General features: G+C 36.2%; 6 protein-coding genes and 1 non-coding gene across 7 annotated transcripts in view; 3 read left to right on the top strand and 4 right to left on the bottom strand.

The window, feature by feature from the left end:
- LOC124541279 overlaps positions 1–1,166 on the bottom strand; it is a 4,299-nt gene extending 3,133 nt beyond the window's left edge. Inside the window, exon 1 of the mRNA XM_047119186.1 lies at positions 879–1,166. Within this exon, the coding sequence (XP_046975142.1) occupies positions 879–1,098 (220 nt within the window). The 5' untranslated portion in view covers positions 1,099–1,166. The remainder of the gene's footprint in view (positions 1–878) is intronic.
- Positions 1,167–2,722: 1,556 nt separating this feature from the next.
- Positions 2,723–2,794, top strand: Trnam-cau. The gene has a single exon. It is a non-coding gene; the product is annotated as a tRNA-Met (tRNA).
- Positions 2,795–14,393: 11,599 nt separating this feature from the next.
- LOC124540933 (mucin-5AC-like) lies at positions 14,394–44,819 on the top strand. The gene is made up of 28 exons (XM_047118708.1): positions 14,394–14,421; positions 15,476–15,672; positions 19,859–20,068; positions 20,745–20,951; positions 21,581–23,356; positions 24,190–25,134; positions 25,628–26,266; positions 26,649–27,098; positions 27,575–28,024; positions 28,538–28,987; positions 29,569–30,012; positions 30,838–31,287; positions 32,373–32,816; positions 33,360–33,402; positions 34,631–35,037; positions 35,420–35,785; positions 36,233–36,514; positions 36,906–37,271; positions 37,516–37,794; positions 38,039–38,494; positions 38,605–39,075; positions 39,757–40,248; positions 40,850–41,362; positions 41,667–42,041; positions 42,438–42,833; positions 43,141–43,512; positions 44,124–44,417; positions 44,772–44,819. Exons 2-28 carry the CDS (start codon positions 15,478–15,480, stop codon positions 44,817–44,819), a joined length of 11,820 nt encoding a protein of 3,939 aa, XP_046974664.1. The 5' UTR covers positions 14,394–14,421; positions 15,476–15,477.
- Positions 44,820–45,524: 705 nt separating this feature from the next.
- LOC124541280 (mucin-3A-like) lies at positions 45,525–54,216 on the bottom strand. The gene is made up of 4 exons (XM_047119187.1): positions 54,084–54,216; positions 52,361–52,539; positions 46,822–51,642; positions 45,525–45,890 (listed from the first exon to the last, which is right to left on the bottom strand). The coding sequence occupies exons 1-4, from the start codon at positions 54,085–54,087 to the stop codon at positions 45,771–45,773; spliced, it is 5,124 nt and encodes a 1,707-aa protein (XP_046975143.1). The 5' UTR covers positions 54,088–54,216; the 3' UTR covers positions 45,525–45,770.
- A 10,616-nt stretch (positions 54,217–64,832) lies between these two features.
- LOC124540932 lies at positions 64,833–77,877 on the top strand. The gene is made up of 10 exons (XM_047118707.1): positions 64,833–64,941; positions 67,639–67,859; positions 69,064–69,428; positions 69,468–69,651; positions 72,393–72,656; positions 73,108–73,383; positions 75,489–75,692; positions 75,788–75,881; positions 75,925–77,261; positions 77,294–77,877. The coding sequence occupies exons 1-10, from the start codon at positions 64,935–64,937 to the stop codon at positions 77,642–77,644; spliced, it is 3,303 nt and encodes a 1,100-aa protein (XP_046974663.1). The 5' UTR covers positions 64,833–64,934; the 3' UTR covers positions 77,645–77,877.
- A 3,832-nt stretch (positions 77,878–81,709) lies between these two features.
- On the bottom strand, positions 81,710–84,178 carry LOC124540931. The gene is made up of 4 exons (XM_047118706.1): positions 84,154–84,178; positions 83,671–83,819; positions 83,222–83,459; positions 81,710–82,922 (listed from the first exon to the last, which is right to left on the bottom strand). The coding sequence occupies exons 1-4, from the start codon at positions 84,176–84,178 to the stop codon at positions 82,213–82,215; spliced, it is 1,122 nt and encodes a 373-aa protein (XP_046974662.1). The 3' UTR covers positions 81,710–82,212.
- A 15,117-nt stretch (positions 84,179–99,295) lies between these two features.
- Positions 99,296–105,170, bottom strand: LOC124541083 (E3 ubiquitin-protein ligase RNF113A). Its single transcript, XM_047118908.1, has 7 exons — positions 104,975–105,170; positions 104,615–104,760; positions 103,618–103,770; positions 102,770–102,897; positions 101,844–101,905; positions 100,730–100,904; positions 99,296–99,500 (listed from the first exon to the last, which is right to left on the bottom strand). The coding sequence occupies exons 1-7, from the start codon at positions 105,066–105,068 to the stop codon at positions 99,311–99,313; spliced, it is 948 nt and encodes a 315-aa protein (XP_046974864.1). The 5' UTR covers positions 105,069–105,170; the 3' UTR covers positions 99,296–99,310.
- Between the last annotated feature and the right edge of the window lie 9,875 nt (positions 105,171–115,045).

Raw genomic sequence — 115,045 nt, 5'->3', positions numbered from 1 at the left:
GACTGACTCATGAAATTGTTGCGTTCCACGCGATGGAACTGCATGTCGCATGTTTAGCCCCCGCGAGGGGCGGCGACTTGATCGATTGGATTTCATTTGAGAAGATCCATCTATTTTTACAGGCCAAAAGGCTTTACGAACACCCCCAGCCTTTTCTAATGCATTTGTAAAAGGTTCAGAATCAAAAATGTACTTATTAGAAGGTGGAATTCTATTAAGCGATGCTTTGAGCAATGGATCTTTAGCTTGGCTTGTTATGGATTCGCGGCGCATTTGAATAGTTTCAGCCCTATGACCACAAACTAATTGCAAAAGATCAGATGAAACTTTATTTAAATCACCTTTTTGGAATAGTTCATCAACTTTAATATTCAAATTATCAAAATTAACTTCGGTATTTTTAGCCCACAAAAGAAGATTACGAATACTTTCTTGCAAACATTCCTTTTGTTTTAATATAGAATAGGTAATAGCTGCATAGGATCTGTCAGCTAATGCTAAATAACGAAGGGAGTCGTATATTTTAACCTCCTCATTCGTCTCTAAATCAACGAAACCGGGAGTATGATTGTACATTTTTTGTGTTTCTGCGTATCTTATTTCTGACCAAGATGGAGAACCTAAATGCTGCACATCGCTTAACATTTTCAAAAAATTTTCTGTTGTTCTGGGAACAGGTGGTTCTTTTAACTTTGTCTCGATATCGAACGTAAAGTTTTGATTCGAATTTTGACATTCATTATTAATACATCTTTCATTGTTTATATCTCGGTGCTCAAAAAGATTTCCACTTATTCCAGAACAAATTGAAACATGGTCCATGTCATTACAATTTGCCTCAACGTTATTTGATGAAAAAATATGTTCACGAAGCTCACCCACTTCCTTGAGAAGTTTTTCCATCTGCTCCGAATGTTGTCGTTTACTTTTCTTGCGACGCTGTCGGCGTGAACGCTTTCGTTTATTGTTAGAAGATGACGAATTGCTTGAACTACTACTTGTGCTGTCGCTACTAGAATAGCTCCGATTGCGCTTGCGAGACACTCCACTAGAGCCAGGTATCGGCTCAGAATTTAATAAATTTTCGTGGTTATCCATATCTGAAATCAGATTATGTTAGACACAAGCACTTTATTCAACACTATAAAACTGAAAAACAAGCACGGATAACTGGTAGAACAAAACAATTGGCACTTACAGTTTATTTTATGCTTACCCTCCTTATTATCACAAGGTGATGAATTCGTTATTTCTGACTTCACGACTGAATGTTTCAAAAATTTATTATTTAAATTTTATTTAAACTGTACGTTTTAATAAAAGGAAAAAGATTAATTTCGCAATAATTTAGATACTGCGAGTTTGTTGCTTCGACGGAATACGAAACGCCAATGATAAAATATGGCGTGGCAGAAATAAACGTAAACTATACCTGCCACACGACCACCAGGCGGCGCCACTAGGGGTAAAAAGTGACCGGAAACTGGTAGAAATTCGACGGAAACGGATATGCTATCTCATACTAAAGCTTCCAGTTACGGTCAAGTAATTTAATTCGACATTATCTACGAATGTCTTGTTTACGAGAATGCAGTTTGCGGGTAGATGTTGATAATGTTAGAAGTGTCCGTATCGGACTACCTCCTTTCTCGTACGTTTGCTGCGTAAACACCGGTCACCACTACCATTGTCACTTGTTACTTTTGTTTTGAGCCGAGATGGCTCAGTGGTTAGAACGCGTGTAACTTAACCGGTGCTTGCGGGTGTTCATGTGCTTTATTTGTATTTATAATTCATCCTGTGCTCGGAAACATCGTAAGGGCTGCATGTGTCTGATTTGAATGTAATTCTGCCACATGCTAATTCACCAACCCGCATTAGTGTAGCGTGGTGCAATATGCTCTTTAACTTATTCCTAAACTTATTCAGGGTGGTATACAGTGCACATATTGCTTGAAAAACAAGGAAGTATAGGCTACTTTTTGTACACACAATAACTAAAGACTAAAATCATAAATGCGAGTGTAGCTGCGGATATAACATACATATATAATTGTATTAAACTAACATGGCTGTATTTTTTAAATGTTAAAAAAGAGTAACTACTGAATTTCTTGCCGGTTCTTCTCGGTGGAATCTACTTTCCGAACCGGTGCTAGATTCACTTAATTGTTAAATGACGAATAAAGTTTATTTTGATTTGATTTCATGAGAACTAGTTGTAAAATTTGTGTAGGTATACCTGGAAAGGTAAATCACATTTTATTTGTTAAATAAGCATGATATGTTGGATATATTTTTATACAGTATGATTCATCATTGCAGGTATTTACAACATTTATACCTAACTATATTGATATAAGACTATCCATCCGCCCCGGCTTCGCGTTTCTACTCGATATGTATCGTTATTACGACCAAATTACATAAAATCATTATAAATTGTAACCTATGTCTTAATCTGATGTATAATCCATATCACTGAAAAATTTCATCCAAATCCGTTCAGTAGTTTTTTCATAGAGGAGTGACAGACATACATACATCCATCTACACAAAACTTTCGCATTTTTAATATTAGCAGGATGTTACCAACAAAATGAATAATAAGGTAAGGTAAAGTAAGGTATAATATTTAAGTCGAAAAAATAATTCTATTTTAAATCAAAAATTTGTTGTCTATGCTAAATAGTGGTGGAAAATTTCATTCCAGGTTGCAATGAGCAGAGTGGCGCAGTGGAAGCGTGCTGGGCCCATAACCCAGAGGTCCGTGGATCGAAACCACGCTCTGCTATCAACAATTTTGTTTCTTTTTTATATATTTGACAATCGTTTTCTCAATATGCAATTGTATCGTTCAATTAGTACTTTTGTTATTGCTTTTCATTAACAACGAGTAAGTTCAGTAGCAAAATAATCTTAAATTTTACAATGAATTCTAATCTCTCTACATTTCTTTACAATGCCCCGCAGTCGTCCAATTGTTTTCTAATAACAGCTCAATCATATTTAAAATAAGAAATAGTGTTACATGCCAGTATTAAAGACATATAAAATAATATTAATTACAGTTTTCAACCGACTTCCAAAAGGAGGAGGTTATCAATTCGTCTGTATTTTTTTTTTTTTTTTTTTTTATGTTTGTTACCTCATAACTTTTCACTGGGTGGACCGATTTTGATAAATTTTTTTTTGTTTGAAAGGTAGTGCTTCCCGTGGGGTCCCATTTTTTTAATACTTAATATAATTAATTTCCCAATAAAACCCTACAGTATATCTATCAAAAAACAATACGAGAATACTTTAACAAATATGTTTTTTACAAATTACCTTTTACACAATAATATACTGGATCAATCAAGGGGCTCGTATCGCTTCTTTCTTTTGATTGTTGGGACAAGGGCACCGTGGCTGACACCGGCTCCAAATATACCAATAACTATAACTACATGATATAATCGTTAATCGACTTTTAAGTAGTCTAATATTTTTCATTTCATTTAACTTAGGAAGACTCTAAAAAATATGTTGAATACGCAATTATTTTTATTACTTTTTCGTGCATATTCATTTGTTTTAAAATAGTGTTTTGTTTGAAGTCGGTTTTTCTTTTTGTTAAAATTTTATTTATACAAATTATTGGTAATTTTAATTGGGGTCAATATAATTTAGCATTTTTCGCTACGACAAAATACTTTATCCTGCCGTACACACCTATAGTTGTACTTTACCTGCTTTTGTGTTGTGTGTGTCAATAATATGATATAGGATTTACTTGGTGGTAGGTGCCTGGGTAGGTAACACTCACTCATCAGAAATTCTACAGCTAAACAACAGTACGCAGTATTGTTGTGTTTCGGTTTGAAGGGTGAGAGAGTTAGTGAAATTACAGGCACAAGGGACATAGCATCTTAGTTCCCAAGGTTGGTGGCGCATTGACGATGTAAGGAATAGTTAATATTTTGCAGTACCGTACCTCGGTAAACATGTAAATAAACATCTCAGTCTCTTAATATTCGAGTCAGATCTATCAATCGACATTATTTATTAAAAGAGTTGACTTGAGAGGACTTTTTGGCATACATATATCTAATATTATCAATTAATCAATCAACAATCCATTTTCGTCCACTGCTAGACATAGGCCTCTCCAATTGCACGCCACTATGATCGTTTTTGGGGTCCTGTAATATGATACTAAATGCATATTTGCCTAAGCCTCATTGAGATTGATTTGTGTGTTCCAAACCGATAGGACCACATCTTAAAGGTTGATTTAAATAATTACAGGGAGAGGAGGCCTCAGTCCTGCGGTGGGAAATTTCAGGCTGTTGTTGTTGTCACTAAAATAGTCCAAATTTTACATTGTATATACTAAAACCTTTATAGAATCGATCGATCTTCCGGTAGTTTTATGCATATTGATTCAGTAGAATTTTAATAAACGATTATAAAATACAGGGCAAGTGCGATTAGGGTTCGCAAACTAAGAGTTCCGTACCACCAGACAGATAGAAGAGTTTGTTTTTTTTAAATTTTAGGTATTTGGTGTTAATTCCTACTTTATTTCTCTACGTTTTAAAATGAAAGCTTTGACAGACAGTAACCACAGACAGACGAAACAATTACCTTCTTTTTTTAAATCAAATCAAATCAAAATAAACTTTATTCACGTAGGCTTTTACAAGCACTTTTGAATCGTTATTTTACAATAAAGTGAAGCTACCTCCGGTTCGGAAAGTAGATTCTACCGAAAAGAACCGGCGAGAAAATCAGTAGTTACTCTTTTTTAACATTTAAAAAATACAAAGTCAAGTTAGTTAAATACAATTATTTAAATAAATATATCCTGCTTGGAAGTCAACAGGTATTAATTCCATTTTTTATCATCTATAAAATCTTGTATCGAATAATATGCTTTTTAGTGCGGAACTTTAAAAATTGTAAACAAATATGAAACCTCATCTTATTAAACTTTCATTGTGTTCGAATGTATAATAAATCAATTCGTAATAGATTTAGGATAACAATTGCATTTAAAAATAGATATATCAGCCGGATAAGTACTGCCTTTATCCGAAACTCGGTCATATTTCACAAAAAAAAATAACGTCACAATCTGACGTCGAATTACGAATAAAAATGAATGTACATTAAACTACGAATTACGAATTAATTTTATTAAAATTGTTTTTAACATCACGTTCTTTTGAAACGTAAAAAAATATAATATATATTTGTAAACGAGTGTACGTTATCAAAAAATAAATTCCTATCTTATGAAATAATAGAAATCCTTAATTAGCGAATATGACATATGTACTCGTTATCATTTTATCTTGAAAGATCAATCAATTTATATCATTTATAATAATGATACTTCGATTTTTAAAATCAGTTTTCAAAGAGTGAAGTGTGATAACGACGCCTAGTGAAACTTTTTGTTAACATCTATGCGCAATTGGTGAGTTTTTTTTTAATTAATTTGGTATTATAGGCAAAAGGGCAATAATATAATGTTTATTTAAAAAAAAAAATACATTAAAATAGTCTACATAGGTAACAATAAATAAAAATAAAACTTTAAACCTTATAGGTTAAGTGTGCTTTTTTTTAATACAAATTAATAATAGTGTTTAACATCTATTAAATTCTTCAAATTAATATATAATTAATAAAACATCATTAATGCCGCATTATTTTAAATATAAATTATTCATAAAATAAATCATTAGTATTACTAATCTGTGCTAAATCAAACTCAACATAAAAATTGCTCACGCTTTTCAGATAATCCTTGGATATATTTCATGACTAGCGATAACTTACAGCTGTACACATTAAAAATAAAATACATTACTTTTATTGTGTATAGCATTATTTTGTATACATGGTCTTTAAGTTCTAGAATATTCGGAATAAAATACAGATATTTATTAAATGCTTGTTTTTAAGGCTGCATATCCTTAAGCCTTTGCTAGGATCCCGCGTTGACGGATATAAAAAAAATGTTCAAGTAGCGTCTTTTAAAACATTTTTGAAACGTCGTTTTATATAAATAAATTAAATGCTAAGCTACCAAAGCACATTGTATGTAATCTAATATAATTATAAATATATTATGTTGGTAGGACAATTTGTCACAATCAACTACAATTACAATATTTAAATAATGATTATCTTTTATAGTGGAAAATTATGTTTATTGTTATCTATATCACATATATAGTCGAAATATCACTAATTAATTACTTGATCTATGAATCGATATATGAAATATAAAATTTACACATACCAGTTAGAAAGGATTTATGGAAAATTCATATTCTCTTCTCAATAAGAATGCAAAATGTCTTTAATTCTAAGAGCGCCATTTTTAATTGTTCATTGTGCAATAAAGTTTAAATACATATGTGCAAACACAGACGGTATTGTATCAAATGATTGTTTAGGGATAATACACGAAATCACACAGGATCCATTTGTGCTAATCGAGGCACGGAAGTATAATAACAAAATCTAGGCAGTTTTGAGAAATTAATGTCCAAAAAGTTTAAACTACGAAAGAGTTTCCTATGATTAATTAAGTTTCGTAATTATCTCGTGTTCAATGATGATGAAACAAGCCTTACATTGTGGTAACATAAGTTCCATACCTTATCTACATACATACAGACTCGATTGTAATACATATAAGTATATTACTATGTGATCCAACTCCATAAGGGTATAAGTCTGACATAATTCTTATGCATATTCTAAAATCGTCGTTTTATTTCAGCCATTTTAAACAAAGTTTCAAGAATAATACTACTTTAGTGTGCGTCTACTTTGCTATTTTTAGTCTATCTAGGCACATATGTCAAATCAATCAAAGTTTTCAATTAATCGGATCAGATATACAAACATAATTGACAATTTATTTTGTGTACATTTTTGTCCGTAGCCATTTTATCCAGATTAAAAATGTTGAAGATTAACAGATTAAATAATTACATACGATTATGTTTTGAATAAAGATATTGGTATTACGAAAGCATTCGTTTTAAGATTTCAAGGTGATTTTATTCTGAGAAATATTTTTTTGTTATGAAATAATTATCTACGACATTTTTTTTCAATTTTTTGACGTTTAAATTTGTTTTTCTCGCAATGGTCAATATCGTAAAGCCTCATTTGACATTACATTTTGGGTATGATTTACAATCAGTTGTAATAAATTCGTGTAAAAAATAATAGATCGAAAAATTCATTATTTAATAAATTTTAATAAAATGTACCTCGTTATCTTAAAAACTTTGATTATTATTTTTATGTCTCGACCGACTACCACAGTTGAAAATGCGTCGAAAAATAGCAGCTAACCGCTGGCTACTAAATACATACACGTTACTAAAATAAAATGAAAGTACAGTACGACACAACTTTGATTTAGCATAGGCAAATTCAATAAAACGGATTACTCCCGATTTACTCAACCAATAGAAATAGCTCCCTATGGCGCCATTCGACGCTATTCGTCGCTATAGATTCTCGCGTCAGTTCACCCGAGAAAGCAAGTGCATGTAAATCGACATGTCAAATTGACGAATATATTATGTCATATGATATTGTTATTACGTTTGTGTAAAGATCATATTCACATTAGAAATAAATATTGATAATTTGGGATAGCGTACTTAATTCGGATGTGATCGGTTTTACGAATTTGCCGACGCTACATCTAAGTTGTGTCGTGAGTGACAAGCATAGCTACGTTACGTATGGCAAGATAAGTTCTTGTTTTTCATTATCTAGATACATAAATAATAATCTTAGCTTAGGGACCTCCCCTTTATTTATAAATTAGTGTAAAAACCATGTCCTGTTAATCTCTGATTGGAATCAGAGTGGTACCGTCGTTACTTCTGATTTTCCATAACACAAGTGCTTTAGCTACTTGCATTGGGATCAGAGTAATGTATATGATGTTGTCCAATATTTATCTATTAATATGTTTATTCAAAAAATCAAAAATAACTTTATTGAAGTGGGCTTTCACAAGCACTTTTGAATCGTCATTTAACAATTAAGTGAAGCTACCACCGGTTCGGAAAGTAGATTCTACCGAGAAGAACCGACCAGAAACTCGGTAGTTACTCTTTTTGAACATTAAAAAAATACAAAGTCATGTTAGTTAATACAATTATTTAAATTGATATATCCTGCCTGGAAGTCAACAGGTATCAATTCCACGCTCTTTTATCATCTACAAAATCTTGAATCGAATAATATGCCTTTTATACCAAATTTATTTTTTATAAACGATTTGAATTTACGAAACGGAAAAGTTAAAAATGTCTGGTTATTAAATCTGTTATATGTAATTAAGAGATGTTTAAGTAAGAATTCTGATTCACCACGAAATCTGCCCATCAGTGTAGCGTTTATAAAAGATGTCTGATTTGAACTTTATCATGCTGTCAATTGTAATACCTGATGTTTTCAATATCGAAATCTTGGAATGTTAATACTGTCGTTTTTCCTGATTTAATTCTTCTAATAAAATGACAGACTATGTTTTGGATGACTAAGTGTTCCAGAAGATTTATTTTCTTCAACTTAAATCAAATTCCTTTAGATACATGCAACGTAGAAGCTGTAAACTTACTTACTTACTTATTGATTGTCAATTGATACTAAACAACCCACATTGGAACAGCGTGGTAGAATATGTTCCAAACCCTCTCCTTAATGGAAGAGGAAGCCTTAGCCCAGAAGTGGGAAATTTACAAGCTACTGTTACTTTACTTTACTTTTATTGACTGTCAAATTAAAAGTCACCGGTTTGTAAAACGTAATAAATAACAAAGGAAAACCGGCGTGAGGAAATCAGTTTTAATGACAATTGTCCTGTAACCAAGGGTTTAATGAAAAGTATGATTAATTGAAAATAAAAATATCCCAACCAAGTTTTGGCACCAAGGCTGGGCTTACTTGGTAGGCAAATCCACCTTTAGGCAATCCTTTGTAATCGTTTATGTAAATAAGAGCGAAATACTTCTCACTGATTTATCAAGAAATGAGAATAATTATTACATATACAAAATTGAAATTTGACAGGTTTTGTAGAATTCCGCTAAGAACTTATTTCTTTATTTTATATTTAAAGGTTATATAAAATGACAATTGAAAAGTTTAATGCTGGTAACACTTTGCTTCTAATCCATGACAGTTTACAATTTATTTATTTATTGTTTTGACCAGTTATTTGATCTATTGAAACTGAAAATGAACAATTTATTTATTTACCTATTATTTTGATGATTTATCTATTGAAACATTTTTTTTAAATGAAATTTTTTAGGCTATAGAACGGTCTGTAAAGATGTCGTAAATGTATTGAATACTATTAGTTACATTCGGTATAAAGGCGAGTGGCTGAGATTACTGATTATACGACAGTCATCCCCTAAGGGGGTAGAAGTTTGTATTTTATAAATTTCATGGGGGTAAAGCTGCAGGTTCAACTAATCATCATCAATACATATTATAAAACAAAGTCCATTCAACCATGTTTGTCTATCTGTATTCGCGATGAACTCCAAAACTACTGAACGGATTTTCATGAGGTTTTCACTACCAGACAGAAAGGTTCATAAGAAAGGTTTAGATATATAATTTATCAAGGTTTTTGTGTAAATAAATTGATATATACAATTGTTAAATATGTCGGAAAAAAGCAACAACAACAACAGCCTGTAAATTCCCACTGCTGGGCTGGGCCTCCTCTCCCTTTGAGGAGAAGGCTCGGAACATATTCCACCACGTTGTTCCAATGCGGGTTGGTGGAATACGCATGTGGCAGAATTTCTATGAAATTTGTCATATGCAGGTTTCCTCACGATGTTTGCCTTTACAGCCGAGCACGAGATTAAGACAAATTAAGCACATAAATCAGCGGTGCTTGCCTGGGTTTGAATCCGCAATCATCGGTAAAGATGCACGCGTTCTAACCACTGGGCCATATCGACTCAAAAAAGCAACAAAAATACATAAATAAAGAATAAAAATGTTAAGAACAACTTATGGCTGTGCGAAGTTGAGATGAGCCGTTGGGACTTTGTTTGGCAGTGAACGTAGGTAACACTCTCGTCCCGCCCACAGCGTTATCAATAAGTTTCGATATAATATAAGATTATGTTCACCAACTATGTTTTTATCTATAAATCACTCTTTTCATATTTATTTGTTCAACAAAAAGGCGGTACATGTCGATTCTAATCGGCAATGAGATAATGTTTATTCTGTAATTAGTATAATTTTCTTAAATACATATGTCACATATTTATAATAAAATATTATTTTTAATATAATTACATTTATTAACAAAAGAATTAAAAACATTAAATGCTTTATACAAATATGAACTAAATAGTTACTGTATAAATCTTGACCGCGTGCAATGGTGGTAAGAATGCTAGCAGCATTTCCCCGTTGAATTTCAATTCCGATCCTCTGGGCGAACGAACCAGCCCTCCTGTCACCAGTGGAGGCATTGAGGCGAGGTGTTATACTTTTGATGAAGCTTTTTGCACCACTACTCCAAGGGCCAAGTGTTTAATTACATTTTTTATAGAAATGAAAATTATTTTTGTTCTAATAAAAAAAAACAATCATTACAGATTCCGCAATATTTTTTTTTAAATTAGAATCATATAATAAGAAGGTATATTATTTGTATATTGTTTACTGAAAGTTACGTAACGTTTTATTGAAATTAATTATTTACTTTACTATGTATGAACTTTTGAATTGTCATTTTAAAGAATCGACAAGAAATTCAGTACTTTATTTAACGAATAAAATACGAAATATTTTAATAAACAACAATAACTAATATATATAAGATTTTAAATTAAGATGGTTATTTCTATTATTACAGTTATTAATTACGGGATATTGACCATGTTTTTTATTTTTGTTCGGTGGAGCTCGATATTTCGAGATTATCTACAAATGTCTTGTTCACGAGTTTTGTTAAATATAATATGTGCGTTAGGAGTAAATCCTTCTTGGGGCAAGGTATCCGTTTCTATAATAAAATTCCGAAGACATTTTTAACTTTGCCGTTTCGTAAGTTCAAATCGTTTGTAAAAAATACATTGGTAGAAAAAGCATATTATTCGATTCAAGATTTTATAGATAATAAAAAAACGTGGAGTTAATACCTGTTGACTTCCAAGCAGAATATATTAATTTAAATATTTGTATAAACTAACATGACTTTGTATTTTTTAAATGTTAGAAAAGAGTAACTACTGACTTTCTTGCCGGTTCTTCTCAGTAAAACTACTTTCCGACACGGTGGTAGCTTCACTTAATTGTTAAATAACGATTCTAAAGTGCTTGTAACAGCCTACTTGAATAAAGTTTATTTTGATCTTTGTAATAGTATATATAATATTTAAACAACAAGAAAGAATTAGTTTGAATAATATTGTTTTAAATCGTATTAAATAGAATTAGTAGGTAGTAAAAAATGTCAGTGTGGGCCACGTCTCCCAAGAAGACGACAAGAATGATTTCCAGCGAAGATCTGCTGATGTTTAGTATAAAATATAAAACGCCAAAATGTTTAATATACACGGGCATCTGCGAGCCTGTGGATGTTGTAAATTAAATAAAAAAAGGGGGTATAACGCTTTTTATTTACGTGAAAATCTACTGTAAGCCGAGTAAAAGGGCTTCCAACAAAATTACTTTTAAGTCTCGCATTCTTTATTTATAAGAGCCACATTCACTTAGAACACAATAGTAACAGTTACTAGCTGTCAAATTAGGAAGCCCACTTATATAATAATATAATATACTAAATCCTCCAATTTTTTAAAATATAGATTCAATATATTTTCCGTTAAGCATAACAAAAGAGTCTGTATTTATTTCGATTAGATTTTTTTAACAATAAATAATTCACTACTCTTCAGCTTACAGTATTAATCAAATCAAATCAAAATAAGCTTTATTCAAGTTGGCTTTTACAAGCACTTTTGAATCGTCATTTAACAATTAAGTGAAGCTACCACCTGTTCGGAAAGTATATAATAAGTAGGTATATAAGATTATTCGGAATTCTTTGTGATATATTCGTTGCAAGTATGTTGTACAAAGTCCAGAAAAAATTGGTGTCTCATTTCATATTTATCGATACAAATAATCGTTTACAAAAATCTATAAAATGTATCATCGATTTAATCATACTGGTATTTCGAAGCGATTTTTACAAACACAAAGGTATAGTACGACACAACTTAGATGTAGCATCGGCAAATTCAATAAAACCGATCACTGCTGATTTACAAAACCAATAGAAACAGCTCCCTATCGCGCCTTTCGACGCTATTCGTCGCTATAGATTCTCGTGAAATCGACGTGTCAAATTGACGAATATATCAGATCATATGATATTACAAGTTGTTACGTTTGTGTAAAGATCATATTTACATAAGAAATAAATACTGATAATTTAGGATAAAGTAAGTAAAGTAAAGTAAGAGCCTGTAAATTTCCCACTGCTGGGATAAGGCCTCCTCTTCCATTAAGGAGAGGGTTTGAAAGATATTCCACCACGATGTTTCAATGCGGTTTGGTGGAATGCACATGTGGCAGAATTTCGATGAAATTAGACACATGCAGGTTTCCTCGCGATGTTTTCCTTCACCGCCGAGCACGAGATGAATTATAAACACAAATTAAACACATATATGTATATATAGTGGTGCTTGCCTGGGTTTAAACCCGCAATCATCGGTTAAGATGCACGCGTTCTAACCACTTGGGTTTAGGATAGCGTTCTCAATACGGACGTGGTCGGTTTTACGAATTTAGCCGATGCGACATCTAAGTTGTGTCGTGTACATAGAATACCAATTAAAACTGTTTTTTTCTTGTAGATTTAACGATAATGTGATATCTAGTAAAAAAACATGTGAAAACTGTGTTCACATATATATTATCGCGATACGAGCGACTTCTTAGAAGTATTTATGTTATCAACAATAGACTGCCTTCTTTATTAATAATAATTTTCGTATTGACGTAAGCAATTATGTATATTCATTGTTATTTAATAATATCACGGACTCTTGAATTGAAGAATAAAGCGCTTGTAAAATTTTAAAGCGCCTGCAAATTTGAAGTATAAATTTTGAATTAGTTATTTAAAGCGTTTATTTGGGCAAATCTTCAATATTTTAACGGTAGTTTTAAATTAACATAAAGTAATATAATTGTGTAAACGTTAAATAAAAGGTTTCGATTACAATATGGGTTAATAAAGAGTTTAGCTAGAGATAAATCGTGAGAGACCAAAGATTCATACAAAACCAACCCGCACTGAAACAGCTTGGTAGAATATGTTCCGAACCTTCGCCAGAAAGAGAAATGAGGCCTTAGCATAGCAGTGGGACAGTTTAGGATGATAGACAGCACTGATACGATTTTCAATGATTATGATTACGTTTCGATAAATAGGTTTTGCTGTCATTAAACTTTGTACATCTGTATCTAAGAATTAATAAAATTAAATGCTTATATATATACAAATTGGAATTTAAAATAGTTACTGTTTAAGTCTAGCGTGGATTGGCAAGAATGCTAGCAGTATTTCCCCGTTGAATCGCAATTCCGATCCTCTGAGCGAACGAACCAGCCCTCCTGTCACCAGGCAATGAGGCGAGGTGTTATACTTTTGATGAAGCTTTCTGCATCACTACTCCAATGGTCAAGCGTTTCAACAGCAAATGGGAGTAAAAATTAAAAAAAAAATTTGTTGGACCACAATTAGCATTGTTATTTTTGTCCAAGATATGTAGCTAAAACTTGACGATTTACAGCCTTTCGATTAGAGCAATGAGGCATTTTAATTTTATTAACTAGTAACCCGCCCCGGCTTCGCACGGGTGCTATGATATGACATCACAGTAGAAACTTCTAAAATTATCAATTTATTTACTAAATTATCCATGCATTGTACATAAAAATCTTCTGGAATCACTCTATCTTTTAAAAAAACCGCATCAAAATCCGTTGTGTAGTTTTAATAATTTAAGCATACGTAGGGACAGAGAAAGCGACTTTGTTTCACACTATGTAATGATATAGGGATTGTGTAATGAGAAAATATACATTTTTTAATGTATGTTTTAATAGATTTTTATATGTTATATAGCGTGATAATCACATTTGCTTAGTGATAGTTCTGGTTCGATAGTAGTAGTGGCTTAGTGTCCCCGATTACATGTTTAAAGATTTCTTTGATCAAATGAAAATAAAAATTAAAACATGTGTCCATTCTTAACTATTGGGAAATACTTTCTATAATGTGTTTAACATAAGGATAACAATATCACAGAGGATTTTGCCGACTTCGACTAACAGGTGAAGTAGATATAAACACATATTAATATTTAAATAAACTTTATTCAATATCAATTAAATTATTTGTTAATTAACAATAATTAATATTTTAATGAATCGGTTTCAAGTTTCAGCTGTTTTTTTTAACGCGTTTTACACAAAAAATCACTACATATTTCGACGTGAAATTTGTACCTTTACAGTCAGCATGTGTCTGAGAAGGCTTTCGGCTAAACATTAATGTTTAACATATATAATTAAAAGGAACTGAGATGGCCCTGTGGTTAGAACGCGTGCATCATAACCGATGATTGCGCATTCAAACCCAGGCAAGCACCACTGTATATATGTGCTTAATTTGTGTTTATAATTCATCATGCATGTGTCTAATTTCATCGAAATTCTGCCACATGTGCATTCCACCAACCCGCATTGGAACAGCGTGGTGGTATATGTTCCAAGTCCTTAATGGAAGAGGAGGCCTTATCCCAGTAGTGAGAAATTTACAGGCTGTTACTTTACTTTACTTTAATAAAAATTCAACGTAATCAAAGGCCGGTTCTAATGAGTTATAGAGGCGAGTAAAAAAATTCCATTAGATCGATTTTATTTTAAACGTTGATAAGTAATTAATCTATACAAATAAAAGTTTAATGTTTTTATGTTAGTTTGTCATGCTATACCATTCATCTGTTCGTGATGAAAATTTGGTGATTTAGTTTGATCATGACAAACGGTGCTGAGTTTAATTCTAACGCCGCTCCTGTGCTGTAATATGGCGTCATATTATCGAATTATTTGTATAAAGAAAGCGTTTGCACATAATTAAATATATTTAGTAGAGAATATATATAATATAATTGTTTTAATAATATTTTGGAAGATATGAAAGCCCGTAGTGCCAAGTGTAAACAAAAAAAAAACGCCTTTTTTCCTAGTCTTCAAAAAAATTATATTTTTTCATTTTAAATTAAATATTGGTTCTTTGTCAACGGTACTTAAGTTGATGCTTATTTTGTTTTTTTTTTGTCAACGCTACTTAAGTCAATGTTTATGTTTTTTTTTTCTTTTACAGATATGCAAATATTTATATTCCTACTCTTGCTCGGCCATGGCTGGGCGAATTTCCTGCCCAATGGGTGTCCAGCCGATTTCAGCGTCCATCTCCTGCTGCCGCACGAAACCGACTGCACCAAGTTCTACCAGTGCAGCAATGGTAACAAAATCACCATGCAGTGCGGTAGGGGAACAGCCTTCGACGTAGAACTGCAGGTAACTATATGTGTACAAGAATATCTACATTAAAATAGTGTATGTTTTCACGCTTTCTGTGACGTTTCTTAGATGCTGTGTTGTCAAATGTTTAAATATTATTTTAGACATGTAATTGGCCTGATGTAGTCGGTTGCAATCAACCAACTTCATCAACAACGACAACACAAGCGCCAACGACAACGACAGAGGCGCCGTCAACGACGAGGGCGCCGTCCACAACAAGGGCGCCTTCGACAACGATAGGGGTGCCAATTACGACGACAACAATCCGCCCAGTTGAGCCCGACGAATGTCCTCACTTAGACGTGATTTTAAAGCTCCCCCATGAAATTGATTGCGATAAATACTATAATTGCAGCGATGGTGTCAAAATACTTCTTAATTGTCCAATCGGGAAACATTTCGATATGAAATTGCAGGTAACTTACTCAAAGACGTTCGATATCGAATGATTCGAATCAAAAAGATTAACGACCGCGCGTTTTGAATATGGAAAATGTATTCTTTATTTAAATATTCTTTTATTTTTAATTTAAGAGCCACAGTCTTAAAATTTCATTGGTTGATGTTTATTGGGAGACGTAATTAACGCAATCCCATTGGTTGCTTTGGTCTATGACGTAATTACGCAACAAATATGGCGTCTGATTTTTATTATACAATTTTGTTTATTCAGTTAACAACACAACGCTACGATTTTTTTAATTATGAAGTTTTTTTTTATAATTATTTTTGTAATAATTCGAACAAAGCATAGGATTAACAGATTTATTGTGAATTTAATTGAATTTGTAAAAACTTAACGAAAAATACTCATACGTTCCTTTAATTTTTGACGTTAAAAAAAAACTTGTCAGATAGTTACTTATCATTCGTTTATAGTCTGTGGCTTCTGTTTATGATTTATTAGTTGTTATTGTGATGAAGTTTTTAAATTTATTTAAACTATTGCTTCTTATCTATTAATTTATTACGCCTATATAGTAGGCCGGTTACTGTATTATTGTTATCGTTTAGTAACTACACTTTGATTATAAAAAGTCATTTCCAATCAAAATTTATAGGAAAAATCTTTTGTGTCATTAAAGATTTTGACAGTGATTTAAATTTGAAATTCGAATCAATATAAAATTGTAATGTTTTTGAATCACACCAAGACAAAGGTCGCACTGCAAAATGCCGCGTCGAATTCGTACTTAACTACTTTCTCACAATTTTTTAATTGAAAATTAGTATTTTAATTACTTTTCACTATACCTATTACACATGGCATAATGGTTGAATTTATCGTTTTTCAGTTAATACATGAACAGTTAATTAATAGTTAATAAATACAGATTAAAAATATTTATGAAAACGGTTTGAATTCAGTATGATATAATAATACTTTTAAATTATCTTTCCTATACTTAAATACATCATCGTATAGTCATGATCGCACTGATAAAATTAAAGCCCCCTCTCAAATATTAATTAATTTATGTCCCTGAAGGTTAAGCCCCGTCTGACAAGCCCCTGGTTATAGACAAAGATTTAATGCATAGATTATATATATGACGGTATAACCGTTTAAATATCATTATATCATTTTGTAATCAATAAACGATACAAATTAGAGATACTGTTTTGTTAAATCTTATCAAAAAAAGCAAGAAAATTAATTGTCGCGTATTAAACAATGGCCAAGTGTGTGCTGGATAACCGCAGGGTTCCGTATAATATTGGAAATAAGTGACATTTGTCAGGGATTTACGATACTTTCGAATTAAGAGGCAATTTTTTATTTAATTTTCCTGCAGTGAGTTTAAAGTAAATACTCTTTTGAGGGAATCTTCTGCCTTCTGTCACCCGAAAGTATATGGTGTACTGTGTAGTGAGGAAAGATGTCCTTCACATTTGTGTACTAAAACACGTCAAAAAATCTTTGGAGAATCGTCAAAATTATTCATTGTTTTATTTCTGTCCTATTTATAAATCCATACTAATATTATAAATGAGAAAGTAATTGTCTGTCTTGCTTTCAAGCCAAAACTACTGGACCGATTCAAATGTAATTTTTTTCACAAATAGTCAAGAGTCTGAGACAGGAAATAAATTACATTTTTGGTAACAAAGAGACCTCTTCGTATACAAATCATCAACGTAATTTTTGAAGTGAATTCATTACGTCAGTAAAGTGGAAGTTGACAGCTGGTTAATAAGGCATGTCAAATATTATGGATGGTTTTTATCAATACATAAGGAACCCTAATAATGTTTATATATCATCGATGTTAACAGATATAAATAACAATGTAATCTTTGTACAAACGCGCCGCTCTAATGATTCGGTGCCTTTCAAGTTATCAAAAAATAATATTCATTGCAAATCAGGAAATAATTCGTATAATTGATTTGATAAGTAATTAATTAATATTGTATATTATTTTTCGTATGTTAAAGGATTTGTATGTACTATATATTTAGGTGGCGTTGGACTTCTAAGTGGAAAATGTTAGGTTGTCATGTGTCAGGCAAAATAAGTATATGTCCTTTCTGTTCAAGTTTGCTTCATACCAAATTTCATCATCGTTTCAGCGGTTTCGTCGTGACAGACAGACAGACAGAGTTACTTTTACATTTATAACATTAGTATCTACAATTTATTAACATAATAATTAATAACATTAAACGCTTATAATACAAATATGAACTAAAACTAGTTACTGTATAAATCTTGACCGCGTGAAATGGTGGCAAGAATGCTAGCAGCATTTCCCCGTCGAATCGCAATTCCGATCCTCTGGGCGAACGAACCAGCCCTCCTGTCACCAGTGGAGACAATGAGGCTAGGTGTTATACTTTTGATGAAAAAATATTAGTATAGATTTAGAAGTTCTTAATGTACTTTTGTGTCTAATCGTATGTTTCATTTCGGGAGGGGGCGTGAAAAAGTCGATCGAATCAATTCTTTTTTACCTGTAATACGTAGTCGTGAAACTTAATTGGACTCATAAAATGCATACGTAACTTAGTAGTAGTATATGTGGCTTACTTCCAAAAGTAATCAATAATAGTTCAAAGGAAAATATCATAAAGTGCTGTCGATTTGATCGAAATTCTTGTTCAGAATATACCGGATGTATAGACGTATCTATTATTATATACAACTAGCAACCCCGGCTTTGCACGGCTGCAATGATATATCACAGTAGAAACTTCTAAAATTATCAGTGTTTCTTTACTATATTGTCCATGTATTATATACAAAAACCTTCCTCTGGAATCACTCTATCTATTAAAAAAAACCACATCAAAATCCGTTGCGTAGTTTTAAAGATTTAAGCATACATAGGGTTATAGGGACAGGGAAAGCGACTTTGTTTTATACTATGTAGTGATACTGAGATTTTCTTTCTGCTATTTATATTGTTATTTTCGGTGATCGGGATTCTATAACTGAATTTGTTTTTTTTTTTTTTTTTATTTGGGATTGTAGATTTTGGATAGCATATCAAATGGTACTGCCATTATTTTTGTTTAAATTGTTTTTTTTTTTTGTAATTAGATGTAGACGGTTTAATAAAGGAAGTTATTATAAAATCGGTGTATTTATTATATTCGAAAAATTTACTTTATTTGTTAACAGATAATATACATTTTTTGTTTAACTATAGTGTTATGATTTTCTTCTAAATGTTCTGATTTTCCATAACACAAGTGCTTTAGCTATTTAAACTACTTAGCTACTTGGGATCAGAATAATGTACGTGATGTTGTCCAATATTTATTTATTTATTTTGTAATCTCAAAACAACTGATGTTTTTGTCACTTAAATCTTTGACTGACGAATATTAAAAAAAAAAAAAAAAAAAAATTATAACATTCCCTTATCAGGATATTTTTTTAATTATTGAAATAGAAAGTTTGCTAAGAAATAACAGCAGGAGTCGAGGAGTTGTTGAAAGGAGGCGAAGGTCTCAGCAACCGAGGTGAGAGTGTGTGACACCATCGTAATTGAAAAATTACGTTGGCGAGAGTGTGAAACGCTGAATGCATATCTTTATGCACATGTCTGCGCATGTGTTGTCCTGATTTTATAGCGTGATTTTTTTATGGTTTTACAGGGTGTTTTGAAATGAGTTTTTTGGAGGGCTTGGATTCTTGTTGTTTTTTGGTAACTAATTCCGTTTTATATTTCAGGAATGTGCTGATGCACAGAATGTGATCTGTGCAAGTGCTGGGGAAGGGGACAAGGATCTTAACCTTTTACCCAACGGTTGCCCAGTCGACTTCGGTATTCACAAATTGTTGCCACATGAATCAGATTGCACGAAGTTCTACTACTGCAACTTTGGAAACAAAATTGAGAGGAACTGTCCTGGTGGAACACATTTCAATCCTAAGCTGCAGGTATTTTATACACTACACACAGTCTGTTACAGATCCACTCTGCTAAGGCTTCCTCGCCATTTGACAAAGTTCCACCATGATTTTTTACATGCTGATATTTTGGGTACACAGACAGGTATCCTTATATACATTTGCCTTTGTCACTGAGCACGAGATCCATTATAAAAACTAATTAAGCATATTATAATTGAAATTGTAGTCATTGTACATCATAGGATTAGTCCAAACATTTCATCACAGCCAAAAGTCTAGTGACTATTTTTTTGCTTTTCCCTCAAAAATTTAAATTAGCTCTGGAAGTTGGCATTTATTATTCTCATGATAAAGCGTTAACTTTTTCATGTCATTGGATTATTTATCCAATATATTGAGACCCAATATGGCCCAGGATTTCAAACCCATTGAAGCACCCCTGTATATTTATGTGCTTAGTTTGGGTTTTTAATTCATCACGGGCTTAGCGGTGAAGGAAAACATCGTGAGGAAACTAGCATGTGTTTAATTTTAACGAAATTCTGCCACACATAAGACCACCAATCCGCATTGGAGCAGCGTGCTGGAATGTTCCCCTAACTTTCTTCTCAAAGAAGACAGGAGGCCTTTGTCAAGTAGTGCGAAATTTGCGAGAATTTATTATTGTGATTATTTATACATTAATATGATTAATATTTTCCAGGTATGCGATTGGCCAGAATCTGCTGGTTGTATAAGTGGAGGAGGAGACAGTGGTGGGTCTTGGCTACCAAACGGCTGCCCCTCGGATTTCAGCATTCATTGGTTATTGCCTCACGAAACGGACTGCGCTAAGTTTTACTATTGTAATTTTGGTGAAAAACTCGAAAGGCATTGTGCTCCAGGAACACACTTTGACCCTAAATTGCAAGTAAGTTCTTTATTATTTTTTTATTGGTATACAGATTGGTCATAGATGAGAGGTCATCAACATTCATTATTCAATCGCCATAGTGTCACCAACTTTGGATAAGGAGCCTAATATATCACATTTACATCTGAAATTCCCCCATAATACAAGATTTCTAATAGTGAAACATTATACATATTGAGGAGGTAATACCTGCCAAATATACTTGCACCATAATTATAGCATGCTATAGATTTGGTGCAATAAAAGTTAAAGAAGTAAAAGGTCTTATTGTTCAATTAGAAGCGTTGTAATTATAGACTAGTCTTCATTCACAATCAGCTGTTATGAAAATTATGTTTCATTATTTCCTTTACCAGAATTATCCTCTCATTGGTTAATTGGGAAACATGTGACTTTAGGGAATTGCTTCGAGTCAGATTCATGATTCTGATAAAGCATATATTCAGACAATCAAATGGGGCATCAATTTCTTTTAATTTAAATTAAAAAGAAATATATGTATTTAGGTATGTCCGAAAATTTTGAATCCTCCATGGAAATAAATTTGAGAAAACCCTTAAGGCATAAATACAACATAATCTAAAGCGCTTGTGTATTGACAAACTAATTTTTATAATTATTTTAAGGTCTGCAATTGGCCAAGTGCAGTTAATTGCACCTCAACAGTAACAACAACGAGCCCGGGTTCAACAGAATCATCAACTGGAACAACACAGTATATTCCAACGACTACCAGGGAAACTACAGCACCCTCAGTAGAAACTACAACAGAGTACATTCCAACGACCATAAGGGAAACTACAGAGCCATCTGTGGAAACTACCGTCCCAACGACTATTAGGGAAACTACGGAGCCATCTGTGGAAACTACCGTCCCAACGACTATTAGGGAAACTACGGAGCCATCTGTGGAAACTACCGCCCCAACGACTATTAGGGAAACTACGGAGCCATCTGTGGAAACTACCGTCCCAACGACTATTAGGGAAACTACGGAGCCATCTGTGGAAACTACCGTCCCAACGACTGTTAGAGAAACTACGGAGCCATCTGTGGAAACTACCGCCCCAACGACTATTAGGGAAACTACGGAGCCATCTGTGGAAACTACCGTCCCAACGACCATAAGGGAAACTACAGAGCCATCTGTGGAAACTACCGCCCCAACGACTATTAGGGAAACTACGGAGCCATCTGTGGAAACTACCGCCCCAACGACTATTAGGGAAACTACGGAGCCATCTGTGGAAACTACCGCCCCAACGACTATTAGGGAAACTACGGAGCCATCTGTGGAAACTACCGTCCCAACGACTGTTAGAGAAACTACGGAGCCATCTGTGGAAACTACCGTCCCAACGACCATAAGGGAAACTACAGAGCCATCTGTGGAAACTACCGCCCCAACGACTATTAGGGAAACTACGGAGCCATCTGTGGAAACTACCGCCCCAACGACTATTAGGGAAACTACGGAGCCATCTGTGGAAACTACCGTCCCAACGACTGTTAGAGAAACTACGGAGCCATCTGTGGAAACTACCGTCCCAACGACTATAAGGGAAACTACGGAGCCATCTGTGGAAACTACCGTCCCAACGACCATAAGGGAAACTACAGAGCCTTCTGTGGAAACTACCGTCCCAACGACCATTAGGGAAACTACAGAGCCTTCTGTGGAAACTACCGTCCCAACGACTATTAGGGAAACTACGGAGCCATCTGTGGAAACTACCGCCCCAACGACTATTAGGGAAACTACTGAGCCATCTGTGGAAACTACCGTCCCAACGACCATAAGGGAAACTACAGAGCCATCTGTGGAAACTACCGTCCCAACGACCATAAGGGAAACTACAGAGCCTTCTGTGGAAACTACCGTCCCAACGACCATTAGGGAAACTACAGAGCCTTCTGTGGAAACTACCGCCCCAACGACTATTAGGGAAACTACGGAGCCATCTGTGGAAACTACCGCCCCAACGACTATCAGGGAAACTACTGAGCCATCTGTGGAAACTACCGTCCCAACGACCATAAGGGAAACTACAGAGCCATCTGTGGAAACTACCGTCCAAACGACTATTAGGGATACTACGGAGCCATCAGTGGAAACTACCGTTCCAACGACAATAAGGGAAACTACGGAGCCATCTGTGGAAACTACCGTGCCGACGACGTCTCAAGAAACTACAAAGGCTCCTGTTGAAAACACGACAGAAGATGTGTCGACTACAACTGAATCCATAGACACAACTACACCCATTAATATCGAATGTCCTCCTGGAAATCTTGGTTTCGTGCCGCACCCTGAGCACTGTGACGCATACTACTTCTGCGTTATGGGTATTCCGACTCTAATGTGGTGCAATGAGGGAGATGAGTTCGATCCCGAGAGAAACGTGAGTTAATGTTTCCAGTTATTTACACAAAACTAATTGTTTAGATTTTCTATCTCCTATGGATCTACTTATAGTGGCTATCTTTATCTTTCTGAAACACCCAAATCAATTCGAAGTATTAACGATATGATGTAGAATAACCAATAATTAGATTCATGTACCACAATATACTAGAACCAAGGCTCTAACCTGCATAAACATTCCTATTATAGTACGACATAACGTAAATGTAGCATCGGCAAATTCAATAAAACTGATTACTCTCGATTTATACCACCAATAGAAAAAGCTCCCTATCCAATATTCGACGCTATAGATTTTCGCGTCAGTTTGACCCGAAAAAGCAAGTACATTTTAAACCGACGTATCAAATTGACGAATAAATATTATCATAAGTTATTACATTTACGTAAAGATCATATCCACTTAAGAGATAAATAGCGATAATTTGGGATAGGGTACTTAATTCAGATGTGATCGGGTTTTACGAATTTTGCCAATGCTACACCAAAGTTGTGTCGTACTAAACCGGTTATTTTTTTTTAAATACAATACAACTGGTATTCAAAGCTAGTCATAATCGTAAATCATAGCTTACGAGGTTTTTCATAATTTTTGGTAAAATAAAATTATCAGCCCATAAATATCCTACAAGATTTGACTCTTATTCCGTCAATTTTGTATCCGACGAAATTTGTTTCTACAGTGCCGAGCATAAACACATTTAATTGCAAAAAACATAGAAGTACTCGTCCTGATTAGAACCCAAAATCTTAGTTAAATCTTGGCCTGTATCATCTCTTTATTTTAGAATATGCATTTTAATGTTACAGATTTGCGTTGAAATATCAGAAAACGGTTGTTTCGCCTCGCAAGGCCAATGGACTCCAACAATACCAGACCAGCCAACGACTGAAACGACCCTTACTACTGGTAACATCGGTAGTACAACGGAATCCGATGCAACTACTTTGAGAGAAACGACGGTACTACCCGAAGAGACAACTACAGGGTACATTTCAACGACTATTAGGGAAACTACAGAGCCATCTGTGGAAACTACCGTCCCAACGACTATAAGGGAAACTACGGAGCCATCTGTGGAAACTACCGCCCCAACGACTATATGGGAAACTACGGAGCCATCTGTGGAAACTACCGCCCCAACGACTATTAGGGAAACTACGGAGCCATCTGTGGAAACTACCGCCCCAACGACTATATGGGAAACTACGGAGCCATCTGTGGAAACTACCGCCCCAACGACTATATGGGAAACTACGGAGCCATCTGTGGAAACTACCGCCCCAACGACTATTAGGGAAACTACGGAGCCATCTGTGGAAACTACCGCCCCAACGACTATATGGGAAACTACGGAGCCATCTGTGGAAACTACCGCCCCAACGACTATATGGGAAACTACGGAGCCATCTGTGGAAACTACCGCCCCAACGACTATATGGGAAACTACGGAGCCATCTGTGGAAACTACCGCCCCAACGACTATATGGGAAACTACGGAGCCATCTGTGGAAACTACCGCCCCAACGACACCTCAAGAAACTACAAAGGTTCCAGTTGAAACCACGACAGAAGATGTGTCGACTACAACTGAATCCATTGAGACAACTACACCCATTTCTATTGAATGTCCTCCTGGATCACTTGGTTTCGTGCCGCACCCTGAGCACTGTGACGCATATTACGTCTGTGTTATGGGCAATCCGACGCTGATGTGGTGTAGTGAGGGATACGAATTCGATCCAGAGAGAAACGTGAGTTTGTGTTTTACTTAATTACACTTTCATTATACTGTCCATAACTAAGATTTTATATCTCAAGTGGATCTAATTATACTGGCTCAGACATATTTCCAACAGCCTCAAAACAATACAAAGTATTGATGATCGTCAGTAGAATAACTAATATAATTAGTTAACGATAAATGTTAGCAGGCAGTAAACTCCATGAACACACTTATTATCTGTAAATACATTAAAAAAAAACATTTACGAATGTTAGCTCGCGTGGTCTCTCAAATTTTAAATCCTTCTTCTAATCGACATCGTTTTGTTTCTTGAAAAAGCTTAGAATCTCATTCCATCGATTTTGATGCAACAAATGTTTCTACTCTGCTGAGAAAACACATATTTAAGCACTCTGAAACATAATGGCACTCGCAACCGACTTGAAATCAAATCTAAACCAACATGATTTGAATCAGCTTTATCCTGTCTGTACTTATGAATATTCATTTTATGATTACAGTTTTGCGTTGAAATATCAGAAAATGGTTGTTTCGCTTCGCAAGGCCAATGGACTCCAACAATACCAGACCAGCCAACGACTGAAACGACACTCACTACTGGTAACTACGGCAGTACAACAGAATCCGATGCAACTACTCCGAGAGAAACGACGGCACTACCGGATGAGACAACAACAGAGGATATTCGAACAACACCATCAGACACAACAACTACAGATCAAGAAACTACAGTGTCCCCTGTTGAAACTACAACAACACGTGAAGTTACTGAACCCACAGTAGAATCTACTACAGAATACGTTCCAACGACTATTCGAGAAACAACAGAGCCAACTGTGGAAACAACTACAGAGTACATTCCAACGACTAATAGGGAAACTACAGAGCCGTCTGTGGAAACTACCGTCCCAACTACGACTCAAGAAACTACAAGCGCTCCTGTTGAATCTACGACGGGAGATGTATCGACCACAACTGAATCCATTGACACAACTACACCCATTAATATCGAATGTCCTCCTGGAACTCTTGGTTTCGTGCCGCACCCTGAGCATTGTGACGCATATTACGTCTGTGTTATGGGCAACCCGAACCTAATGTGGTGTAGCGAAGGAGATGAGTTCAACCCAGAGATAAATGTGAGTTTTTGGTTCAAGTTTATTATCCCTTTTACATCTAGTAATACTGACTGTTTTCATCTCTCTGAAATACTTAATTCAAATCACAGCTTTGATTACTTGTGGTAGAATGACTAACAATAAGGCTTATTTTCCATGATATACCTACTTGTACCAAGCCACCAACCTCCTCCAATATCTAAAAAGTAGAACTGCTGCCCCTGATTAACCAAGAATCTAAGTTTGAAATAGGTAGTATTTAATAATTGACGATTTAAAACGCTTCATTGTGAAGTTTACTTGAATAAAATTGATTTGATTTGATTTGATTTAAAAATATAAGTGCTTTAGCTACTGGGCCTTATCATCTCTATATTTATGAATATGTATTTTAATGTTACAGGCTTGCGTTGAAATATCAGAAAATGGTTGTTTCGCCTCGCAAGGCCAATGGACTCCAACAATACCAGACCAGCCAACGACTGAAACGACACTAACTACTGGTAACTACGGCAGTACAACAGAATCCGATGTATCTACTCCGAGAGAAACGACGGCGCTACCGGAAGAGACAACGACAGAGGATATTCGAACAACACCATCAGATCAAGAAACTACAGTGTCCCCTGTTGAAACTACAACAGTGCGTGACATTACCGGGCCTACAACAGAAAGTTTAGCCACTACGACAGAATCCATTGACACAACTACACCGATCAATGTGGAATGTCCACCCGGAGACTTTGGTTTCGTGCCGCACCCTGAGCTCTGTGACGCGTATTACGTCTGCGTTATGGGCAACCCGACACTGTTGAGGTGTACCGAGGGATACGAATTCGACCCAGACACAAACGTGAGTTTATGTTTCAAGTTTATTGTACTCTTCATTCACTCTCCATCTTAATTGTTAAGATTTTATATCCTATGTGAATCTACGTAACTTGTCTCAGACAGCTTTTTAACAGTCCGAAATCAATTCAAAGTATTGATGCTCAATAGAAGCTTAGCTAATAATTAAGTATCCATATCAAGATATGCTAACACCAAGGCCACAACAATTTGTATATAAAGTGAAACATAAATGACATCTTACTTAAAATTCCGGGTAAAAAAAATTGTAAGCCCGTAAATGTTGAAAAGGTTAAAATGTTATTACATTGAATTTGATCATAAAAATGTCCCTCTAACGCGGAGCACACGCGTACTTAAGCATGCAGAAGCATTTGCACAGATATTCTGTGAAATCAACTCTGAAAAAGAACCACTTAAATTTCTAGATACTAAGTCTTGTCATGTCTATATTTATAAATATTTATTTTGAAATTACAGTCTTGCGTTGAAATATCAGAAAATGGTTGTTTCGCCTCTCAAGGCCAATGGACTCCAACAATACCAGACCAGCCAACGACTGAAACGACTCTTACTACTGGTAACTACGGTAGTACAACAGAATCCGATGTAACTACTCCAAGAGAAACGACGGCACTACCAGAAGAGACAACGACAGAGGATATTCGAACAACACCATCAGATCAAGAAACTACAGTGTCCCCTGTTGAAACTACAACAATGCGTGACGTTACCGGGCCTACAACAGAAAGTTTAGCCACTACGACAGAATCCATTGACACAACTACACCGATCAATGTAGAATGTCCACCCGGAGACTTTGGTTTCGTGCCGCACCCTGAGCTCTGTGACGCGTACTACGTCTGCGTTATGGGCAACCCGACACTGTTGAGGTGTACCGAGGGACACGAATTCGACCCCGAGACAAACGTGAGTTTATGTTTCAAGTTTATTATACTTTTCATTCACGCTCAATCTTAATTGTTAAGATTTTATATCTTACTAGCTGTGTCCGCGAACTTAAACGCGTTTGAATTTAACAAAAAAAATATTGTAGCCTAAGTTACTCCCTATTACATCAATTGTCTGTCAGTGAAAGTTCCGCCAAAATCGGTCCAGCCGTTTCAGAGATGTGGATCTACTAATACTGGCTTTCTTCATTTTTCTAAAATATTTAGTTGAAAACAAATTTTTGATTATTTGAGACTGAATAACTATTCATGAGATTTATGTAAAAGTAGAAGCTAACACCAAACCACCAACCTGCATGAGGATATATATTACCAGTTAAAATATGCCATTGATTTAGATCCAACAAATTGTTCCCATATCTAAAATGTAGGACTGCTGCCCCTGATTAAGAATCGAAGTTTAAAATATAAGAGATTTAGCTACTGGGCCTTATCACCTGTATATTGAAGACTATGCATTTTTCTGTTGCAGGCTTGCGTTGAAATATCAGAAAATGGTTGTTTCGCCTCGCAAGGCCAATGGACTCCAACAATACCAGACCAGCCAACGACTGAAACGACACTTACTACTGGTAACATCGGTAGTACAACAGAATCCGATGTATCTACTCCGAGAGAAACGACGGCGCTACCGGAAGAGACAACGATAGAGGATATTCGAACAACACCATCAGATCAAGAAACTACAGTGTCCCCTGTTGAAACTACAACAACGCGTGACATTACCGGGCCTACAACAGAAAGTTTAGCCACTACGACAGAATCCATTGACACAACTACACCGATCAATGTAGAATGTCCACCCGGAGACTTTGGTTTCGTACCGCACCCTGAGCTCTGTGACGCGTACTACGTCTGCGTTATGGGCAACCCGACACTGTTGAGGTGTACCGAGGGACACGAATTCGACCCCGAGACAAACGTGAGTATATGTCTCAAGTTTGCGATAATTTCCAAACACAATTATTAAAATTTCATGTCATATGTATAATCTAATATTAGGTCGATCTACTTCTACTGGTTTACTTCATCTGTTCAACAGACCCAAATAAATTTAAAGTATTAATGATTGGCAGTTCAATAACTAATAATTAGGTTGTTTTACCAAAGGATGCTTGCAGAAATAAACTTACAAGAGCATATAACTTATTAGTTTAAACATTTCATTCGTTGCAAGTTACTCGTATTTATAAAGTGAAACATTAATTAACCGTAGCTCACATGGCTTCGCAAGTTTTTTTGGTAAAACGAAATTATCGAATTGTAAATTTCTTCCTTCTGGACGAATTAACTCTCTTCTCTAGAAAAGAGATTTGAATCTTAAGCCATCGATTTTCATCCGACAAGTATTGCTATACCGCTGAGCACACGCACATTTTAGCACATAGACACGTATTGGCATTTTCATTTACTTGAATACAATTTTGCAAAAGTACCATTTAATGCTCTAGCTTTTGAAATTTATCATCTCTCTAATTATGAATATTCATTTTTAAATTACAGTCTTGCGTTGAAATATCAGAAAATGGTTGTTTCGCCTCGCAAGGCCAATGGACTCCAACAATACCAGACCAGCCAACGACTGAAACGACACTTACTACTGGTAACTACGGTAGTACAACAGAATCCGATGTATCTACTCCGAGAGAAACGACGGCACTACCGGAAGAGACAACGACAGAGGATATTCGAACAACACCATCAGAAACTACAGTGTCCCCTGTTGAAACTACAACAATGCGTGACATTACCGGGCCTACAACAGAAAGTTTAGCCACTACGACAGAATCCATTGACACAACTACACCGATCAATGTGGAATGTCCACCCGGAGACTTTGGTTTCGTGCCGCACCCTGAGCTCTGTGACGCGTATTACGTCTGCGTTATGGGCAACCCGACACTGTTGAGGTGTACCGAGGGACACGAATTCGACCCCGAGAGAAACGTGAGTTTATGTTTCAAGTTTATTAGCCTTTTTACACCCTAATACTGGTTTTCTTCATCTTTCTAAAACCTTAATTCAAATCAAAGTACTGATTATATTTGGTATAATAACTAATAAGTACGTTTATGTATTTGCACAGAATACAAATCAAACCTGAAGAAGAACCACTTAAATCTCTAGATACTAAGCCTTGTCATTTCTAAGTTATATTAAACGACCTCCGTGGTAAAGTAGTGTGCATATCGCAGTAAGATTACAAACATCGTTAGATTACAACCTATCTTGACAAATTGTAGACTGTCGAGATATCTTGAACTGTTAAATTACTTTTTACTTATATAGATTATAAACTACCGAATAAAAACAGTGACATATGATTGGTCGCTCTTACAGGAAGACTGGCCAATCAGGCAGACCTTCTAACAGTTGACAATTTGATGCGGGGCAGAAAGAATAGTTTAACGTCGATAGATTATGATGATTATGATAGATTACATATAATTTAACGCGGGACAGATTGTAATGTAACGATTAAGCTTCGGTAGATTACAATATAGCGAAAAATAATGCGTTAAATTGCAAACATATTTCACGGTTCACAATATTTCAACAATTTATGATCTGATGTAACAGTTTGTAATCTAACGATGTTTGGCATCTTACGGTGTCATGTACATCGGTTTTCATGGTTACGCCACTACAAGGTACCGGTTTCGATTCCCAGCCGAGTCGATACTTTAGCTACTATCATTGGGATCAGAGTAATGCATATGATGATGTCCAATATTTGTTTATTTATATATGAAAATTTATTTTTTAATACAGGCTTGCGTTGAAATATCGGAAAATGGTTGTTTCGCCTCGCAAGGCCAATGGACTCCAACAATACCAGACCAGCCAACGACTGAAACGACACTTACTACTGGTAACTACGGCAGTACAACAGAATCCGATGTATCTACTCCTAGAGAAACGACGGCACTACCGGAAGAGTCAACGACAGAGGATATTCGAACAACACCATCAGATCAAGAAACTACAGTGTCCCCTGTTGAAACTACAACAGTGCGTGACATTACCGGGCCTACAACAGAAAGTTTAGCCACTACGACAGAATCCATTGACACAACTACACCGATCAATGTAGAATGTCCACCCGGAGACTTTGGTTTCGTGCCGCACCCCGAGCTCTGTGACGCGTATTACGTCTGCGTTATGGGCAACCCGACACTGTTGAGGTGTACCGAGGGAACCGAATTCGACCCCGAGACAAACGTGAGTTTATGTTTCGAGTTTATTATCCTTTTCACTTCTACTAACACTAGTTTTCTTCATCTTATTAAAATACTTAATTCAAATCGAAGTACTGATTATTTTTGGTATAATAACTAATAATTATAGAATAGAAATCAAATCCGAACAAGAACCACTTAAATATTCAGATTGTCATGTGTATGTCATATTTAATAATAATAATAATCTTTATTGGCTAAATAAATTACACTACTACAGACACAAAATGTATAGTAAATAAAACAGAACAAAACGACACTTATTCTATGTAATACAAAAATACACACAATAAAATATTAAAAACAAAAGAGAAAAAAAGAATTACTTAGAAAAGAAATGGTAGTATGTATGTATAAGTGCGCAGCAGTGCAATTCAACCAAAAGGAGACGACTCAGTATACGTTGAAACATGTTAGCTTCTACACTGATTTTCATTTAACGATCTCCGTGGTCGAGTAGTGTGTACGTCACCGTGAGATTACAAACATCGTTAGATTACAATCTATCTTGATAGATTGTAAACTGTCGAAATATTTTGAACCGTGAAATTACATCTTTACTTCGATAGATTATAAGCTACCGAATAAAAACGGTGACATATGATTGGTCTCTCTAAGAATAAGACCGGCCAATCAGGCAGACCTTTCGACAGTTGATAATTTAACGCGGGACAGATTGTAATCTAACGGCTTAGCGTCGATGGATTACAATATAACGAAAAATAATGCGCTGAATTGCAATCATACTTCACTGTTTACAAGATTCCAATAGTTTAAAATCTGATGAGATATATTTTAATCTAACGACGTTTGTAATCTAACGGTGACTGTACACCGGTTTTCATGGGTACGCCACTACGAGGTTCCGGGTTCGATTCCCAGCCAAGTCGATGCAGAAAAAGTTTACTAATTTTCTATGTTGTCATGGACCTGGGTGTACCATCGTTACTTCTGATTTGCCATAACACAAGTACTTTAGCTGCTCACAATCGGATCAGACTAATTTATGTGATGTTGTCCAAATATTTATTTATTTCTTTATATTTGAATATTTATTTTCTAATACAGGCTTGCGTTGAAATATCGGAAAATGGTTGTTTCGCCTCGCAAGGCCAATGGACTCCAACAATACCAGACCAGCCAACGACTGAAACGACACTTACTACTGGTAATTACGGAAGTACAACAGAATCCGATGTATCTACTCCGAGAGAAACGACGGCGCTACCGGAAGAGACAACGATAGAGGATATTCGAACAACACCATCAGAAACTACAGTGTTCCCTGTTGAAACTACAACAATGCGTGACATTACCGGGCCTACAACAGAAAGTTTAGCCACTACGACAGAATCCATTGACACAACTACACCGATCAATGTAGAATGTCCACCTGGAGACTTCGGTTTCGTGCCACACCCTGAGCTCTGTGACGCGTATTACGTCTGCGTTATGGGCAACCCGACACTGTTGAGGTGTACCGAGGGAACCGAATTCGACCCAGAGACAAACGTGAGTTTTTGTTTCAAGTTAAACAGGCTTTGATACACACTTGGAAGTTTTCATAACTTTTAATGACAAAAATTATCTGTCCGTAAATGCCTTGAGCGATTTTAATCTTATTTCATCGATTTTGATCAGACTATTGTCCCTACAACGCTAAGCACATGCACATGCTTCCGTATGCTTAAGCAAGCAAGCCAAAGCATTTGCACAGAATATCAATCGACTTTGAAAAAGAACCACTTACATCTCTTTATCATCTGATGAGATAGATTGTAATCTAACGATGTTCGTAATCTTACGGTGTCATGTAAATCGGTTTTCATGGGTACTCCACTCCGAGGTACCGGGTTCGATTTGCAACCGAGTCGATGCAGAAAATGTTCATTACTTTTCTATTTTGTCTGGGGTTTAGGTGTTTGTAGTACCGTCGTTACTTCTGATTTACCAAAACAGAAGTACTTTAGCTACTCACATTGGGATCAGAGTAATGTATGTGACGATGTCTAATATTTATTAATTTATATTTGAATATTTATTGTTATGTTGCAGGCCTGCGTTGAAATATCAGAAAATGGTTGTTTCGCCTCGCAAGGCCAGTGGACTCCAACAATACCAGACCAGCCAACGACAACGGAAGAGACAACGACAGAGGATATTCGAACAACACCATCAGAAACTACAGTGTCCCCTGTTGAAACTACAACAATGCGTGACATTACCGGGCCTACAACAGAAAGTTTAGCCACTACGACAGAATCCATTGACACAACTACACCGATCAATGTAGAGTGTCCACCTGGAGACTTCGGTTTCGTGCCGCACCCTGACCTCTGTGATGCGTATTACGTCTGCGTTATGGGCAACCCGACACTATTGAGGTGTACCGAGGGACATGAATTCGATCCAGAGAGAAACGTGAGTTTATGTTTCAAGTTTATTATTCTTTTTACATCTCCTAATACTGGTTTTCTTTATCTCTCTCAAATACTTAATTGAAATCGAAGTACTAATTATTTTTGGTGTTTTAACTAATAATTATAGTATAGAAATCAAATCTGAACAATAATCTCTTTTTTTTTGTTTGCAATTTAAATCTGCAATCTGCAAATTAAATCTCTAGATACTAAGCCTTGTCATGTGTATGTCATATTTGACGATCTCCGTGGTCGATTAGTGTATACGTCACCGTAATATTACAAGCATCGTTAGATTACAATCTGTCTTGACATATTGTAAACTGTCGAAATATTGTGAACAGTGAAATTACTTATTTACTTCAATAGATTATAAACTACCGAATAAAAACGGTGACATATGATTGGTGTCTCTAAGAATAAGACCGGCCAATCAGGCAGACCTTTTGACAGTTGACAATTTAACGCGGGACAGATTGTATTCTAATGATTCAGCTTCGATAGATTACAATATAGCGAAAATAATGCGTTAAATTACAATCATATTTCACGGTTTACAATATTCCAACAGCTTAAAATCTGATGAGATATATTTTAATCTAATGACGTTTGTAATCTTACGGTGGCTTTACACCGGTTTTCATGGGTATGCCACTCCGAGGTACCGGATTCGATTTCCAACCGAGTCGATGCAGAAAAAGTTTACTAATTTTCAATGTTGTCATGGATCTGGGTGTACCATCGTTACTTCTGATTTGCCATAACACAAGTATTGTAGCTGCTCACATTGGGATCAGACTAATGTATCTGATGTTCTCCAAATATTTATTTATTTATATTTGAATATTTATTTTTTAATACAGGCTTGCGTTGAAATATCAGAAAATGGTTGCTTCGCCTCGCAAGGCCAATGGACTCCAACAATACCAGACCAGCCAACGACTGAAACGACACTTACTACTGGTAACATCGGTAGTACAACAGAATCCGATGTATCTACTCCTAGAGAAACGACGGCACTACCGGAAGAGTCAACGACAGAGGATATTCGAACAACACCATCAGATCAAGAAACTACAGTGTCCCCTGTTGAAACTACAACAGTGCGTGACGTTACCGAGCCTACAACAGAAAGTTTAGCCACTACGACAGAATCCATTGACACAACTACACCGATCAATGTGGAATGTCCACCCGGAGATTTTGGTTTCGTGCCGCACCCTGAGCTCTGTGACGCGTATTACGTCTGCGTTATGGGCAACCCGACACTGTTGAGGTGTACCGAGGGATACGAATTCGATCCCGAGAGAAACGTGAGTTTATGTTTCCAGTTTTTCAAACTCATCATACACTCTCAATCTTAATTGTTAAAATTTTGTATCTTATGTGGATCTATTTATACAGGCTTTCTGCATTTTACTAAAATACTTAGTTCCAGTCAAAATTTAATTATTTGTGACTAATAATTAGGTTTATGTACCATTATACGCTACCACCAAGTCAACAACCTGCACAAGAATATCTATTAGTAGTTAGAACATTTAAAAAGTATATGCCAATTATTTTGAACCTACATCAAAAATCATAGGACTGATGCCCCTGGTTTGAAACTACAATCCAAGTTTAAAATATAAGACATTTAGCTACTGGGCCTTATCACCTGTATATTGAAGAATATGCATTTTTTTGATGCAGGCTTGCGTTGAAATCTCAGAAAATGGTTGTTTCGCCTCGCAAGGCCAATGGACTCCAACAGTACCAGACCAATCAACGACAACGGAAGAGACGACGACAGAGGATATTCGAACAACACCATCAGAAACTACAGTGTCCCCTGTTGAAACTACAACAGTGCGTGACATTACCGGGCCTACAACAGAAAGTTTAGCCACTACGACAGAATCCATTGACACAACTACACCGATCAATGTAGAATGTCCACCCGGAGACTTTGGTTTCGTGCCGCACCCTGAGCTTTGTGACGCATACTACGTCTGTATTATGGGCAACCCGACGCTATTGAGGTGTGCCGAGGGATATGAATTCGACCCCGAGAGAAACGTGAGTTTATGTTTCGAGTTAATTACACTTTCATATACTCCCAAGCATTGTTTTTAAGATTTTATATCTTATGAGGATCTAGATATACTGGTTCATACGTTTTCACATTCAATCAAAATATTGATGATCGATAGTAGTATAACTAATAATAATTAGTTTCCAAGATATACTTTTGAAATTCAACTGGTAGTCAAAAAATAGCTCATTTTCTCTTTCAAGTAAAATGTCATTATTATCAGTACGTAAATGTTTTAAAAGATTTTAATTTTATTCCATCGAGTTAGATCAGACAATTGTCTCTACAGCGCTGAGCACATACATGCAAATTTCAGCATACGGAAGCATTTGCACAGAATAGAAATCAAATTTGTATAAGAACTACTTAAATCTCTAGATACTGAGCCTTGTCATGTCTGTCTTTATGAATATACATTTTTTAAATTACAGTCTTGCGTTGAAATATCAGAAAATGGTTGTTTCGCCTCGCAAGGCCAATGGACTCCAACAGTACCAGACCAGTCAACGACAGAAACGACACTTACTACTGGTAACTACGGCAGTACAACAGAATCCATTGACACAACTACACCGATCAATGTAGAATGTCCACCCGGAGACTTCGGTTTCGTGCCGCACCCTGAGCTCTGTGACGCGTATTATGTCTGCGTTATGGGCAACCCGACACTGTTGAGGTGTACCGAGGGACACGAATTCGATCCAGAGAGAAACGTGAGTTCATGTTTCCAGTTTATCCAACTCATCATACACTCTTAATCTTAAGTGTTAAGATTTTGTATCTTATGTGGATCTATTTATACTGGCTTTCTTCATTTTTCTAAAATACTTAATTCAAATCAAAGTTTTAATTATTTGTGACAAAATAACTAATAATTAGGTTTATGTTCTATTATACGCTGCCACCAAGTCACCAACCTGCACAAGAATATCTATTAGTAGTTAGAACATTTAAAAAGTATATGCCAATTATTTTGATCCTACATCAAAAATCATAGGACTGGTGCCCCTGGTTTGAAACTAGAATCTAAGTTTAAAATATAAGACATTTAGCTATTGGGCCTTATCACCTGTATATTGAAGAATATGCATTTTTTTGATGCAGGCTTGCGTTGAAATCTCAGAAAATGGTTGTTTCGCCTCGCAAGGCCAATGGACTCCAACAGTACCAGACCAATCAACGACAACGGAAGAGACGACGACAGAGGATATTCGAACAACACCATCAGAAACTACAGTGTCCCCTGTTGAAACTACAACAGTGCGTGACATTACCGGGCCTACAACAGAAAGTTTAGCCACTACGACAGAATCCATTGACACAACTACACCGATCAATGTAGAATGTCCACCCGGAGACTTTGGTTTCGTGCCGCACCCTGAGCTTTGTGACGCATACTACGTCTGTATTATGGGCAACCCGACGCTATTGAGGTGTGCCGAGGGATATGAATTCGACCCCGAGAGAAACGTGAGTTTATGTTTCAGTTAATTACTAAATAATTACTCAGTAAATGTCTTGAAAAGTTTGAGTCTTATACCATCAATTTTCATCAGACAAATGTCCCTCCAACGCTGAGCACATACATATGCTTCCGTTTGCTTACTTAAGCCAATTATAGCCAATTATAGAAAACAATTCTGTACTACTTAAATCTCTAGATACTGAGCCTTGTCATGTCTGTCTTTATGAATATATAATTTTTAAATTTCAGTCTTGCGTTGAAATATCAGAAAATGGTTGTTTCGCCTCGCAAGGCCAATGGACTCCAACAGTACCAGACCAGCCAACGACTGAAACGACTCTTACTACTGGTAACTACGGCAGTACAACAGAATCCGATGCAACTACACCAATTAATGTGGAATGTCCACCCGGGGACTTCGGTTTCGTGCCGCACCCTGAGCTCTGTGACGCGTATTACGTCTGCGTTATGGGCAACCCGACACTATTGAGGTGTACCGAGGGACATGAATTCGACCCAGAGACAAACGTGAGTTTTTGTTTGAAGTTAATTACTAAATAATTACTTAGTAAATGTCTTGAAAAGTTTGAGTCTTATACCATCGATTTTCATCAGACAAATGTCCCTTCAACGCTGAGCACATGCATATGCTTCCGTGTGCTTACTTAAGCCAATTATAGCCAATTATAGAAAACAATTCTGTACAACTTAACTCTTTAGATACTAAGCCATGTCATAGCTATATTTCTGAATATTTATTTTTAATTTACAGGCTTGCGTTGAAATATCTGAAAATGGTTGTTTCGCCTCGCAAGGCCAATCGACTCCAACAGTACCAGACCAGTCAACAACAGAAAATACAATTACAACAGATCAATATGGAAGTACATCTGAGTCCACCGACACTCCCAGAGAAACGACTGTAGACTCAGCTGAAACAACGACGGGAGTGACTGGAACCACCGTAGACTCTGCTGAAACAACGACGGGAGTCACTGGTACTACCGCTGGAGTAACTGGTACTACTGTTGACTCCATTGAAACAACCACTGGAGAGTCGGGTACTACTGTAGAAGCGGAAGTGACAACCCCACCCAATGTTTGTCCTCCTGGAGTATTTGGAAATGTGCCACACCCAGACCTTTGTGACGCATACTATATGTGCATTGCCGGAATACCAACCCTATTACCTTGCGCTGAAGGCTACGAATTTGATCCAACAGAAGCAGTAAGCATAATATTTTTTTTTTGTTAGCTGTTAAAAGTAATTTGTGCCTAGTTTTTTCTCAATACGAAATACTTCATATCACTATAGAAACTTATTATTATTATTTTCAGCAATGCGTTGTTATTTCTGAAAATGGCTGTTTCGCATCAAAGGGCATGTGGACTCCTACAGAACAACAGCCAACAACAACAGAATCGTCTCATATAACAACAGATGACCCTATTGATACAACCACAGGTGTCACTGGAACTACTGTAGACTCTGCCGACACAACGACGGGAGTCACTGGAACCACTGTAGAATCTGCTGACACAACGACGGGAGTCATAGGAACCACTGTAGACTCTGCAGACACAACGACGGGTGTCACTGGAACCACTGTAGACTCTGCTGACACAACGACGGGAGAGCCCAGCACTACTGGTGCACCGGAAGTGACAACCCCACCCAATATTTGCCCACCTGGAGTATTTGGAAACGTTCCACATCCAGAGCTTTGCGATGTATATTATATGTGTATGGCCGGAATACCAACGCTTTTACCTTGCACTGAAGGCTACGAATTTGATCCAGTAGAAGGGGTAAGCATAGCATATTTGAATTGGTAGCTTATATTCACAAACAATTATTCCAAAGGCCTTATTAAACTAGTCGTGACTGTGCGGTATGACCGCTGTAATGCTAGGGGAATTCCCATGTCAAATCGTAATAACTATCCTCTGAGCTAAAAAGAAACAGTCTTGTCAGTATCGGTGGCAAAAATGAAGGTGACATGATTTTAATATGCATTAATCTATTACGTGCTAGCTAAGTATTTTAATTGTTACAATAACGTGGAATTAACGACGAACATCCACAACGTTTGTTCCCTTCAGTTTCTTCCTTCATCTCTTTCTGATAGGAGATGGAGCTAATGTACCAATGCATGTGGCATCCCAAACTAAGGCCTGTCCCGTTCTCAGGGAGTCAATTTCAATCCATTAAATCTCTTTGACATTATCGCGACTGGTTTTACGGGGCTCAATTAAAGCAATCCTGTCTGTTATATCATTTAGAGAATTCAGGAGTTAAAACCTTATTAATATCCTTGAAAGTATTAAATTTTTTCTTCAACTTTAATACTTAACATAATTCATTAATTTGACCCATGTACGGTTGTTTCCGAATCTATTGGTTGATTAAAATGGTGCAACGAATTGAAAAGTTTTTATTAATCTGAGAAATTTTAAAACACTTTAGTAATTTATAATTATTACTTTCAGCAATGCGTTGTTATATCAGAAAACGGCTGTTTCGCATCAAAGGGCATGTGGACCCCTACAGAACAACAGCCAACAACAACAGAATCGTCACATACAACAACAGACATTTCACAGACAGCAACTGATGACCCTATTGAAACAACCACAGGAGGGACTGGTACCACTGTAGACTCTGCTGACACAACGACGGGAGTCACTGGAACCACCGTAGACTCTGCCGACACAACGACGGGAGTCACTGGAACCACCGTAGACTCTGCCGACACAACGACGGGAGTCACTGGTACTACTGTTGAGTCTATTGAAACAACCACGGGAGAGTCTGGCACTACTAGTGCACCGGAAGTGACAACACCACCCAATATTTGTCCTCCTGGAGTATTTGGAAATGTTCCACATCCAGAACTATGCGATGTATATTATATGTGTATGGCCGGAATACCAACGCTTTTACCTTGCACTGAAGGCTACGAATTTGATCCAGTAGAGGGGGTAAGCATTATTTATTTCAATTGCGGATTTTAAGTATATGTACGATTATAATTTAAAAAAGGTAATTAACAAGTCGTAAGCGAGTAACGTTAAATTTTAATAAAGATTTTTGCTCCAATACTGTATTTAATATTGCAACTGCACAATAAATAAATACATCATGTTTGTCTGCTTCGGCTTCTTCCGCAACTTCTCCGACCTTTAACATTGTATCCCCGATGAGACGGAGCCGGTGTATCAAAGCATATAGCGTCCCAACTCATGCCTCATCCTCGTTATCAGTGAACTAAAGTCAGTCCATGAGTTCTGTAGTTATCATCACGACAAATTCCACGGGGTTTAATAATAACATAAAGGTCGTTTAAGCACTGTAAATCAATCGTAATTATTTTATTCCATTTTATATTACGATGGTTAAAACTTACATGCTATCCGTTAAATTAATAAATTATTTTATCATTTATATAATAATTTATAAAATTCACCCTAAGCGGCTATATCAACATATTGTTTATTAATTACAATCGTTCAATGCATAGAAAAGTTTTCGTTAATCTTAGTCATTTATATCACTCTAGTAAGTTATGATCATTACTTTCAGCAATGCGTTGTTATATCAGAAAATGGCTGTTTCGCATCAAAGGGCATGTGGACTCCTACAGAACAACAGCCAACAACAACAGAATCGTCTCATATAACAACAGGTGACCCTATTGATACAACCACAGGTGTCACTGGAACTACTGTAGACTCTGCCGACACAACGACGGGAGTCACTGGAACCACTGTAGAATCTGCTGACACAACGACGGGAGTTACTGGAACCACTGTCGACTCTGCTGACACAACGACGGGAGTCACTGGAACCACTGTCGACTCTGCTGACACAACGACGGGAGTAACTGGAACCACTGTAGACTCTGTTGATACAACAACGGGAGAGTCTGGTACTACTGGTGCACCGGAAGTGACAACCCCACCCAATATTTGTCCACCTGGAGTATTTGGAAACGTTCCACATCCAGAACTCTGTGACGTATATTATATGTGTATGGCCGGAATACCAACACTTCTACCTTGCTCTGAAGGCTACGAATTCGATCCAGTAGAAGGCGTAAGTGAATTAGATATATATTTTATTAATTTAAACCTTCTCTGTATTGGTTTCATGTTTCAATCGATAAATAAAATAATTAATTATTTCATTTACTGTACGGAAATCATTTGATTGATTTTTTATTTGCCCAATTTTTATTTAAAAACAAAGGGGTATAGAAATAAAACATGTTTCTCAAAAGTTGCTTGTTCTAGGATTTTTTTTTTAAATCAAGCTTGATGCAATGAAATGTAATGTAAATGCAAAAAATCACTCCTTTAATTTTTTAGATGTCTTTGATTATTTATATCATTTTTTCCAGCAATGCGTTGTGATTTCTGAAAACGGCTGTTTCGCGTCGAAAGGGTTGACCTCTACAGAACAGCATCCGACAACAACAGAATTTTCTTACATAACAACAGATGTATCTCAAGCAGCAACAGGCGAAGACGAAACGATACCTGATGATGAATTAATCACAACTGTTCTTCCTGATGCTGAAGTAACTACTGCTGAACCAGTAGAAACAACTACAGGAGAGCTTCATATCACTACGACCCCGACCAATTTGTGCCCTCCAGGTGTATTCGGAAATATTCCACACCCTGACCGTTGTGATGTATATTACATGTGCATGGCTGGAATACCAACACTATTACCTTGCAGTCAAGGATACGAATTTAATCCAGTTCTTGGGGTATGTAATCATTTATTCCTTCTATATATAGTTTATTTACTTGGTGGTAGGGCTTTGTGTAAGCCTGGGTAGATACCACTCACTTATCAGATATTCTGCCACCTAACAATAGTACTCAGTATTGTTGTGTTCCGGTTTTGAGGATGAGTGAGCCAATGTAATGGCACAAGGGACATAACATCTCAGTTCCTAAAGTTGGTGACGCATTGGCGATGAAAGGAATGTTTAATATTTCTCTCAGCCTCGTTGTCTGTGGGCGATGGTGACCACTTACCATCAGGTGGCCCATATGCTCGTCCGCCATCACAGTTCATAAAAAATACATATTAAATTTAGCTTAGTACTAATTATTTGAATTGTTTAATCCCATTTGTTAATATGTATAACCGATTTCAGCAATGTGATGTGATATCTGAAGATGGATGTTACGCATCAAAGGGCATGTGGACACCGACGGAATCTAATGATCACACCGATACATCTGTTGTAACCACTGTAAAAGAAGAGACAACAACAGGTGAAGCACATGAAGATAACGACGTAACCGATACTTCTACGATTGACAATAAGCCTGGCGAACAAGAATCAACATCTGTTTTGATACCGACGGCAGGAGAAAATGATCCAATAACAACAGAGCTTATAGAAACTACAACTATAAATGTCTGCCCACCTAATTTCTCCGGTATAATTCCTGATCCAGAAAGATGCGACAGGTTCTTCCATTGCACTGTGGGTCATCCAATTGCACTCTACTGCGGTGCTGGATTCGAATTCGATATTAATGTTCAGGTATTTTGAACCATTTCATTTATGTCATTGTATCTTTATATGGTAAAAACTACGTCATTTCCCGTTGGTAAGTTTAGATTTTTTAAGCTGCGTAATGGATTTTGATATGGCTTTTATCAGTGTAGCGAGTAATTTAAGAAGAAGGTTAATATGTTTAGTACATGCTACAACTTTCTTAACCAAAAAAAATGAAGTATCTAAAGTCTAAAAGTTGTATTTATTGGTAAGACCCCTGTAAAGATAAGATATGACGGTCGGGAGGGTATAGCACGCATTCAATGTATTTATTAATTTGTTATTGTTTTAGCGTTGTGTGCCCATAACAGAAGATGGTTGCTATGCGTCCAAAGGATTGTGGACTCCCACCGAATCCCAAACGACAGAACAGGAGACAGAAAAGCCAGAAGTCACAACGAACGCGGATTCATCAACAACAATATCTGACATAATAATCGGAGACAACGACAAAGCTACTTCAGAATCTTCAGAAACAACAACACCAGATCGTATAGAAACGACAACATCTCCGATCGAAGCAACAACGGCTAGTATTTGTCCACCCCACGTCTTCGGTAACGTACCAGACCCAGACAGATGTGACAAGTTCTACATGTGTACTGGTGGTACAGCCATTCCATTATACTGTGGCGAAGGGTTCGAGTTCGATCCTAATGTTCAGGTTAGTTTTATTGCATTTTAAATACGTTGATTTAGCAAAAGAGCTGGTGGTAAGAGTTCACATTGGCGGATATAAGAAATGTCATACATCCTTTGCACTGTTAAAGCGTCACCATTTTAGAATCTCCAAGTGCCTGCAGTAACATTGGCTTACTCAGCCTTCACATCAGAACAACACAATCTATACTTCAATACTAATATTATAAATAATCAATGATGATGAATGAATGAATGAATGAATGATGAATCAAATGATGAATGATGATGAAATGGGAAAGTAACTTTGTCTGTCTGTCTGTCGCTCTTTTACGGCTATACCAATCTAGCGATTTTTTTGTTATTTGTTATGGAGCAAACTTAAAGTCCAAGCTTGAGCTACTTTTTTTGCCTGACACATGACAAGCAGCCCAAAAATTCGAATAAAGCCGTGGGCAGCAACTAGTACTAAATATTACTGTTTGGTGTGATTGATGAAGAAGTGGTGGCATTCATAAAGAACCATCACCAAGTTAACGATGTCCATCCCATTTATTTGCAACCTAAATTATTTTCAAATCCAACCATATATTCAATAATGATAAGTCGATAAAATGTTCGTTATTTTAATTACAGAAATGCGTTATAATATCCGAAAACGGATGTTTCGCGTCAAGAGGATCACCGTCGGAAGATCACACGGACAACTTAGTGGTGACGACGGACAACAAGATGAATGAAAACTCTCCAACAACAGTAAAAGTTGAAACAACATCAGAAGACGTACTGACAACACCAGCTATTTGTCCCCCGGGAGTATTCGGAAACGTCCCGGATCCCGTGGAATGTAACAAGTTTTACATGTGCACAGCTGGTATAGAAATACCCCTGTATTGCAGTGTAGGGTTTGAATTCGATCCTGTCGCAAGGGTAAGAACGAATTTCAATCTATATTAATATTACAAATGAAAGTAACTCTGTCTGTCTGTAGCTCTTTCACGACCTAACTATTGAAATGAATTTGATGAAATTTGGTATGGATCAAGATTAAAGGTTTTGTGAAAAGGTATGAAAATATGTAGCCTTCAGATGGTCCTAAACCAGTTTCTGAGACTATATCATGTTTATCATGCTTATTAGCAGTACGTGAGGTGTAACATTTAAAATCAGATATGACATTTTTTTTTAATTTAATTGTAAAGTTGAAAAACACAATTCCTTCGAATGACATTAAAATTTAATTATAATTTACTGTGTTGTATATAAATCTATATTTTTTTTCAGGATTGCGTCCTTATATCAGACCACGGCTGCACTGCATCAAAATCTTAAAAGACTGCATTTGAAAACGGACAATTGATATACGGCCTTAAAATAAATACAAATAAAAAAAAAATTGTCATGTTTCAATGATAATATTACTTCTGCAATGGTTAAAAATTTTATGTTACGAAATTGTGTTGACATTTTATTTAATAAACTGTAGTAGGAAAATAAATTTAAATCATTTTTTTAACTAAAAACGATGTTGAATACGTCACGTCATAATGACAGTTACAAGAATTTTGGCGGGTGTAAAAAGCCGCCATCTTGTTTATATTATTTTCATTAGCCTGTGATTCCAAGAGTTATGTGTGTGTATAGTTCTGATAACAATTTCGTTACATAGCCATTGCAAGCGAAATATTTAAAAATAAATAGGTATTAACAGAAAACTTCAAGTATTAACTAAAGGCTGTGTGAATTATTTATTATATATATTTATTTACATTTTATAAAAAAGTACCTAAGCAGATTTTAGTCAGTTGGAAATAAATAAGTTTTTTATGAAATAAATATTTTTTTACAATTTTAATCATTTTTTATTTATCAATCTGACCTGAATTGACCCTGAAAACTATTTTAAAAGGAATAAATAGATATGGACTGGGTTCGAATATTAAGCATTTTTTAAATTGCCAATTTAAAAAAATGTTTTTAGTGGGATTTATTTCTTACCACAGCTCACAGTCAACCAAATATCAAGACTGAAAAGAAAACTACATTTGATTCCATTTAAATATTTTTTAATACAATAGTATTATAAAAATATTGTTTTTAATTATTATAATGACAGTTATGTCATGACAAACGTCAAACTATTGCCGTTACGCGTAATTCGAAGTTTAAATTATAAAAGAAAGAAACATATATAAATATATTTTTATGGTATATTATTTCACACTTGGTAACTGAATTTGAGTGTTCGTTCAACTATATATTGCTTTATTTTTAAATTTCATTTCATTTTGTGTCGTATCTCTTCTGTGCGTTGTTGAAAAGCACGAAATAGTCCAAATAAACTTGCTGCTCATTCAATGTAAGGTTCTTATGACATCTCGCTTCTGGTGCGGGCATGCATCTCTGTAATTAACAATAAATTAGTTCAATATTGATGAAGTTCGAACACGTTTCGTCCATATACATTACAACAACAACAACAGCCTGTAAATTGCCACTGCTGGGCTAAAGGCCTCCCCTCCCTTAGAGGAGAAGGTTTAGAACATATTCCACCACGCTGTTCCAATGCGGGTTGGTGGAATACACATGTGGCAAAATTTCTATGAAATTTGTCACATGCAGGTTTCCTCACGATGTTTTCCTTCACCGCTGAGCACGAGATGAATTATAAAGACAAATTAAGCACATGAATCAGCGGTGCTTACCTGGGTTTGAACCCGCAATCATCGGTTAAGATGCACGCGTTCTAACCAGTGGGCCATCTCGACTCGACTCGAATACATTATTAATATTAAATAATTCCACAAATTCGTCAACAACGACAACAACAACAGCCTGTAACAGTTTACAGGCTGTTGTTGTTGTTATTGTTTTTATTGTTTTGTTTGGCCTAAGGCCTCCTCTCCCTTTGACGAGAAGGTTTGGAGCATATCCACGCGGCTCCAATACCCTCTTCACTCTACTCCTTACATGCTTTCCGAGGAACAAGATTATAAAGCTTCTAAATTTAAATGTAAGCTGCCGCTGAGAATTTCTCGATAGCAAGACCCAGTAAATTTGTTTGACCTGCGTTTTGAACACAAGATCAAAAGCAGACTTATCTAATTATCACCAAACAAACCAGAAGAGCTACCGTTCTGTTGACTGTTATTCTCAACTTCTTTAAGTTTATAAAGTTTTGACTTATGTAGTGTCATTCTACAAAATTTTATCACAAAAAATATTGGAAAATCTACTTTTTATTTCGAAACTCATTTAGAGAGTTTCACGCTTAAAATTGGTTAATTGTATCTACAATATCTACCCCTAATTATAAATAAGTATAAATACTCACAAGCGCTCGAGGGCTGAATTCGAAGTTATTACGGCATGTCATTTTAGTCATGGTTCCTTTGAAACACTTGTAGTAGAAACTACAATCGTGAAGGTCTGGGTACTGGTAGTCATCAGTTTCTCTACACAAAGGTACTGGATCGAGCTTATTTGTTCCTGATTGGGTTTTTGCGTAATATTCGCAAGGAGATTCGGTTGGTGGTATCGGAGGTAAGGAACGCATTGTCGATAATGTTGTTGGTAAAGCTTGATCTGTTGTTGTTTCTAATTCAATTTCAGTAGAAGTTATGGTAGGTATGGTAGTTTTATTTATGTCGTAAGACGGTAGTGTAGGATTAGTAAGTACAGTTGTTGAAGTAGGCTCAGATATTGTTGTAATGGAGCTAGATGATGTTGGTGAGAATTCTGTTGTTATTTCATTTGTGATCGGTTCAATGGAAGTCGTACTCGTTAAAATTTCAGATCCAGTTGATAAAGTCACTGGTGTACTTGTTGCTAACGGTGTAGTCATAAGGTTTTCAATTGATGTCGTGATTAAATCACTTTCAGTCGTTACTGAACCCGTTGGAAGAAACTTAGAAGTCGATGTTATCTCACTTACTGGTTGATTGCTTGTAGCGTCTGATGAAGTCGAAGTGATATCAGTTACTTTTGATGGTGATGAAGTGGTATATATAAGATCAGATGTTGCTGCACTAGAAGTACTAGAAGTAATACTGGTTATAGGTTGTTCTTCAGTTGTAACTTGCTGCGTGGGTGTATCAGGCAAATATGTGGTTAAGTCTACGTTAATAGATGTACTTGTATCTGAAGCTGTACTTAGTGAATTTTGGGTTGTTAAGTCCATTGGCGTATCTGTAGAATCTTTTGGAGTTGTCATTAATGTGGATGAATGTGATACCGTTGTCGGTTCTGTTGGTTCATATGTAACATCAGTTGACACATACGCTGTGGGTTCTGTCATTGTTGTTGCTTCTTTACTTGTAGTAGACAGACCTGGTGTAACTTCAGAAGTAGTTTTGGTAGAAGTCATAGGCAGCATTGTTGAGGGTACATTATCAGTAGGTGTTTTTTCTGTTAGTAGTGTAATTATGGGGCTAGTAGTAAATGTTGTTGTTTGTGATGAATAATCATCAGTGTTTGACGTTACAGATTCTGTTGCTGTTGATTGTTTTTCACTGGTTGTCAGGGCCATTGGTGTTGAAAATAATTCTGGTATGGTAACGGTACTTGTTAACTCCGATGTGATTTGGGTTGATACTGAAGGTAAAGTAGATTGAATAATGGGAGTTGCATCAGATTCACTTGAGGTTGAAGTTACAGGTTCCCAAGTTGTAGATGGACTTGTATTTACAGACGGCAAAGTTGGTTTAGTAATTATTGGTACATTAGTCGAATGTTCTGTACTGGTTATAAGTGGCTCATCTGTTAAAGCTGACGATGACGTAGTTAATGAAGTTGAAATATATTGGCCAGATGTATCTTCGGTGATTGTAATAGGTTCACTCGTCAGTAGCTGCGTTGTTTTTGTTTCAGGGCTTTTTGTTGTTGAAATGTCAATAGGGCTTGCTGTCATGGGAGATTCAGATGTGATGATTTCTGGTAATGTATTTGTACTAGACTTTTCTGTAATAGATATAGTTGAAGGTTCAGCAGAGGAAGTGGATGTACTTGGTTCACCTTTCGTCGTATATGTTTGTGTTGTATACGACTTTGTAGGCGCCGTGTCAATGATTGTAACCGTCGAAATCTTTGATGTTTCTTCATTAGATGTTGATTCAGTAATTGTTGCTGTTGATTTAGATGGCGTTGTGTTTTCGTTTATTTCAGTTTGCGGCAATATTGTACTAGATACTATAACAGGCATTTCGGTTGTCTCAGTAACAAAAGGTACAATAGTTGACCCAGGCGTTTTATCGGTTGATACTTTTTCTGTATATGTATTTGTTACCGTTCTGGATGGTTCTGTGTTTACTGTCGATAGTGTTGTTATAAATTCTTCTCGTTTAGTTGTCAATTCTGGCTGTTCAGAAGTTTCGGGTGTTATTGTTAGCTGTGTTGTCAAAGAAAAATCTTTTGTTGACCATTTTGTCACAATTGGTTCCGTTTCACTCGTTGATATTCTGTCTGTCGTAGGGTTTACATCAGGTGTTGTTGCAGTAACTCCTGTTCCCGTTGTTAAGACTGAAGGCGAGATATCTTCACGAGTTGTGCCTGATGATGTCGTTTTGATGCGGTCGGGTTCAGTTGCAGTCGAAATACTACTTGTTATGTCAGATATTGATGCACTTGTAGCAGTAATACTTGGAATAGGTTGTGTTTCAGTTACTGTATGTTGTGTCGATCCTGGTGACCCTGTACTAATGATTGCACTTGATTCTGTAGCTGTACTTAGTGAATTCTGGGTTGTCGTTAAGTCCTTTGATGTAATTGTAGTATCGGTTGGAGTTGTGAATAATGTAGATGGATGTATGAATACTGAAGTACGTTCTGTTGGTTCAGATGGCGCTTCAGTTGACACATATGCTGTCTGATCTATTTCTGTCGTCATTGTAATCATTCCCTTTTGTGTGGTAGACAAATCTGGTGTTTTATCTGAGGTAAATACAGTAGTAGTAAAAGGTGGCAATGTTAATTTTTTATCAGTAACTGCTTCCGTTAACATTGTAATTAAAGGACTACTAGTAACAGTTGATGTTAGCCATGTAAAATCATCAGTATTTGACGTAAGCGTTACAGGCTCAGCTGTGGTTGACTGTTTTTCATTCGTTGTCAGCATGGTTGGTGTGGAAAATGGTCGTGTCGTAGTTGAAAAATCTGACGTGACTTTGGTTGATAAAGAAGGTAATGTTGATGTAATAGATATTGTTGTTGTATCAACTTCACTCGAGGTAGGTACAGATTCCGAAGCTGTAGATGGTTCTGTACTTAAAGATGGCAAAGTTTGTTTAGTAATTATTGGCGCGTTGGTTGAATATTCTGTACTGGTTACAAGTGGCTCATATGTTACATCTGATTTGGGCGTTGTTTTTGATTCTAATGTAGTGCTAGATACCTCAATGCCTGTAGTTAATGTAGTTTGAGGTTCTTTGGTAGATTCAGTGATAAGTGAGTCGGTTGTCTTTGTAATAGACTTTATAGTTGAAATATCAATGTCGACGCTTGCTGTTGTTGGAGATTCAAATGTATCAGTCACAGATGTATCCGTTACAGATGTTGATGGTAAATTATCTCCCGGGCTTGTCGTGAGTGGCTCGGATGTTACAGCTGGAGTTGACCAAGTAAACGAAGTTGGAAAAATTATACTTGTTTCATCAGATTCTGAGGTTGTGCCAGTTATATCTTCAGTTACGGTTTGTGGCATGCTAGTTGATTCAGTAAAAATTATCTTTGTTGTCTTTACTATAGGTCTCATAGTTGTTGTAATATCAATATTATTGCTTGCAGTGGTGGAAGGTTCCAGCGTACTTTCTTTTGTTGTACCAGTACTTGACAGTTCTGTTATTGCGTTAGTTGAAATTACAGTTGAGGAACTCTCTGTATTCGTTACACTTTTTTCCGTCGACGTTACTTGAACTGTTGAATCTGGTATTTCAGAAGTTATAGGCAACAATGTCGTTAATGGAGTAGATGGCTCATTAAAGTCCGTAGTATACTTTGATGGTAGCGTGGCAGTAACTGTCACTTGTGGTTCTGTTACCGTTTCTTTAGTTAATTCAGTAACCGTACTATGTAATTCTGTCGTTGATGGTGTAGTTACAAATATTGATGGGACTGTTGATGGTGTTATAGATTCTGTTATCTTATTTGTAATAAATTCATCAGTCACATGAGTACCTGTACTTGTCATTAAAGATGGTATAGTAACAGATGGAGTTGCGTCAGTTTTTGTATTTAGTTCACTTGTTGAGGTTGTTAATTTATCCGGTAAAAATTGTTCAGTTGTTACTTCAGCTGTTTCCGTTTTTCCTGTGTTTATTACTGTTGATGTTTCCGGTATAATTGTGTCAGTTTGACTGCTGGTTACATGCTCAGTCGGTGATATAGTGACGAAATTTGTCGAAGGCTTGTTTTTAGTTGTATCACTTACTTGTGTGGACAGATCGCTTGGAGAAGTCGATGTGAATAAGAAATTAGTAGTAGATGTAAATGTCGGCGATTCAGTTGTTGATAGAACTTTAGTTGTCAGATTTTCTGTACTAGTTTCATCACGTTTAATAGTAGAACTTGTATCTTCTGTAGCCATTGAAGATTCTTTTGTTGATATTTCATGAGATGTAGTTGATATAGCTGGCTGGACAGTTGTTTCTTTATTAAATGATGTAGTTAAATCAATCTCCGTAGACTTTGGTGTCCATGTCGGTTCTGTCAATGTAACTAATTTAGTGGTTTCCTGTTGTGAAGTCGATGGTTCATATGGCGTCGAAATGGGAACATCTGTTGGTTTTTGGGTCACATCAGTAGGTATTGTTATTGTAAATACTGGCTGTGTTTCATGAGTTGTTGAAGCTGTATTTGTAAGAGTAGATGACGGATAATATACCGTTGTACTTGGAGTAGTTGATGCAGTTACAGAGGATTTGGTAGTTGTTTCTTGTGAAGTAGTTTTATCCGTACGTGATGGTTCTGAAGTTTGCTGAGTTACAGTAACCTTGTCAGTAACTGAGGTACTTGATGTAAGAGGTGGTAAGATTCGTGTTGGACCTTCAGGCCACTTTTTATATGTACTGGTTTCATCTGGAGCTGGAGGTAAGGTTGGCTTTTGATTTATAAGCGGGAATGACATATTACAACACATGGTTGCAACCACTGGCTGGCAATTCTGAAATCGTATGAATTATAACTAATAATGTTTTTGATTACATGAATATTAATTTTTATTTTATGCTTAATTATGAATACCTAGGAGAAACCTATTAGTATCATATTGGAAGTAATCCATTAATAAGAAAGAATTATTTGATTATTTGTTTGAATTCAACTATTTTATGTTTGAAATTCGTAGGATTTACTAGGATTACAAACAAACACTTTTAATATATAGATTTGAAATTTTTATTTGACATTTCAAGATTGTTTTCTACATTTATCTAACAGTTGGTTCTTTCAGCCGAACTCTATAACTTCCAGTAAATCATATACCTGCTGGGACTTCGAGGTATAAAGACTGAAAGTAACAGACTGTAAATATCCTACAGCTGAACTGAAACCTCATCTATTTTAGAGGCTTAGAAGCTATTTTCCACCATGCTGTTCCAATACGGATTGGACACCCATGATGGTGGATTTACACGATGTTTTCCTTCAGTAAGTTCGAATTTTAAACACAAATTAAGTACATGACCCGTTGAACCATCTATATGAGCCTTAGAATCTATTTTACACCATGCTGTTTCAATATAGATTGGATACACATGATGGCAGATTTACACGATGTTTTCCTCCGAGTTCCATTTTCAAACATAAATTGAGCACATGACTCCCCCACCCCCCGGGCCATCTCTTACTCTTCTTATAAGATAAATATTCGCATAACTTACATTTGATCTCACGTCATAGTACAAATTTTTCGGACACGACCGTATATAAGGTTTTGATAGCCAACATACTATGTAGCTCTGGCAATCGCTTGGGTACGGTAGGGAGTTCAACGTCCAGTTCATGCACGGGTTACCCAAAACCGTTGTGACACATAATAGGAGCAGGATTCGTATGTGCTCTGTAAATAGATAAAGACATTTTTATATATAAATAAGAGAGACAACATCGCTCATTACTCTGATCCCAATGTAAGTAGCTAAAGCACTTTTGTTATGGAAAATCAGAAGTAACGACGGCACCACAAATTCCCAGATCCAAGACAACATAGAAAACTAATGGTAATTTGCATCGATTCGGCCGTGAATCGAACCCGGGACCTCGGAGTGGCTTACCCATGAGAACCGGTGTACACACCACTCGATCACGGAGATCGTCAATATTATGTCAAGATTCCTGAGGAAATATTTTGGGAATGATTCCAAAGAAAGGTGACTGCCAGTATGACTGAAATCGGTGATAAAATCAGCATCATATTAACGATGATGCTATTGCTATACTTAGCTAATTATTGACATTTAGCGTCTAATCAGTGGCGGCGCAAGATCGAATCTTAATGTGGGATACAGTTTGCGAGGCCCTTGTTTTTTATACAGTACTCTGATCCCATATTATGTTGTTATGTTGTACTTTTTCAAATTTCGAGCGCGAGGTACTGCGCTACTGCGTGTAATTGGAAGTTCTTATAATTTTAAGTAAATTATCATTGAAAATGATTAAGGTGTTGCCAAACATGTAATTTAAGATTTTCTCTTTGGTCCGAAATCATACTAGTTAACTTTACCTTTAAACTAGAATACATCATCTATATCGGGAGGTAGCGTTTTGGATATAATAAATAATGAAATACCTTAAATGACGCATAATGCAAAATAACACTTCAAAGAATCTTCTAACAAAAAATTAAGGACGTATTTCTTTGGACTTTCTTGGAAAACATCTTATCAGCACAAATGTAATTGGACTGTTTTATTGTCGTTATAATGATGATGTAATTACTTAAGAAAATGTAACAAGAAATATGCATAGAATTAAATGTCTTTTTTAGAATTAACATAAGTTGAAAAAAACTTTTTCAACTTATGACCGACCGACTTTAGTCGGTAACTTATGTATTAAAATCAAAATATACTTTCGAGTAGGCTTTTACAATCACTTTTAAATCGTCATTTAACAACTATGTTAAGTGAAGCTACCACTAGTTTGTAAAGTAAATTCTACCGAGAAGAGTGAAGTAAAGTAAAGTGAAGTAACAGCCTGTAAATTACCCACTTACACAACATATTCCACCACGCTGTTCCAATGCGGGTTGGTGGAATGCACATGTGGCAGAATTTCGATGAAATTACACACATGCAGGTTTCCTCACGATGTTTTCCTTCACCACCGAGCACGAGATGAATTATAAACACAAATTAAGCACATATATATAGTGGGGCTTGCCTGGGTTTGAACCCGCAATCATCGGTTAGAATGCGTTCTAACCACTGGGCCATCTCAGCTCGTAATTATAATAAATGGTCATAAAATTGTCCGCCATTTTAAGTTTTAACGACATCATAAATCCAGAGATATATTCGGAATATATGTAATTTTTTGGGTATACCTACGTTATTTTTTATAAAATAAAATGTTTAAATAATAATCGTAGTTATAAAAACTTACCCATAACAGCCTCAAGCGTGCTCACTGACGAATGTAAGGCTCGATCAGCTAATTGCCATATATTATAATAACCGAAAAAATCGATTTTAATTACTGATAAACAAATTATTCGATTCAGAGGATAATCGACCTTATTGCGTTCTGAAACGTCAGCTACGAACTTTTCCTGTTAAAAGGTGTGCGTCTAGTGATGTCTTGTTCTTACATATGAAAGATTTTTTTTAAAACTATGCATATATTTTGGTTGTGCTTGGTCAATATCAAACGATTTCAGTTTTTTTTATGGTATAGGTTGGCGGACGAGCATATGGGCCTCCTGATGGAAAGTGGTCACCATCACCCATAGACAATGACGCTGTAAGAAATATTAACATTTCCTTATATCGTCAATGTGCCACCAAACTTGGGAACTGAGATGCTATGTCCCTTGTGCCTGTAGTTACACAGGCTCAATCACCCTTCAAACCGGAACACAACAATACTGAGTACTGTTATTTGGTGGTAGAATAACCGATGAGTGGGTGGTACCTACCCAGACGGGCTTGCACAAAGCCCTACCACCAAGTAAACGATTACTTATGTTTTCGGTACGGGAGTGCGTCCACTTTGAAATTTCAGAGATATCCAAAATAATTAACACCTAGTAATTTTTTGGTTCGAAACCAATTCAGTCAGCCAAGGTCTACGACTCCAGTGTCTACTCTATCGACGAGGTGGTACCTGCACATAACATATATCAATCAAAATATCCATTTTGAGCTGTGAGGTATAAATATCCAGACCGTGTCCTCAGATGGTAATCTCATCACTTTTATACATAAATTACTAAAGCTATTACTTTACTTTTTAGACAAATTTGCAAGAGGAACTGTATTGGATTCAATCAATCAATCAAAATATACTTTATTCAAGTAGACTTTTACAAGCATTTTTGAATTGTCATTTAACAACTATATTAAGTGAAGCTACCACCAGTTCGGAAAGTAGGTTCCACCAAGAAGAAACGGCAAGAAACTCAGTAGTTACTCTTTTTCACTATTTAAAAATACAGTCATGTTAGATTTTTCAATTCAAAGAATTGGTTCATTTTGTGTTCAAAGAATTGTGAATAAGTTTTTCCAATTAGCCTCTTACATAGAGATGTGTTGAAAACAAAGGTTGCCTATAAATATGTAAAAAGTAACTAATATACCGCAATAGGTATTATTTAAGATAAAAACTGCTCCAAAATAACAGGATTTTGGGACATATTAAGACCAATTCAATCTAATTTTGTCAAATATAAATCGACGTAACTAAACGTTCACTATTGGTAAAATTAATCTATTTTAGTTTCATAGTTTAATAAATTTCAAAGAGAAGTCGATTTTGAAGCTGAAACTCAGTTTTTACTAAGTTCTTAAAATATCATGAAATAAGTATGAATATTAATTGGAATCATTAAACTCTGGGACTCATTTGTTTTAACGGCCATCGCGTCTTAGACAAACGGGACCAGCTCGTTGCCCCTTCAGTCTGCTAATTTTGAACGCTGTCTACCTAATAAGTAATGCCTGTTCTTCTGCAAATAATACCCGACTTTAATAATACTAATAATATTTTTTATTCATGTTACCAGTGACTTATAATGTGTACTAACCACACAGTATATCTTACAGACTATGTTAGTTATATTTACATTTTTTCCTTTTAATAAATATTATTATACACAAGAATCTCCGCTGCACTGTCCCGTTTGCAACGGAACAGCAACGATCCATGTATATGCAATCCAGTCTATTAGCTATAATTCTGTTGGAACTACCTCGTACCCGACGCACCAGGTACCCGCTTCATTTTCTCATAAGGGCGTAAAAACAGTCTACTCGCGCTTCAGCGAACATCCCTGAGGCATTGCAGCATCGAGTCAGCATTTTGGTATTCAAAAGTACTACAAGCATTGCTCTTATCTATGGACGGTGATTATTATTTTGTCAGTTTGCCATTTTAGCTGCCTATCATTATCATTACATAGTACAAAGAAAGTCGCTTACCGCTGTCCGTTTCTATGTATTCTTAGATCTTTAAAATTACGCAACGGATTTTGATGCGGGTTTTTTTAATAGATCAAAATTAACCTTCCTCTCAAACCACTCCGTTTGAGAGGAAGGTTGTTATACATAATACACAGACAATGTGGTAAGGAAACGCTGATTATTTTAGATGTTTCTAATTTAGTATTGTAAATAAACAAATTGTGTAGAATACTTCAGATTTCAGAAAGTTCGTTTCAAATGTCAAATTAAATTCAATAAATTGACATCATTACACAAGCACGTGTACGATTTTTTTTTAATTTGGATGTTATTATAAAAAGATTAATAACATAATGTTAGGTTTATGGTAATATTACACGGTTCAATTAAATTGATTAACTTTGGTGTAATAATTACAGCGTGATGTTGTTTACATAATAATACAGTTGGTCCCAGAACTACACTTTGGTGGTAGGGCTTTGTCTGTCTAGGTACCTCCCACACAGATATTCTAACGCCAAACATCATTAAACTGAAACTCTAATAATTTAATCAATATAGAAGTATAACACTTTCTCACATCAACAACAACACAACAACAGCCTGTAAATTCCCACTGCTGGGCTAAAGGCCTCCTCTCCCTTTGAGGAGAAGGTTTGGAACATATTCCACCACGCTGTTCCAATGCGGGTTGGTGGAAACACTTTCTCATTGATGGTCAATTGAAACACTACCACCGGTTCGGAAAAGAAAATACCCTGACCTGAGAAGAACCGGCGAAAGAAACTCAGGGTTTTTTTGTCTCATATATTATATAAACAATTGAATATTTCATGAAACAGCCATGAGGCGATCGTTTCGTTCCCAAGGTGTGCTATCATAAACTCATTAATTGTATAGTAACCTTTCGCACACAAGGACTCCTTAATTATTTTTTTTTATTTGGCAACAGAGGCATTTTGAACGCTTTCTGGGATCCTGTTGTAAAACCGTATACATTGCCCCACGAAGGAGTTACTGACTCTAGGCAGTCGTGTAACAGGAGTAACAAGTTTGTGGTCGTTTCTTGTACCAATGCTATGACTACTCAGTATTTCCGGTTTGAAGGGTGAGTGAGCCAATGTAACTACAGGCACAAGTGAGATAACATGTTTCCAAGTTTGTTGGCGCATTGGCGATATAAGGAATGGTTAATATTTCTACAGCGCCATTTTTGTTGGGCGTTGACAACTTACCATCAGGTGGCCCAAATGCTCGTCTGTCAACATATAGCATAAAAACATTATCGTTCGAATTAGGGGCAAATTCCCTTGGTTTCCTGATATATGAACTGAAGTTCCAGCGAAGATCTGATGTTCAGTAAATATGTAAAATATAAAACGCCAAATGTATAAAAGTTGAATGTAAAGGCTGTATTCTAGTTTAGTTGAAAAGTTTTCGAATAGCGTTGATATTTTATTATAAGTAACTCTTAGAGCTATAGACTCTTCGGGATGTTTTTAACAAAGTAGGAATACTCAATGTTGCGTCGCAATATATTTACAACAATATAATGTATATTCACAGTAACATTGATCACTTTGATAAAATTAGTGATAATCATTGTATATGCACTAGGAGTAAGGATAAGCTTATAACGCCAAGTTTCCGACTCCGCAAAGTCAATAAATCTTTCTTGGGGCAAAGTATCCGTTTCTATAATAAGTTAAAGAAATAAATTCCGCAGACATTTTTAACTTCGACGTTTCGTAAATTCAAATCGTTTGTAAAAAATACATTGGTAAAAAAGGCATATTATTCGATACAAGATTTTGTAGATGTTAAAAAAGCGTGGAGTTAATACCTGTTGACTTCCAGGCAGGATACATCACATACATATATAACTGTAATTAACTAATATGATTGTATTTTTTAAATGTTGAAAAAGAGTAACTACTGAGTTTCTTGTTCCGGTTTTCTCGGTAGAATCTACTCTCCGAACCGGTGGTAGCTTCACTTAATTGTTAAATGACGATTAAAAAGTGCTCGTAAAACCATTCTTGAATAAAATTTATTTTGATTTTGATTTTTTCTTTTGATTAAGAATCTACAATGTGCAATGATCAAATAATTTCACTGGTAGAATGCTACATTATTCCTGAAGTAGACAAGGTTTTAACTATATTTGTAATACATTAATTTCTCATAGACAGATATCCGGCTGAAGCTGGATCTAATCGGTAGTTGCATATTACCTCATGACAATAATATATGAAATTGTCCAACAACAAAGGCCTCCTCTACCTTTGAGGAGAAGGTTTGGAATACATTCCAACACGCTGTTCCAATGCGGGTTGGTGGAATACACATGTGGCGGAATTTCTATGAAATTTGTCACATGCAGGTTTCCTCACGATGTTTTTCTTCACCGCTGAGCTGAGATGAATTATAAAGACAAATTAAGCTCTTGAATCAGCGGTGCTTGCCTGGGTTTGAACCCGCAATCATCGGTTAAGATGCACGCGCTCTAACCACTGTTCCATCTCAACTCAATGAAATTGACTGATTGACTTAATCCAATCGTCGCCATATTGATTTATTTCCTGAGTTTGAACTCACAATCATCGGTTAAGATGCACGCGTTCTAATGGGTCATATGGGGTTTCACGAATTCGACAGATAAGTGGAGCTGGTATTAAGCTAATCATAGCATTGAATATACACTTAACTTAAATTTTGATTTCGTATCAGCAATCGGATTCAAAAAGTTAATGTAAATGATAAGAAATCTCCCCTAAAACCACTTATTAGGGGTCCCTCAAGAATGTATTCTTGGTCCACTTATCTTCATCGTTTATACAGGATTATTGGTAATTCGGCTTATTCCCGTTAGGAGGTGATAAGGGTGACTATTTGCAATAATTTTAACCCGCATATGTAAAGAACAAAAATGAAATGAATTCGTACTGAAGCTCGCTCTTTAAAATTGCCATAAAATTAATTAAAAATAACTATCAAATTTAAAATTCTTACTTCGAAATCAAAAGAAAATCTAAAATAATCACGATTTTAGATTTTTTGATTGAACTCAAAAATGTTTAAGCACCACATACGCCCTTAAAGGGAATACTTTGAATTACCAATAACCCTGTATAAACGATATGGTACCATGTATTCTATGTATGTAATTAACATGAAATTATTATTGGGAGACGAGACTATAGATTTAATTTCTAATTTAAAACTACGTCTTTCAATAAATGACAATGTGAAAAGTAATCTCTTTGATATTTTACATTGGTTTAGTGTTAATAAATTACTATTAACTAGTACGACAAAATGAATAAAATTCATCAATCTGTAAATATTTCAAGGCGTCGAAGCATTAGATATTCTAGAAAAAATAGTATTCTTTTTCATCGCTATAGAATCCAAAAGCGCCAATAGTAAATTCTATTGATTAAAATTGAAGTCCTTAATCTTATTAGGTAATAATAAAATTAGGTAACATTAAAATTTTAATTATGACAACTAGGTTATGTCATACAAAAACCATCTTCAAAATGTGCTTCATCTTCTGGTAGAGAAATTACGTTTGGTTCAGTGGTTTTTTTCAGTAAAACTTGACAAACGGAAAGTTCTTCCTCAATCTGATATAGATAGACAGACTTATCGTATAACTAGTATTTACCGCGGCTTCGGTCCGTTTTACGGTGTTGCTTGTCATGTGTTAAGCAAAAAAATAGCCTATGTTCTTTATTTGAGTTCAACTAGCAGGTCTGGGTAGGTACCACCCACTCATCAGTTATTCTACCGCTCAGTATAACAGTACTCAGTATTGTTGTGTTTCGGTTTGAAGGGTGAGTGAGCCTGTGTAATTACATGCACAAGGGACATAACATCTTAGTTCCCAAGTTTGGTGGCACATTGACGATGTAAGGAATAGTTAATATTTCTTACAGCGTCATTGTCTATGGGTGATGGTGACCACTTACCATCAGGTGGCCTATATGCTCGTCTGCCAACCTATACCATAAAAAAAAAATTTACTTCATATCAAATTACAACAAATTCGATTCAGCGGTTTGGTCGTGAAAGATCGACAAACAGTCAGACAGAGTTACTTTGACATTTATACAATATTGATTTTATTGATATATATTATATCGTGATCGTGGGAATCCCTTTAGCAATCTTAGCACTAAAAATCGAAGTATAATTTAAATATATCTAAATATAATCAACGTCATATATTAAATAAACATAATTGTGACGAATTAACAATGAATAGAAGTGTGAATATCTATTTAGACTCGCCATTGTTGGATTGAACACGTGCACTACTACGAAATCCGATCGTTTGACGTACTTTGGCCACAAATCCGTCAAAAGATTTTTACGCACCAAAATTTGCCGTCGCAACACTTGACTTTTGAGTGGCAAAAAGCTTCATCAAAAGTATAACACCTCGCCTCATTGCCTCCACTGGTGATAAGGGCTGGTTCAAATCAAATCTAGTCAATATATTCAATTGGTGGTAGGGCTTTGTGCAAGCCCGTCGGGGTAGGTACCACCCACTCATCAGTTATTCTACCGCCAAATAACAGTACTCAATATTGTTGTGTTCCGGTTTAAAGGGTGAGTGAGCCAGTGTAACTACAGGCACAAGGGACGTAACATTTTAGTTCCCAAAGTTGGTGGCACATGACGATGTAAGGAATAATTAATATTTCTTACAGCGTCATTGTCTATGGGTGATGGTGACCACTTACCATCAGGTGGCCAATATGCTCGTCCGCCAATAATAATATATACTTGTATACTTTATTCAAGTATGATTTTACAATTACAATTACACTTTTGAAACGTCATTTAACAACTATAAAGTAGATTCTACCGCGAAGAACCGGTAAGACAAGACAAGACACTCAGTAGTTACTCTTTTTCAACATTTAAAAGTGTTAACAAATGATATTCTTTTTATAAACTTAACTCTTTGGAGCAAAGGTCATCCTGCAGCCATGGTGCGAAATTTTTGGTCTGTATTTCTATATAGGTCTGTTTGAAGTATTTTTTGTTGTGTCTTGATTGCAATGATGGCATTTAAAGTAGACGATGGCGTTCCCAGTAAGATAATATCTAATTTTAAAGCCAAATAAAATTGAGAGTGGCAACCCTAGCTATGTTGACCTAGTAAATAAATGCGTATTCATAGTCTTTAAGAATGAATTAAATACTACTAATAGCACCACAGATTACTTACAAAAATATTATATGTATATACAGTGGCGGATTTACCAACAGGCTGTCACCAAGTAGACTGGAGCCTAGGGCGGCAAATTTAGTCAAATTTGTTATTATCTTACAGAAATAAATAAAAAAACTTATAAGTATGTGTATACACATACACATTACGTCCGTAATCCGTACACTCGTCACTACATAGCGGATTGGAAAATAATCTTGTAACTAACTGAAATATCACCTAGTTTATAATCATACTAATAACGGGAAAAAAACCGATGTAATGAGGACGATAAAACACAAATCATAAATGTTGCAAAATAAAGTAGGGGCGGCAAAAATTGAATAGCCTACTAGCCTACTAGCGGCAGATTTGTAAATCCGCCACTGTGTGTATGTATCTTTAAAATAATTCTTAAAATATTGATTGTGTTGTTCGAACTTTCTATGTTTGCTTACTTGAGTAGTAACGAAATATTTATAAGAAAAGAGTTTTCAGGATCATTAAAATACCATACCATATGAGAATAATTTATACACAAATATTTTAAGTTTTGTCAGTTAAAGTAGAAAAAAATATCTGGCTCTTTACAGGGCGCCATGGGAATGCTTGGGGTTTGAAAATAACTTGTTAATGAGTGTTAGATTGTTAGATGCGCCGTTACCAGTGACTTACACCGCCTCCCGTCTTTGTACTGAATGAACACAATAAATAATACGAAGTATTGCTGACGACATACAAGAGATAAGAAAGTGCGTAGTACATTATTTTAATTTATCTCATAGTGTTGAGCCAGCATTTGCAATATATGCGCCTGTAAAATATGTATCTATTTACGAGATCACTTTAGAAACCTCTAAAATTATCAAAGTTTATCTCCTATATTGTACGCGTATTATACATACAAAAACCTTCCTCTCGAAAATGCTATTACAAACAAACCGCATCAAAATCCGTGTCGTCATTTAAAAGATCTTAGCGTATATAGGGACAGATAGTGGTAGGCGTCTTTGTTTCATACTATGTATAGATACTTGGAAATATAATCAGGGTTATTAAGATTAAATTAATAATAATCATTAAAAGAGTACTTTTTTTAAAAAAAAACCTGGAGCTTAATTTGAGGCATTGTAAATCTGTATATTTGAAAAGAGCAACTATGCGAGTTTCATGCCATTTCTTCTTGTTGGAGGCTGCTTTCCTTATTTAATTAATGACGATTCAAAAACGCTTCATTGTGAAGTTTATTTGCATAAGATTGATTTGATAAATAGAGGATGTCTGGCTTGCACTAAGCCCCAATACAAAGAAACGATAGAATATCGGGAACAACCTCAAGCAAATGCATCATTAATTCATTACTCCGAATTCATCGGTAATTTTTATGTGATAATCACATTTATAAAAATGATTTACAATTATACTTAACGACGCACATGATAACATCGCTATCAATATATTTTTATTTATACAATTAACATAAATATAAATTTTGATAATATTGCAGTGTGGTGCCATATTTATGGTCATTTGATAAAACTTGAAACTAAATTTACATTGCACAATAACAGCTACTAAATCATGATCTAAAAATAATGGCTATAAATCTGTATATTCTAATTTAAAATATTGAGGTTTAACCAATGATGTTGTAGTAAACAGATATGTTATTAACGCGCAAAAAGTGAAGACTAGAAAACGTCCTAATTGGGACGTTTGACTTTAGTTGTTTTACGTAGTAATACGTTATAATACATCATAATTGCGTAGTGATACGTTTTGCGTAATTAAAACATCTAGTTATCTCTTTTACTTATTGTTTTTATCGAGCTATCCTTTTTACTTTTAACGAAATGTAAAAATAAACTAAAATAAACGGTACCCGGCGCGGCGAACTTTTTTTCTGTTGTTTAGTATGGATATAATATATCTGTTTATTATAATATCATTGGGTTTAACGGATCATTGAATTTTTTTATATATTCATAATTACAGATGGACAGTTTTGAGCCAGATTACATTTCTAAGCATGTACACGGCAAGATCGTTATAATTATTATATATTAATACACTCTGGTGCTTTTTTATTTAATAATCAATAATAAAAATACAATACACATACGAGGCGTAGTAGACGTCGCTCCTCATTGTACGTTTTAAATTAATGACAGTATTAATGAAGTTATAAAATAAAAGTGGGGGCAGAACCGTACCCTGTGGAACACCAAAAATCTACGCTAATCTTAATGCTTATCAAAGTAAATACAATATTCATACAATTGCCTATCACAATATATAATCTCATTATATATCTATTTAGATATTATAGTTTTAAAATAACTCTAGTATAGTAATAGCCTGCAAATTTCCCACTGCTGATCTAAGGCTTCCTTTGAGGAGATAGCTAGGAGCATATTCTACCACACAAATGCAGGAATTAAACAAATGCAGGTTTCCTCACGATGTTTTCCTTCACCGAAAAGCTTGAGATGAATTATGAACACCTACGACTCGTAGGTGTTTATAATTCATCTCAAGTAGGCTACGAGTATAAAGTACATGAAAATTCAGTTGCGCTTGCCTGGGTTTGAAAAATTTCTAATGGCTGATTATTGTTTGGTTACTGTAATCTAGAAACGAGTCGTTTTACTTACGAACCGTAAAATTGTCAGCGTGAATCATCCATTGTGACGACCTCCGTGGTCGAGTAGTGTGTACGCCGGTTTTCAGGGCCCACAGCCACATGTAATAAGTGACCTCGGCACTCCGAGGTCGCGTGTAAGAACATGTGTCTCTTGGCGGTGGTGTTTCTTTAGTGTCGGTGGCAAACTTGTGGTAGTCTCACCTTATGGATAGTGTCTATGACCCTTTATCTGCCAAACCTTGCAGGTCTATAAGAAAAGTGCGCACTTTTGACAGTACCCAAGTTGTATCGTTTCGGTAAAGCAGGGCAGAAATTGCCTTAAAAATCGCGTTGTTTTAGTATTATAAAAACAGTTGTACATCATTATAATCATTGAATTAAACGGATATAATAAAATGAAAAGAGATTTCGCATTGTATTGTAAAATATTTGAATCAATCTATACTTTGATTTTGATACTAATATTATAAATGTTTGTTTGTCTGTCACTTTTTCACTACCAAACGTAAACAAACTTCAAGGAACTTCAAGGAACTTCAAGGAACTTCAAGGAACTACAAGGAACTTCAAGGAAGGACATAGGCTACTTTTTTGCCTAACACGTGACAACCAACTCTTAAAAAGCGAACGAAACCGCGGGCAATAACAAGTCTATAAAAAATATGTTTATTTCGTCCTAAAAATGAATCATTTATCCTTGTTTTTAAAAATAAAAATGGATTTTATGAATGAATAACATTGAAAATAAACGAAAAAATTACCGGAAAGAAATCTTAATCCAAGTTGAGATTAGTTTTAATGCGTTTTGTAATCTTTTGATAAAATTTCTATTGGAATTAGGTATCTTTTTTATCATTTTCAGATGCATATAATACGTTTGGACCGATATTAATATTTAATAGTAGATTTGTGACAGTTCTTAACTTGACTGTGTGTGCAAAAATATTTTTTGCGTCATTATTGACGCTATGAGAGGTATGTAATTTAATTTTGTATATTAAGTATAATTCATTTAGTGCAATTTAATTTAATTATATTAAACAAAGAGGTTTTTGTTTTTTTTTTTGGCACAAAACTGTTGTACCTTTGCGTTGTTTTTTTCTATTTTTGTCATTTAATAATTTTACATATTAAATTTTAATTTTTGATATTAATAATTTTCGAATAATCATTTCTTATTAATTATAGGATCTAAAATATAGATACATTTTTAGTGTTACGAAATAATTTTATTCGTAGATTAGTAGTAGAATAGTTAATATATTATCATTTAAATAAAAATAGAATAGAAAATACTCAAGTTTAATTAAACCAAATAAATAAATAGGTGAAATATTTAGTTGTATAGTTAAAATTACATTTATTACATCCGAATATTAGGAATAGATTTAAGTTGAGTTCATTAGTTCATTTATTTACAAGTTACATAAAATATAAAATCGTAAAACATACATTAAGTAGACAATTATTTTGGATCATTGCTTTCAATGGTGGTCAATTTTCATTGTTGGAAATCAATAAAATAGAATCAAAATCAATTAAATAAAACGATTATATAATTAAGTGTCAATGCCTTTCAAATTTTAATTTGTACATCTAATATTTATAACAATAATAATTAAGTTAGTTTAAAATATATATCCTTCGTCGTTTTCCAATAAAGTTACGTTAATATTTTAATTAGATAATTTACTTTCAAAAAATGAATTATAAATTTGAAGTATATAATACACAATAACTTTTAATACATAGTATATTTACGTGTATTATTATACAATTTATACGACAAGTAGGTCAATAATTATATTTTAATTTCCCTTCATTCAAAAAAGACAATTTTTAATTAATATCAAAAATCTTTAATCAAAATATTATATTTCTGCGATCAAATTAAATCAAAAGTATTTTATTAAAGCGATCTCTACAACAAAGCAATAATGAATCGTAAATATTTCAAATTCATCCAGCGGCAGTGCTTTTAAAATACATAATCAGATGTACAATTAATATTCTTAGCGAATCTATTTCATTTGTAAAATAAAGTAAGAGCTGAAATGGCCCAGCGGATAGAACGCGTACATCTTAACTGATGATTGCGGGTTCAAACCCAGGCGAGCACCACTATATATATGTGCTTAATTTGTGTTTACAATTCATCTCGTGCTCGGCCGTGAAGGAAAACATCGTGAGGAAACCTGCATGTGTCTAATTTCATCGAAATTCTGTCACATGGGCATTACATCAACCCGCATTGGAACAGCGTGGTGGAATATGTTCCAAACCCTCTTCTTAATGGAAGAGGAGGCCTTATCCCAGCCGTGGGAAATTTACAAGCTTTTACTTTACTTTTTAAGTAAATTTCAACTGTTGGTGTAAAAAGTACGTTTTAAATAATAATACGTACTAGTAAGTGAAATAATGCTTTTCTAATTACATTGTTATCTTTATCGTGAACGCTAAATTTGCGCATTAATAGTTATCAAAATATATTTATGATCGATTATTACTTGTTGTAATCAGTATCATACAGTATCATTTATGCAAATGACTTAGATTAAGTCATTTATTTAATGGTTTAGCAAACACTAAGATACAATAATTATTGTTCATTAACAGCTTAAATAAAACCAAATATACAAGAAAAATAAAATGGAATTTCGAGCTAATTTCAATAAATTATTTTCAATGTTCATATTTAAAATGAAACGTTAATAAAAATAGTTAAATACAGTTTTTGTGCGACGTAAAACATAGGCATTTTTTTATTTTTACCGTGTCAATATTTTCTTGGTATAAAGAAAGAAATAAAGTAAGAAAGAAATGTTTATTAGGACACAGCACATAATTAAAGAATAAAACGTATAAAAAAATTAAAACAAAAAAAAAGAAAAACAACAAAAATAAAAAAAAAACATATTAACTAACTATAACTACTAACTTAATATACAACAACAACAATACAAAACAACACAATGATACTTAACGTGTCCTAAAGGTTGCGTACGCTGATTTTCAATGGTACCCTGTGTGGTTGTGAAGGGCTGTGACTATATTATAAAAAAATATATACACATAATAACAATATATAATAGAATTTATGTACAGACAATACAATACATGTATTAATTGCATAATTATTGCTCCTAAATCAGATAATTTAATTTATATTTTATGATACACCGCACATAGAAAATAAATAAATACAACATTTATTTATCCTTGATAAAATGTCGTACAATTTTGGCGACCTTATCGCTACACAGCGATCTCTTCCAAGCAACGCTGTAGGTTAGGTTAGCTTACAGAATATGAGATGGTTGGTGCTGTAATAACAAATAAAATAAAACTATAACTATTTAATAAAATATAGACGACACAAATTATATATCAATAAATTACTTTTGTTATTATTATTTTTATTTCTTGAAAGCTTAAATATATACAAATATGAACTCAAAATGGTTACTGTATAAATCTTGACCGCGTGGAATGTGTCAAGAATCAGCATTTGCATTTTAAATCACAATTTAGAACATAAAGTTATTAATAAATAAATTATATTATCACTTTTACAAATCTTAATAACTATAGTATAGATTAAAATTAACTTAAGGTCCCATTGATAGTATTTTATAAAGATTTTTATGTCATTTTTTTGTTTTATTTTTACAGTAAGCTTTTTCATTCTGGGCGTCGTAGCTCTAGTCTACGGCAGGCCCCAGGATATCGAACCGAAGAATCTTATAAGTGATGCAAGATGTCCTCCAGCTGAAACCCATCACTTACTACCCCACGAATACGACTGCACCAAGTTCTACTACTGTGAATATGGTCTTAGATACGAGGAACCGACAAACTGCGCTCCGGGAACAGAATTCTCATACGAAGAACAAGTAAGACCTCTTTTGTTACTTTGTAAAATAAATATTGGACATCACATACATTACTCTGATCCCAATGTAAGTAGCTAAAGCACTTGTGCTATGGAAATCAGAACTACCTAAGGGTGGTACCACAAACACCCAGACCAGGGCCAACATAGTAATGAATTATTTCTACATTGACTCGGCCGAAAATCGAATCCCGGACCTAAGTTACGTATTCATGGAAACCGGTGTACACTACTCGATCGCGGAGGTCGTCTAACTTTGTAAAAAGATGACAGCAAACCCCATCCAAAATGTAATCCCTTGGAATTGTGTACAGGATAATGACGTCATAGCCTTGGTGGTAGGGCTTTGTGCAAACCACATACCAGATATTCTACTCCCAAAATTTTTATACTTTCTACAACAATACACACAACTAGAGACATAAAATCTTAGTTCTCAAGGAATGGCGTTGATTAGAGATGGTTAATATTTCTCACAGCGCTTTATCTATGGCAGGTGGTGACCACTTACCATCCATTGGATTACCTATATAATAAAAAAAAATAAACTTCGAAATGACAGGCTGATTATTTGGGTAACATAAGCCTTAGGGTTACCAGGAGTAAATAAAATGATTAAGCACAAAATACTATTTGAGTGCCTATGTGTAAACAACCTAAGGCTTCCACATTATACAGATTTTACAGTGACCTTTGATTGGAAAGCTTATAAAAATCTAATTCTAATTCTAACATAAGTATTTAAGATTAGATATGACATATTAGATGTTAAAATTAATGTAATAAATATAAAGATAACGGAAGATAGTAATACAGCATTGGATTACACAGATGTGTAATATTAATAGGTATTTTAAAAGAATAATAATGGTGATAGACGAATGAATAAGAGAGATGACCCAGTGGTTCAATCACGTGCATCATAACCCATGCTGACGGGTTCAAACCCAGGCAAGCACAACTGAATTTTCATCTCGAGTTTGGCGGTGAAGTAAAACATCATGAGGAACTTGCATATGTCTAATATCAACGAAATTGTGCCACTTCTGAATCCACCAATCCGCATTGAATCAGCGCGCTGGAATATGCTCCTAGCCTTTTTAAAGGGAGAGGAGGTTTTAGCCTAACAGTGGGAAATTTACAGGCTGTACATGTATGTATGTACATATTATCTGATTTAAAATATTATTCTATTTCTTTTATAGGTATGTATCCATCCCATATTGGCAAACTGTTCACTACCAGGACTGACGACAACTTCTCAGAGTCCTTGTCCAACTTGTCCACCAAGTGAATCGACAACACCATTACCTACTTCGACAACTACGGAATATATCACTGAAACAACGAATATACTAACTACAACAACAGCTGCACCAAATACAACAGCAGCACCAACAATAACAACAGCTGCACCAAATACAACAACAGCTGCACCAAATACAACAGATGCACCAACAATAACAACAGATGCACCAAATACAACAACAGCTGCACCAAATACAACAGATGCACCAACAATAACAACAGATGCACCTACAATAACAACAGATGCACCAAATACAACAACGGCTGCACCAAATACAACAGCAGCGCCCACTGTAACTACAGCAGCACCAAGTATAACTACTTCAAGCCCCGGATCAACTCTACCCAATGGTTGTCCCGCTGACTTCGAACTTCACGTACTCCTGCCCCATGAAACGGATTGCGACAAGTTTTACTTCTGCGTTCTCGGAGAGAAAGTTGAAAGGCAATGTGCGAAAGGCACGTACTTCAATTATGAGAAACAAGTAAGTAACTTTTTACTAATCTCCAATTATTTTTCATGACAAGAGATTGACATGGAAGATTAATGCTATTTAGACGATACACGTTAGTTTGTATCATCATTATCATTGCATAGTATAGAACAAAGTCGCTTACCGCTGTCTGTCCCTATGTATGCTTAGATCTTTAAAATTACGCAACGGATTTTGATGCGGTTTATTTTAATAGATAGAGTGATTCGAGAGGAAGGTTTTTGTATATCATACATGGACAATACGTTAAAGATACCACGAGTTGGCCCAGTGTTTAGAGCGCGTGCATCTTATCCGATGATTTCGGGTTCCAAACCCAGGCAAGCACCACTGAATATTCATGTGCTTAATTTGTATTTATTATTTATCTCGTGCTCGGCGGTGAAGGAAAACATCGTGAGGAAACCTGCACGTGTCAAATTCCGTAGAAATTCTGCCACATGTGCATTTCACCAATCCGCATTGGAACAGCGTGGTGGAATATGTTCCAAACCCTCTCCTTAATGGGAGAGGAAGCCATAGCCCAGCAGTGGGAAATTTACAGGCTGTTACTTACTGCTTTACTACCTATTGTATTAAAGACACACTAATTTTAGATGTTTAACACTCATGAATAAACAAACTGTGTAGAATATTTAGTATCCGAAGCCGAGTGGATCTCTAATCATATATAATTCCATCGTTTCACATAACAGTTCAGACTCGATCTTAGAAGAGGTTACTGTGAAACTTTAAAAGAAAGGTTAATAACCTTTTATGTATTTTATAATTTGTAAAATGGTTCATCAAGATTTGTGATATCCGACTCCGCAAAGTCAACAAATCTTTCTTGGGGCGAGGTATCCGTTTCTATAATAAAATTCCGCAGACATTTTTAACTTTACCGTTTCGTAAATTCAAATCAAAAATACTTTGGTAAAAAAGGCATATTATTCTATATAAGATTTTGTAGATGATAAAAAAGCGTGGAATTAATACCTGTTGACTTCCATAATTGTATTTAACCAATATGATTGTATTTCTTGAATGTTGAAAAGGAGTAACTACTGAGTTTCTTGCCGGTTCTTCTCGGTACCATCTACTTTCCGAACCGGTGGTAGCTTTACTTAATTGTTAAATGACGATTCAAAAGAGCTTGTAAAAGCCCACTTGAATAAAGTTGGATGTTATATAGTGAAAAGTATGAAATAACAGTAATCTATATTAATTAGGCTTCAAAACTTTCAAATATATTTGTTGATACGACACCAAATGTGCTGTCGAATCATGATAAATATTTTTCTGATTATTTTGGTGTCAATGTTGTTGCAAATTCGTGAATTATCAGCTGTCATTCAAAGTAATCCTTACAAGTGAAAGTCCTTAAATTTATCGAGTATTAATCAGAGGATTAGCAGCGATATTTATCAAACCGTTTGTGAACTCTAGACGTTTAACTGATTATCTTCATTAATTTCAAGGACATATTGATAATGTTCTTGTAATGAATCCAATTATTCCTTGAATTTGTTTTTGGACAGAGTGAGGAAACCTTCGTCAGTTTTCAAATTAATTCCTTTATCAAGTCTTAAGCTCTTAGGACCTTTTGAATGTAAGCATCGAGTCATTGCGACGCAATATGTCATTCTTGATCGGTAGCAGATTAGCGCTCATACTGAGCACACGAAAATAGATAGAATAGATTAAGTTGGCGAACCTTTTCTTACGATAATAATGAGAAGTATATTTTACCACGCTTTTCAAATGTGGGTTGGATTCACAGGGCAGAATTTCGTTTAAATTAGACACAGATTTTACGATAACCCTCACTAACGAGCTTAAGATTAATTATAAACAAAAATTAAACGCATGAATATTCAAGGGTCCTTACCTGGGTTTGAACTCGCCAATCATCGGTTAAGATATACGCGTTCTAACCACTCGCTCCAAAAACATTTCGGCTTTGAAGGTTTATTTTCGTGAGAAATAGTCATAGTTCAATCGGAATTAGTAGAATTGCCATTGTTGAAAAGTAAGATTCTTTTTTCACCTGCGTTTTAATGAGATATCATATTTGCAATACAAATGATATATGGCATTATTTGCGCTACTCGTTTTCAATTTTATAAAACATCAGCAATAAACAATAAAACAATAAAGATAATATCGTAAGATAGCTACATATATCAAGGCGTCTAATACTAATGTTATCTTAAACATATAATATTATAATACACTTATTATTTACGCATTTAAAAATAATTACCACCTTAGTCATTATTAGTCAGTGAAAAATATAGAAAGTTAACTAAAATGTCAACAATATGACTTTCATTAACAACATTGGCGGATTTACCAATAGGCTAAGTAGGCTGGAGCCTAGGGCGGCAAATTTAGTCCAAATTTGTTATTATCTTACAGAAAAAAAACTTGTCATTATATGAATGCCCATTACGTCCGTAACCCGTATACTCGTCACTACATTGCGGGTTGGAAAACTAATCTAGTAGCTGACAGAAATATCACCAAGTTTATAATCATACTAATAACGGAAAAAAACCGATGTAATGAGGACGATAGAACACAAATCATGATGAAGACCTTCCTCACGACATGGTCCTCATTCCTCCGCATAACATGCCCATACCATGACAGCCGGTTTCCATACAGCTTCTCGGTTACCGGTGGCACTTTCAAACTTCCTCTTATGTACATATTCACTAATACATATTAAAAAAAACGTTGTTTTACAGATATGCGATTGGGCTGAAAATGTAGGATGTTCAGGTAACAGCAGCAGTGGAGGGGGCGGTGATGTAGACGGAGGAAATGGTAGCGGAGACAATGGAAGTAGTGCTGATGGTAATGGTACACTTCCAAACGGCTGTCCCGCTGACTTCGATGTCCACAAACTATTGCCCCATGAAAGCGATTGCGCCAAATTCTACTACTGCGTTCATGGAAATAAAGTAGAGAGAAATTGTGCCCCAGGAACACACTTCAGTCCAACTCTTCAGGTGGGTTCTACTGTGTTAGGTCGACTGTTTGATTTTAGACTAACTCAATCGTTTTAATTCTTGAAACTATTTCTATCATATTGCAATGTTTGTCTTATTTTTACAATCGACGTGAGAATCTCTCAAAGTACCATTTTCTAAAGGTCTTATTGAGTCTTTAATTTTTGTGGTGGACGTAATGAAACGGCGTTCTAAAATCAAAATTAATTCGATGACGACCTGATTTTTTTAAGTATAATTTTGAAATCGTTTATTGCACTGGTGCAAAGGCCAAAAAAATCAAAAACAAATCATTAAGAATATCTTATTTTGTAGTTGATTTTGCTGGAAACAATATTGTTTTCAAAATAACTATCATACGACCAAATAATAAACTGCGGTTCTATTTACAAGAATTAAGTACACAAAAAAGTGGAATATAAATTATAAATATGATCTCAATAACCTTTAGGTCTGCACATGGCCACACGAGGCTGGATGCGAAGGTGGTAGCGGAGATAACGGTAGTGGAGGTGGAAGTGGTGGCGGTGGCGATGGCGGTGGTGGTGGTAGCGGAGGAGGTGGTGGTGGTGTCAATGGTACACTCCCAAACGGCTGTCCCGCTGACTTCGATGTCCACAAACTATTGCCCCATGAAACCGACTGCGACAAGTTTTACTACTGCGTGCATGGAAAAAAAGTAGAGAGAAATTGTGCCCCAGGAACACACTTCAGCCCAACTCTTCAGGTCGGTTAACTTCCTAATTCCTTTGTTTTATTAAAATTTTACTATTTTTTTATCAAACTCAAATAACTCTATGCAATGTAATGTAAATGTAGCATTACACTTTCTTACAACAACAGCCTGTAAATTCCCACTGCTGGTCTAAGGCCTCTTCTCCCTTTTGAGGAGAAGGTTTGGAACATATTCCACCATGCTGTTCCAATGTGGGTTGGTGGAATACAGATGTGGCAGAATTTCAATGAAATTTGTCACATGCACGTTTCCTCACGATGTTTTCCTTCACCGCTGAGCACGAGATGAATTATAAAGACAAACTAAGTACATGAATCAGCGGGCTTGCCTGGGTTTGAACCTGCAATCATCGGTTAAGATGCACACGTTCTAACACTTTCTTATTGATGTTCAAATTAAACATTACGTATACACATATATAATAAGATACAGGGAATCAAAGTCAAAGTCAAAAACTTGTATTCATAATAGAATTGTTTAGACTTTTTATTGATTGTCGAAAATCTACCACCGGTTCGGAATATAATACCTTAAACCTGAGAAGAACCGGCGAAAGAAACTCAGCGGGATTTTTTTTTTCTTATAATGTCAATTTATAATTTACAGCAATAAACATATTCTTGTTATTTGAAACAGCCTGGAGGCGATCATCTCGTTCCCAAGGTGTGCAGTCAACTAGAAAGTCATTAGTGCTGTAATATCCTTTAGCACACAAACGCTCTTTAACGATTCTTTTGAATTTTATAATTGAATATTGGTGAACGTTTTCTGGGATCCTGATGTAAAAACGTATACATTGCCCCAAAAAAGATTTACTAACCCTGTGTAATCGGGTACTAGGCGGAACAAGTTTATTCTTGTTCCTAGTATTAATGGAATGTACGTCACAATTTTTGGGAAAATCATTTATATTTTTGCGTACACACATAACATTATCAAAAACAAACTGAGAAGCGACAGTCATTATTTTAATTTCTTTAAATTTACATCTTAACGAATCTTTTTTACCGCATAGGCTGCAGAGCTTAGTCTATTTGCCAATTTACTTATATGGGGGCCCCGTTGGAGCTTAGAGTCAATTGTGATACCAAGGAACTCTGTTGACTCTAATACATCTAATTCTTCCCCGTTTAAAAGTACATTCGTTTTGACACATCTTACATTGGGAGTAGTGAATTTAATACATGTTGTCTTTTTACTATTTAACATTAAATTATAGACACTAAACCAATGTACTATTTCCGAGAGAGCATTGTTAACATCGTCATACATTAAAAGACGTATTTTTATTTTAAAAATTAAAGAAGTATCGTCAGCAAACAATACTATCTCGAGTTTATCACCTAAGAGATGTGGTAGGTCATTTATATAAACAAGGAAGAGAAATGGACCAAGAATTGATCCTTGAGGGACCCCCACTATTACACATTATCTATTTATCCATCCATTACACCTGAGCCCCGGGAAGAGCCCCGAATGCTTAGATACGAAATCAGAAGACTGAGTGCAGTGTCCCTGACTCCATAATGTCGTAGCTTCCTGACCAGTATCTAATCTAATCTAATATAATCAATTTAACACTTTCATAAATTTAAAAAGTTTATTAACAATTATTTATTTCATAAATCTTATTAATTATTAAAAGAGTACTTTTTAGAAAAAGAAGCTTGGATTTAGGCTCAGGTTCCATCACAGGACACTAATTATTCGAAAAAGCAGCATTCTAAATTTCTAAAGAGAGTTTCTTGCCGTTTCTTCTCGGTGGAGGCTGCTTTCCGAAACGATGGTAGTGTTTAATTATCGACGATTCTAAAACGCTTCACTGTGAAGTTTACTTGAATAAAATTGTATAATAAATATTCTGGAAAAAACCTTTGTATATGAGATATTAGTGTTCCATAATCTTCTGTAAGCTGTTATAACGAAAGTATAAAACTGTTTATTTGAAAAAAGCAACTATGCGAGTTTCTTGCCGTTTCTTCTCGCTAGAAGCTGCTTTCCGAAACGGTTGTAGTGTTCAAATATCGATTCTAAAACGCTTCATTGTGAAGTTTACTTGAATAAAATTGATTTTTGATTTTGATTTGGTCATTTAGGTTTGCACATGGCCACGAGATGCTGGTTGCGAAGCGGGTAGTGGAGACGGAGGCGATAACCTCCCGAATGGTTGTCCCGCCGACTTCAGTGTCAACTTACTGTTGCCACACGAAACCAATTGCACAAAGTTCTACCACTGCGTTCACGGAAATAAAGTATTGGATCGTTGTGCCCCTGGAACGCATTTCAGCCCCACTCTTCAGGTACCTTGATTTCCATAAGCTTATGTTAAATATGGTATTTATATTACATAAAAAACAGTATTTTATATGATGTTATAACTTTGAATTTCTTTTAGTACTGCACATGGCCGGATGAAGCTGGATGTGAAGCCGGCGGTGGCGGAGGTGGAGGAGGCGGTGGAGGAGGCGGTGGAGGAGGCGGAGGAGGAGGCGGTGGAGAAGGCGGAGGAGGCGGCGGTGGAGGAGGCGGTGGATCAGGAGGAGGTGGAGGCGAAGGAGGCGGTGGAGGTGAAGGAGGCGGAGGTGGATCTGGAGGCGGAGGTGGATCTGGAGGCGGAGGTGGATCTGGAGGCGGAGGTGGATCTGGAGGCGGAGGTGGATCTGGAGGCGGCGGTGGTGAAGGAGGTGGCGGAGGTGAAGGAGGTGGCGGTGGATCTGGAGGCGGAGGTGGATCTGGAGGCGGAGGTGGATCTGGAGGCGGAGGTGGATCTGGAGGCGGCGGTGGTGAAGGAGGTGGCGGAGGTGAAGGAGGTGGCGGAGGTGAAGGAGGCGGCGGAGGTGAAGGAGGCGGCAGTGGTGAAGGAGGCGGCAGTGGTGAAGGAGGCGGAGGTGGATCTGGAGGCGGAGGTGGTGAAGGAGGTGGCGGAGGTGAAGGAGGTGGCGGAGGTGAAGGAGGCGGCGGAGGTGAAGGAGGCGGAGGTGGATCTGGAGGCGGAGGTGGATCTGGAGGCGGAGGTGGATCTGGAGGCGGCGGTGGTGAAGGAGGTGGCGGAGGTGAAGGAGGTGGCGGAGGTGAAGGAGGCGGCGGAGGTGAAGGAGGCGGCAGTGGTGAAGGAGGCGGCAGTGGTGAAGGAGGCGGAGGTGGATCTGGAGGCGGAGGTGGATCTGGAGGCGGAGGTGGATCTGGAGGCGGCGGTGGTGAAGGAGGTGGCGGAGGTGAAGGAGGTGGCGGAGGTGAAGGAGGCGGCGGAGGTGAAGGAGGCGGAGGTGGATCTGGAGGCGGAGGTGGATCTGGAGGCGGCGGTGGTGAAGGAGGTGGCGGAGGTGAAGGAGGCGGCGGAGGTGAAGGAGGCGGCGGAGGTGAAGGAGGCGGCGGAGGTGAAGGAGGCGGCAGTGGTGAAGGAGGCGGCAGTGGTGAAGGAGGCGGAGGTGGATCTGGAGGCGGAGGTGGATCTGGAGGCGGAGGTGGATCTGGAGGCGGCGGTGGTGAAGGAGGTGGCGGAGGTGAAGGAGGTGGCGGAGGTGAAGGAGGTGGCGGAGGTGAAGGAGGCGGCGGAGGTGAAGGAGGCGGCAGTGGTGAAGGAGGCGGAGGTGGATCTGGAGGCGGCGGTGGTGAAGGAGGTGGCGGAGGAGAAGGAGGCGGCGGAGGTGAAGGAGGCGGCGGTGGATCAGGAGGAGGTGGAGGTGAAGGAGGTGGAGGCGGAGGCGGAGGTGGCGGAGGCGGAGGCGGAGGCGGAGGTGGCGGAGGAGGTGGAGGTGAAGGAGGTGGAGGTGGCGGAGGTGGAGGCGGAGGTGGCGGAGGCGGAGGCGGAGGCGGAGGTGGCGGAGGCGGAGGTGGAGGCGGCGGAGGTGGCGGAGGCGGAGGCGGAGGTGGCGGAGGCGGAGGAGGCGGAGGCGGTGGCGGAGGAGGAGGCGGAGGCGGTGGTGGTGGAGGCGGAGGTACTCATCCAGAATCAAATAAATGCAAAGATGAATGTCACGTACCGCACTGGGCTCATGAAACAGACTGCGACAAGTTCTGGCGTTGCGAAGGCAATCGACAAGTCTTGGGCATTTGTTCCGAAGGGCTGTTCTTTAACCCAAGCACTCAAACCTGTGACTTCATGTGTAATGTCGACTGTATCAGGGAAACTGTCCAGACCACGTCTCTGAGGGATGGCCTTAAAATATTCGTGCCCTGGGGTCAAGTCGACAGACCTATCAGGCTCAATGAAGAAGGTCAAATTTTGGAAATCGACTTTGAGAAATCCTAATATGGGTATTCTTTCTAGGGACAGAATCTTAATTTCTAATCATAATTGTTTGTTTTAGATTAAAATGAAAATGTTATTTATTGTAAAGTTATTTCTAAGTTGCCAAATTTTGTTAAAAATGTTTGAAGAATTAGATTTTTTTTTGTTTAATTATTGTTTTTAAGATTTTGTCGCCTTTAAAATCTGTTGTATTTATTTGTACATTTTTATGAATAATAAAGCATTACATAAAACGAAGTTATTTTATTCAAATTATTATTGGCAATAAAAGTTAAGATTTACAAAAAAATCCGTCTTCAAATAATATTATATTTCAAAACAAATTAATATGCACTAAAAGTATAATAAAAACAATTGCGTATTCTAAATATTCTGTAAGTGCGACTCAGTAAAATATTGTAATATTTGGAGCAGGTGTCAAAATTTCTTATCAAAATCCGTTCACCCAGTCAAAACAATCAAACATCTTGGGATCAAATGTCAAACATCTTGGGATAGTAAATTTGAGGATTTATGGCTGAGTATATCAATTAATAGTAATGGAAAAATTCAATGTGATTAATATATGCATAGTTGTTTTTTTCGCTTGCGTTAGCTTTGGTATTAGTGAGATATCTGTGTTATTAAAATCATTTTGTGTTATTCTTTCAATAATTTTTAGTGCAAATAGTTAATTTATATGGTATCTGGGTTTTACTAACATTATTCGGTTTCGGTAAGTGTTAATTATCTTTTATAGTTAATATATATAGTTAGTAAGTTAAAGTAAGTAGTTAAAAATGGATGTCGACCCTCATCCTGAACCTCCCGATCCCGGAGGTTTGGAAACTGTTATTGACGGTTCGAAATCTTCCGCTCGGAAACGTTCTGGGGATAAATCCTCCGTTTCACCCGATTCCTCCTCTAAGAAGGCAGTCACTCATCCCACTACCGCAAATCCTTCCATCCAGACTGTATATGTCAACCCCGCCTTTACTGATGGTCCTAAAAGTTATGCTAATGACGATAAGGGCCCATTCATAGTCCATGTCTCACGTGAAGTTGCTGACCCAGCTGCAGGAAACTCAATTCGTGCAATTAAATTCGGTCAATTCTTGTATAAGCATAAAATTGGGTCCATTGTTAATTATGGGGTAAAAAATGTTGGCCGGAACAGAAAAGAAGTACAATTCTCTACAGCTCAATCAGCGAATAATTTTTTAAATAACCCTGTCTTGGAACTTTGTAAGTACAAAGCAACATAACCAACTTACAATGTTACTAGAATGGGTCTTGTGAAGGGTGTACCGGTTGATTTTTCTATGGAGGACCTTCTGGAGTCTGTCGAGCTTCCTCATGGTTGTGGAGAAATTATGAAACTGAGACGATTGAATCGAAAAAATGTCAATGAAGGAGTTGTGACCTGGATCCCAACTCAGTCATACCTCCCTCCCGGTTGAAACCTATAATCTTCCTACCATCATTTGCTTGAACTGTTGTCGTTATGGCCAAATCAAGACGCAGTGTAGATCCACACCCAGATGTTTTAAATGCTCTCAATCTCACACAGGTGACTCGTGTGAGGTTAATAAAGAAAACTCTACATGCCTTCACTGTTCTGGTAAACACTTTGCCACGGATAAAGATTGTCCAGAGTACTCACGGCAGCAATCAATAAAAATTGTTATGTCCATGACAACATCTCTTACATGGAGGCAGCCTCTCGCTTCCCAAACGTCCGCAGATCCTACGCTGAGATTACAAAAGATATGTTCTCCCCTCCTATGTACACTCCCCCAAGCCCTAGTTCTCCCTCTAGTCCTCCATCTAAATCCACCTCGACTCGTAATAGATCATATAGACAGACCGTCTTCCGTCCCCCTCCCCCTAGAGTTCCTCTAGGAAAGGGGTATGGTAAACATGCCCACCAAGCCATAGTTGGTAATTGCTCCTCCTCGTCTCCAAATGGTTGTGCTCTGAATGTTGGTAACCCCTCCCCTCCTAATAATAATCTTTTTTTTTTTTATGGTATAGGTTGGCGGACGAGCATATGGGCCACCTGATGGTAAGTGGTCACCATCGCCCATAGACATTAACGCTGTAAGAATTATTAACTATTCCTTACATCGTCAATGTGCCACCAACCTTGAGAACTAAGATGTTATGTCCCTTGTGCCTGTAGTTACACTGGCTCACTCACCCTTCAGACCGGAACACAACAATACTGAGTACTGTTGTTTGGCGGTAGAATAACTGATGACTGGGTGGTACCTACCCAGACGGGCTTGCACAAAGCCCTACCACCAAGTGAATAATCCCAACTTACTAGAATTATTAATTAAAACTCTCCTAAGCATCCTAAGTACATGTAATGAAATTCCTCTACCGTCCAACGTTGCCAATGATCTAACTCAACTCTTCAATATAATTAAAAATGCCAAAATCTGATTCCTTCAATGGAACTGTAAGAGTGTCCGTCATAAGAAACCTGACCTCCTCTCTCTTATTAATTCTCATAAACCTGTCATTGTTGCCCTCTCTGAGACATGGTTGATCCCCGGTTCCCGTTTCCGGATTCCGGGTTTCTCCTGTTTTAGGGATGACAGAAGTGGCGGGTATGCAGGTTGTGCCATCCTGATCAGGCACTCTATCCCTTTCTCCCAAATTCCTCTTCCTCTTTTTACCCAGCATATCAATGCCGTGGCTATAAAGACCATCAATATTTCCTTTTTATCACTTTACATTCCTCATCCTAATCCTTCTCTTGCTTCGGAATTACTCTCCATTTTCTCTTCCCTTCCATGCCCCATTCTTGTTATGGAGGATTTTAACTCCCACTATACATTATGGGGCTCCTATTACTGTGATGGATTTGCTCCCTTGTTGGTGGACATTGCTAAGGATGTAAATTTATGCATTCTTAACGATGGCTCGCCGACTCGTAGAGTTTACCCAAATCAGAATCCTCGTTCCGCTGTTGGATTTACCTTAACCTATCCTCACAAATCTCTTGGAATATCCTCCCATCATCATTAGGAAGTGACCATTTCCCTATCCTTCTTTCACTTACTAACAGATCCTTCACACTCATCTCTCATCAAATCATGCCCACTCCTAAAATATAGACTCAACAACGTTAATTGGTTAGCATACGCTAACTCGGTTGATGCCATGTTGGACTCTCTCCCTGATTTTGTGAATGATGAGAATGTCGTTGCCTGCTACGAACTTTTTCTTGATGCGATCAAGTCCTCTGCTGATGCACAATTCCCTTTAAAAAATACTAGCAAAAAGACATTGCTTTCCCCTCCTTGGTGGGATGAGGAATGTAATGTCATGGTCCAACAGAGATCTGAAGCCGAAGTCATACACAGTCTCTATGACTCCACAAAATTTCATCAAATATCAGCGCATTGATGCCAAAATTAAAAGACTGTTTTCAAAAAAGAAAAAGCAGGGTTGGACCAAAATCTGTATATCCCTCAGTCCTCGGTCTCCACCTCAAACAGTTTGGACAAATCTTAAGAAATTTCGTCGTTCCCTCAACTCAGAAAATCCAAATGCCAATTATCCTTCCATATGGAATAATGATTTTGCTGCCAAGCTTGCACCCCCCTTTGTCCCAGACAAGGATAGCTTTTTAAAGTTGCAACCAGCATCTGCATTAGATGATATGGATAGCCCCTTTACTCTCTCGGAACTCCATACAGCCCTAAAGGGACTTAAGGACTCGTCACCAGGGAAAGATGGCGTGCCCTACTCTGTCATAATCAACCTTAGTGATAAAGCTAAATGCGTCTATTTGAATTTAATTAATGCTTTTTTCTCGGCAGGAATCGTCCCGGAATCTTGGAAGTCCCAAATTATTATCCCCATTCTCAAACCAGGAAAAAGCCCATTGGACCCAAGTTCTTATAGACCCATTGCTTTATCATCTACATTAGTAAAAGTAACTGAACATCTCCTGAAAAACCGCTTGAAATGGATAATGGAAAGCAGGAATAGTCTCTCGCCCTATCAATTTGGCTTTCGAAAGGGTTTGAGCACTCTTGATAGTCTCAGCATTCTTACGACAGACATTCGAATAGCCTTTGCTAACGGAGAGTACCTTGTGGGTGTTTTTCTAGATACTACTTCTGCATATGATAATGTTCTTCTTTCGGTACTCAGGCAAAAACTGCAACAGCTGAGTATCCCTCCAAGGATTACTCATTTCATATGTAATCTGCTTTTTTGCAGATCAATTTCTGTTAAATACCAAAATTGTATTCTGCCCCCCCGATTCGTCTGGAAAGGTCTCCCGCAAGGCTCAGTCCTCAGCCCTCTGCTTTATAGCATTTATACTCACGATCTCGAGCTGTCTGTTAATAACTTTTGTAACATTCTTCAATATGCTGATGACATTGTATTATACCTTAGATCTCCTTCAGTCCAAAACTTTACATTGCAATTAAACTCTGCTTTGCATTATCTTGACCTATGGCTCTCTGACCATGGCTTATCTTTATCAGTAGATAAGATTCAGGCAGTTGCTTTTACACGAAAAAGGTTAATCCCCGTCTTTGATCTGTTTTGTGGGGATCAGCGTATCAACTTTGTCGATGTGAATATGAATGAACGATGTGCAGTGGCGATGACCATGGGCTTTTACTCAGTCTGCAGAGTCCTTGTTGTATCATGTTTTCGAACTCTTTCTTGACTTTTTCATATCGATGTGGCGGGATCGGTCGAGCGCGACAATGTATAGGCGGGCCTTGTGTCTCGATGTAATGTTCGACGTTAATCTTCGGTTTTAGTTGCATCGCAGTTAGTCGCGTAGTGCCGGGAAACTCTGCTAATATTTCGTGGTAGGCATTACGGATATCTATACTGCGGACTGTAGGCGTATCTGTTGATGTTATAGGAGCGTTGATCTTAAGATTTGTGACGGCGTCAATCAATCTTTGATTTTTTAAATCTACGATCAATTGATGGTGGTTTAGAAAATCGGCTCCTAGTATAGGCTTCGACACGTCAGCAACGATAAATTTCCATTTGTACGGGCGTCGTAGGTTGAGATCGAGTTCGAGTGTTTTTTCGCCATATGTTGATATTGTCGTGTTGTTCGCAGCGTACAGTTTGAATGGTAACGGCGTTGTATTCTGGCCTTGTCTTCTTGGTAGAACGGATATGTTAGCCCCAGTATCTACTAAGAAGGATAGTTTCGTCTTCTTGTCTGTTACGAATAGGCGGTATGATGTACTAGGAACGCCGGATTCCGCCGCAGCCAACGTTCTTTCTAGTTTTCCGATGCTTCTTTTTTATAGCTGCATGGTGTTGTGCAGCGCCTCGCTTGACTACCGAAACGACGGTGGTAGTAACAGTAGGGCGATGATGATGATTCTTCACGTGTGCGGGATCGGGACGAGCTTCGTTGGCGGGACCGGAATCGTTGACGGTGATAGTTGTATGGCGGTCTTGTATTTGTGTTGTGTGTCGGTTTGATTGGTTGACAGCATCGGCGATTGAATTGTAGATGGTTGCGTGGAGACGGCGGCGACCTCTTGTGTCTGCTCCATCATCTTGTGAATGGTGGTATTCGCATTGATAGCGCAATACTCGATACTTCTGGAGTGCTTGCGAAGGCTTGTGGCAGAGCTTGCTTGTTGTCTTTCATGGTGTCGAACAGAGATTCACGTCTGGCAGGGATTCGTCGAGCAGGGATCCGTCGAGCAGGGATTCGTTCCAGCAGAAATTTTCTATAGGTAGCCGGGCAGAGATTCCTCTTCCTTGATAGTATTCTTTCTTCAGAGTGAGAGCTGTCCGGGGTCACCACTTTAGAGGAGAGTTGAGGCTTCTTGAATAAGACTCTTGATGAGTGGTCGAAGGAATGATTTAATGAAAAATTGCACCGGTATATATACAAAAAATACAAAATAAATTAACCAATAAAAAAACAGTATAAAGAAATAATAAGAAATAAAAGAGAAGGAGGATGTCGTTCCGTCTTGCTCGCACACGCTGACGTCACGCGCCGAGCTGCGCGCGTATCATGCTGGGTCGCATACCCGCTGCCGCGGTGTTATAAATATCGCCCCCGCACGTCGCGTCAGCCATTTCGTTCGAGCGCCGCGCGGAGAGAGGACGACTGCACCGAAGATCGCCGTGTCGACTCGCCATGTGTTGTGAAGTAAAGTGTTGAAGAAAGATGAAGATGCTTGAAGAGATATGAAGATAAACGAATCTAAAAACAGTCCTTTTTAGGACTATCTTGTTTCAACGACGATGCGAAAAACAGTCCTTTTCAGGACTAATCTTGTTTCAATACGACGCGTCTTAACAAAATGCTGCTACATGTTGTTTTAGGTTATGGGTCTCCAATTCGTCTAGTGCTATTATGCCTCCAAAATAAATTTGAGCATGTAATCTCGACCGAACCGATCAATCTCCATCGTGTCTTCTCCATCGCACGTGACATTGGCGAAATAATCTGTGCCTCTTTGGCAAAAAGAAAAGCCACAAAAAAAAAAATATATGCATAGGCTACTTACCTCCCGACCTTCCAAACTCTAACATCGAAGAGTTTTACAATTCTTGCATGACAACGATCAATAACAAAAGCAACTCGGATTTTTTTCTGCTTATTGGCGACTTTAATACACATAGATTAAACTGGAGCGCCATCAGTGATATAAATAGTTTGGTGTCAGTATCTTCTACAGACAGTAAATCTCAACTGCTCTTGGACTTTCTTAATACATGCAATCTCACCCAATTTAACACTATTAGTAACATCTAAATTATCTAAATTAGCATGTAGGCACATAGTCTCCACCCTAAAATCCAAATTTCAACCAATTCAACTCGGTTTTGGAAGCAGAGGTGGTTGTGAAGCAGTAGTACATTCTACTCGTACCTTTCTAAAAGGAAACGAGGCCGAGGTACTTCTGAAAGTTGATGTAAAGAATGCTTTTAACTCCTTAGATAGAGGAACCTTGCCTAACGAAGTCTTCTCCCATCTGCCTGAAATTTATCCATACGTTTGGCAATGTTATAGTTCACCTTCCAAATTATTTTTTGGTGAAGATACAATTCATTCTAATGTAGGCGTTCAGCAAGGAGATCCATTGGGTCCTGCTCTTTTTAGCTTTGGTATTCATAGCTGCATTTCGAATTTAAAATCTAAATTAAACGTTTGGTATCTAGATGATGGAACTATAGGAGGTAAAGTAGATGACGTTATTGAAGATTTAATTAAAATTAAAGAACAATTCGATAAAATTGGTCTTAAATTGAATTTTACAAAAATATTAGTTTGGCAATAGATACATTTAATAAAATTGCACCTAACATAAAAATTCTTCATGAAGATACACTTTGCTTCCTTGGTGCACCACTATTTGATGAGGGCATAGAGCCTATTCTTAACGATAAAATTAAAATATTTTCGGACAATTTTGATAGACTGGGCATTTTAAATTCTCATATAGCTTATACAATCTTAAAACATTGCCTTTTTGTTCCAAAATTAATGTACATTCTACGTGCGAGCCCAATCTGGAAATATCCAAGTCTTACCAATCGAATCGATGCCACCCTTAAAAAAGCTTTAGAAAAAATTCTAAATTTATCTCTTGATGAATATTCTTGGACTCAAGCTACACTTCCCATTCGTTTTGGTGGCATCGGCGTGAGAAAAATATCAAGTGTTGCCCTCCCGGCCTTTCTTTCTTCTGTACATAGTATTTCAGACCTTTTTTCAGAAATTTTAAAATCAAAATCAGTAAGAATCATGAATATTACTGAGGCGATAGAGACCAGGAAGGTAAAGTGCCCTAATGATGATATCCCTAAGGAAGTTACAAAACAAAAACTTTGGAATTCTTCATTGGTTCACGCTACACTACACAGTTTGACACAAAATTTAACAAGTGCTCAAGACCGTGCCAGGCTTCTAGCGTTATCAACTAAAGAGTCTAGTCACTGGTTGAATTCATTACCCTCTAAAAATCTTGGGACACTTTTAGATAATGAATGTTTTCGCATATCGATTGGTCTTCGACTGGGAACACCTCTGTGTTCTGAACACAGATGCCCGTGTGGAAAGGAGGTAGACTCTTTCGGTTTACATGGTCTCTCTTGCCCAAGGAGTTCAGGTAGGCTTTTCCGCCACGGTACTCTTAATGACATAATAAAAAGGGCTCTTGCCACCATCGACGTTCCTGCTCTTACTGAGCCTCGTGGAATTAGTCGTGATGATGGTAAGAGACCTGATGGATTAACATTGGTTCCCTGGGAACGAGGTCGGGCCCTTGTGGGGGACGCTACATGTGTTGACACGTTGGCCCCATCTCATATCCGAGAAACAATGTTAAGAGCCGGTGCCGCTGCGGAAAAAAGCTGAAGCCAAAAAAATAACTAAATATTCGTGTATTATATCTAATTACTTTTTTGTTCCATTTGCTGTCGAAACGCTTGGCCCTTGGAGTAGTGGTGCAAAAATCTTCATCAAAAGTATAACACACCTCACCTCATTGCCTCCACTGGTGGCAGGAGGGCTGGTTTGTTTTTGCCCAGAGGATCGGAATTGCGATTCTACGGGAAAATGCTGCAAGCATTCTTGCCACCATTCCACGCGGTCAAGATTTATACAGTAACTAGTTTTAGTTCATATTTGTATATATATATTTAAGCATTTAATGTTGTTAATTCTCATGTTAATAAAATGTAAATTATTGATATACTTGCATCAATGACATCAATATCAATAAATATATTTGAGGCCCAACCAATAAGTAGCATCGACAAACATCATCCAGCCTTAGGTATTGAACTTACTTTTATTAAAAACTGTCAAAACAATATGGAATCCAAAAATCGTAGGAAACTTAATTATTTTAAAGGCAATTTTGACAACATTCGTTCAGAGTTGAAAGAAGTCAATTGGAATGAAATATTGTCTTCTTCTGATATGTTAATTTCTATGACACGATGTTGTCTTAAATTTTCGCGATTAGACATTGAAATAAATCTAGCTATAACGGATTTGAATCGCGTATATTAATTATTTTTAACATCCCGACGTTTCGAGCACTTTACAGCGTTCGTGGTCACGGGTAGACTGAGGTGACATTTGTCTATTTGAAGAACAAAGGAAATATTATTAACAACTACCGCCAACGATTTCTCAATTGGTATCTTGAGAAACGTTCCGGTTGCACGCAGAAGGCACTGACTGTATCTTTAGGTCTTGCAGTCTGTTGGATTAGGATTTTAAATTTTTAATAAGTGGATTCCAGGTGTTAGAAAGTCTCCAACCATCTTCTCTGTTGACGTTCGGATGTTTTCGAATTTCAATAGCCTCGCGTATCATTCTAGGAATTAATCTGTGTTCTCTAGCGAGGATCTGTGGTTTACGAAATCGAATAAAATGGTTAGGTTTATCCAGAGCATGTTCACAGACTGCAGACTTTGAAGAACGCCTATTTTTGACATCTCCTATATGTTCCTTGACCCTAGTACCGATACTTCTCTTTGTTTGGCCTATGTAAGATAAACCACACTCACATTCGAGTTTATAGCAGTTTGTAAAGGAATATTACCCTTGATAGGTCTCAAGAACTGGCTCACTTTCTTATGAGGCTTGTAAATGGTTTTAATCGAAGCTCGCTTCAAGATGTTGCCAATCCTGTCTGTAACTCCCTTCACATATGGTAGAATTGCAGGTTGTCGCTCAACTGTGGGTGGCTTGATACGGCTTCTGCGATGCTGGCGAGGCACGGGCAGCTTATTCTGGTGGAGGGCGAGCTTGACCTGACGTAGCTCTTCCTCTAGGTGTTCAGCATCGCAGAGATGGTGGGCTCTCTGAAACAAAGATTTGCCAACGGTAGCTAACTGACTAGGGTGGTGGTGCGAGTCACCATTGAGGTGTTTGTTGGTGTGTGTGGGTTTCCTATAAACTGTGTGACTTAATGAATTGTCAGGATTCCTGACAATAAGGATGTCAAGGAAAGCTTAAGAATTATTTGCCTCTAATTCCATAGTAAATTGAATGTTTTTTATTTATAGAATTAAGATGTACTAAAATGCAGATGTCAGATCACTAGGTAATATTGTGAAAGTGTCATCTACGTACCGTTTATAAAATCTAGGTGTTATTGGTCCGGAGCGAATGTAATGTCACCTCAGTCTACCCGTGACCACGAACGCTGTAAAGTGTTCGAAACGTCGGGATGTTAAAAATAATTAATATACGTGATTCAAATCCGTAATAGCTAGTTTTATTTCTATGACACGCTAAACTCTATACTTCAAAAACACACCACTATTTAAGTATAATTAATCGCAATATCTAATCTGGTTCAGTAATACATTAAAACATAATTTAGAAAAAAACACATAGATATCACAAACAATATAAAAAGTTTGGTAATCCATGTGGATACGACAATTTTGCGCTTTTGAGAACAAAATGTAAAAACCTATGGATAATTGCTACAAAAAATTCATTAACTCTGTTGAGGAATCAGTCTTCAATAATCCAAAGGCATTTTACAGATATCTAAATAACAGAAAAGACAGTAAGGTGTCGTCAATACCGCAGTCTGTCACATATGGAACCCTATCGTCAACCACAGGTGAACAGATGTGTGACATTTTCGCGAAATTTTTTGGCTCTGATTTCGACAATATTAGTATTGACATAAATTCAGTACCTGCTCTTGGCTTTCGTCACAACTGCTCATTGAGTATTATTAATATTTCCGTTAAAGATATATTTTGTAAAATTAAACATCTTGATGTAAATAAGGGGGCAGGTCCTGATAATATACCATCTATTGTAATAAAATCATGTGCCAGTGAATTGTGTTATCCTTTATTTTTGATTTTCAACATGTCCCTCGCGAATGGAATCTTTCCTAAATATTGGAAAAATGCCTAGGTCCTTCCAATACTAAAATCCGGTCATCGCTCCCAATGTGAAAATTACACGCCAATAAGAATACTTTCCAGCTTTTCAAAATATTTGAATCACTGGTATACGATGTTATCTATCACCACGTGGCCCCGGTATTGACAAACACACAACATGGTTTTGTTAGACATCGTTCCACAACATCGAATTCATTAGTATATAAAAACTACATCTGCAACACTTTTGCAAAACAGGGACAAACGGATTCCATATACACAGATTTATCCAAGCATTTGACAGAGTTAATCATACCATCTTGTGTCACAAACTAGAAGCTTACGGTGTTTGTGGAAATCTTTTGACATGGGTCGAATCCTACTTAAGTAGAAGAACGCAGTTTGTTGCAATCAAAGGATTCATATCATCACCCTCTATTATTACATCTGGTGTACCCCAAGGATCCCATCTGGGTCCGCTTTTATTTATAATCTTTATTAATGACCTTGCTGAGTGCTTGTCTTGTCCTAAAATTTATAACACGATCCGTAACACCAATGATGCTTTGGATCTTCAATACGATCTTGATGCAACTCAACACAAGCAAATGTTTTGTGATAAGTTTCACACTCAAAAGCAGGGTAAGATTGTCATTGATTATAGCCTTAAAGGTCAAAATCTAATGCGTAAGACCTCTGTCAAGGATTTAGGGAGTAATTTTTGATGAGAAATTAACCTTTAGAGATCATTATAACAGCATTATAAGCAAATGTTGCAAGCTGCTTGGCTTCATCACTCGATCCACTAATGACTTTAAGAAGCCCACTTGTATTATACAATTATATTACTCTATGGTTCGGAGTATACTCGAATACAATTCAGTAGATTTGTCACCCTATTATGGTGTTCATCGCGACCGTATAGAAAAAGTCCAGAGGAAATTTATGAGGATACTCTCCTTCAAACATCTGAAGTATCAGCAGTTGCTGCACTATTCTGAGAGATTAAAATACTTCCACATGCAATCCCTTGAATCTCGTAGAACATATTTCGATCTTTCAATTCTACATAAAACCATCCACGTGATCCACGGTTTGATTGTAGCAAGCAAAATAAGCCTGTAAATTTTCCCACTCTTCTTCTGTCAATTTGTCCCCTCTTCAGAGAGGGTTTGGAACATATTCCACCACGCTTTTCCAATGCGGGTTGGTAGAATACACATGTGGCAGAATTTCTATAAAATTTGTCACATGCAAATTTCCTCACGATGTTTTCCTTTACCGCCGAACACGAGATGAATTATAAACACAAATTAAACGCATATACATATATTGTGGTGCTTGCCTGGATTTAAACCCGCAGTCATCGGTTAAGATGCACCCGTTCTAACCACTGGGCCATTTCAGCTCTATTTTTTTTAATGTGAGCTGAGAAAACATGGTCAGTTGAACATTATTGTGTGCATCCGTAAATACGTATACAGACGTCCTAACTAAAGAAACTTGTTATATAGTTATTTACACCCCCTTTACGCTTATCACTTGTGTAAGGAGTGGGGATGACAATAGCCCTAAGTCTGAATCAAACCGGCCCGTAAATTGCGCTATAGTCGCTTGAAATTTATTAATACACTAGGTGTATGCGCATGAATTTAACAAAAAAATATTGTTGTAGCCTGAGTTACTCAGACAGAAAAAAATGTAAAAAATGATATATTGTAGTATTAACAAAACAAAATTACTTTTATATTAAATTTATTGCAAGGATATAAAATAATCATTAACAATAAAATAATTCAATCAATTTCTGGTTTTCTAATATTATTACAAAAACAGTAAAATAATTATACGCCTGACCGGATTTCGCGCCACCGCCCGCCATAGGAAGAATTTTAAAAGTCATCTGTCAGCTTGACGCACGACGTTCGGAAAGCCACACTAGTTCTCCTTATAGTAGTATATCGTGTGTACACATACACTTACGGCCGTTTTCAATTATCTATCTATCCCTTGTTTCAGTAACTAATGATAACCAAATCTATCCTTCTGGTTTTACTTTGTTTTCAATTACCTATCGACGGTTAGCATTTCCTATCGAAACTAGCTATCTGTCATCGCGAGGACAGATAGCTTACTAGAGATAGGAACGCTCATACGATTCGTGGTTACCTATGTTTCTATATACGTTTGACGTTACTCTCGGATAGACGAAGCTATCTCTAGTAAAATCGCTTATCCGTCAAATTCGGCCGATCTACTTGAAATTTTGAAATATAATTGCTCTAATTTTTATTAATGATGGAATATTGTGGCAGTGATGATAGTGACATGGATTTATTACAAATTAGAAATGATTGTGATACAGACAGCGACAGTGATTCCAATATTGTGCGCTCACAAAAGAAGTATCATCATCATCATCAGCCCGTTTTTGTCCACTGCTGGACATTGGCCTCTCCCAGTGCACGCCACTGTGGTCTTTCTCCGGCTACTAGCATCTAGCTCCTGCCTGCCGCCTTGCGTATATCGTCACTCCACCGTGCCTGAGGACGTCCTACACTACGTTTGCAGAGACGCGGTCTACACTCTAGAACACGTTTTCCCCAACGGTTGTCGGTTCTACGACAAATATGACCAGCCCACTGTCATTCAGCTTACTAATCCGGTGGGCTATGTCGATGACGACTTTGGTTCTTTGACGGATTACCTCATTTTTGATGCGATCCCTCAAAGAAATGCTGAGCATAGCCCTTTCCATAGCACGCTGAGCGACTTTAAGCTCGTGGACCAGCCTTGTCGTGGGTGTCCACGTTTCGGCTCCGTATGTCATGACGGGTAGGACGCACTGATTGAAGACTTTCGTCTTAAGGCACTGTGGGATCGACGATGTTAAGATTCGACGTAACTTCCCAAACGCTGCCCAACCCAGCCGAATTCTTCTATTCACCTCGTCCTCAAGGTTGTTTCTACCTAATCGCAGAGTCTGCCCGAGGTAGAGATATTTTGAACAACTTCGAGGTCGGTACCTGTATCGTTGTCGGTTCCGGTAGAACATGTTCATTGAACATGACCTTGGTTTTATCAAAGTTCATCCGTAGGCCGATACGCATAGAAGAATCAGCCAGCTCGTTCAGCATTTGTTGTAGGTCCTGCAGCGTTTCTGCCACGATGACGATGTCGTCTGCGAATCTCAAATGAGAGATGTATTCGCCATTGATGTTAATGCCACGTCCTTTCCAGTTCAGCGTCTTGAACATATCCTCCATTGCATTTGTGAACAATTTGGGGGAAATAACGTGCCCTTGTCTCACTCCTCGATGCAATGGAATGGGATTTGTTTGCTGATTCTGTACTCGGACAGACATGGTGGCAGCTTCGTAGAGCTGCAGGGACTCCAGAACAGCCCAGATTTCAACCGAGTCAATGGCCTTCTCATAGTCCACGAATGCAAGACACAGTGGCCGATTATACTCATGGGACTTCTGTATAATCTGCCGCACTGTATGGATGTGGTCTATGGTGCCGTATCCGGTCCGAAACCCTGCCTGCTCCGGGGGTTGGAATTCGTCGAATCTTCGTGCAAGACGGTTCGTGATCACTCTTGAAAACAGTTTATAGACGTGGCTCAGTAGGGATATGGGACGATAGTTCTTCAGCGGGGTTTTGTCTCCCTTTTTGAAGAACAGGACGACCACACTCCTACTCCACGCCTCCGGAGTTCTCCCTTCGAAGAGGACAGAGTTAAAAAGCGTCTGAAGTTCCCTAAGTACCGGTTTACCTCCCGCTTTTTAATGGCTTTTCTATTTTTAAGCTGTCCAAGAGCAGTCTCGATTTCGCCAATACTGACTTCAGGCAAGTCTTCGAAGAAATGGCGTGTTAATGTAGCTCTAGGATCCTCATTTTCGGGATCAGGTCGAGATGCATGCGATGCGTATAACCGGCCGTAGAAGTCCTCTACTTCCGAAAGTACTGTCGGCTTAGAAGAAACGTGGTCAACTGTGGTCAACTTCGTCAGGTGGCTCCTTCCAAGAGATTGTACGAACACCTTAGACCCCCGATTCTGCTCAATAGCTCTTTCTATTGCAAGAGTATTGGAGCACCGGAGGTCGTGTCGTACGCGCCTGCTGATCTCTTGGTTTAATTGCCGTTTCTCTGACGAAGTGACAGGTGGGTTTTCAAGTCGTTTCTTCATGAGCCCCAAAGTCTCTTCCGAAAGGTTGGACTTCCTGCCCTTACGCTGCATGCCACAAAATCTCGTGCCTTCTTTCCTGAGAATTCGAACTACATTTTCGAGGTTCTGGTTTACGTCAGTTGTGGTTTCCACAGCAGCGAATCGGTTCTCCAGGATTGACTGGAATGTTTCAGATCCCGCAATGGTTTGGAGCAGCTTTGGTCGGAGCGTGGACTTCATTAGACAGGCGCGCTCGGCCTTAAAATTGATGTTCAGAGAGCCTCGGAGGAGTCGGTGATCACTACCGGTATTGAACCTATTAATCACTGAGACGTCTCTGAATATATGCCTCTTGTCCGTCATTATGAAGTCGATCTCATTTTTTTGTCATAGTGTCAGGGCTTTGCTACGTCCACTTCCTTTGCGGCTGCTTCTTGAAGAAGGAGTTCATCAAAAAGAGCCCCTCCCGTTCGAGAAAGTTGACAAGCATTTGCCCCCTATGATTCCTGCTTCCAAATTCATGGGGTCCTACTACCGATTCGCTGCAGTTCTGTACTCCCACTTTAGCGTTAAAGTCCCCCATGACAACGTTGTAGTGGGTTTTCGTGGTGAAGTGGAGGTGGTGTCGAGGTCGGTGCGTACGCTTGCACCACCTTGAGGCTGTACCTCTCGGTGAGCTTTATAATGAGGTACGCTACCCTGTTCGACACACTGGAGATTTCCACAACGTTGTCAACTAGGGACCCATTTACCAGAAACCCAACGCCACCTTAGGATTGTTGGTCTCCCTCTCGGAAGTACATTAGGCGGCCCGATTCGAGGGTTACGGTGTCCTCTCCCTCTCTACGGACTTCACATAGCCCTAATATGTGCCACCTAATTTTCCCAAGTTCTACCTCAAGTTGCGCTAGATGCGAGTCAAGCCGTAGCGTGCGTCCGTTGTACGTCGCAAGGGTCAGTCGGTTGTCGTCGCAAGGGTATCGGTTTCTTAGCACCCCCCGTCCCGCCGTTACCATCGTCGCCACCATGACGAGGAATAGCGGGGCTGCCGGGAACTGGGGGCCGTGGCTTGCGTGTGTGCTGCATGTGGAGGATATTGCCCATAATCGCCACGCTGGGCAGGCGGGTTCGCTATCGCAGGACGTAGCTTCTCGCACCGGTGACGCTGCTGCCCGTCACCGGCCTGTGGTATTTAGCTACGCCTATTTTATTTGATGGTTATACCGCCATCAGTCGGTCGCCAGAGCCTCGTTTGCTGGTCGAAAACAAGTATAAACCACGAATAAATTACATGAATAAGCTAAATGATTACACATTTGCATATCGATTCAGACTGAGCAAAGGTGCTGTCAATGAATTAAATATTTAAAAATAAATAATTAAGCAAACACAAAATGATAACCAACTGAAAACCAAAATTGAAGCTTCACATTATTAAGACGTTTCGTTTTGTTATTGACTTTGAATGGATAACATCACCGTGACTTTGTGAAAAAGAATGCAAAATCACACAAAACAAATAACTAATTACATTTTGATATTTTATTTTTATTAAAATTAATTTATTACACAATTTGGGATAGTAAACAAATAATAAATAAATATATGAAAAAAAAGGCCCCGACGAATTGAGAACCTCCTCCTTTTTTTGAAGTCAGCTAAAAAGAAATTTTGAGCGCGACATTGTTTCGCGGTTATCGTAAAACGAAACATTCGAAGAAGCTAAGATAGGTGAGAGGGAAAAGTAATCTATCGTTGGTCGAAGATAGATGGCACTTATCCTTGATTGTGAAACGCATACTAACGATAGATAAATTCTAACTGACAATCGGAGATAGCCAATGATATTCTAATAAACAGATATGTTATATCCATACTAAGCAACAGAAAAAAGGGTGCCGTGCCGGGGACCGTTTATTTTAACATTTCGTTAAAAGTAAAAAGGATAGCTGGATAAAAATAATAAGTAAAAGGGATAACTAGATGTTTTAATTGCGCAAAACGTATCACTACGTAATTATGATGTATTATAACGTATTACTGGTGGTTCTACACCTAATTTGTCTATGCAAGATGAAGAGGAGACAAATATCAATATACATCCACGAAAACGCAAAGAGCGTTCATTGGAATATGAAATTAAAAATGATCTGTCAGATTTTCGAAAAGACATTAATAAATATCTTAAGGAATTCTCGATCGCACAAAACGAAACTTTACGCCTTATACGATAAGAAATTACTGGAATGCGAGAAGAAATAAAATGTATAAAATCTACTTCCGAAAACTTAGTTAAAAAATATAACAGATTAGAAAAAGAAATTGAAACACTAAAAAAAGAAATTATTACGGCACAAAATAAAATTTCGAAAATTGAACAGGACATTCCATCAACAAATTATGAACATAAAAATAAATCGCTGTCGCTTGTAAACGAATAACTCATCCTCGAACTCAAAGATCGTTGTAATCGAGAAAAAAATATTGTCATAGTGGGTATTCGTGAATTGTGTGATAAAAATTTTACTGCTCGGCGAAAATATGACGAACTTGAATCTTTTAAAATTATTACTTCCATATATGATCAATGTCCGAAGCCAATAAAAACCATGCGTCATGGTAAATACAAACCAGACAAAAATAGACCTTTTAAGGTGTTTTTTAATGGTACCGATATTCCTAAGAAAATACTCAGTAATAAGTCTAAATTAGACAAGCAATTCAAAATATATTCCGATCAAACACCGTCTCAAAAAAAGTACATGAAACAACTTACGGACGAACTACAAAAACGAAAAAATAATGGCGAAACTGATATTATTATTAAATATATACAAGGAATACCTAAAATAATAAAATCAAAAAACGATTAGCTAACATTATTAAAAACACCAATAATATAAAACCGATTGATATTAATGCCCATTTTGTTTATCACTATTTAATTCAAAAATATAGTGATTTACCATTTATATCTAATTCCTTAAAATTATTTTATACCAACTTACGAAGCATACGAAAGGCTGGCAAGTTTGAAGAAATCGAATGTATTCTAAAAGCTGTTACGAAAAAAATTCATATTATTGTTTTTACTGAAACATGGATTAGATCCGAGGAAGATGCAAATCTATTTAAACTACAAAATTATACTCATATCTATAACTTCAGACAAACCTGTAGAGGAGGAGGAGTATCTATATTTATACATAACTCGATACAATTTGAAATAACAGAAAAAATAACAGAAAACGGAAATCACTACTTGTGGGTATTTTTGAATAATTATGCACTACATGTAGGTGGAATCTATACACCTGGTGATAGTAATGTAACTTTTTAGATATATATTCCTCTCAATTGGAGAGAAGAAAGAGAACCATTGTCTTTGGTGACTTTAATCTCGATTTACTAAGTACAACTAATAATATAACTAACTATAAGAAGGTAATAGAACTTGCCGGATATGATATTTTAAACAAAATTTAAAAAGAATTTAACACTGGAGAAACCACTACAACTAAAACTATTTTGGACTACGTATGCACCGATTTAAATAACGACAGATTTACATTTTCTATAATAGAATCTTTTCTATCCGACCACAAACAAATGTTTATTGAATTGTTGAAACGCAAGGCACCAACATACCAACGTGTTGAATATACTGCTATTGACTACAGCGGACTCCTGAAAAATGCTTCTGAATTTGAATACATTAATGAACAACACGACTACTACTATTTAGAAAATTTCATACTGCAGTGTTTTACGAAAAATAAAATAACAAAAGTTAAATCAATAAACGTACCGAGGAATGATTGGATAAGTAAAGATATTATAAACATGATAGACAAACGCAATCTTTTATGGTCATTGGTAAAACAGAATAAAAATGATGAAGAAATTAAAAAACTGTTTAATACAGAAAGAACTCGGGTGAATGAAATGATAAGATCATCAAAGAGTAAATATTACCAGAAGGCTTTTAACCAATGTAGAAAGAAACCGAAGAAAATGTGGGATCTACTTAACAATCTAGCTTTAAATAAACAAAAAAGTGACTGTGTTCTTCCAAAACTTAATACACAAACGGGTGCTGTGACTGATGGTAACGAGATCTGTAAGTTATTTAATGATTTATTTTTGACGATAGGTACTAGATTAGCAAATAACATTTCAAAAAAATTTCACTCAGGCGTTATTCACACTCTAATGTACAAAGAAAACCATTACCATGAAACTGTCTTGTGTCAGCTGCAGCCGTGCACTGTCAAAGAAGTCACAAAATAAATATAATAAATAATTTAGATTGTAACACTAGCACTGGTTTTGACGGAATCAGTACAAAAGCACTTAAATGTATAAAAGGAATAGTTGTCACTGATCTAGTTAATTGTATAAATAAATGTTTACTACAAGGCAAATTCCCTGATAGCCTTAAAATTGCAAAAGTCACTCCAATTTACAAATTCGGTTCGAAATCTGACCCAAGTAATTATAGACCAATATCAGTACTGCCTGTGATATCTAAAATATTTGAAAAAATAATATATAATCGACTAAATGATTACTTAGATACGAAAAATTTTTTAAATAAAACAATACGGTTTTAGGTCGCAGTCAAATACACTCTCAGCAGCTATTGATGTAATAATTAAACTCAAAACAAATATTGACCAAAAACATATATCTTTAGCAATTTTCATTGACATTAAGAAAGCTTTTGACACCGTTAGTCATGTTAAATTGTTACAAAAGTTAAGAAACATCGCTATCACCGGGTCAGCATTCAGTATTGCTAAAATACTGAATTAATTTCTTACCTTACGAACCGTCAACAGATCGTTAAAATATCTGATTTTAAAAGTGAGCCCCGAACCATAACATGCGGTATTCCTCAAGGACCCATATTAGGACCATTGCTATTTTTAATTTATGTAAACAACATCACAAACTTAAATCTCTCAGGTGATTTGACGCTATATGCAGATGATACATGTATCTTTTACTTTGCTCATTCAATTCATGACATCATAGCTCAAGCACAAAAAGACTTGTTACATGAATATTTTTCTTACAATCTATTAACAATAAATACCACAAAAACATCATACATGATATTTAGTGCAAAGAATAAAAAAATACCAAATCATATTCCACTATCCATTAATAATGATATTTTACAAAGATCGAATTATGAAAAATATTTAGGTTTAATATTGGATGATAAATTAACATGGGGCCCTCATATAAATAAAATAACATCAAAATTAACTTCACTAACAGGTGTTTTACGTAAAATATCAAACTATGTTCCACACAAATTTAGACCCATTGTATATAATTCCCTTGTTAAACCACATTTAGAGTACCTGATAGAAATATGGGGATCTACTACAAAGACTAACATTAAAAAAATACAAATCGTTCAAAATAAACTTATAAAAGCCCTATTTCGTTACAACTACCTTACACCAACTACAGAGTTGTATAAAAAAACTGGTTTTTTCAATATTAAACAATTATTCACATTCAAGACATGCATTCTAGTAAAAAAAATACTGAAAAAACACATATAAATTAATATAACATTAACACAGCGCACCTTCAGTCACAGTCTAAGGAATAAATTCAAAATTTATGTTCGTCATCCACGAACAAAAACATTTGGAAAGAACAACATACTTTTTGAGGGAGCTCAGCTTTTTAACAATTTACCACATACTATAAAAGAAATGGAAAATATAAATGTATTTAAAAAAAAAACTAAAGTTGTATATTAAAGAAAAAATCCTATAATAATAAAATTGTAAGTTTGTTTATACTTTGTTTAAAATAATTTTATAAAATATGTATTTAACTTTCTTCTTTGTTTAGTTACATCTGTGTGATGCATGCTTCCAAGATACGAGAACTCTAAATTTTGTAATCTAGTATATAATATTCTGTAATCTCATTTAAGTGAATTGTAAAAACTTATGAGAAATAAAGTTCTTTAACCGCATTACTACGTAAAACGACTAAAGGCAAACGTCCCAATTAGGACGTTTTCTAAACTTCACTTTTTGCGCGTTAATAACATATCTGTTTACTAAAACATCATTGGAGATAGCGATCTATCTGTAATCTTAGATAGGTTATTGAAAACGGGCGTTAGTAAAAAGGTGATTATTTTAATATTACAAAAGACCAATTTTATCTTATATATTTTGTATCTATGTATAAATTGTAAATTTTTGTTCTGTTTTGTTCAAATAAATCATCTGTATTATATATTTGCAAAGTAACCATTTAACCATTTCTTGGTGGTAGGGCTTCTTGCAAGCCCGTCTGGGTGCGTACCACCCACTCACCAGTTATTCTACAGCCAAACAACAGTACTTAATATTGTTGTGTTCCGGTTTAAAGGTTGAGTTGAGAACTACAGGCACAAGGGACATAACATCTTAGTTCCCAAGGTTGGTAAACCATTGGCGATGAAAGGAATGTTTCTAACAGCATCATTGTCTATGGGTGGTGACCACTTACCATCATAGCATAAAAAAGAACTGTTTAATACTGTAAACTGTTATATAGATTACAGATTACATTAAATGAAACCAACATTATATAACAACATTTATTTATCAATCATCATCATCATCATCATCATCATCATCATCATCATCATCATTTTCCAGAGCTCGTGCTTTAATCTTGGCTTCAAGCTCTTTCGCCGGATTAAAAACACCACTCGTCTGAGCGTTGCATATAAAACAACGTGTTGACTTCTTATAGTTTTGCAGCGCGCACTTCTCACAGAAATAGTGTTTACATCTACAAAAAAAAAAATTGATTTGTAAGGAATAGTCAATATTTCTTACAGCGTCATTGTCGTCTTAAACTTTCGCGATTATTACACATTTAAATAAAACTAGTTATAACGGATTTGAATCGCGTATATTATCATAGCGTAGACTACCCGTGACCACGAACGCTGTTAAGTGCTCGAAACGTCGGGATGTCAAAAATAATTAATATACGCGATTCAAATCCGTTATAACTAGTTTTATTTAAAAGCGTCATTGTCTATGGGTGATGGTGACCACTTACGAACAGGTGGCTTATATGCTCGTTCGCCAACCTTTACCATAAAAAAAAAAATTAAATTACTTACCATACATTACCACTACATTACCATAAAAAAATTATTTAATTTTAAATGAACATGGTTATTTTTATAATTAAAGTTATTAATTTCGGGATTTACCATGTTTTTTATTTATGTTCGGTGGAGCTCAATATGATCGAGTATACATAATATAAGTATAACTAGTGACAATGGTAGGGGTGAAAGTGACAATAGTAGTGGTGACCGGTGTTTACGCAGTAAACGTACGAGAAAGGAGGTAGTCCGATACAGACACTTCTAACATTATCAACATCTACCCGCAAACTTCAGTCTCGTGAACAAGACATTCGTAGATAATGTCGAAATATCAAGCTCCACCGAACAACTCTCTACTTCTTGGTGGTAGAGCGTGCAAGCCCGTCTGGGTAGGTGCCACCCATCAAAATCAAAAAATCAAAAATCAAAATATACTTTATTCAAGTGGGCTTTTTCAAGGACTTTTGAACCGTCATATAACAATTAAGTGAAGCTACCACCGGTTCGGAAAGTAGATTCTACCGACAAGAAACTCAGTAGTTACTCTTTTTCAACATTTAAAAAAAAGTACAGTCATGTTAGTCAATACAATTATTTAAATTAATATATCCTGCCTGGAAGTCAACAGGTATTAATTCCACACTTTCTAATTTATTATTACCCATCAGTTATTCTACCGCCAAACAACAGTACTAAGTATTGTTGTGTTCCGGTTTGAAGGGTGAGTGAGCCAGTGTAACTACAGACACAAGGGACATAACATCTTAGTTCCCAAGGTTGGTGGTACATGACGATGTAAGGAATAGTTGATATTTCTTACAGCGTCATTGTCTATGGGTGATGGTGACCACTTACCATCAGGTGGCCACAAAAAAATAAAACACCTCAATGCACTAACCTGGTCACTATGGGATCCGTGAAGCTATCCCTGCATATGAAACATTTGAAGGGAAGTTCATCGTCACTGTCTATTTCATAGTCAGATTCGCCCCCCTCTTTAGCTTTGTTTTCCTCCAACTCCAATTGCCATCCATGCTTGTAATCTGATCTGTCGTGTAGAAACTTACAAGAATCTGTAAGAATAATAAAATATATTTACTATATATTATATACTTTTTAGTTGGTCAGCTGTATACAACAACAACAACAGGCTGTAAATATCCCACTGCTGGGCTAAGGCGTCCTCTCCCTTTGAGGAGAAGGTTTGGAACATATTCCACCACACTGTTCCAAAGTGGAATACACATGTGGCAGAATTTCTATGGAATTCGACACTTACAGGTTTCTTCACGACTTTTTCCTTCACCGCCGAACGAGATGAATTATAAACAGTTATAGTAATGGTCAGTTGTATAAATAATTATAAATTATTAATAGTTGGTCTTCTGTGTGTGGGTTAAGAGATATTCTTAATTAGCGCTGTTGAAAATTCATCACCCATGACCCATGAGGATGAAATCGGGGATGAATGTTTGAAATATAGGAATTGGTATTTAGGCTCATGTCGATGGTTGCATAAATTCATCCCTTAAGTAGATATAATTGGGGATGATAGTTTGTATGGATGATAGCCATTTATAAGTAAGAAATATGAGAATTGGTCGTTGAAGGAATGAGTACATAAGAGGAAGTTTGAAAGTGAGAAGGTATGTGGAAACTGGCTGTGAAGGTATGGACATAATGAGGAATGAGGACCATGTTGTAATGCCTTGAGCATGGATGTGGATGGATATAGAGGTAGAGGACGACCAAGGAAACGATGGATGGATTGTGTGAAAAACGATATGGTTAGAAAGAATGTTACTTGTGAGATGACGTCTGACAGAGAAGTATGGAAGGAGAAGACATGCTGTGCCGATCCCAAGTAAAATTGGGATAAGGGCAGGAGGATGATGGCAATGTTTAAGCTTCAGTTTACAAATAAACATTTAAGGTTACAGTATTTTCCACTAGAATCTCTATTCCTAAATAGTGACATGCCTTAACAAATTAATTTCATAGAGAACACATACCTCCAAAACCACAGAAACCGGTCTCCTTATAATCTTTGCATATATCTGGCTGATAGTCCCATCTGAAAGGAACACAAATGTTGTTAAAAGTCAGAAAATATAGAGAATCTTTTAAAAAAATATAGAAAAGGTAGAGATTGCTTATAGCAATAAGACCGCCCTTGTACACCACTTTCTTTTACTTATATTTGTTATTACTGTTTTTTTTCCTGTTAATGTTTGTGTGCAATAAAGTTTTTATCTATCTATCTAAAAGCCCCTCTTTGCAAATAAAAACATCAAAGATTTAAAAATGCTTAAATGTCTGCTTGAATGAAAGATAATTTAATTTTGATTTTATAACTTAGTTAATGATACAACTAACAGACTCATACAAAAATATATTCTAACACCTTAAAATTATGCTATATAGAGAGCTGAGAGAGATGGCCGAACAGTGTGGTTGAATATGTTTCAAACCCTCTCCTTAATAGAAGAGGTGGCCTTATCCCAGTAGTCTGAAATTTACAGGCTGTTACTTTACATTACTAACAAATTTAAGCATTTACAGTTAGACATTGTAAAATAAGGTAAAGTATGGATTTGTCTATTTCAAGCCAATTGACACCAAATTAGGGGTCTTTTTTTTATGGTATAGGTTGGCGGACGAGCATATGGGCCACCTGATGGTAAGTGGTCACCATAACCCATAGACAAGGACTCTGTAAGAAATATTAACTATTCCTTACACCGTCAATGTGCCACCAACCTTGGGAACTAAGATGTCCCTTGCACCTGTAGTTACACTCCTGCTAGCAACTTCACTGTATCGTTTTAATATCAGCCTGTATATGCATCATAATAAGTCTCATCATGTTTATAAAACATGCTTAAAAAAGTATAATTTCAAAAACTAATTACTAACAGTAAGTAGGAGATAATAATACCTGACAGTAGATCTTAAATTGGCCGGAGCTCTTATAGGACCCTTCCTCACAAACCCGGAACTTGCATTACCGATCGCCGTATCTTGTTTCTTATAATATTGGGCGTAATTATTAATACCTCGGTATACCTAGAATAAAAAAATTAAAGATGTAACAGTAATAGGTGTGAAACTGACCCTTTGGAGTGCTGTTGTCCACACTCCTAGCCCAGTCTGTTCGATCAATTAGTGGGGTAAATAGAAATATTATCGTAGAACATTTATTGTTTTATTTATATTTAAAATTGGTGAGCAGACTGGCACACTGCTATATATATATATTAACTACTAGCTTTGCTCGTGACTTTGTGCACTTTGAATTTAGCAAAAGAGTTATTGTTAGTTAGTTATTGTACCCTCTTTATTACATCAGTTATCTACCAGTTAAAGTCCCATCAAAATCGGTCCAGCCGCTTTAGATATTAGTCAGAACAAACAGACAGACAAAAATTGTATAAAATTTATTTATTTATTTAATGCCACACTGTATACATATCATTACAGGATTGTGCCCCAATTCGATATTACAGCACTTTAAAAATGTTATTTTTGTATATTTTACTGTGTATACATACATATATATTTAAAGAGGTAATTTTAATATTACAAACAGACACTCCAGCTTTATTATATATATAGGTAGATTCCTTACAGTAACTACACTGCCAACTTGAATCAATTTCAAACACAACAATACTAAATATTGCTGTTTATCTATTTGTGAAATGGCATCTACACAGATGGGCTTTAAAAAACTCTACTCAGAAGTAAATTTTCATTGTGATTCTATAACAGTAGTAAAAAAAATACCTTATCATCAGCTTGGCCTTGTAGCTCTTCGTTTATTTTCTGCGATTTCTCGAATATAGCTTGAGCATCTTTATCTTTCTCGGTATCCATTTCATATGTAGCCGTTGCATTTTCTCGTTGTTGTAACACTGACAGTGTTGTCGTTGGCTTATTCTGAAATAATTAATCATATATACATTTATTTGTCTTAATAAATACAACAGATAAGGAGATATGTGGGGGGAAACCTGGAAAGTATCTTGTGTGTAACTAGTGTATGATGTGTATTAAATAAAAGAATGAAATAAATCAACATTTAAAAATAATTACGCAACAAACATTATCATAATTTATAACAAGACCAACAGCAGTTCTAAACAACAGATGTAGTGCCTCCAACATGAAGCTGCTTCGCATGACAACATCACTGAACAGATTTGCTCACAGCTTTGCAAATGTAAGTAGAAGAAAATAAAATTATACAACAAGATTTTGTCATGATATCGGCATGTATGCAGAGGAATGAGGAACATATTATGAGTAAGATGCATTCTGTGAAAAAGAATAGATGGATATGGAGGAAGAGGACGACCAAAGAACAATGGTAAAATTGTGTGAAAGAGGATAAGGCAGGAGAGTGATACTTGTGATATGACGTCAGACAGAGAAGTTTGGAAGAAGACACGCTGCACAGACCCCAAATAAAATTGAGATAAGGGCAGGAGGATGACAACATCATTAAATAATTTATGATTTGTTTCCCATTTAACTTTTTGTCGTTAGTTATTTAAATGATATATACTACTGGATATTCCACCAATCCGCATTGGAATGGCGTGGTGGAATATGTTCCAAACCCTCTCCTTAATGGGAGAGGAGGAGCCTTAGCCCAGCAGTGGGACTTTTACAGGCTGTTACTTTACTACAGGAAAGTATATACACTTCCGAGCTTACTAAGGATGTTTATAAAATAATATTTCAAAGTTATTAATTAATTATTTATACAAATAGTGCTTACGGATTCTTCATCATTACTGCTAGCGTCGTCTAGTACCACTCGTTGTTTTTTTTCGCCACCAGTCGTTTGAACATTTGGGTTTGCTTTCTGAGGTCTCTTCGTTGGTAAAACAACAGTTGGTTCATCAGAATCCGAGCTGTTTTTTTCTGTAAGTTTATTAAGTTACACTATTTATCTTTTTTATGGTATAAGTTATCCAAATTCCTATGTTTCACGGTATATACAATTTTTTTTTTTTAATATGATCAGGCCTTAAGCATTAGTGTTTTCTGCCAATTTTAAGAATAAATTAACTAAATCACTTTTATAACTTAATGTTATTGATAGACTTGAGAAATTGAATTGTATTACATAGTTTACCTTCTGAACTAGATGCTTTACGTTTTCTACCACCTCTTTTCTTTATGTTTCGTTTCTTAAATGTTGTCGGTACCTCAACTTCAACATCAGACATTTTTATCACTGAATATTTTATATGTATTAATCATAAACAATTCAATTATGTATCGACTTCTATTTCTGTTTGTAAATAAAATAATTTGTGAGGTTATGTTCAGATTCACGTAATGAATTATTTTAGTGTTGAATCAATGTGAGTGTAAATAATCGATATGTAACATATCGATTTCTAGACAATATAAAAGCTTTAAGGCATAGATAAAACATAATATTAATTTATTAATATTACAAATAATGATAGGTGATAAACATTATTTTTATCACACAAAATACAGAAATCACTTTATTGACAAAAACATCATAAAAATGGCGGCACAAATTAGTAATTTCGCCAGGACGACTTAACGTAGTTAATTTCATTCAAAGGGTACATAAAATTATCGATTATGGTCCCACATTCTACAGCTAGTATCCGAACTGACAATATTTAGAGTGACACCAAACGTCAGTTAAGTTAATATTTTCATACGGCATCGGGCATACCATTTTATTGGTAGATTAATATTTAATTGAATTAAAACAGTATAAGTGCGACTTTTTAAATTAAAATACTAATAATATAATACATTTTCAACCAATATCATACATTTGTTGTAATATTTTAAAATTGGTTAACAACGTTTGATCCAGTGGCTGTAAGGCCTGAGATCCCAAACTACTTATATCCGGACCGGGCTATGAATAAATAAAATTTTAACAAAAAGAAAAACCGACTTCAAACAAAACACTATTTTAAAACAAATGAATATGCACGAAAAAGTAATAAAAATAATTGCGTATTCAACATATTTTTTAGAGTCTTCCTAAGTTAAATGAAATGAAAAATATTAGACTACTTAAAAGTCGATTAACGATTATATCATGTAGTTATAGTTATTGGTATATTTGGAGCCGGTGTCAGCCACGGTGCCCTTGCCCCAACAATCAAAAGAAAAAAGCGATACGAGCCCCTTGATTGATTCAGTATATTATTGAGTAAAAGGTAATTTGTAAAAAACGTATTTGTTAAAGTATTCTCGTATTGTTTTTTGATAGATATACTGTAGGGTTTTATTGGCTGACACCGACTCCAAATATAACAATAATTATAACTACATGATATAATCGTTAATCGACTTTTAAGTAGTCTAATATTTTTCATTTCATTTAACTTAGGAAGACTCTAAAAAATATGTTGAATACGCAATTATTTTTATTACTTTTTCGTGCATATTCATTTGTTTTAAAATAGTGTTTTGTTTGAAGTCGGTTTTTCTTTTTGTTAAAATTTTATTTATTTTTTGATTTTAAGTGAAGCTGATGTTGACTAACTATTTTTTTTTAATATGGATAGATTAAGCGTTCCGTTTATATGAGTCAGAAACTACTTCGAGGACAATTTCAAAGGAAACTTGCGAATAAAGCAAAAATAGACTTTCGAAAATGCGGATTTAATACGTCACGCGGCGTAAACTACAAGGATCCCTCGAAAGAGCTGTAATCGAACTCAGCAAAAAAACTTTGAAAAAGACCAACTATATTTCGTACATCATATGACATCACATCACATACACAAAATTTGATTAAAGATAGTAAGAAATTCTGCCCCATATCGCACCCTAACTGCGAGCCGTATAGGAGTTCCATCACTACATAGTATAAAACAAAGTCGCTTTCTCTGTCCCTATATCTTTAAATCTACGCAACGGATTTTGATGCAGTTTTTTTTAAAAGATAGTGTAATTCAAGGGGAAGGTTTGTGTATATAAAACATGAACAATATAGTAAAGAAACACTGATAATTTTAGAAGTTTGCGATGTGATGTCGTATATAAACAAATTCTGTAGTATATTCAGTATCAGTATTGCACCCGTGCGAAGCCGGGGTGCGTAGCTACTTGATTATAATATTCGACTATGATAATTACATAAACATAACCACATTACGGAAGATGACTGAAATATCCAACTAACAAGCTAACGTGCTCCTCAGAATTGTTCCGTTCCCTTCCGTTCCGTTACTTTGTCATGGATCCTGTGCTCAGAACCTTACCAAACTTTCACCAAATTACCCTTGAAGTATATATTTTATAATAAAAAAAGAATTATCAAAATTGGTTAACGTGATTTTCAGTTATTCACCTATTTGTCGCGCATATACGTAATGCAAATTTAAGACTTATGTCGTTTTCACATGGATACCATCATCGGAAAAAAAAATAAAAAAAATGGGACCCCACGGGAAGCACTACCTTTCAAACAAAAAAAAAATTATCAAAATCGGTCCACCCAGTGAAAAGTTATGAGGTAACAAACATAATTGATAACCTCCTCCTTTTGGAAGTCGGTTGAAAAGACATTTTGTTTATTTGTCGAGTAATTGTCATAGTAGCCCAATATACAGAAATTAGTTTGTCCCTTATGCTGTCCAGGGCCAAGATGGCTAATATACTTTATATTTTATTATGTTATGACGTTTTTATCCAGTATAAATTAAAACATTTAAATAGTCAATCTATCAAAATATGAAACAGCGAAATTTGAAACAGAAGAATTTTCGGAAGGGATTTAGGGAGGGAGGGGGAAGAACCCCCCTGTACCACTCCCCCCCCCCTCGGAAACACATTATTTTTTTTATCTTGGATTTCTAACCTAAAAATGTATGAAAAATATATTATAGAGCCATTTGAACTATAGTAGTTTGGTAAAAAATTAGAAATCTGGCTTTCGAACATCTCCAGCGCTACGGGAAGTGCAGCCCCTTCGCCCTTGCGTAACAGGCTGCTGCTGTACTGATTCCGTACGAAAACTTCTCGAACCCAGTATAACTTAGGACTAAAACACTGTACTTCAGAGCAAGACAAATTTTATTAAAATAATCAACACTATGTACAAATCCGTGAGCGAAGTATCATCGCGATTCAATTCGATCCCAACGCCATCTAGTGAAACCATTGTTAAACATATCAAATGTTATTTCCTATTATATTTGCCACAAATAGGACGACGCATTTAAACCACAAGGACTAGACAATCACCCGGAGACGACAACCCAGAAATAACAAAAAAGAGGACATACCACTGGGTCCATGGGACCCTGGCCCATTGGGCCAAAAATAAAATGACACGGCAGCGTGGAGGCTGCCGTTGAGGACATGCCCGGGCAAGGAGGTACGCCTCGAGGCCCGTACCCCGCTTGACCTAGGCCAAGCAGGACGAACCCGTCGTCGTCGTCCTATTATATTGATATTTTGTGAAGGCGTTGAATTCGAACCGATATTGAACAGTAGCCACTCCATACTCGCCTATGGCGCCTGTAGTCTGTTACGGCGCGCGGGGGCTGCTCTCCCTCCGCGCCTCCGGGCTTTTATATACACTAGGGGTAGGGCATACTAGTATCATGCGGGGTCGGGGTTGACTAATTCGGTTCTGTCACTAATTTGGATGATACATACCATTAAAATAAAAGAGTGTTATAAGTATAAATTTTTATTTATAGATATATTTCATACATTTTATTGATTCTTCAAATTGATCTAAATGGTTTATTTTAATTTTTCGCCTCCACATCACCTCTATTAACCATTCCTTAAAATTTCCTTTTGCATACAATCTTTTCATTACTCTCCAGTGACTTTCTATTCTTTGTGTATGGACCGCGTCTGGTGCTACAAATTTATTGACGGGGTAACTATGGTTTACTTTTTTATGTATATAGCCATGTTCAGGAAGGCAATCATATCCTTTCCAAAAATCAGTATGTATTGTGGTGCTTTCCTGAACATGTTTCTCAATTAGCCCCACTAAAACACCGGCATTTCGCTCATTTACGGGGCATACTTCTAAGCGAAGATCATCGCTTCCGTCTTCAATGAAGCCCAGAACCCAATGTCCTTATACATTCCGTCCTCTGTTATATTTCCTACGTCCAAATTTGGAGTCATCCACATGAACGATTTTGCCTGGGCCCCCAATTTTCTGAAGACTTTCTTCATTTTCCAAATAATATACTACGATTGCTTCCCGGCAGTAGCTGTACCAGTCAGCAATCGTAGCTTGAGATACTACAGTTTCTCTCCAATGTTTCGTCTCCTTTCGTGCCAATTCATAAGTGTAGTTCTCATAAATATGTGAGTTAGAATATCCAAGGTAGTGGCAACCTTGAGTTTTCGAACCATGTTCCCAATGTGGAGGATTTGGTTCGGCATTTGCCTTTTCGAAAAGAAAACTTGCCCACTTGACCATATCTCGTGGTTTCACTCAATTTCATTGGTTGCTTATGGTATGTACACATTTTGGAAGTTGGTAGTAAGCCTGCGAAAGCAAAACATTGCTCATGAGTACCTGAAACAATATGAAAAAATTCCACTGTTATAAACCAAGTTGAAGTACTTTATAGTGAATATTTTGATGACGTTCATTAAATTAATAAGTTTATTACTTATGGCTTAAAATTTGTGCATTTAGATAAACAAAATCAAAAATCAAAATCAAAGTATACTTTATTCAAGTGGGCTTTTACAAGCACTTTTGAATCGTCATTTAAGTGAAGCTACCACCGGTTCGGAAAGTAGATCCTACCGAGAAGAACCGGCAAGAAACTCAGTAGTTACTCTTTTTCAACATTTAAAAAAATACAGTCATGTTAGTTAATTTTTAAGTTAATACAATTATTAAATTAATATATCCTGCCTGGAAGTCAACAGGTATTAATTCCACGCTTTTTTATCATCTACAAAACGAAGGGTTAAAATGACTAACTTACCAAGTGTCGAAAATATGATATAAAGGTTCCACTACGAACGAATCTCGTCCGCATACAAGTTTATGCGTCGTCCACTGGAACCAGAAGACGACGGCTTCTCTGGCATATCCCGGGACGAACCAGGTGTTGGTTCGGCGGAACGACTAGAGTCCAACTGCACTACAGTCAACTCTTCGGGGGACGATGGCGTAGACAACGGGGCTTAGGGTTTCGGTGAAGACATGGTAGTCATACAAATATCGACAGAAGTACAAAAAGATGCTCTCTAACTACGCGGCTATAAGATGACTGATGTTTGACACTTGTTTGTTCGTTTGGTATGAAACAAAATGGCGGTCACCGATTGTCACTCATAAAAAACGTCAAAATAGTTAGTAAATTATTGTATTTTTAATTATTAATTTCGATCAAACTATGTGATTCCGAAACCTAATATTTTATGGAAATACTTAAATAAATATAATCATTCGAACAGTAAACATTAAAAACAGAAATTTGTGGCCTTCTAATCTAAATGTGAGCCGAATTTTCATTTAAATAGACTCATAATTATAAGGTGGTAGGACTTTGTGGTGGTAGGTGGTACCACCCACTCATCTGATATTCTACCGACAAACAGCAGTTCTCAATATATTGTGTTGAGCTTTGAAGGCTGAGTGAGCAAGTGTAACTACAGGCACAATGGGCATAACATATTAGTTCCCGAAGTTGGTGGCGCATTGGTGATGTAAGGAATGGTTAATGTTGTTTGCAGCGCCTATGTCTGTGGGCGATGGTAACCACGTAGCATCAGAAGGCTCATTAGCTCGTCCACCAGTAAATGATATTAAAAACTTTCGAAGTACTTCCGAATCTTAGAATGTTTAATTAAAGTTATAACCGGTTCGGAAAGGATGTCTACCCAGAAGAAACAGCAAGGAATTCAGAAGTTATTGTTTTTCAACATGTTATTTAACAGTTATCAAAAATAATTCTATTTAAGTAGGCTTTTACAAGCACTCTTAAACGTCATTTACAACTATATTAAGTGAGGCTAACACCGGTTCGGTATGCAGATTCTACCGAGTAGAACCGGCAAGAGACTCATCACAAAATATGTCAGTACAGTGTAATATAATATGTAATAAATACTAATATAATATGTAATAAATACTAAATCTACGCTTTTTTGTATTTATAATCTTGTATTGAGTATGCGTTATTGGTCAATGTTTTATTTGACATGAGATTTTTTTTTTTAATATCTTAAAACATTTTATTAAAACATTTAGAAAGCTTTAATGATCAAAAACTCTTGAGTAGTGCACAATATAGCTGAGCTACTAAATCGAATGGGATATGTGAAACCAAGGCTTGTTTATTTTCATTCCTAGTTATATTGGTATTCCAATGGAACATGGGTACAGGCCTTTTGTTACTATTTCAATGTAAAGGTGAGTTGCTATTTCAATGACCTTTCAAACTGGAACACAACAATACTAATTATTGCTTTTTGGCGGTAGAATGTATGTACCCCAACTACCCCAGACGGGCACAAACCCTCTCCGAGCAAGACACTAAGTACAATATCAAATATAAAAAGAATTTGTGAGCTAAAATTATATGTAAATATATTCTGTAGGGTAACCGTATTCACCTATATTGAAATACATGTAATGAATATCTAAGTACTTGATACATTGTTAAATATTATAATATTAAAGAGTTAAAATTTCTGTTTGTACGTGGAGATGTTTACGTGTTGCTAATAAAACGTTAAAGTGATAAAACATCACTTAAGATCCAATAAATGAACGTAGTGTGATGTTTTGATAGTTTTATCAAATAGCGTAAAAATGCGAGTTTGCTAATTTGAAAAGCTATGGATTTTACCTTACAAGTTAATTAAAAAGTATACTTTACAAAGTCTACGTATTCAAAATATTCATTATTTTGCATTAAATGTTCTATGAAAAATGCATAAATAATATTATTATAAGTTACAAATTAATTATTTGTAATTGAAAACAAACATATGGACAAAAATACATATGATTCACACTAGCATATAACTTAGTAAACAGTAAATATTTATTTATGGAGTTAACGTTATTATTGTGTATTTTTTAAATAAATATTTCGTTAAAGTATCCGAACTATAAAATAACTTATAATCGATTTTCGAATATTATTCGGGATTATGACAAATGATTTTCCCGCGTTTAATTAGAAATAGTGAGTGTCACTTCAAATCTTTTATTGTTTTATGTAATTATTTTTTGTACGTGCAATGATTTATTTGAAAATCGATTAATATAATATAAATATTAAATTTGATAAACGAAGACACGATATAAATTAAGTGTCAAACGGCTTAGCACATACGACGTTTCAAAGATAACACGTTGAAAATAGTATACTACTTTTACGAAGACATCGTTCAACTACGAAACGTAATAAGTTATATTGAAATAAACGTAAGGATACGACGTTTTGAATATTTCCACTATCTTGTCCTGGTTTTAAAATGGTATACCACTTATTTTTAAACAGAAGAAAAACGACGTATGTTCTACGAAAATCTTTGCAAAAATGTCATTTTTGCGATTTGTTTAATTTTTGGAAAGTTCTTCAAATAATCCGCTTTCTTTACGAGTGTTTAATTTGTAATTTAACATCCTTTTGTTACGATTTCTGTATACTTTGTTGTTTTCAAATAGTTTTATATTTTTTTTATCATCTGATAATGGAAAATATTTTGATGGGAATTTCCTGAAAATCAATGATTAAGATCAGCGGTCGTCTTTCTTGCGACCCGTGAATGTTTAGTAAATATATATTTTTCTATATTAATATTATAAATGGGAAAGTAACTCTGTCTGTATATCGCTCTTTCACGACCAAACCGCTGAACCGATTTTGATGAAATTTCGTATGAAGCAAACTTGAACTTCGAGAAAGGACATGGGATACTTTTGTGTTTGACACATGACAACCAACACACTAAAACGCAAGAAAAGCCGCGAGCGACTTCTAGTTATAATTTAAAATCAGTTTATTATTTAGGTAGTCTTATTTTTGCAGCTTTAAAGCCCAAATATATAAACATAATATAAACTTATTGCCTCTGAGGGAAATGCTGCTAGTATTCTTGCCGCCATTGCACGCGGTCAAGATTTATACAGTAACTAGTTTGGATTCATATTTGTATAGGAACTTAATGTTGTTAATTCTTATGTAAATACTAGTTGTCGAGCTTAGCTCCTGTTTTAGAGGTTTTGTTGTCTTGAGTTAGGTAAAAAAGTAGCCTATGTCCTTCCTTAGAGATTAAGCTTGTTTCACAAGAAATTTCATCAAAATCGGTTCATTGGTTTGGTCGTAAAAGACAGACAGAGTTTACTTTCACATTTATAATATTAGTATGTATAGAAGTATAGATATATATATATATTATCTTATAGACTGTCAAGTATACGTTGGCGTTCCTGTGGCAGCACCTGCTACACCTTTGTTTTGCCACTTTTTTGTTTATTTTACAAATATCTCCCTAGAAAATAATTCTCTACGTCTCATTTTTAATAGATTTTGGGTAAGTTTTCTTAATAAGGGTAAATAAAACAAATAGGATATAATGAACAAAAAAAATTAGTACATGTTTTTGCCACACGCCAACTTACACTTGACGCGCTATGTAGTTTAAACTATGTAAGTACATAGTAACGTTAAAAGTTTTCAATAGAGCTATACTGACTTAACCTGTAAAACCTGTGTCAAAAAGTAATAAGCGACTACGATTTTAACAAGAATCTTGTTTCAAATGAACAAGTACCAAAATAGCGTATCAACGTCAGTGGTTTTTGTAACCTTTTTAATTGAGAGTGAGTTATTACGGTCTGTAAATATTTACAGCAGATAAAAAATTATGCTATCAAAGATTCCACTATGAAACGATAAATCTAATAATATTTTAGATTTTGCGAGATAGTGACATTAGTTTCATAAATTCTTGGTAATTTTTTTTATAATATGGCGAGCTATGAAGCCTGATTGGTTACGTAAAAAAATCTTTAAATTGCCAATACGCCACCATCTTAGGAACTGAGATGTTTTGTCCCTTGTGACGGCCAAATGGGTCATCTGACGGTAAGTGGTACCATCCATAGAGAATGAAGTTATAAAAAATATTAACCATTCCTTACATCGCCAATGTGAATCTAAAAATCTTGTAACCTAAGATGTCTCCTTTGTGCCTGTAGTTACACTGGCTAACTCGCCCTTCAATCAGGACACAGCAATACTGCGTGCTACTGTTTGGCGGTAGAATATCTAACCAGTGGGAACCTACCCACACAGTTTTGCACAAGGCCCTAATACTAAGCAACTTTTATTGATGATCGAGTATCTAACACCCAGAACACAATCAGAAGAGCTTCAGAAAGGACTATCCTAGAGCACAGGCACAAGACATCGATACATAAAGGCGACGTAAAACGAAATTGTTGATGTTTTGATCATTATCATCAGCCCGTTTTTGTCCACTGCTGGACATAGGCCTCTCCAAATGCACGCCACTGTGGTTGCCGTTCTTATACATATCTTACTTAACCAGTATTTTTTCTAAGAAATAACAAAATCTTATCCAGATAAGCTACATAGGGCATGTATGAATTATTTTCATAGCTACATAAGTTCAGTGTTATATTATCAGATATGTACATACATGTTATATATTGAACATCAATTATATATAAATTCTCACGCAATAAATAAATGTATTGATAGTTTAAGAGTTTTGTTATGATCGTCTGTTTTTCCTTACGAGACAAACAATGATAAGTTGACGCAGTTGTGTTATCGAAACGATTTGAGGCGTCAATATTTTCTTCTATAACCTAATACAATAGCAGAACTATTATATGCACTACAAAAAACAAAAGACAACTATTGGACAACATCACATACATTACTCTGATCCCAATGTAAGTAGCTAAAGCACTTGTGTTATGAAAAATCAGAAGTAACGACGGTACATACACGCAGACCCGAGACAACATAAAAAACTAACTTTTTTCCACATCGACTCGCCCGGCAGCTCGGTGTGGCGTACCCATGAAAATAGGTGTACACACTACTTGACCACGGAGGTCGTCAATTTCGCCAAAATTTCGATAAATTAATGTCCAAAACGATATTTCGCTAATGATCTTATGGACTTAATGATGGATGGATGTCATATACGTTCAAAGTCA

The sequence above is a fragment of the Vanessa cardui genome, chromosome 27, assembly GCF_905220365.1.
Source record: "Vanessa cardui chromosome 27, ilVanCard2.1, whole genome shotgun sequence".
Classification (NCBI taxonomy): Eukaryota; Metazoa; Arthropoda; class Insecta; order Lepidoptera; family Nymphalidae; genus Vanessa; species Vanessa cardui.
The sequence above is the reverse complement of the archived record's forward strand: the minus strand, read 5'-3'. Positions and strand labels throughout refer to the sequence as shown.

Coding starts and splice junctions, on each gene's coding strand:
- LOC124540933 (XM_047118708.1), top strand. CDS start 15,478: ATGCAAATATTTATATTCCTACTCTTGCTCGGCCATGGCTGGGCGAAT. Junction 28,988..29,568: donor AATTCGACCCCGAGACAAAC/GTGAGTATATGT, acceptor TTTAAATTACAG/TCTTGCGTTGAAATATCAGA. Junction 37,272..37,515: donor AATTCGACCCCGAGAGAAAC/GTGAGTTTATGT, acceptor TTTAAATTTCAG/TCTTGCGTTGAAATATCAGA.
- LOC124541280 (XM_047119187.1), bottom strand. Junction 51,643..52,360: donor ACTATGACGTGAGATCAAAT/GTAAGTTATGCG, acceptor ATACGATTTCAG/AATTGCCAGCCAGTGGTTGC. Junction 45,891..46,821: donor AATTCAGCCCTCGAGCGCTT/GTGAGTATTTAT, acceptor TGTTAATTACAG/AGATGCATGCCCGCACCAGA.
- LOC124540932 (XM_047118707.1), top strand. Junction 72,657..73,107: donor ACTTCAGTCCAACTCTTCAG/GTGGGTTCTACT, acceptor AATAACCTTTAG/GTCTGCACATGGCCACACGA. Junction 73,384..75,488: donor ACTTCAGCCCAACTCTTCAG/GTCGGTTAACTT, acceptor TTGGTCATTTAG/GTTTGCACATGGCCACGAGA.
- LOC124540931 (XM_047118706.1), bottom strand. CDS start 84,178: ATGTTAGAGTTTGGAAGGTCGGGAG. Junction 83,460..83,670: donor TTATAACACCGCGGCAGCGG/GTATGCGACCCA, acceptor GTCTTATTCAAG/AAGCCTCAACTCTCCTCTAA. Junction 82,923..83,221: donor AAGCACTCCAGAAGTATCGA/GTATTGCGCTAT, acceptor TGCAGCTATAAA/AAAGAAGCATCGGAAAACTA.
- LOC124541083 (XM_047118908.1), bottom strand. CDS start 105,068: ATGTCTGATGTTGAAGTTGAGGTACCGACAACATTTAAGAAACGAAAC. Junction 102,898..103,617: donor AAGGCCAAGCTGATGATAAG/GTATTTTTTTTA, acceptor TTTTTATTCTAG/GTATACCGAGGTATTAATAA. Junction 101,906..102,769: donor AATTTAAGATCTACTGTCAG/GTATTATTATCT, acceptor TGTTCCTTTCAG/ATGGGACTATCAGCCAGATA.